This window comes from Leptosomus discolor, chromosome 18 (genome assembly GCF_034619465.1).
Source record: "Leptosomus discolor isolate bLepDis1 chromosome 18, bLepDis1.hap2, whole genome shotgun sequence".
Classification (NCBI taxonomy): domain Eukaryota; kingdom Metazoa; phylum Chordata; class Aves; order Leptosomiformes; family Leptosomidae; genus Leptosomus; species Leptosomus discolor.
Genome location: NC_141408.1, coordinates 10,090,248 through 10,229,240, shown reverse-complemented (window position 1 = coordinate 10,229,240; position 138,993 = coordinate 10,090,248). Strand labels below are relative to the sequence as shown.

At 50.5% G+C, this 138,993-nt stretch overlaps 6 protein-coding genes across 18 annotated transcripts; 2 read left to right on the top strand and 4 right to left on the bottom strand.

Moving 5' to 3' along the window:
- The first annotated feature begins 24,172 nt into the window (after nt 1-24,172).
- Nucleotides 24,173-59,317, top strand: TAOK1 (TAO kinase 1). 2 transcript variants are annotated; one of them, XM_009947764.2, is made up of 19 exons: nt 24,173-24,304; nt 28,514-28,585; nt 31,567-31,668; nt 33,053-33,098; nt 34,004-34,100; nt 34,880-34,993; nt 35,756-35,847; nt 38,427-38,520; nt 39,941-40,022; nt 42,002-42,169; nt 43,037-43,240; nt 44,467-44,601; nt 45,158-45,394; nt 46,164-46,292; nt 48,684-48,887; nt 49,404-49,643; nt 53,327-53,539; nt 54,631-54,813; nt 58,671-59,317. In XM_009947764.2, exons 1-19 carry the CDS (start codon nt 24,173-24,175, stop codon nt 59,130-59,132), a joined length of 3,006 nt encoding a protein of 1,001 aa, XP_009946066.1. In that variant the 3' UTR covers nt 59,133-59,317. The 2 variants fall into 2 exon arrangements, with proteins under 2 accessions (XP_009946066.1, XP_009946068.1); XM_009947766.2 differs by lacking the exons at nt 48,684-48,887; nt 49,404-49,643.
- An 8,702-nt stretch (nt 59,318-68,019) lies between these two features.
- ABHD15 (abhydrolase domain containing 15) lies at nt 68,020-70,572 on the bottom strand. The gene is made up of 2 exons (XM_086475358.1): nt 69,740-70,572; nt 68,020-68,497 (listed from the first exon to the last, which is right to left on the bottom strand). Exons 1-2 carry the CDS (start codon nt 70,570-70,572, stop codon nt 68,020-68,022), a joined length of 1,311 nt encoding a protein of 436 aa, XP_086331484.1.
- An 834-nt stretch (nt 70,573-71,406) lies between these two features.
- On the bottom strand, nt 71,407-79,947 carry GIT1 (GIT ArfGAP 1). Of its 3 annotated transcripts, XM_086475441.1 has the most exons (22): nt 79,896-79,947; nt 76,508-76,641; nt 76,279-76,391; nt 76,087-76,192; nt 75,919-76,005; nt 75,669-75,799; nt 75,484-75,578; nt 75,358-75,400; nt 75,125-75,151; nt 74,776-74,824; nt 74,620-74,692; nt 73,846-73,943; nt 73,646-73,757; nt 73,436-73,563; nt 73,203-73,355; nt 72,896-73,123; nt 72,723-72,776; nt 72,356-72,442; nt 72,178-72,251; nt 71,926-72,108; nt 71,722-71,785; nt 71,407-71,619 (listed from the first exon to the last, which is right to left on the bottom strand). In XM_086475441.1, exons 1-22 carry the CDS (start codon nt 79,945-79,947, stop codon nt 71,407-71,409), a joined length of 2,304 nt encoding a protein of 767 aa, XP_086331567.1. The 3 variants fall into 3 exon arrangements, with proteins under 3 accessions (XP_086331567.1, XP_086331568.1, XP_086331569.1); XM_086475442.1 differs by lacking the exon at nt 75,125-75,151; XM_086475443.1 differs by lacking the exons at nt 72,723-72,776; nt 75,125-75,151.
- A 2,173-nt stretch (nt 79,948-82,120) lies between these two features.
- ANKRD13B (ankyrin repeat domain 13B) lies at nt 82,121-89,387 on the top strand. Its single transcript, XM_086475444.1, has 15 exons — nt 82,121-82,231; nt 85,879-86,014; nt 86,239-86,363; nt 86,454-86,499; nt 86,757-86,900; nt 87,039-87,228; nt 87,355-87,421; nt 87,517-87,598; nt 87,694-87,758; nt 87,843-87,973; nt 88,109-88,266; nt 88,361-88,513; nt 88,615-88,775; nt 88,988-89,064; nt 89,174-89,387. The coding sequence occupies exons 1-15, from the start codon at nt 82,121-82,123 to the stop codon at nt 89,385-89,387; spliced, it is 1,860 nt and encodes a 619-aa protein (XP_086331570.1).
- Nucleotides 89,388-91,035: 1,648 nt separating this feature from the next.
- CORO6 (coronin 6) lies at nt 91,036-94,898 on the bottom strand. 10 transcript variants are annotated; one of them, XM_086475001.1, is made up of 11 exons: nt 94,701-94,898; nt 93,973-94,095; nt 93,367-93,496; nt 93,103-93,284; nt 92,824-92,943; nt 92,482-92,601; nt 91,953-92,057; nt 91,725-91,870; nt 91,580-91,637; nt 91,260-91,490; nt 91,036-91,158 (listed from the first exon to the last, which is right to left on the bottom strand). In XM_086475001.1, exons 1-11 carry the CDS (start codon nt 94,896-94,898, stop codon nt 91,036-91,038), a joined length of 1,536 nt encoding a protein of 511 aa, XP_086331127.1. The 10 variants fall into 10 exon arrangements, with proteins under 10 accessions (XP_086331127.1, XP_086331132.1, XP_086331130.1 ...); XM_086475006.1 differs by lacking the exon at nt 92,482-92,601 and having other exon boundaries at nt 91,036-91,151; nt 91,256-91,490; XM_086475004.1 differs by lacking the exon at nt 92,482-92,601.
- A 4,234-nt stretch (nt 94,899-99,132) lies between these two features.
- Nucleotides 99,133-138,451, bottom strand: SSH2 (slingshot protein phosphatase 2). Its single transcript, XM_086475422.1, has 15 exons — nt 138,435-138,451; nt 135,514-135,617; nt 130,694-130,758; nt 125,804-125,925; nt 123,264-123,332; nt 122,422-122,487; nt 121,119-121,313; nt 119,167-119,260; nt 118,915-119,043; nt 116,003-116,049; nt 114,380-114,526; nt 111,803-112,003; nt 106,710-107,553; nt 103,662-105,452; nt 99,133-99,397 (listed from the first exon to the last, which is right to left on the bottom strand). The coding sequence occupies exons 1-15, from the start codon at nt 138,449-138,451 to the stop codon at nt 99,230-99,232; spliced, it is 4,059 nt and encodes a 1,352-aa protein (XP_086331548.1). The 3' UTR covers nt 99,133-99,229.
- Between the last annotated feature and the right edge of the window lie 542 nt (nt 138,452-138,993).

Below are 138,993 nucleotides of genomic sequence, written 5' to 3'. Positions count from 1 at the left end.
TTTTCTTAAATAGCCCCTATCTCTTGAAAATATTAATTCACACATTATTTTAAATATGTTGTATTTTCCCCTGTTGCAGGAATTGGTAATTGTGGGTGGCTGTGCAGGTGGGCCATCCCATGGGGCTCTGGAGTCTTTCCACAGTGGCTGGTCCAGCACCAGTGTGTATGATCCTGATTTGAATAGTCTTCCTGTTGCACTCTGGTATTGAAAATTAATTCCTGTAGTGACTATAAATTGGTATAATCACTATGCTTTTTGTAGGTATTACAAATATTTTTATGTTTAAATAGAAATAACTATCATTAATGTTAATATGGTGAGAAATGAAATACTAATACACAAATAGAAATCTAAGTAAGCTGTAACACAGAAAGATTATCTTACATATGTGATATTTTTATACTTTTCCCTGAGTTGGCAGGATGATAATAGTAATTCCCAGTTCTGAATTTCATCCATAAATCTCAAGGTATTTTAAATGGACGATTAATTTGTATGTATTTTTCATGTTTATAAGGTGGGGATACTGAAGTACAGGTGGAGGGAGTGAGTGATTTGCCAAGCATAGCTGGTGACAGAGGTAGAAGAATTTGTCTCCTCGGTCCTCAATTAACATCTGACCAGCAGAACTGCGGTACCTCCTAGGTTGCAAAGTAGAAGCAGAAGTGTACGAGATGCTGCATTGTCTGTGGAGTGCGGTGGAACAGCACAGACCTCAAAGTTCAGCAGCACCACTGTCCCAGATCTCTGCCTGAAGTCTGGCTGACCTACTAATAATGCAGGGGATTGGGGTTTTTTTCTTTCATCATACAAGCACTATGTAGATTTTTCTTATCATAATGGCAATGGGAAGCTGTTGATGAATGTGCTGGCTAAATCTTGAAATTTGTAATATTATATGTTACTGTGATGTGACTTGTTGCTGATTTCTATTTTAAAATAAATCTGAATGGGGCCTTTAACACTTTGTAGATCAGTCCCTGAGCTTGATGGACAACAAACTAAGTCTTTTCATTTTGTGAGTCAGTCACACACAGGGATAACTGGGGACTGCTCACCTAAGTAAAAAATATCCTTGTGCATATGTAATTGTAAGACTTGGGGATTGTCTGGACATCTTTATGGAGATCTGTGGAGGCAGAGTGTATCCTTTTATCCTGATTGTGCAGTCCCTACTACAGCTGAATCTCACATCTCCTTAAGGGTCTGGTTATTGCGTAATGCAAACTCACACTGCTGTTTTCTGTAAAAAGCTGAAAGCGTTCTCACCTGGTGCACTAGGAAGGAAAAGAGCTTTGAGCCCCTGTACGTGTCAGGAGTCTGTAAGTGTTGCTGAGCGAGCCATTGCTCAGATCATCACAAGTAACTTTCATCTGTTCTAGATTCTCCTTTAACTGTCTCTGCAGAGAGGTTTACAGTGTTGGTATTCATTTAAAGCCTATCTATGCAGTAAAATTGCTGGGGCTTATTTGGAAATAATAAAACTAAGGATTTTGTTGCAGAAAAACCTTGAAATTTGAGTCCCTGTGCGGAAGTGCTCAATATTTTGGGACCTTGGTTTTCTGAGGGATTTTTTGTTCAATGTTGCCACAGCCATGGAGTATGAAATTGAACAAATTTTCTCCAAGATCTGCTTTCAACTTTGGAACTAATGCTACCGGTGCTAGTTTGAAATCGTTTATACCTGCACATTGCAAAATCTGCCTACCTATTTACATAGGTGTTGGGGAAACAAGGATGATACGGACTAGCATGAGTGGTACAGACAGCATGAGTGGAAGGAGAGTATGGTGTGAGTTGTGATTCTACTTGTCTGCTTATTTTCTGGTTTGGAGGCATCGAGCACCTGCTGATTTAGGGGTTTTTCTATAGGTGATTTCATGCCTGTGATTAGCATTTCTAAGGACATGACACATACAGTCTCACCACTAAAATACGTTCTGTAAATACGTAAACAGAAAATTACAGAGATGGTCATTGTCCGTCTGTCCTGACTAGTCTCCCGAGTTAACCCAACAGGACTCGGCACGCTTCACTGGGCCCATCTGATAGAACAGATCTCGGACTTCAAACTTAGGAGTAAAATTCCTTCTCTGAGTGGAGTTACCACCTCCTTTTGATGCTTCCTTAATGGCAGTTGCTTGTCTCATTTTCTTTACATTTAATCACTGGGGCAGGAGATTGAGATAGATAGATAGTGTATTCCAATCTTACCATTTCACTGTTTGAAGTCTTAAAGTCAAACTCCGTAGAAAACTTCATCTTCACCGAAGTCTGTAATTGCATTTTATCTGAAATCAACCATTTGTTATGCCAGAATTTTTCAAGGTAGATGATGAATAGTTGTAACAGGACTTGTAAGTTCTGGGGAGGTGAAAATGCTCAGGGGGCTGGAGCACCTCCTCTATGAGGACAGGCTGAGAGAGTTGGGGTTGTTCAGCCTGGAGAAGAGAAGGCTCTGGGGAGACCTTAGAGTGGCCTGCAAGTACCTGAGGGGGGCCTACGGGAAAGCTGGGGAGGGGCTGTTTACAAGGGCATGTAGCGATATGACAAGGGGCAATGGTTTTAAACTAGAAATGAGTAGATTTAGATTGGATATTGGGAAGAAGTTCTTTACCATAAGGGTGGTAAAGCCCTGGAACAGTTTGCCCAGAGAGGTGGTGGAGGCCCCATCCCTGAAGACATTCAAGAATCAGGCTTGACGGGGCTCTGGGCAAGCTGATCTGGCTAAAGAGGTCGCTGCTCACTGCAGGGGGTTGAACTAGGTGACCTTTGGGGGTCCCTTCCAGCCCAACGCATTCTATGATCCTGTATGACGGTATCCTCTCAAAATCTTTTTCTGGACAAAATCGGAGAACGATACGTGGTTAGTTGATGTTACTGTTGGAGCATTGTCCCTAGGTTAATAGCAAGGCTATGTTTGTTTTGCTGCTTTGAGAAGTTATTAGTATTCTGTCTGAATTGAGCAGGCTGCTAATACTGATTAGCTTGTGCATAAGGTGGAGATGGCAATCTCCTTAATTTCATATTTAATTACCAAAAAATCACAGCAAAGAGGTATCGAATGGTTTGTCACCATTGTGCTGTTCAGTCACTATCAGTGGAACCATGTGACCGTGTATTTAATATCTTTCCCTTCTATAATTCTCTTTTTTTTTAATTTGCTGTTTTTTGTTGCTGCTGTTTAAAATTAAGTCATAAATTGTTAGGAAGGAAAATGGTCATGTGCCGTCTAGTTTGGTGTCTTGAATCTCCAAGAAGTATCTTGGAGATTTGCTTCCAAGATTTTGCAGGTATTTCTCGCTTAAAATGTGTTATTTCTGAGCATGCCAGTCATGTGGATGTGTTGAGTTCAGGTGTTACATGAAGGCTAAATCTCCTTGTGACGTGGAGCAGTCAGTGCACATGTTCTAGCACGGGCCTCTCCTGAGTTTTGATAAATACAGACAAGGTATGAATGCCTTTCCACTGCAAGAGGCGCGGTTTTTCCCCTCTGCAGGTGCTGCCTTCTGCGTGCATACACATCTAGTGATTCCCCTGTCTCTGGGGTAGCATGTGTACATGCTCTGCAGGAAAGATGCTTCTCAGAATGCTTACCTCGTATGGAAGAAACAACTTTATAAAGCCTTTAAGTAAGAGCAGTTTCCCATTTACAGTGACTTAAACATGCTACTTGGCTTTATTTCATGGGGGTGAAAGCCACTCGCCTGCGTAACTCAAAACTAATAATAAAGCAGGCATAAACAAGCATAAACCAATGTAACGTTCAAGGTATCTCTATAGGTGAACAGTGGCTAAACACCTTTTAACTTGATTCTGCCTGGCCTGGAAAGTGTCAGGACCATCACCTTCCCCATTTTGATGGGCCACTGTCACAGGCCAGGGATCTAAAAGGAATATTCCTTTACCCTTGGACACATTGAGTTTTGAGTTGTCCAAAAGGTAACAGCCAGAAGCAGAGCTGCTGTTCTGAGCTCTTGTTTGAGGGAGAGCTGCTTCCCTCCTGTTTGGGTTTTGAGTTGTTGGTGGGGTTTTTTGTGTGGGTGTTTTTTTTGTTTTTTGTTTTTTTTTTTGTAGGTGTGATGTCATCATTCTGCGAGGTCTGCGCCGCCGCATCCTCCCGGAAAACAAAACAGGGGGACGAGACCTGAATGTCAAATGCAAAAAACAAGCAGATCTGATTCTTCCTCTCCTCCCTCCTCTTTTTTTCTTTGAAAGGAGCTTTCAAGCTGACTTTATACATCAGGAATTAGCTTAATAGAAAAAAGAAAGTGAGAGAAGCGCAGTTATTTCTTTTCCGTTCTTACTATCAAGTTCTCAAAAACAACTTCTTCCTGCCTTGCTGGAGGATGTGATGTATATTATGTGCCAGAGGCAAATAAATGGGTATTTTATATATACCTAAGTCCTCCTTGCTTCAGGGATCTTTTTTCTTCTAATGTAACCTTTCTTTGTTTTCTACTGTTTTGGAGATACTTAAAATGAGCACCGCACAGTGACTTCTTGTCACGTTTATGTTGGTTTCTATCAGAGAACTGTCCCATATGCTTCAGATGTTTGTATAAATACCATGGTAGTACTAGCAGCGGCCTTCCACCAGGATTACTGTTGGGCCCTGGCCAGGGTCAGGGGAGCAGCGAAAACCAACTGCAGGACTGATACAACCAGACTGATTTTGTTCAAGCCTGTAAAATTTAATATAAGAGTGTATCAGAGTTCTTCCTTCGTTCCGGGAGCCCTTTTGTGGCCTAGCAGCACCTGGCTTCCATGCAGCTTGTTAGCTATACTAAGCAATACAGTTCATGTAAGTATGGACAGGTTTATTCTTTTTTAAGATTAGAGCTTCAGATACTCCCTCACTCAAAATGACTTTGCAAAATAACCTGCAGAGAGGCTTTTTTAGGTATTTGGAGGCCATAAACTCGGAGTATTTCTTGTGAGAGGATAGGCTGGTGGTCTCTGAGAAGCTGTCCAGATGTAGTAAGAACTTCTGGGCAGCCAGCAACACTGGAGCTGATATTCTTTGCCCTGTTTTGTTCAGGAACCTTAATTACTTCTTGGTTGCTCTTTGTAGCTTGTGTCCAAAAAGTAAATACTGTTTTCTGGCATGGCGTGTTGAGTTCTCAGTAGCTCCCTGTCCAGCTGGGCTGCATGGGTGATCTGCATGCATGATGAGGGAGCAGTTCTTGCTTTTTGCTGGTCGGTTGTTAGGGGTGTATCTGCCCAAGGTATCAGGAGGTTGTCCTACTTTCCCAGCTCAAAAATCCAAGATCCTTAGAATTTGTAAAATGGACACCTGACTTTCTGTTTGTTTGTTAGCCAACAGAATCAGTCAGCAAAAAGATCTTCTTTTAATAAAGGAAGTGTTGCTTGAAACTTCTCTGTTTTTTTTTCCTCTTATTTGTCTGTTCCTAGTGACAAACAAAAGGCATAATCCATTATTCCAAACTGCTGAAAAAGAGGTTTCAAATTGCCAGGTATGAAATTATGCTGCTTGTTCAGTTACCAGTAGGAAACGGCATGTGAGATGTTTCAAAACCTACAAAGGAGAAAGTTCTTTGTATGTGTGAATTTAGTATTCACAAAAGGTGTCAGATTGACAGCCTTGGAGATTGTGGAGATTGGAATTTTATTTATCCCTAGAGTAGGTGCAGTGCAGACTGCAATAGTGCAAAAATTTCCTGTATTATTCTGCTGTTACACCCTTCGCAGGCAGCCTCTAGGGGCGAGGAGCTTCTCCTTTCTCTGTGCCCCTTCAAATAGTTGGCTGCTAAAAGGATGTGAGGGTGGGTTTTTTTGTGCGTGATGTGGATGCTTGTCTCCTAAAATTTAAACAGATGTGAAAGGAGTTTGATAACATCTACCTCTAAATAGCCACTGGAGCATGTTCTCTGGTTGTGTGCAGGCTAGTAGTCTCGAGTCAAAAGATGCTAGTGGTCATGGTTCTGGTATTCACTGACTTAGCCGTTCTTCTGCAAAGGTTTAACACTCTGTCTTGCGATAAATGTAAGTTATATTGAGATACAAGATTATAAAATCAGGTAAATAATACTGCTCCTTCGTTTACTAGACTGGGCACTGGGCAAAACTTGAAAAAGAACCACAGACCCTGTGTGTTTAATGGTTGGCATAAGAGATGGGACATCAGAGCTTTCTATTCTTGCTGTGAACTTGTGTGGTCTTGGACAGGTCACCTCTTAGTCACACAGTTTACATGTTTGTAAGGTAAGAATGTTTACTGCAACTCTGCTAAGTACTTGGCAAACATCAGGTACTTTTTAAGCCTTGATAATGAAAGTATAGGTCAGATGTGACATTGTGAGTTTTGGCAGTTGAATACTATCCTCTTGGGAGAAAGTAGTGGAAATGGAGAGGGAAAAAAAAAAGGGGGGGGGCTGGGGGGGGGCGGGGGGGGGGGGGGGTGGTGTAGATGGAGCAACCTCTAGTGACCAGAGCTCTGGTCTTTCCGCACTTTTCCAGACCCAGCGTTAGACCTGAGAAATGCCAAAGCACCTGTGACTGGAGGGGTCGCAGGTGTGGTCTTCTCCATCCCGTTGCGTTGACGAGGTCAGCCCATGTTAGTCATGCTAAGCTGTCCTCCTCGCTCTGCAGGCTGTGAAACCGCCGGCTGTGAGCTGCTTTCTTCAGTCTGTATGGACGTTTGAATACCACAGGCTGATAACATTTCAGCTTCAGGATGGATGGCTGTTATTTCAGAGGGATGATTTTATTTTACTTTTCGCCGACAATTAAGTACCATCAACCCCAGTGCAAACTATCGCTTCCAAAAGGAAAAGCTCTTTGTAAAAGCTACTGTTCACCAGGACAACATTTCTAATACAGTTTCTCAGTATAAAGTATCTGTGGCATGATCAAGTTCAACGTGCCTAGCTATCATTCGCTAAGATGGATTTTAGGTAACAACTGAATGTCTTATGTGCTCTTTTTAAATCCCGTGAGTTTTCTTTAAGTAAAAAATGCTGCAAATTTTGCTGTCTCAGAATAACAACTAGTTCACTGTGACTGTAGCTGTGTATAAGGTAGGTTCTTAAATACTGTAAGGAAGAGGACCATTCTAAGGGGAACTGGACAGATATGGTGACAGTATTGAAACTCTAATGCAGCCAACCTCTTGTTTTGTCTAAAAATGTTTGATAAACTCTTCAGGGAGATAGGAAGGTCTCTGGGAGGTCTAATGTGAGAAAAGTGTGTTTTGTACGAGTTGTCCATTTGCTAAAATGAAGATGGAGAAAGAATACTGAGCCCTATTTCTGGGGAAAAACACCAAAACAGAACAGCAGGTGATCTATTTTTGAAAATTTCTAATGTTCTGCTGGCAAGGTCTGTCCTCCTGCTCTCTTGGGACTGTTCTCGTGGCTGTCCTTGTCCCCTGGTGCTTTACTTCTTCCATATCTTGACAGAGCCAGACCTCTATGTCACATATTTGCAGGCCATCTTCAGGAAGCCCTTCAGACCATACAGCTTAATCCTGCTGTAGCTGTGCCATGCAGTTACAGCTCTGGGTAGTAGCTTTTATCATCTCCAGTTAACATCCTTCATTAGGTGGCATGATTGTGTGTCTCTGAGTAGCATGGTGTAGCTTTGACCACATCAGTGATTGCCTCCAGATCAGAGACTCCTCACGCAGCCGCCGCTGCTGTCCAGCAAGGCACAGGCTGCTGAGCTGGCCAAGACAAAGGCCTTCGTGCTCAGTGCCTGTCAGCAGTGAATGCATAAGGAGAAGTATGAGATTATTTTAATTGGCTTTTTTCATTGCAATGCTGTGCCTTTACTGTGTCTGTCAAAGACCAGGTCAGTCTGGGAAGTCACCTGTTGGCAGCTCCCTGCCTCGCTTCATGCAAAAGCTGAGGCCAGAGTCCTTGAAACAGGCAGGACAACCTTCTTTTCAGAAAACTCGAGTGTGAGAGCAGGTCCCACCATATCTCAATTAAGTTTTTATTTAAAGGCCCAGAAAATAGTTTTGACCATTGACTGAAGCAATCAAGTTATTGTTCACCTCAACTAAAGGGTGGGAGTGGAGATGGTTGCTGATTTTTTCTTTTTCATTCATGTGCTTTTGTGAATGATTGCTGAGAACAGCTGGATTAAGCGGCTTTGTGCGTGAGCACACAAAGAACCCATGAAATATAAAGGTGTTTGTATCTGTGCTATTGGAATAGACCAATTTCTCATTACAGTTTTCTGTAAAATTTAGGATGGATGTGTTCGTACTTGAGCTGAAATTGCCTTTTCAGCCTTAAAATACTTTAAAGCTTACTAGGTACATTCAAGAGACTTAAGCATTTTCCTCCCCTCTTCTGGCCAGAAGAAAGTGCAGTATTTCTTGCTTGGGAGCTGAAGAGTTGGTGTACAGGAGAAAATTTTTTGAAAATACTTCCAGTAAGAGTCAACTTAGGTAGGGTGGACCTTGGGCACTAAAACCTGCTGTGTGGGCCTTGTTTCTGAACTGTTGTTCCAAGTATTTGCTTCAGGTGCAGATGCTGACCTAGCTCTTTCATCCCTTGTATTCAGGACAATTAGTAATACTGCCAAAACCAGAAAAGAGCCAGTTAATTTTTTTAAAGCAGGTTTTTGGAGAAAAGATGTAGTCATTTACCTTCTGTATATGCACAATGATGTATCGACGTAACCTGTCTTTCTAGTGGAAAGGCAGTCAAGCAGCAGGATGCCTAAAGTCTGTGATTTGATGGACTTTTTAGTAATCCTTTTGTAAGGAGAGATCTGCTGAATTTACAGGGTATGTTCCACTGCAATGGATTCCATTCTTCACTTCTGTAGTGCTTGCAGATGCTGGTGTTCAGAGAAAACGTAGCACACGATCATTCCATGCATGTGTCTTCCTCCTAGCGATATACATAAAATAATGATATAGGCAGGTAAAACATAAAGGTTAATTTGTTTCATATAAGTTCCATCAAGATAGAGACTATCTTTGTGTTTGCGAAACACCTCCTAGAACAAGGACTTATTCCTTAGTGGGACCCACTCTTTCAGTGCAGTGTGCAATGGTAGTAAGAGGGTAAACCAGCACTCTGCGTTGCTTGGGCGTTTTGCAGCTCCTGGTGCTGAGCAGGCAGTTATCCTCCCTCAGAGAGCAGCTGAAGATGCTCTGGCCCTGGGCTACAGGAGATCAGAAGGACTTTTTCCTGCAAGAGAGGCTCCTCTTGTTTCCAGTTCCTAGGCTGTCAGGAATCTCTGTCCTGTGTTCAGTGAATCATTCCTGGAGAGCACCCAGGCCGTGTGGAGGAGGAAAATGCCTGGTGTGAATGCAGGAGGTATAAAAGTCAGATGAGAGAGAAGAGATAAGAATATGTCAGGACAGAAGTACAGTGGAACTGGGGCTGCAGAGGGATCAGAGAGGAAGGAGCTACAGCTGGTGGAGAAGTGGAGCTGGAGGTTCGCGGGAGAGGTGACTTGGGAGCCTGGGGGACGAGGAAGGAGGCTGCAAGAGAAGATGGGTTGGCAAGAGAGATGGCAGTCTGCATTCTGACACTTTCTAATTTTGGAGTGCTTGCCTTTGTAACCTTAATAATTTTGTTCTAATACACTAGATACAAAAATTACATTATATGTTCTGAGGAATTTGGTTGCTATGGTAATGGGTATATAAGAGATAAGATGTCAGCAATCGGAACAGCTGTAATGTGGCACAGAAACCTGTGGGTGCCTGAATTTGGGAAGCAGGCCCTTAGGAACTTCTCCTTCAGTCTTGTATCTCGCTGCCGGGATGTCTGTTCCTGTGTGAAAGTGACGTCAGAGCTTTCACAATAAATTGTTGGGGTTTATGGAATTCCAGCAACGTGCCCAAAATTTCTCGTTAACAAACCACGTACCTCCCTTCCGTGTTCCCACCCAGCCGCTGGACGTGCAGGATCGGTGCGCTCATGCAGACCAGCCGGACCATGAGTGTGCGGGATGGGAATGGGCTGCTGCTGCCCGCCCTCTGCTCTGGTACCCTCCTTCCCCCCTGCTCGGGGGCCGGGGCTGGCTGAGCCATGGGTGGATGGCTTGTGCCTGGAGTCACACAACCAGTTTCCCCCCCTCACTGTTGGTGCCCTGTCCAGATGGATTTGGGGTAATTGGGGTACCTATTTTTTAAGTCTTTGCCAGAAACAGTTGCTTTCTTTATGGCAGCTTAGTGATGGCGTGGTCTTGCTCAGCCGTAGCAGCTGGGGAAGGTGACGGGGAGCAAGAGCATCCTGAGGAGTGTCAGGAAGAAATGTAGGGCAGCTGCCTGCACAGGAGTGGAAAGGACGATGGTTCTCACACACTTCTTATCCCTTCCCTTCCCCCATCTGCGGCAAGGGTATGTCTTGTATGCCCACCCACACCTTCTGATTTAAAAACTGCTTGTACGGTGTTTCCCATGTTTGGGGATGGATGGGTTGTGAAAGGGACTGCCCTCAACAGGAGAGGGTTGCTGGAGAGCTGATGGAGCAAGAGAACAGCCGGGGTGGAGAAGCACTGGATGTGCAGTAATAGAGACGTGAATGGGATAGTACAAGTGTATGGTCGTCAGTAACAACAAATACATCATAACGTATAGTATATATAAATATATATGAAATATAAAAATGTACTTTATCAGTTAGAAATGGAAATATGTGAAAGACTTGAGTCTATGCTTTGATACCATGGTGATTTTAAAACTTTAATGCTGTGTGTCCAGGAAATAAGCAGATGTGGAGAATTCTGGTCAGGGGTGTTTATAAAAAAAAAAAAAACCACCAAAAAGTGCCTTAGTTTGGGGCAGTTGTGAGGAAGGGCTCTTAGAATGGTCTGGGAAGTCAGTTCTCTCTTGTGTCATCAAGGGAGGCAAAACTGCCTTGCTTTTTTCAGCTAACAGGCAAAGGGGACACATGTTATGTCTCTGTACTTGTTCTTATCCCTCAGTATTGAAAAGGGAAGAAAACCGTTTCAGAACAGTATGGGAAAAGGAGTAAGTTGGTGTAAACTGACCAACAGTAAATACAAACTGTGAGTCAGTCTTAATCGGTTCTTAATCTTAAATTGATCCTGATCAAAATAGGAGTGGGGTTCTGGAGCAGCCTTATAGTCCGAGTAGTGGCTTTGGGAAGTTCTCAGGAGTTGGTTATTATTTGGTGATTGGATTCTATTATATAGTTGCTTAAAATAGCAGGAACAGCGCTTAATAGGGCCTGCAGTCCTATGGTCTTAACTGTACAATTGAGACATATTCTATATCTGAACCACTGCTGCCTAAGTTGTTTCGTATGAGTGGAAGTGAGCATTTTCCCCCTGAAAGCATATAAAACTCATCAAATTGAAAGGGTATCCTTGTTATCTTAATACATACCGAAAACTATTTATTGTTTTAAGTGGAAGGCATAAAGAGAAGTAATCTAGACCTTGCAGAACCCACTGGAGAAGCGTTTCTTCAAGTCGGTAAAATAATGAAAAAGGTGGTTTTGACTTGTTGTTTGACTCATCCCCTTGCTGTGTGCTGTTTAAAAACAATTGTTCTGCTCTGTCATGTGGAGACAGGAAAAATAAATACTCAACCTGAGCTGGAGTAAAACTGGACAAATTGCCATGACTTTGGGGAATTCCAGCAGGAAAGGAGATGCTCGTGGGCTCTATAAATTTGTGAAATAATTGCTCAGTAAAAACACTCCATTTACAGGTACAGATAGTCTGGTAGAATAGATTGTTAACAGTTATAGAAGGTTTTAAACTCTTTTGATGCCGAAATATGGTTGAACCCCTTTTTGAAACTGCTTGAAGTGACAAACTTAGGTAAGCAGCTGGATACCCTTGCCGTACTGCTAACGCCTCTGTTGGTGTGCTCTGTTAGGCTGGTCACGCCTTCTAAAGATCAGACTAGTCTCTCACTGGTAATTTGTTCTGAAACTGCTTTTCTGCGTTTGCCAGTGATGAAGGCCCATCGCGTGCGTGCGCCTTACTAGAACCTGGTAAGGTTTCTCGTTATTTCTGTGTGGCCTTTCAATAAACCTTTTTTCTGTTTATGGTAGTAGTTGTATATTTTATAAACTCCCCTGTTAAACAAAATTGACCTTTTTCATAACCAATTGTGTTTTGATGATGCTTGTTTGACCCTAGAACAACAGCAATATAAAAATTGTGGTCCAGATTCTAATATATCGCCTGTCTGGTCCTATCTGCTGTTTCTGGCAGTGGTAGCAACTGGATGCTTCCGAAGAGGTGCCAGGAGCATTCAGGAATACCTTACCTGACCTGTCTGTGGGTGTTCTTACTCGTGTAAATGTCTAGTTTAAAAAGCAATGTTTGTATCTCTTGGGCTCAGTACCTCGCAGTAATTTCTGCAGGTTAATTTTGCTCTTTAGAGTGTGGTTGGTTGAATTCCTTCACTGCTGCTCTTACATTTTATGGACTCTCCCCTTGTTCTTGAATCCTGAGCACTTGACATGGCATTCTTATGTATGATTTTTAACTCTTACACCTTTTCTCTGCGAGCTTAGTTAGTTGTCTTGGGTATTTACAACATCCTATTTCTGAGGCCTTTTTGTACTGTACTTTCATTTTATAGCTAGTTGTGAGTGAAGAATAATAGCCGGGAGCAGACCGTGGCAGAGACTTCCTTAATGTATCGTCAGAAATTCTATATTATTTTCCGAATTGATTCTTCACATTGTTTGTTTTTTTTTTTTTTTAAAAAAAGTCTGGCATTGTCTTTGCATAACTGTGCAATTATTTTCATTGAGCTGTCTGCACAAGGCTCAGCTCCTGAGCTATGTTTAGTTTAAGAGTAGGTATGTGCTTGATGGGTCTTTACTTTTTGACCTTTCATGTTCTGCCTTGTTGCTCATTCACATTTTTTAAGGTTCCTGTGTACTTTCTGGTACTGTCAACTGGCCTAAATAAAACTTGTCATGTTCCTTTCCCTCCCATTCCAAATCTTAAATGCAAATATTATGCAGGATCTGCACAGTATCTGTGGTCGCTCTGGCTGCGAGGGCCTTTTCCCTTGCTCAAAATGTGTAATTATGTGTCTGACCTCTTGTTTTTTTCGGTTTTATACCAGTTCAGAGGTGATGTTTCTGTTCTCCACCTATGACTAGTTAATACAATAATTTTGTGTACAAGACTTTGCCTGCTTCTTTTTTCAGTATCCTTTTGAGTTGTTCTGTTACTTTAACGCCATACAGTCTAGTGCATAAATGTTTGGCTTGTTAGTTCTCAGTGTATCACAGTCACCAAGTGATTAACATGTTACTTCCACTGATCATTAATTCAGTTAGTGCTTCAGTTCAGTTTGGCTGCAGCCATTGTGGGGAACTTCTCTGGAGCAGCAGCTGTTGGGACAGCGGTTGTGACAAAAGTGTACATCACTCTGGAGCTACATCAGACTTTTAGGGCAGCTACTTACTCATCTCCGTAGGTCAGTAACGTTTAATTTAAGAGTTTATTGAAGGACCAACTTTCTTGATGTATGGTCTGTGACAGCACCATGCCTTATACCTAGTCATCTTCTTTGTGCAGATAATTCGCCTTCTTTCCTGTACCCTTGCTCTCCCTCATGGCTTTTTTCCAGCCCGGTAGTGGATCAGGCTGGGTGACTGCCTTAGGCTTCTCGCTGTCACAGCTTGGTTTTTAAGATTATTCCCACAGAATCTTCCATTTTTTTTCTTGGATTTTTCTGTTTGTATTTGACTTTATTTTCTGCCTTAGGTCCTTCCTACTGGCCTCAGTTTCACCAGGTTCATACCTGCTGAAATAAGAGTCTGACCTGCGGACTTCAGGGGGTTGGATGTAGCCTCTGGCTGGGGTGGACATGCGTCCTCATGTTCTTCTGCACTCCAGTGAATTTGATTGCGAGCTCAATTTAACCATTTCCATTTTTTTTAACTTAGTGGTCAGAAAGACTTTGAATTACTTCCTTTCAGACCTCCTTTCTAAAACTGTGCGTGATACTGCTACTTTTTAATTACTTCTTTTCTCAAGGGTAATTATCTGTATTGTGAGCTTTAGTAGCTTTTTTCTGAGTTATTTATGCTGAATTCAAAATAGCTAATTTGCTTACGTTTACTATATTTATTGTTCTGGGGCAAAATTGCTTAGGGGTCAAGAAAAGGGTTTTTTAAACTCAAGTCCCATTAGGATATCTGACTTTTTTTTTCTTTTTTTATTGGACGCTGGAGTTTCCCAGTATTTCTGCCTCTAGACTTAATTGACTCTCATCAGCTGGCTGCTTGCTAACCTCTTCCTGGCCAGTGTGCTGCCCACACAGTATCTCCTGCACTGGAGTCATTATAACATATGCTCTTTAGTCCGAGAGACATGGCCACAGAGAGTTGTCTGTAGGTGCAGAACGTATATTAAAGTGATGCTTTACATAGTAAAGGAGAAGAGTTGGCAATGACTGTGAACTTAATGAATTGCAAAAGAAGGGGGACAGAAGATTTCATTTTTTCCAGTTGCCTTCCTCATAGCTTTGCTAGCCTAAGGAATTACTAAATTTAGAGCTGACCTTCTTAATAAATGTACCAGAACTATCACAAGCAAAGACATTCAGGAGATGTTAGTGTTGAATATGTCAGGGTATGGTTGGCTCTTCTTGAACTTTCATGACATTGGTCTTTGAGAAATGAACGCTGACCATTCTTCAGCTGTTCTGTAGATCTAACTTTTGATCCCATGGGATGTTTTGTTTTAAATAGGAGAAAAAGTACAGGGTGCTTTTTGGCATTAATGTTTCTTTCAACTGTGTTTAGTAATGTCTTTTATTTGTGTTATTTAAATGGTAGGGTCAGTGTTTCTTGTGTGAGTGACGTTGCAAAAATTGCCAGTTAACTAGTATTTTCGGGAGTGCCTGGTAGTGTTATTCGTGTTTCTTTGTAACTGGCATATGTAACTTGTCAAAATAGATTCAATTTGTTCAGAGTATCTGTCTTTAACACAGGAACAGGCATACCCAGTTAGAGTTATCTTTTCCACTGCTTAGAAAACTTGAAAGACTCTAGAAAAAAATCAGAAATACAGAAACCAGTTTCCATTTTGTTTTAAATGGAAAGCACAGGGTAATTGTTGCACTGTTGGCTTAACTGCTGGTGTGGGTCATCCTAACAAATATTTACACCCAACCCAACCCAGAAACACAGATCCTGGGCTTGTCAACAGAGGTTTGGGAAACTTAGCTTTCCAACCCTTTTGCTAGTGACATTCCTGGAAAGTAAACATCCAAGCAGAGCAGCTCAGCGGGATCAGAAAGTGTGCTGGGGTAAGTAATTCGGGGAGTTGATGATGGACATTTTAGTGTCAGAATCTTGAGAGGAAATCAAAGTAAGCCACAGAATCTACAAGTGCATGTATAAGAGAAATGCAAGCAGTACTCTAACATAAAAGTGTCTTCCTGAGGCTGTTCTGTGAAGAAGTATAATACAAGAAAAAAACACAGGTAGAGAAGCAGAGAAAGGAAGGAAAAAAAAAATCTGCAAAGAGGTTTTTTCCAGGATAGAACCATTCCTCAAAAATCTTTTAAAAATAAATTGAAAAAGGAATCTTGCTGGAATGATAGTCTTGCTTTTTGTCAGATGGAGAAAAATTTAATGTGTTGGCGAAGAAAAGCCTGTTTGAACATAGGCGCTCACACAGACAAAAAGCTGACAGAATTCACCATAATATCCAGGTGCAGATTCATCTTACCCTTAAAATCTATTCCTTCTAGACGTACATAGATGAGGGAATGTGAAAGATATAAATGGGACAGCGTCTGATGACGATTCTTCGCTGTAAGCTTCTGCTATGGAGGAGGATCTCTGTTCATTGGCAGTGAGCAGTACTGTTGTTACACAGGTGTAGGCGGGGTTGTAGACCACATGAAGTGCTCCTTACTGTCACAATGCAAGTTATGGAAGTGTCCAGCATGGCTTTGGCAGCAGAAGGGGCTTCTGACTCAGAGATGGGACAATCTTGTCTTTTCCCTTCCCTGGAAACAGGCAGAAAGGAGAGGAGCATCTCTTGTACATAAGCTTGAGACTGAAAAGCGGTGTAGAAAAGAGCAGTGTCTCAGTGGGGCTTTCCATGGTCCGCAGATAGGTTCCACAATCCAGTTTTCTCAGCCCATTCCAGGTGTCTTTGTTCTGCTTGTAGTTGGCACTGTTTCAGGATGGTTCCTTTTTTAAATCAGTTTTGTGACAGCATTTTGGATTTTTTTCTGAATATTAAACATTTTTCTAACAGTCTCTTGTAGAATGCCATTCATCTGCACCTCCCTTTTCCTTAATGACAGATAGTCCTAGTGGATCCAGTGTGGAGAACAAGTATACCAAAAAAAAATATTTCATGATAATTAAGAGAAAGGCGAGTTCATTACTTTGTCAGCATTTTTTCATCTGAGCTGCAGCTGACTACTAAGTGGTAAAAGTAAGTTATCAGGATCCCGAGGGAGATGTTCCTGAGTGCTCTTGCCCCTTTTGCAGGGCATGGGAGAAGAAGCTTAAATGCTGCTTGCTGCATCTCCAGGTTTTTCTTGTTTGATTTCTGGGATTATTTTTTTTTCCTTAATTACTGCTCTAGGAAGATTTCCAAACTGCAGAACTAGGAGGAGAAAAAGTAACACGTTGTTAGCTTGGTGGGAGAGGCTTACCCTAGTACACAAGTGGTCTGTGGTTTCACATGAATCAAGTGACTAAAATTGCTGTCCGTTTTGAGAGGCTTGGAGATGCTGATAGACTTTCCATTGTGATAGTCGCCTAGAATACAACTGTCTTGATACCATCTGCCGTGGTGTAATTGAGCATGGACGGGAAGCTGATTTTTAGCTGTTCAAGGGAACAGCCACCTTCTGCTGTGAGCAGAGAATAACGTGTCTTCCATGTGTGCAGTGCATGTCAAGGCACTGGAGAGTTGCTCCGCTTTTGTCAGAATAGGAAAAAAGGGTCGACTGGGTGGACCAGAGCCGAGGTTAAAAGAGGTTTTAAGGAACGTCCACAGTATTCGCTGGGTTCCCAGGGCATTTTTTTGAATTGGCAAGCAGTAAAAGCCATGGTATATAGTTTTGACGAGCTTGCTGGAAGGAGAGATTGGGTGTAGTGACCAAGAATGTGCTTTCCTAGTGATCGTGAAGAACCTGATGAACATGTGTCCCTGTGTTTGCTGAGATGTGCAGAAGGAAGGATAGAAGAACGTCCTGAATCTGGCAGTATTGAACTGGCTGCAAGTGCCCTGAGTTTCAGAGAAGCCAACAGGACTTCTGTCTGTGCCCTCGTAGAAAGGACCCACCACAGCAGGCTTTTTGATGAACAGCAAATAAAGTGATGGGATGTATAGTAGGTAATCGCTGTCTGCCCTTTATCTTTCTGGAGAAGGTAGCTCCATGCATGGAATTCATCAGGCTGAAATTTTAAAGGCTGTTTTATATGCAGATTGCAAAATAAGTCAAGGGTAGTAGCATCATCATTCCTGAAGTCAGATAGATCCGTGCTGCCTGGGGTAACGAGCGTTCGTTTCTTCTGACGTTGGACCTTCATCATCTTTTCTGATACGCCCCCACCAAGTGGGGTTCTGGGCATGGTGGTGTTAGGTCGAGGGTTGGACTTGATGATCTCAGAGGTCTGTTCCAACCTAATGGTACTGTGATTCTGTAAGTGTAAGCCCTTCTGCTTCTGATACCAGGTTAGAGTCGAATCATCACGCTTACATCCCCATGGGTTTGAGGGGTGGGTATTGCAACATGCTGTTATTGCCTGAAGAGAGTACATTGGTATTGCAAAATACCAGTTTTGCCTGAAGAAAGAACATTTTGGAGTAAAATGAGTAATTTATTATTTTTTTTTTATTTGTTTCCACTCAAACGATCCATATGCCATTCATCCCATTGTTGTATCTTTCCACACACTGTGGCCTTGTTTTGCAGGGTCATAGATCAGGTATTTTACTCTCTGCCACAGCTCAGCCGCCTGCGCTCGGCAGTGCAGTCTTGATCCAGCAGTGCTGTGCCTGGGTACGTGGCTGTACGTTGTGCTGGGAGAGCCTCTTCGGTGTCTCAGATATTAGAGAAGAAGCTTCCTCTGCCCAACAGGCAATATTATATTGTATTGAAAGTTCAGCTGAGGTTTCCTCTGCATGGTTTGTAACCAAACAGCTCATACATTTCTGGTTTGTATGCTAGAAAGCTCTTATTTAATTTTTTTTTTTTTTCTGAAAGTGCACTGAGCAGCAACTACTTCAGGTTTTGCATACAAGCAGCATTCTATAATTTTGCTTACTTTTTTTACCTTACAGGCTTTTATTCAGTCTTGTCAAAAATGGGGAGTGATTTGTCTGCTATTTCAAAAAAAAAAAAAAAACAAAAAACCATTGTGCTTTCAGGTCAAGCATTCAATGCTGTACAGAAATTTAAAAGTCAGTATTTTAAGCATTCTACTATCTAATAATTTTTTAAGCATTTTTACCATCTAACTCTCACTTTAGGCATAATTGCAAGTAAAAGAAAAAAATTGAAAGTCAATTCTTTCAATAGTTCCAATTTACCATATTCGTGATAGTGGTGGAAATTTTCAGTGTCAGCTGGAAGCCATTCAGGAAATTTTTAATACTGTGTTGAGAGAATAATTTAATCTCAACTTCATACACTCCCCAGATCTGACCCGTATGCAAGTAAGAGAAAATCCCTTTTTCACCAGTTGCATGATGATGCTCATTCCCCATCTATTTGATGCTCTTGCATTAGAACCTGCCAGAGGAACTGAACTTTAGCAACTGTTTGCACTACACGCAATAGAGATGCTTTAAAAAAAAAGTAAAAATCTAAATATCCGTTTCCAAATGAAGTTATGTTGTGGTGGGCTGGGGTTTTTGGTGGTGTGTTTTGGTTGTTTTTTTTTTTTTTAATTGGTTGTTTTATTCACGCTCTGACTTTAAGAACACCTGCAAAGGACCAGTAAGTTTTCTGTGTTCAATGTTCACTTTATAGTCTCTGCTGTTGGAGTTTGCAGCTCTAAAGATCGTAGGTGCTATAACGTGTCTCCTGGTTTGTTTGTTTGCTTGTTTGTATTTAAAGTGTCATGTATACTCAATGAAGGTAAAATACGTAGTGTACTTACATTTGATACTAAAGATAAGTTTTTTATAGATTTTATTGTGCTAAGTGTATCGTGTAGCAGATGACTGTAACGTGAAGCAAGATTTATGTCTCAAATTGCAAATAATGTTTTGTTTATAATTCATTGATGGAGGACAGCATTCCTCTTGGCCTCATCAGCCATTGTAGGAGTCCATGCAGCCTCTTGGAACCCAGTGAAGTGGAGAGAGTCACAGGATGATGGATGCATAAATCTGTTCTTGTGCTCCCATGGCGTTTGTTTAGCTCCGGTTCTAATGTTCTTGTGTATAGAAGCTGAAGGATGTTGAATATGTTGATTCCTTGAAACTTCATCTGTAGGGACAAAGTGTGCTGCTTTTTAATGCTAATAATCTACGAGCAAGCCTGTATTGTGATTTGGTTTCTGCAAACTTTTGAACCATCTTAAGGAACTACAAATGCTTTGATGCATCTCACAGTTATTGTAACCGAATACCTTCCAGTCACTGTCACTCTCACTGAGTTGGTCTGGATGTGAACTTAGGAAATAATTTGGCAGATAGGTGGAAATCTTAGTGAGTAGGTTCCCTTCTCCTTTGCAGGGAAGGCTAAGTACTTTCTCTTCCTAGTACCTTGGTTTATTACATGAAAACAGTTATCTATGACACTGACAGCCGTCAGATACTTTAGTGTAGTGTGGACAGATTTTAATTTCTCTAAGGTCTCTATAGCATAAGGCTTAAATGTGCACTTTAAATATGCCAACTGACCATTTAGAGCTTTGCTTATTCTGCTCTGCAGGATCCCAGGGGATGTTAGTCACAGGGTTGGGTCTTACTTCAGCTTGAGATGACATGGCAGGCGGGGAGGCAGAAAACTCAGAAGAGAACAGGTCTTACCCCATCCTCATCTTCAGCTTCCTTATGTCAGTGATTCAAGGTGTGTGTGTACACATTTAATATAGCCATAATTACAGGGACTGTAACATCTTATTGATTCATAGATTTTTGTGGATGCGTGCATGCAGTTTCTACTAACTGGTAGTTGTTCAGATGAAAGTAATTTGATAAAACATTTTGGCCTGTAGTCAGTGTCATTTACACTCGTAATGGTAGCCACTAACTAAATGCAGTTAGTTCAGCCTACTGTATGGAAATAGACTCGGTCCAGTCTTGTGCTTTGGGCATTCCCTGGTTTATTTGGAACCTTTCTCATATTCCTACATCAGCTTGGTTATGAGTGGAATTGATCTAGGTGCCAGTACTTGTGTTTATGCAATGCAATATTCTCTTTTTGTATGACTGACAACTAGGAAAAAATGTGGGATTTATTTTATCTAATTTTAGCAGCCTGCAAGGTGGCTTGTAGGTAGACTGCCTCTTCAGCCAGCAGAGAGATGGGCACAGTCAGAGGGTGCTGTATCCTGTTGGCAGTGCCTGTCTCCTGGCTGCGACCAGGATCCGGCCACCTGATCTGAGCTGTCTGAGGTGAGATGATCAGTCCCATTCACTGGGAGCAATTGTGTTTCACAGTATAGCTGCACCAATTCAAAAAACCTGTAGTAAAGAGACTGCATTCATGGAAGAATGTAAAATACTGAAGTGCAGCTGCCTGCTCGTATGTGATTAATTTTCAGTTCAGTTGCAGTTGGTTTTGGGTTTTTTTAATCTTAAGACTTGTCTGTAGTTTTAATACATTTAAAATAATGCAGTAACCACGTTGAATGCAATTTCTCCTAACTTTGCTTCCATTTCCCCAAAGTGTTCAGGTGTCATTATTGCAAGGCAGGAGGCAGAGCATCTCTGCTGCTGGCACTGTCGGGCTTTGGCAGGCAGAGCGTGTTGTCTGGGTAAAAAGAAGACTGAGGGAATTTAATATTGGAGCATCCATAAAAAATGGGAGCACTTTATTAAGCAAGACTGTGTAAAGCTTTCTTATGGATGGAATTTACATGAATGCATTTTATTGTTCCTTCTAAGCAGATCAAATGATAAGCACAGTGTCATGCACACGTTTGTGACTATTCTGTTAAGTAGGTTTTAATACTTAATGTTTCTATTCTCATGCATTTCAAAGCAGCAATTATTTCCAAGAATAAAGATAATTAAATTTGTCTCGACATTCTCAGGATTAAAGGGGAAAAGCTGTATTTTAAGATGTATCATAATAGACGAGGAGTTCTGCTCTGATTTGCCATTTGAAGCCCGGCAGCGTAGTAGCCAGTCCCGTACCACTTCTGCGTGTATCCTCAGCGAGGCTGGTAAGAGTTCTAGCAGCGGTAAAAAGTGTTGCCTGTTGACATTTCAGAGGCATGCTCAGAAATGATGCCAAGAACCAGTCTGGTGGCTGGTTTGGCATCGGGGGTAGGTGGGGAGGGGGAGAAGGCCATAATCCATCTCAGCTGTGCGCGCAGGGTTTTTCTCCTCGCTCTGGCTCGCACACACACGCTTGCTCGCAGGGACATGTGACTTTTGGCCATATTAGCAGGTTTATCCAAGCCTAGCCCCTCTGACTAACAGATGTAGGGAAAAGGGCATTCTGGGATTGCAGCAGTTGCTTTTGAACAACAATGTCCTTTTTGTAAGAATCTGATGCTTCTTAAAAGATGGAACATGACATCATCACCGTCGATCCAAGAAGCATTCCTTCAATAATACTGAGTGTGCTCTGGTTATCAGCTCCCTTCCCCCAGCTCTTTTCTCTCGCTTTTCTGACTGATGCTTTTTGTCTATTGTTTCTTTGGGGGCTGAAAATGTGAAACAGTTGTCTTTCAGTGTTACGTGCTTGTTAGAGCTGGAATCAAGTGGAATATTGTTGGCTTATTTGAAAGAAAGAAAGAAAAATAACAAAAAACCCCACTTTTCTTCTAGTCTTCATAAATGTAGCGTGCTTCAGGTACGGACTGAATTGAAACTAATTATTTCCCTTCCCACGCGGTATTAGTTACTGCGTTATGCAACGGAAGGTGGAGATATCGCAGTCCCGTTCCTGCGCATCTCGCTCGCCTTCCTTGGCAGTCGGGTATGTCGTGTGCTGATGCCGTCTGCGCCGAAGGCTTCTGTAATGATCCTGCATCGATACAGAATGTGTGCGTGCATGCTCATGAGTGCAGTGTAGCAGAGTTGTGAACAGCTGCATATTTTCTCTCTGTGTGTATATATACGTATTTTTGTACTTGGTCCACCACTGGGATTTGAATGTCGGTTTTTCCGTAGCCCCTGAGAGCGGGCTATCGTGGAAACACAGTTTGGGTTGCATTATAAATCTTTCTGAATGCTGACTGCTTGGAGGAAAGCTATGAAAATGCTGGATTTTGCTTCCCTTCCCTGCATTCTCTCTCCCACGCATGTCTTCATCAGAAAAACTGGAGACTCTTGCAGACTTTACAGCTAGGTATGTCTTGGCTGTCTCTCGCACAATCGTGCTCGCCTTGTAGCGATGCTGGCAGTTATTTGAACTAACAAGGAGCAGGCAGTCTTTGGCACTTTCACATGCTGCAACTGTCTAGAGAAGAGTACCACTGAGCATAAACATGCAGGAGTATGTCTTTTTCCATCTTTGTAGGAATTACTCTGCTGGGAGGGGAAAACAAATGATTCATTGATGGTCTGGAGGCTTGGAGAAAGGTGGAGTTTATGGTGTCCAGGAAAGGAGGACAAATGGACAGGCATAGGCCCTTCTGATACGTTGGTTAAACTCGGGTTTATGGTCTTTTTTTATTTTTCATTATGATGATGTAAAACTTTTTTTTTTTTTTTTAAAGAGATAATGAAATATGAATTTAAAAAGCACAAGTCTTGACCAGACAGGGATTATTGGAAAGAAGCGAGCTGTGTGATTAGCTGTTTGCCAGCTATTTGACACAGAATTGGTTTTATTGGTGACGATTTACAGGGAAGTGAGAGGAAATCCCATACCCAGGCCTGCCCATTATCAGGGAAAAAAGAAGTGCGCTTTACTTGCAGTGGTTGTTTGGCTTCGCCTGCTGTAGAGATACAGTAAGGTTTTAGCACAACTTGAAGGTATCCTTTTATTTTGAGTAGATTCCAGGGCACACTTTAAGTAAATGAAAACTTTCTACAAACAGAAAGGATTTCATACGTTCCCAATGGCAAGTTGCAAGTTCCTCTGAAGAAAGTGTTTGCCAGTGGACTGTTGTAGAAGGCTAGATCATGTGCTATCAGAATTATAATGTATGTTTGCATCTGCTGAAGCAGAGTGGAAAGACGTGTCATGTGCAACTGGGTATCTGCTGTTCTGGATGCTGTTCCTCTAAAGAAGAGGGTTGCGAGTAAGGCTCTGAAAGAGCAGGCACTTTAAGATAGAGATCAGGAATTTAGATGAGAGAGCAAACCAAAAATGAGCATGACTGACTTAGTTGTGGAAGGATAAGCTTCAGAGAGGTCTCCACGTGCGTGCTGAAATGAGTAAAAATTGATCACGGGCTGCTTGTTAGCTGGAGTACAATTGCAGAAGAAACAAATACTGAGCTGAATGGAAAAAAAAAACCAACACAAAATGCAAATACAGATTAGTAAATGGTGGTGGTGGTTCATACATGTCATACTTGTAGCATAGATCTTGTCTTGCAAACACCATGAGATAGATAGATAGATAGGTAGATAGATGGATGGATGATTGTGTCATCCACTTCACAAAGTCCAAACAATACTTTTAAGACATAGTGGGTGTAACTCTTCAGATAGAGGGCGTGAAGGTAATAGGGGCTCACTCCTGACTCCTTATCGCCATAGGTCAGAGAGATTCTGTTGACCGCTTTGCAGGTGACTGAGCAGATGCTGGAGGAAGGAACATGTCTCCTTTTATGTCTTGATTTTGGTTGGTGTTCTCTGGAAGTGCTTCACTGGTGTCACAGTGGGACTGTACGTTATCCCAGCAGATAGGTTGTGTTGCTTCGTGCAACAGGGGTACTTGCTCTGGAAGAAGTGGAAACTGCTCTGTTGTAGCTTTGTGTCTGGCTCTTTGAGAAGAGGATGATCAGTGAAGGATTGCAATCTTTTTCTTGCAGTGATCCATGCTGAAGAGGCTCCATTCATGCAGATGAACCAAGGGTTGAGGCAGCACTTTAAACCCAGATAGTCGGTCGGCTAACTGCCCAGCAGGATGCCATCAACCAGCCGAGCGGGCAGCCTGAAGGACCCAGAAATTGCAGAGCTCTTCTTCAAAGAAGATCCAGAAAAGCTCTTCACAGATCTCCGAGAGATTGGCCATGGAAGCTTCGGAGCAGTTTATTTTGTAAGTAGCTCCATGACTTGTGAATTTTAGCTGTGTCTCCTTTTATCTTTAAACTGACTTTTTTGAATGTATTGAGGAAAAGAAACTACTGTGAATCTTTTTATATGGTGTTTGGGGCAGAGGTGTTTTCTTGTGTGTCTGTACAGTCTCAGTCCATTCACAAACTCGCAGTGTCTGTAAGGTGTTTGCATACAAACCGAAAAGAAGAACTAGAAACCAAAAAGAAGAACTAGAAACGTGTCCCTCACCCAGTGCTTTTAGGTGCATTGTTATATTGCAAGCAGGGATTTGTCTGCAGATTAAAACATGGACTTGTGCTCCATCAATTCTGACTGGCAACACGGTTCTCTTGGTCTGATCATCTCCTTATCATCTCTTGTCCCTTGAGAGAAATTGAGTTCTCTCTCCCTTCGTGCATACCCCCAGGCTCCCTTAAAGCCATTCTTTGCGTTTGACACCTGAATGTTGGTGCTTCTGTTGTCATTTGTCCTGTCACATCCTTCCCTACTGCAGGCAAGAATCTCAGTATTCATCTGCATAGAACTTATTTGACGTGAACGTCTGGACAGCAGAATTTTTCCCAGGCTGCTTGTATAGCTCAACTGGAGATGGGATGTCTCATGGTAACCTCGTTTGCAGGTTGCTGTATGTTAACCAAAGTGCATACTGCGAGACCTTCATTAAAAAACCATTTTCCTCAGAAAACCTTTTCACATTTATAATTATAGGAGGTGTGGCTAAACCTGCCAATTTTCCTTCAGAAAGCCATTTGTGTCAGTATTTTATGAGATGCCTATTCATTGTTAATAATTGCAGCAGACCATGTTGGGAACCTTCCAGCACAAATTTAATGCAGCACAGATGAACTAATTAGGAAAAGCTTCTTAATTTTGTTCCCTGCTTAAAACTATGAGCTGCCACTGTCTGGGAACAGATCTGGGGGAGGAAGTGTTTTCTAACGAAACAGTACTCACCTGCGGCATTTACTTCATCTCATTTACTCAGTTTGGTTTAAGAGTGGATATAAAAGGAGGGAGCTGACAAAGCTGTCTTCTGCTATGTGGAAATATTATTGAAGAAATATTATTGAAGAAATATTGAAGAAACATCGAAGTTTTTCAGGAAGACTGTGTCTTAGAGGCATGCATGAACTACACGGGTGTGGAAAACCAGTATACAGCCGGAGGTAACCTGCAAGCTGGATGCTAACAGTGTTCCCCAACATCAGCAAGAAGCTGTCATTGGGGCATTTGTAGACTGACAGAACTTTGTAGTTGTGGTACGGGCCCATTCTACAAAGGGATCAAAAGTGAGAGGTTGTTAATTTCTAGGCCCTTCTTTCTCTTCTTTTCCTCACCATTTTAGACTACCAGTTCTTTATAGATTGGTATTTTTTCACTAAGGAGTGCAATTACTTGCTGGTGTTTGGATTGTGCTGCTTTGACAGAAAGTCCATCTAACTTGATGCTTGCAAAAAGACAAGCATAAGCAGTGCATCGTACTACTCCAACCCATCTGGGGGCTTTATTTTTGTCAAGTTGAGTGAATTTCCAACAAAGAAGGTACGCTGTTGCTATTTTTGCCTTAGGAAGTTTTAACCTATAAGTCTTGTGTGGTATAAGGTATCTTTTTGCTACCAGCAGATCTAAGATCATGGATCTGAAACTGTTTTGTGTAATGTACTTGATACCTCAAACAGAAGCCCAAAAGATGAGAAAGACAGCATGGAGAGAGAAATTTACTGAGAATTAAATAAGCCTAGAGAACTAAAGTAGGGCAATGTATGTCTTGGGTCCTTTATTCCTCTGCAAAGCTAGTGAAGAAACTTCTCTTAAGTTTCTTTAACATGATTTTGATTCTGCTAATGCAAACAATTAAACTTTCTCTAATCAATGTAATATGATTATAGTTAATAATAGCTTAAATGCGTATTACCAAAGCCGATGACATACTCCACCTTTTCTGTGCTCATGCTTTGCTCATATCACTGCTGAAGTTACTCTGGTCACCAGATGTTGATCCTTTATATGGAGTTTTCAGAGGAAGGCAGGATATACGCCCATAAATGTCTGCCATAAAATAAGCCTCGTTCATTTGGATTGTTTAAGTTAGCTGGCCTTGTAACATCTTCATGGCTTTTGTCTAGGAACAGTCTTTTTTCAATTATTCAAGATCATGAGGGAACTAAAAAAGCAAATGAAACTCCATGGTTTTAACCTTGATGGGGTGTCAGCTGCGATGGCTCGCTCTCTCTCCGCCCCACTGTAGGGGTGAAGGGCTGGAGGTGTTAGGTTAGCGCAATCAGGGGTTGCTCCCTTGAGTTTTCTAGTACATAGCACCCCCCTCACCAGGCTGCTTTCATTGCATAGAGCCCAGACCAAAAACGTTGATGATAAATAGATGTGGGAGTAATTAACAGGTAGAAAAAGCCCAAACTCTCCCCCTGCCTTTTTTAAAAATGCAGTTTAGTCTTTCATTGTTAGTTGTACCTACCTTTCTTTTGTCGTAGTGGTCCTGAGGCGATCCTGAGAGGGGTGATATATTTATCTTGTGTGATAACTGGCTGAGAGCGTTCACTCTTGTCTCTTTCATTGTTTCTGTTACACCCTGCAGCGGCAGAAAGTTTCTGTTTTTCTTTCATAATTGACATGAATTTTGCTGGTTCACCTCATGGTTTTGGTTTCTTAGAAACTGCAAGTCTGGCACCTCTGAATCATTTTGGTATTATCCTTACCCTACTCCCTGCTCTGCAGTGTAATAATAGCTCTCGCTTGACACAGGAAACCTACTACACTGGAACACTGCAGATGGAGCAGAAGAATAACCCACTCTCTTTTGTTAGAGCTGTGTTCCTTCTGCTCTACTCTAGTATTTTGCTTGCCTGTTTTATTGCAGTTCTTCACTGATTTGAATGTTTCAGAGATTGTCTCTGATTAGTAAAGATCTAGGAGTCTGAATTTTTTCTTCCTTTTTTGTCTCAAACCCCGGAAATAGTCACCCCCTCAACCTTAGAGGTAATACCAGCGAGATAGTAGGGGAGGATCCTCTCGAACAGAAAGAAAAATAAAAATGGTGTTGGTTCAAACTTATCATAACTGGTTGAAATAAAGAATGACAGAGAATTCTGGGAATCTCTGTAATGAACAGCAGAATTAAAACATGATTGAAAAACCTTTTTACAAAAGGTAGAGTTCTAGTGTTCGTTAATCCGTGTTCTGATAGGCTGTGCTTGATAGTATAAATATATTAAAAATCAGCATTTTCATCAGTCATCAGTGAATGCTGTGGTGCACATTATTCTGATTTATATCATTTGGCGTCGTATCCAAGTGGGTTATTCTTACCAGAGAGACTAAGAGGTCTTTTCCTCCACCACCCTCCTGTGCCACTGAAATCCTTAACAGAGGAGAGGCGGAGGTCTTGTGCGGAGCCCTCCTTCCTGCCAGGTGAAGCAGTGTTGCCCTTCTCCTGCCAGAGTGAATGAGCCATTGCTTTGGTGCTAAATTAAACAAAACTTCTTGTCTGGTCTTATCTTGAATTATTGCTTTCTGAAGTCAGGAAGTCTGCCTTTGAAGTGTGAAAGACCATGTACATTTATTGTGCAGCGTAAATAATAATATTATTGGACCGAGAAAGTGGAAGTCTGATCAGGAATCTGAAGAGGAGTCTCTTAGATCGCTGCCATCTCTCTGTATCACCTGCCTTCCTTTAAGACGCATAGCTAATTTGTGGGAGCACTAGGGAGAAAGTGGACGGTGTCTGGAGCAGGTATCTCCTGTGCATCCTGGGACATCTTTGCTTGTGTTTGGAGTGGAACAAGGGAGCTGAGCCTTGCTTCTGTTTTGTCTGGAATGGACCTGGGCAGGGAGAGAAGTTGATTTAGGGGAAATCTGTTGTACTTGATTCGGAGCTTCTTTTATGAGCTATGATTTTTAGTTTTGAAGTGATAGTACTCGACTCCTGCAGAGACTTGCTGGATGCTGAGCATGGAAAAATGTCATGCCTTGGCTCACAAACAGGAGGGTGGTCTTTAACTTCAGAAGGAAATTTCTAATAGATGCAGCAGTCACACCCATTGGAAGATATTTTAGTTTAGCCCTCTGCAAAAGTTAACTAATGGGTAAAGAGGTTTTTATGAGTATTTTTGGTTTACATCTTAAGGGAAAACGTGATCTGAAGAAACTGATGCATCATGTTTTCATGTTACAGGCACGTGATGTGCGCACCAATGAAGTGGTGGCTATCAAGAAAATGTCATATAGTGGGAAGCAATCCAATGAGGTATGTAGAACATGTTGCATATTAAATCTTGATCGTTGTAAATATTTATTATATGGGATGATTTTAATTAGCTTGGGTTACAGCAGGAGAAATCTTTCCTGTAACTGTAAAGGTGAATGAGGGTACTGTGTAAACAAAACAAATTGGTTTACTGTTCACAGTGTATTTCTGCCTAATCTGTTCCTGGAAAAGATGGGTAGGACTTTTTTCTTCCAGACACAAAGGGCTCTTTTATGGGACCACATAAATGTGTAGAAAGCAAAAAAAAAAAAAAAAAAATTAAAAAGGGCAGGTTTTATGTTAGCTTGTCTTGTTTCCCTTAAATGTTCCGTTTTAAATACCTTTCAAAATAACCATGTTGCTTACTGGACAAAGGAATAATGGCAGTGGATGCAATAGTGAAAGGTTCAGAGGGGGTCTTGCTTGTACAAAGTAGTAAGGCAGAATGTGTCCTTCCCTGGAATGACTGTGCTGAGAGGAGCTAAAAGAAAAGCAAAACAGCAGCAAATGAATGAGTGTGAAAATCTGAGCAGCAGCATAATTACAGAAGAACTGCCAGAGCTAGGGATTAAGGCAGTTCTTTGCAGAGAGGTCTGTAAAAGTAGGCCTCCAAGATTTAAACGTTAAGTGTTTTCATGGCCACCCCAGATGCATGTTTTTTCCCTAGGACGCTTAACAGAGATAATTGATTTTGTACTTGAAATGTTTAAGTGCTAATACAGACTCTTGAAAAGCCCGACATGATGTGAACAGCTGATTTGATATTATTTCTGGTAAATGACATCTATCAAATTGTGGTGTGTTTTTTCAACAGAAGTATTTATTGTAAGCATGTTGTTCAAGGCATTTATGGTTCCCTCCCTCCATTCTCTATATTCCGGTCTTAGAAGCAGTCTTGCTCCGATGAGTTTGACTAAACAACTCGTTGCTTTCTGTGCCTGCCTTTTGTGCATTGATCATCTGCACTACAAGGAGCTGAACTTATTCCTTCCTTTCTGTGTGTGTGTATGTATCTGTGTAGGAGGTAGAGGTGGCAGTGTCTCTCCAGCAGTCCCAAATTCTAGCTTCATAGTTAAATTTGCTAGGCATGTTTCTATTTTGTCACTGCGGTGACTTGTTTAACTGTGTACTGATGAAAGAATAATTTGTACTTACTACTTGTCCTACTGTTTTAATTACTGTGAGCTATAAATACTCTATTGACATGAATGAAACAAACTGTGCATGCTTCAGAAATAGCTTTGGTTTGTCTTCAATGCATATGTTTCTTTATTTTGAAGAAAGTAATAAGATCAGGATTAAAACACTTTCTATTTTACTTTTATATTTATTTGTTTTGTTCAGAAGTTTGCTGGAGTTATGATCTAAGCTATGTAAAGAAAATTGATTAAAGGCATTCTGGTATCATTTATATTTTCTTTGGTTTCACAGTAAGATTTTATCATTGGTAGGAGCAATTATTCTCTAAAAGGACATATTTTATACTAAAAATAGGTTTAAAACCTTTGAAATATGTAGTGCTGTGCTCTTAATGTGATCTTGGAGCTTTTTCTTATGCAGGAAATCATGAATACGTCTTGACTAGTCTATCAGCTCTCTCTTCCCACTGTAGAAGTTTAGTGTGGCCCTTTCTTGGTTTGGCTTTTATTGCTTAGTACCTCGAAGCCTTTAAGGCTAAAGGTAAAAGGCGACTCAGTTGTTCTCGTACTAGAACGAGGGTGTCAGTGAGAGAGTTTATGTTAGTATAGCTGCACTGATGTCGTTCTCATGAAATTTTTGGTGTTGTAAAATGCCTAGTCAGTCAGCTGCCTTGGTTGTGGCTACCATGTTCCTTCGTTTCATTTGTTTCTCTAGCCCTAAAATTTTTATTGTGGAGGATTTGGGTTTTACACATGTTTTCCAAAGCATTTGGGTATATGGGACCTGTGTCCATCGGTGGATCCTAGCCACATACATACACCTGAGGAAGTGTGTGCTGAGAGATTAACAGGACCTGGAAAATGGCTTTTGAACCTTTTGGTGTTGGGTGAGGGTTCTCTACCTCTGATTAACTTCAGAACTGATACTCTTTCTCGAGAACATTTTCAGTGTCAACAGTCTTGTGTTGACGTCCGCGTATTTAAATAGTTTCAGCTACTGCGTTTGGTTTTGAAAATCCGTTCTGGTAGTTGTAATTTTGCTGTTGCACTTAGATGCTTCTGCCTTCCTTGCCTGAGGAGGTGTGGATGGGCAGCAAGTGGGAGGACTTGGTGATTTCCTCCAAGGGGAGTAGCAGCAGTGTCTAGGCACCCATTGGAACATGACATTTTGGCCTCTTCTGTACTTTAAAGTTGCGCTGGCAGAGCTCCCCTTATTATAAACCTGGATTTTGTTTTATCTGTTTATTCTTTCACTCTTGCAGAACCATTCCCTTATCTAGTAAGTAACTCATTTTGAATCACTCGTTGTAAAGACTGAACTAGGAATGGAGAAACATTACCAAGAATGTAGTCAGGTATTTGGCAGCTGATAAATGGAGGCTCATCCAGTGTAATATAGGTACTAGCAGGGATAGGTCTTTATATCTGCAAGAGTTAAGTGAGAGACATTTGATCCTGCTGAGGGACACTTATCATCCACATCTCTTTCAGGTTGGGATGTATGTTTGATTTGACAACAGAACCAGTATCCCTTAAAAAAGGATCGCTTCTTTTTTGAGGACTTGCTCAGATATTAAGTGCTTACCGGTATATCCTATGCATACCTATAAAGTATTACACTGATGGGTGATCCTTACATACAACCTAATCGCTCAAAAACTTACTTTGTAGATCTGTTGAGGGGTTAAGCAGTGAACATCATAGTGCTGATGTAAATCTGTTTTGTTTTGGAACTTTAAGATAGTTTTGCTTCTTATCATAATTAAATGACATATGAACTTAACAACAACCAACTGAAAGTAACAGTTTTATAAAGTCTTTCTATTCCTTTTATTTCTACAGAAATGGCAGGATATTATTAAGGAAGTCAAGTTCCTCCAAAGAATAAAACACCCTAACAGTATAGAATACAAAGGCTGCTATTTGCGGGAGCATACAGCATGGGTAAGCATCTGCTGCACGCTGCACTTCCCTTGCCTTGGTTAAGGGCGCTTTAAAATATCTCCAGCTGGCTTTCAAGAGGCACCTGAACACTTGGATTGCACAAACTCAGATGAGAATAGCCAAGGACCTTACAGATGCTCAGCAAAACTCAGTGTAGTTTTTGGAAACAAGATTTAGGGAAATTTTCCCTTTTACTTGCAGAGTAAGGTGATTGTGCTGTTGTTCTAGTGCGTCTAGCTTGATGGACTGAATATTTGAAATAAATAATAAGGTGAGGGGGCAACAAATTTATCCATCACTTTTCTTTTTCTAAGGAAAGGTGAGAATTTCACTTGTACTGCCTGGGAGGCAAGTATGGCAACTTTATGAGATACTTGCATGTCATTTAACAATGCATTTGGTATGCTACTGGGTATTAATGGTTCAGAACTTCACAGGTTGACTGAGTATGTTCCAGAAGTAGAGTGTTCAGTTGTACTTTAATGGAATAGGCTAGAATTATCCTACCGATAATTGTAATCAAAGTATATTTTGAGTCATTTGTATTTCATTATTTAACTAAATGAGTCGTTCGTGTTTCTGTTAAACTAAATTCTTCTATTGCATATTGTTTATTTCTGTTGTCATTTCTCTGCCTGAGTGTTCAGGTGGCAACTTGGTTTTATCTCTGGCCGTCATCGCCTAATTAATTTAATATATTTTATTTAAACAAACAAAAAACCATACCCCCACTCCCAACAAAATTTGGGTTATTTGAGTTTGTGTGCAGAAAAATGTGTGTGTAGGAATAACTGTGACTGGCTGTGTGGAGGAAGCATTTTGTCAAGTGAAAAGTGTGATGTACACCTCTCTGACAAAGTTTTTGTAGTACGATAGACTACAGAAATCATATTGTTGAACGAGTAGTTTAAATTGTATATGCTGTTCATGTACTAGCTTCAACAAATCTGTAAGACAAAATTTTAGTTTCTTTTTTTGAAATCTGACTGGGACAAAATCTTAAGTAAATCCCTGAATAGCCCTTTAATACTCTGATAAGCTTGTTAAGTGCAATTTAACATTCCTGTTAAGTACATGCATATAAAATAAGATCTGTAATACAATACATAACTGGTTATGAGTGTGCTTTGGCCTTCCTTACAAGTTTTGTTGCTTGGTACCTTACACAGGAAGGCTATGCTAATTCCAGTTAGAGCTGTCCTTGTGGGAGGGTCAGTGTGACAGTGCTAGGATGGGGCTTATGTTGCAACCAGTACTTGTTCTGTTGTGGCAGTCTGCATTGTATGAAGCAGTGATTATTTCTAGATTTCTCCACAGAAATCTAGAAAACATACATTTACTATTAGAGATTTTCTAACAACTACTTTGATTTCTTCCCATACAGCTTGTTATGGAATATTGTTTAGGATCAGCATCAGACTTACTAGAAGGTATGTCACGCATGTTTATTTACTTGAAGGTCAGAAGTATAGTACTGAAGTAGGAGGTTACAGCATCACAGAGTTGTTCTGGAGTATATAGCTTTATTTGGGGGCAGAGTGTGTGTGAACAGGTGCAGTTTTTCAAATTCTTACATGACTGTAATGGTTTTTCTGTAGAATATCACCTTTCCTAGGCGCCTAGTTTCTCCTTTGTTCATATTCTTTTAAACTTGCCAGTCAGCTATTTATTTTCTTCTGAGTTTTAAGTTCTCCTGTCATGACAGGAGATTTGTTTCTGAAAACCCTTGTTGTTGATCCTAATGCTTACGAACAACTGCAGGCCTGTTGACTAAAATAGCACTGCATCGGTATTAGGGTTTTCCTTGATGAGGTCTTCTGTTAAATGGTCGTTTTTCTGTCAGGCTTCTTGAAGTGAACTTTCTTTGAAGATATATGTGTGACCAGTAAGTTATTTGTCCCCTTTCCTTGCCAGAAGCGTTTCAGGACAAAAGGCTGAGCTGCCGGAGCATCATCTGTGTTGCTGCAGTTTATTCACATGTGAATTGTTGCGAAGTTCTAGGGTTTGGGATTTAGCTTCATTAATAGAAGATTTAATATGGAGTCTCAAATAAGTATTCAGCAGAATGGTCACAGAACTGACAGGAATGTAGGTTATGGTTGCAAAGTAGTTCTCTTTTTGACAGCAAATAGCTGCTGTTTTGCAGTTAGAAGATTACATCTGATTATAGAATGTGTGCTGTGAACAATTTTTATGTTTGCTTCTCATACTGCACCTAGTAAAAATGAACTTTTAGTATTTTCTCTCTTTTTATGTTGTTAACAGTACTCACATGCATGCTGCAAACTGCATTGTTTTCTTTAATACTGAATTTCAAATAAATTCTTTCCTTAAGTTCATAAAAAGCCATTGCAAGAAGTGGAAATAGCAGCAATTACCCATGGTGCTCTCCAGGGATTAGCATACTTGCATTCTCACAATATGATCCATAGGTAAGTGGTTATGCTTTTGCTGTCTGACACACTTGCAGGTTATTTATTTTGTTGATTGTATCCCCTTCACCCCAAATTGAATATTTGTAAGCAGAGGTTTTCTTTTCACATTGCCTCTATGCTCCCAAGCTAGTGATTTACGGTAGTCAAATACTAGCAAGCTATGTATCTCCATATGCACAGTCTCTTACAGCTGGTGTTCATAATTTCTGCAGAATTGCTTTGAATCTGCTAAGCTTTTCAATACTTCATACGATGCTGATTGTTCCCTGAAGCAGGGCATAGCAAGGCAGGCTGAGTCCACCTAAATAGCTTGTAGCAACTGTAAGATTGCCGGGGTGGGGGGAGCATTAATACTTGAAAAATTAGTTTTACATGAACACATGTGTTGAGAAGCACACAGTAAGTATGGGATGCAAATGTTGTTTGTGTTTAAAGTACCTGCTGCATTTTAATAGGATGAAGGGTTTGAATAGTTACATTATTAGGACTTTCTTAAAAACATTTATAAGGGGCGTAGTTGGTTCGGATGGTTTTGCTGAACTGTATATGAAGCTTATGCAGGTGTGCCATTTTAAGCTGGTTTTTAAGACAAACTAGATTCCAAGATCAAGGGCCGTGTTAAGCAATTAAACTAAAGGTTAAAGATTTTGTATTTGGAGCAGATGTGGATATTCTGCAGCTTGAACGTGTGAATACTGGCGTGTGTTGTAGTCTGTCCTAGAGAAGGTTTTCTTTTCTGGAGAGGAGTAATACTGACACTTGTATTCTATCACCAGAGATATCAAGGCAGGAAACATCCTGCTGACAGAGCCAGGACAAGTGAAACTTGCTGACTTTGGGTCTGCTTCCATAGCATCTCCTGCCAACTCATTTGTGGGGACGCCATATTGGTAAGCCAAGAGTTTTACGCATTTCTGGCTTTGTGCAGTAAAAAGATCATTTATTGGGTATTTGATATACTTGGGCTCTATTTGAGCTAGCTTTGTAATCTTCCGGTTGGGGTAGTGCTGAAACGTACTTTGCAAAAAAAGATTAAGTAGTAAGTAGACTCTGACTTCAAGAAATTGCAGATCCTTGTATTTGTAGTTCACAAAAAGTAATAATATTTTGTTGTTCTACTTATGCTGACTTTAAGTGGTAGAGGTGGGATCGAATCATCTGCAATATATTTTAATCACTCCCCCCAGTGGTTTTAACAATTCCTATATTCTCACCACGTGTGGTTGTTGAAATAACTGAAGTGTTTTTTCTTTCATAGGAAAGGCCAGGTTCATTGAACAAAACCCTTTGCAGATCCCTTGTATGCTTTTGATCTCTTACACCTAATCTGTGGTGTTTACACAACTGCATGCTATAATTATTTCACCAGAGTTGGCCAGCCAGCTAAACGATTGGAAATGTGGGAGGGCGAGAAGGTGGTGATACTCCTAAATGCAGAGCTGGGCAAAGCACAGGAGAACATTGTGCAGCCTCTCTACAGGCTTGTACTAGTGTGGGTGCCTGGTCTTTCTTCCCAGTATCCCATGTTCATGCCTGATACCTTGGGGAATGATTTGTTTATGGTAGCTGACATCAGTGGAACAGCCTCTTTCATTGAAATGATAATGTGTTCCATTGCCCAGATTTTTATGAGCACCAATTTCCTATTTTAGGATGGCCCCAGAAGTGATTTTAGCCATGGATGAAGGGCAGTATGATGGCAAAGTAGATGTTTGGTCTCTTGGAATTACCTGTATTGAGTTAGGTAAGTTATTTCTTTTGAAAAACTGGGAAATGTAGTTATTCAATACCTAGAACTTATTCAGCTGAATCTCAGTGCAGAAGATCTGTGCTTCCTTCCTTGTTCTGATTTCTCTGGGACTTGAGTTTTAGAGAAAAGAGTTAAATGTGCTCCCTAGAATTGAAGACCAAGTCTCCAATTTGATGTTTGTTGAACTGGTGTTTTCATCACACGAAGAGAAAGAGTTATATGCACAAAGAAAATAGCCAAGCGATACCACTAACGGTGTTCACGTTCTGTGGGAGAGGCAGTTAAGTTTTGAACTGAAAACCAGCCAATTTGCTGAACAGCTTTAGAAATGAACCATTAAAAGTACCAGTGTGAAAATATGTTAATGATAGAAATTGTTTGCATGAAAATTTAAGGTGTGTTAACAAGTTCTGCAATAATGGAGTTTTGGATTAAGTGGACAGCTTCAAAGCTATATTCAGTGTATGTTGTCACTTGTGAATAGATTTGCCTGGAAAATCACTTTTTTGTGTTTTTTTTTTTCTTGTTTTTTTTCTTGTTTTAAAGAAAAAGATATGGAATAATCCAATTTTGAAGTGGTAACCTATAAATCAAACCCCAAAGAATGATGGCAATTGCCATTAGAAGAGACTCCTTAAAGCAGAACGTCGGTTTAAAAAGACTACGTTAGTGTGGCATTCTGTTTAAATTTAACGTGTAGTATTTTCTTGGAACAAAAATACGCTTGCTTAAGCACAACACGGTGCACAGCACTGCTCAGGTTTTAGTCAGGACCCAGCTCTCTAGAAGCACTTAACTGTAAGTTTTTCTTGGGATGGTGGGGTTCAGTGCTGCTGGTTGCACCTGAGGCTGTCCTGCCATCCTTGTCAGATCTCATTGCTCATACTCCAGACGGACCTCGGTGGAGGAGCAGCCTGGCCGGGCAGTGAAAGCTCTCAGGAACACACTAATCCATGTGAACTGCACAGTTTAGCTAAAAATGCTGTCTGGCATTCCAAACTGTCAACTTCATTTTCTTCCAAGACGTGAAATAGATTCTTTCTTCAGAGCAGAGATTTTTTTGGTTGCCAATATAAAGCAAGTTGAAGGGGTGTGACTGTCATGACAGAATCCTGCTCCGAGTGGAGTAAGGAGACTTGGCTGGCTGCAGAGCTCCAGGAATGCAGTGAGCTCATGGCCACCACACCCCCGGGTGCCTTCCTGCACGCTGCTTTTTTGCAATATGAAGCGTTAGGCTTCGTCTACAGCTTCTAGCGTGGTGGGAGGTGAGACTAGGTCAGGACAGTAGAGCGTTGTAGGCTGGGTCAGTGTGGTTGTCTCATTTGTGTTGGTTTGAATAAGCATGGGAAGAAAGCAGAAAAATGAGATGTCTTGTACTCTTCTCAAATTATCACCTAGTCTTAGAAATGGCCTCATTGAGGGCTCAGTTTCAGTGTTTCCTGATGATTTCTATTTTATCCAGGTGAGTTAAGAGAAAAAAAGCTGGGGAGAGCAGTCAGTTAAAATAATTTAAGGGGTCAGTTAAAATAGTTTAATGGATAATCAGTCTGATCCTCAAGAGCAGCAACTAGTTATCTGACAGATTAGAGGAGGTAAAGTGCTACATTTGAGGAAGGGCTTAACTCCTCAGTTTACCTGTTCAGAGGAATTTGTAGAGCTTAGTCCATCCTGTGACAGCGATGAGTGAACTGTGATCTCTGATGCATAGCTTACTGCTGCTATTCGACTCAAAATTGAAAAGCAGAATAAGAAAACTAGCATTATTTTCCTTGTTGTTTGTTTGTTTTTTTCTATTATTCGGGGTGGAAAGCTTTTTTGTTGCGCTTTCGCTAGTGTAGGGACATCCTCGTGGCCTGACCAGCTTCTCTGGAATGTTTATGGCGAGGCTGAGCTTTATAGGTTTACCCCATAAACATTCTGATGAAGCTTCAATTTTGTTGTTACAGTGAGATCATCTCCTTCCTCATTAAGCTTTCATGCTGTGTCAGTCTATAAGAGTAACACAAGCTTGAAAGAGAGAGAAGAGCCAAAGAGAATGCAACTCTCAAAATAGTATAAAGAGTTGGCCTGTTACTGACTTCCTGCCCGTGTGATTTGATGGTTCTTGTAACCAGCTTTTTCTTCATCACTGCCGTCCTGCTGGATTTAAATATTTGTTAGCTTTTTAGCAACTGTAGTTTAAAAAGAAAAAAGGTGGGGAGGGGTGTATGAAACCAAGAATGCTTAGTGGCTAAACACCGAGTATAGAGCTTACTGTTAACTTACTCTTATTTTAGTACATTACAATGAGTCAGAGAACTCAACTATGATAAACCACGTAATTTAAAAGCTTGAGAGGACAAGGCATTTGATCTTCAAAGTGCTTTCATCTTCTGCAATGGTATAGGACCTGTGCCAACATATCTGTCTGATTGCAGGGTAGGGTTGGTTTGGGGTTCCATGTTCAGGCAATAGTGATTCTGCTGATGTGGTTTTCTTTTTAAAGGGATGTAAACTAAAAACAAAAAAAAAAAAAAAGAGAAAAAACCATGAGACTATCTCCCTGTATAAAAACTATTTTCTTTTGTGTGTAGCGGAAAGGAAGCCTCCTTTGTTTAATATGAACGCAATGAGTGCCTTATATCACATAGCGCAGAATGAATCCCCTACACTACAGTCTAATGAATGGTGAGTATTACTGAGGGAGGAATGTTGTAGGGAATTGCTGTAAATGGAGTGCTTTGTCATGCTGAGCTCTTGAAATGGCTGGGTTCCTGTTGGGAGGATGTGAGCTGGAAGGTTCCTATTAGTTTCACTATACATTTTATATACAAAATTGACCAATTACTAAATATGCATTTTAGACTCTAGAATGTAGTAGAAACAGGACATGCTGCTGGAAAGAACATAAGATCCTGAAAAAAAATCAGTTCAAGGGTCAGTAAACTTCTGAAGCTTCCAGGCTGGCCAAAAATGTGGTTTTTAGTGTTTTTTGATCACAAACCGCACTGTCAATTCCTAAATCTTGTTTTGTTGAAGGGTTGCTTTGCAAGATGAAGACACCGCTTGTGCAGCAAGTGTCTGTTGCATAAACTTCAGAAGAATGAAGCACAATAGTAACATTCTGTGCCTCCCAAACTCAACAACTGTCTTTTGAAACAGCAAACACAGTAAACTAATTTCAGAAGTTAAAAACTTCCTAATTACATTTTTCTGCCCCACGTAGGCCTCTAACAAAATACATTGTACCATATTTTTATAAATTTTTTTCTACTTTTGAGTTTTTCTGGTTAGGCTATTTCACACCCTGATGCTTGCCAAAACATTGAATTCATCATACGCATTTTTCTGACCAAAACCGCAACAATTTAATTCACTGAAAAATTGCAGTAGCAAAACCCCCTGTTACACACTGAGAGCAGGAGGGAGCTGTGGGGGAGGAAAGAAATAAAACTGTACAACTGATGTGCTGCTCTTCTCAGGATATTATCCCACCCTTCTGAAATTGTCTTCAGAGAAAGAAAGGGCACAATACGGGACTTTAGCGTGTGAAGGGAGAGACGTTACTAAACAAATCATGACCTTAAGTGTTACTTGTGACAGGTTGCACAACGGTGCACAAGTCGTGTCTGAGGGGCCAAAGGCATTTCAGGAATTGGGCGTTAGTACGGTTTGTGGGTGAAACACCTGCGCACAGAGGTGGAAGGGGCAGGAGCTCTTCTTAGACCTTGAAGAGTTTGTGCAATATAGTATTTGACAGGTTTGATGCTTGCACTGAGACGTGTGGGTGTCTGCCTTTATACGGAACTTTCCTTCCTCTTGAATTGCCCCATATTTTTGCATTCTTAGGCTGAAACATTTTACCTGGAAGCCGAGGTTAAAGGGATCTAGCGGTGGGCTTTGGCTTGACCGGGGATGTCGGAGGCTGTAGTATGAAGTATTGGGTCTGTGTGGTCCCTCCCCACGCTTCCTACCAGCAAGGCCCAAATGTGAATGTCTTGATTCTTTAATGAGCTTTGAAAATTCAACTGCATAGTTAACTCAGATGTTTTTATTGTGGTTTTTTTGCTTTGTTGTTTTTTTTTTTTTTTCACTTTCCTTGCCACAGGTCTGATTATTTTCGAAACTTCGTAGATTCTTGCCTCCAGAAAATTCCTCAAGACAGGCCTACATCAGAGGAGCTTCTGAAGGTTGGCTTGCTTGTCCTTTTTGTTTTCCATGTGATATTAAAAAGAGGCTATGCCTTGGGACACACTTCTGTCTCGCCTACTGTGCCGGGTTACAGCTGACAGTGCACCCTCTGCCCTTATCCCTAACACCTTGGAGCTGAGGGCGCTGTGGAGCGTACAGAGCTGGCTGTTGTAGCTTTACTGCCCCGTTGCAGTGTCTTGGGTGGTTCCTCAGGTGATTCTCCAAGCCAACCTTGTTCTCACCATACAAGGACGGCCCAGCAAGCGACACTGGATGACCATCAACTTGTTGAGAGTTTTGGTTTCTTAAACTCAATCTGTCCTTCCAGTGATTGTAATTAATCCTGACAGAGCTACCATGCATTAGTTAACAAATACCTTTCGTTACTTCCCTCTTTATTTTATGCTGTATATACCCCTAAAGGCTCTTTATCCTCTCCCATCACCTGTGTGCTTTACGTGTAGAACTGAAATTTGCTGTTCCGATGTGTATCCCTGGGGCAAAGGGGGCAGAGAAAAGCAGTTTCTGTTCCCCATACTTTTCTTTGACATCAGTAAGCCTCAGCCATCTGGAGGTTTTCTCCTGCTTTATTTCTTAGCCTTTTTTTTTCTTCATTTGTGCTCCTGTATGCTGCAGATACTTGATTTTCCTTGCTCTAGTCTGGAAACAAAGCGAGTATGGTAGGTTATTGCAAAAAAAAATGATGAGTTCCTAAGTGAAGGCAGCTCGCATAGAAGTTAGGTGTTAGAGCTGTTTTATTGTAAGCGTGACTTTGATGGGTTTCCTTTGTGGCATCAGGTGGCATTCAGAATTTTGCTAACTTGTCATTCTCTTTACAGTGCTCATGACGTTATTTTGTGGTTTTTTTATCCTGGCCATGTTTGTGCTAAACAGCGATTTTTTTTTTTTTTTTTTCCAAAATTTTGCATGACTGGGAAATGGATGCTATTTATGAAGGTTTTCTCATCACCTTTTTGCGTATTTTTACTTGAATGGTTCTGAGGACTTTTGCCTCTTTAAAAACTGTGTATTCAGAAAGTAAATGCAATTATCCAGTAAAGGTTTTGGTGTGGGTGTGCAGTCCTGCCATTTCAGAATTCTGCGGATCGGTTTTATTTTGAGCAATGCACTGCAATTAAAGAGAACATTGATGGAAATTAAACGTTTGTGAATGTATTCCTTCCCATCTCTATAGTCTGAAACAGCTGCGTGCCACTTTCAGGGACAGGTAGGGAATGTGACATGTTGAAAATGGCAATGCAGTTCTCCTAAGGAACAAAATGAAACTAGCGGTGGTGTTAATAATGACTCATGCTTGCACAGCACATTTCATCTGGAGACTGCAAAAGCTGCTCCTGACATACATAGACAGGACTTGTTTTACCTATTGGCAAAATGTAGCCACCTTTGCAGTGAATGTTTCCAAAAAAAGAGCGTAACGTGGCTAGCTGTTCTAGGGCCGGGCTTGAAGGTTCACAGCCGATTTTATGAGTCAGAGCTGTATGCTGAATATTTGATTCTCAAGCTTTTGTAAACAAGGAAAAGGATTTTATAGTGAGAGTTAGCTGATGAGTTAATTAACATTTGGTTGGAGATGCTTAGCCAGTCTAACACCTTTAGCATTTATATGTTATTTGTTGCTCTTCCCTTTCTAAACCACAAGTAGATAACGTCTCTAAGTACCCCAGCATCCAAAGAAGTCTAGGTTTAAACTGAGCCCGTTTTCATGGTATGTGAAATACCATTTCTGGTTTTGTTACATCTTTACTTTTTGGTGAATGTCTCCCATCAGAAAGCAATCATTCTAAAATCTATCTGGATCGTGAAGTCTAAAAATAGTGCCAGTGTAAGCTGTGAAGGTATTCTCCTCCTGTGCAGGGAAGAGGGCTAACAAACCCAACTAGAGCTTACAATTGTATCCTCAAAGCGTGTGTGCTGGAGGCATAAGAGGTCACTCACCTATTTGTGTGTTCTGCAGCACATGTTTGTTCTTCGGGAGCGGCCCGAAACAGTGTTAATAGACTTGATTCAGAGAACAAAGGATGCGGTGAGAGAACTGGACAACCTGCAGTATCGTAAAATGAAGAAGCTCCTTTTCCAGGAGGCACACAATGGCCCTGCAGTCGAAACACAGGAGGAGGAGGAGGTGAGAGAAACTTTGGATTTCATCACTGAACCAGAGAATGATGCTGTCATTTAACTAACCCCAACTCAGATCTTGCTGAAACGAGTGGAGGCTGTTTACACACCTGGCTGTAAACTCATGTCTTCCTTTCTGTGCTTGGAATAAAGCTACCTCAAGCCACAAGCAAGGACAGACAGGGTAGATGCCTGGTGCTGGCAAGAAGCTGTGCCATGTGTTCGTGCGTGAACAGTTAGCTTCCAGTTCCGTAAAACCTGGCTTTCTTTGCCTGGTTATGAGGCTTCGTGAGGACTCTTTCAGCAACTGCAGTTAACCTCTACTTTGACCATATGTACAAGGCCCTTGGCAGTCTTCTGCTTTTGGCTGGAGAATGTTGTTCAGAGTCTAAGACACAGAAATTTGTACTTGATTTAAAAAAAAAAAAAAGGTCATCAAGGAAATTAATTTGTCTTTTTTGGGTTGCATGCTGCAGTCACCATGCAGAAATTGAGACTCTCTGGGTTGCAGTTCTCTTATGTAGAGAAAGGCACCGTGCAAGGTGCAGGGTCCCAGCTGAGTGCTTAGAAGATGCTGGTGTCAGAACAGTTTCTGGTGACATGCTGTTGCTGATACATGATAGAGTTCAGCTTGTTAACAGGCTTGCTGTTGAAAAGAGTCTGACATCAGCCAGTTAATCTTGACAAGGTTGATTATTTCTGTCCCCAGCATCCCACAAGAGAAATGTTTCATGGCAATGCCTGGAGGGTGGGAACTGCCATGACGTGGCAGGTAGATGCCTTTAGAAAGGGATGGAATGCACGTTTCATTTAGTAATGTCCGTAGATACAACTGTGATGGATTTGGATTTTCTTAATAATCCTTTTCTCCTAGGAGCAAGATCATGGTGTCGGAAGGACAGGAACAGTGAACAGTGTCGGGAGTAATCAGTCCATTCCTAGTATGTCTATCAGTGCCAGTAGCCAAAGCAGTAGTGTTAACAGTCTTCCAGATGCCTCGGATGATAAGAGCGAGCTGGATATGATGGAGGGAGACCACACCGTGATGTCAAATAGCTCTGTCATTCATTTAAAGCCGGTAAGCATTGGATTGTTACTGGATAACTTTGAAGGTGTGAAATGGGAGAGAATTTTGGTTGGCACGCTGATGAAAAGCCGAGTGCTTCCTATCCTAAGTCGTCGTCTGCAGGTTCTAGTGTTGTGCCCCAAATATATTAATGTGCCCTGGAAATTTTGGAAGGTTGCTGTAAAAACCGTTTATGTCTGTTGATTCACTAAAAGTTATTTTACTAATTGAGTTGTTTCAAAAGCAGTTTGCTTTGCTGTGAGGAGCTGGAGTGGCACGTTGTGAATAGGTTTATTTAGTGGATGCCCTTAGTTTGCAGAACACTGCTTTGTGGGACAAAAGGATGTAAGAGTTCCCCCTTTTTACTTCCTAGTTACTGAGTTCTTAAACACAGGACCCACAGTAGTGGCTGAAATCTGTTCCTGAAGCACCCAGCTTCCCAGCAATTGATTGGAATATTTGGTTAATGGACAAAGATGTGTGGAAAAAGAAATGCAGCACTCTGGCCATGGCAAGCTGTGAAACCGCTTCCCCTGCTTTACCTTTGCACAATGAAGGGTAAACTGGGGAGCGTCCCTCTGAACCATGCTGCTCTGGCCAAGGAGGGGTTATCACACCTTTCTCAAAGCAGTAACGTTTCCCTCGCTAATGATAGGTGTGGTTAGAATGTTTTGTTCTTTGCCCAGATATGCAACAGACACGCAGGTATTTCCTCGGGGAGTTAATTAGTATATCCTATCTAACTACTAATCGCTCTGTGATGAATGACAAACTCATAAGAACGTGGAATACAGCATGACAAATTCTAAAAATTTGCTTTGAGGTATTTCTGTAGTGGGTGTAATGAAAATCTTCCTCTGTTTTTCAGGGTTACAAAGATGCTGGTTTTGTTTTTCAGACTTGATATAATCTACTTTATAGCTCTTATGCTTTGTTGAAGTAAACTGTTTTAACTCTGTTTTCAGTTTTCCATTTGTTTTTCTCATCTTCAGCTTTAATTAGTAGTTTTCCTCTTAGTAATAAAAATGCACAATGAAATTTCCAAAAGCAAAGATCCCAGATCAGAGCTCTTGTTGCAGTACACTCCTTCATTCAGCCTATCGGCAGGAGGATCTTTCAGGGCTGATGAACGTGAAATGGTTTTTCTTCTTTTTAAATGTCTTTTGAACCAGACCAAAATAAATATCTTTAGTAACGCAGATTCTCTTTATTCTCTCCTGTTAATATTTCCTGATAAGGAGGAAGAAAACTACAGAGAGGAATCAGATCCTCGAACGCGGGCGTCAGAACCCCAGTCTCCTCCCCAAGTATCCCGCCACAAGTCTCATTATCGCAACCGAGAGCACTTTGCTACTATACGCACAGCATCGCTGGTACGTGAAGGTTTTTATTTTGATCAGGTTGTATAGGCAGGGATGCCTTTGAACAGAGCTCTGTGAAACTGCTTAGAGCTTTTAGGATTTCATCAGAATATGAGCTGTCCTTGTTGAGTGAGATATTATCACTGAAATAGTTTACTGTAAGTTAGTAAAAGCTTAAATGCAACACCTGGGCGAATGTAATTTGTGTATATTGGATATTTTCAAAATACAGGAAACAGTTTATAATAATAAGTGGGCTTTTATTTTCATATGTATATATGTGTGTCTATGTGTGTATATATGCACCCTCATTGCAGAGGGCTAAAAAGACATTATTTAGTGCCAGCTTTATAACAATCGTACAGTTTTTCTGCTGGAGCCCATGTGAGCTTATCTTCTACAGCAGAATTCAGTTTTTAATCTGCTCTGCTGCCATTAGCATGTGTGCTTTTCTTTGCAACAAAATCATATTTCTTTACTGAATAGTTTTCTTTTGTGATTCGAAGACTGGCAAAAAGCGGATTAAGAAGCATTAACTTACTTTGGCCCGGTGTGGTTATCTTCCTAGGTGACAAGGCAAATGCAGGAACATGAACAAGACTCGGAACTCCGAGAGCAGATGTCTGGCTATAAACGTATGAGACGGCAACACCAGAAGCAACTGATGGCATTAGAGAATAAACTGAAGGCAGAGATGGACGAGCATCGCCTCAGGTTGGACAAAGATCTTGAAACACAGCGTAACAATTTCGCTGCAGAAATGGAAAAGCTAATTAAAAAGCACCAAGCAGCCATGGAAAAAGAGGTAGGAGATTTCAGGTTAACAGACCAGTCTATATTTGTTAATTATATTGAATTGTCCACTTCCCCTCACTGATGAAGAGATGACATTGTAGTCTCTTACATGTCTGTTTTCAGGAGCCAAGCAAATTGCTAATTAGAAAAAGGCTAATACATCACCTCCTTACACTAAGGGGTTTATGTAACTAGAGGAAAGGTATGTCCTTCATCGCAGTGCGTTATACTAAATGTTAGTATACTGACCCCAGAAAAAATACTGTAAGGGTTTCCCTTTCTTTTGCCATGTATATGCTGTCAATAACTGACTGCCATCAAGCGTTATGGAGGCAGATCAGCTTGCAGAGAAATGTGCCAGCTACGCTTAAGTGTTCACCGTCTAGTTGCTTATGGATATGGGGGGGTTTATGCTTTTAAATAATTGATAATGAAGCGATGCCGCCTACAGCGATTATTATTGATTCTTGGTTCATCTTGGATCTCTCGGTGGAGGGCTGAGGATATAGTGTATCGCAAGGTGTTGACTTTGTTAGGCAAGACTAGCTGAACAGTAGGGCTGAGGAAATGAGGCACCGAAAAAGGACTCCTGCTGGGTGTGTTGATGGGGGGGGTGGAATGAGAGGAGAGTGAGGGCAAGCTCCTGAGATTCACGCTTATTCAGAGTCATGGTGAGTATCGTGGTGGCTGTACCATGAGTTCCCGGTCTTGGGGCTGAAATGGAATGTGAGCGGTAATCCATCGGGACTCAAACTCGTTTGCTGCTGGATTTGCTGTAGGCTAAAGTGATGGCCAATGAAGAAAAGAAGTTTCAACAGCATATTCAGGCCCAACAGAAAAAAGAATTGAACAGTTTCCTGGAGTCCCAGAAGAGAGAATATAAACTGCGTAAAGAGCAGCTGAAAGAGGTAACTCATCTGTAATGAGAAATGTGACTATGGTACGGTGTACGACACAGCGCGAGAGCAGTGGACGTTCGGAAATAGAAGTGCCATTGTGTGCAGGAGATCATTTGCTGGGTTGCAGCAAGTTCTGCATTTCATGAGCAAAGAACTGTATTTGTTTCATATCTTTGACCTTAGAGTAAGAGGGTTTATTTGTATATTGCCACCTATATGCTTATCTTGTGAAAGTACAAACTTCTTCATTGTTTAATATTACTTTTTAGCCAGAAACACACAAATTTGGCAATCTTAAGAAATGAAAAAAGGTGGTTTATGAAAGGTCACAAGCTAACAAGAGCCTTGTGAAGTTCAACAAGGACAAGTGTAGGGTCTTGCACCTGGGAAAATATAATCCAGGGTTGCGGCACAGGCTGTGATGTGCCTGGGTGTAGAGCAGCTCTGTGGAAAGGGACCAGGGGGTCTTGGTGGACAACAAGCTCAGTGTGAGTGAACAGCGTGGTGCAGTGGCAAAGCAAGCCAACAGGATGCTGGGTTGCATTAACAAGGGCATCACCAGCAGAGATAAAGAAGTCGTCATCCCACTCGGCTCTGCTCTAGTCAGGCCACACCTGGAATACTGTGTTCAGTTTTGGTCCCCGCTACGGAAAACAGATGTGGACAGGCTGGAGAGGGTCGGGAGAAGGGCCACAAAGATGATCAAAGTGCTGAGAAGCCTGCCATATGAGGAAAGGCTGAGAGAGTTGGGGTGGTTCAGCCTTGAGAAAAGGTGACTTAGAGGGAGACCTTATCACCGTGTTTCAGTATTTAAAGGGTGGCTGTAAAGAAGAGGGAGACTCCCTTTTACAAGGAGTCACATGGAAAAGACAAGGAGTAATGGGTACAAGTTACTCCTGGGGAGATTCCGATTGGACGCAAGAGGAAAATTTTTCACCATGAGAAAAATCAGCCATAGGAATAATCTCCCCAGGGAAGTGGTGGATTCCCCAACATTGGACACTTTTAAGATTCAGCTGGACAAGGTGCTTGTCCATCTTGTCTAGACCGTGCTTTCGCCAAGAAAGGTTGGACCAGATGATCCTTGAGGTCCCTTCCAACCTGCTATTCTATGATTCTATGATTGATTTGGTTTTTTTCTCATACCTTGTTGCTGCAGATATTGACTGTGTACTGCAGCAGTTAGTGAAGTTTCTTATCACTTAAATGGTATTTCTGTAGCAGCAGCAAGAAAACAGAGCAGTAAAGATGACCTGCAGATTGGTTTTGTTTTTTTTTTTTTTTTTAGGAAAATATCTGTAAAACACTACTTAATTTTAATGGAGAAAGCTGTGTAATAGTTTAATAATCACTGTATTGTAGTGAAAATCATGACCTTTGTGAAATGCAGAGAAACTGTAGAGTCAAACTTCCTGATTCTTTTTGTGGAGTGTCTGAAACCGTAAGCACTATAAATAATTTTTTTGAAAGAACCATTTAGTGTTCAACCATCAACTTGTGTGACGCAACCTTGGAACTTGCTCCAAAGGGGAATATTCCCAAACATAGACTTTTCCCAGGAGAAAAAAAGGCTAAAGAGCAGCAGAGCCAAGAAAGATCTAACAAAAACTATAGTAGCATGGGCTCTTTGTAATAACATAGAATCTTTTTCTAAGTGGGCAGTAGATCACAGAGCACCAACACTGATGAAATAAGAGGAAGTCTGTCTCGTACTTAAGTTGAAATATATCGTGACAAGTCTAGTTACTGTATGGGCATCTCTAGTCTGCAGTTCAAGCAAGCAGAGTTTTTTGCCAAAGGTGCTTCATTCTTATTGAATTTAGTACAAATGTGGAAGCTGTGGCCTTAAGTTTCACCTGTGAACTTCTTTATATTGTTTTTGTGAGTGGCCCTGCCTTGGTGAGTTACTTACAAAACGTGGATGTGTTCTGATCAAGCAAGACACAAACATTTTCTAATGTGCCTCATGTGGCTGGAGTTTTGTTTCAACAACAGGATGACAATGCTTTCCTTCTCAGTCCTTTGGGAGCCTGTAAAAACATTTGTCAGGCAGTATGGCAGGACCTCCAAGTGTCTTTGTTTTCAGTGGCAAACCATCATTTTTACGTTTTGAGCTAATACATATGTCTGGAAACTGTGAACATGAACCAGCATTTTGGCCAGTTAAAATGGCCAATGCAAAAAGAAGTTGTAGTTAAATTTTCTCCACTGTGAATTGTCTCCTGGCGTTCCCTTAGCTATGCAATATGATGCATTTTGCAGAGGCTGGGATGGTGCTGGCCACGAGAAGACAAGGTGAAACAGCTTTGAAACGTAGTTCATTAGGCAGGTCCTTCCAGTTGTTCAGGGCCAAGGAGCTTAACGTGACTATTCCACAATTAGTTACCTTGCTGTTATCAGGAGCTGAATGAAAACCAGAGCACTCCAAAGAAGGAGAAGCAGGAGTGGCTCTCGAAGCAGAAGGAGAACATCCAGCATTTCCAGGCAGAGGAAGAAGCCAACTTACTGAGGCGCCAGAGGCAGTACTTGGAGCTGGAGTGTCGCCGCTTTAAGAGACGGATGCTCCTTGGCCGCCATAATCTGGAGCAGGACCTGGTCCGGGAGGTAAGACAATAGGCAGAGATGAGACCTGGAACCACCTACGTGAAATGTATCTCATGGGAGCACCTGCAATCCAACTCCAATCTCACTGAAGTGGTAATTACCACATCTAAAGTTTTTTGGTAAAATAACGATTCGATACGTTTTGCAATGCTGTCTGGTAATCCCTGCGGCATTTATGGGATCATGCGGTATCAAATGTTCAGATTAGTGGCCTATTGTGGGATAGTTGTTAGATCCAAAAAGTCAACAGGCGCAACAGTTACAGTCCCTTCCAGAAAATGCTTACTGTGAATTCTGTTGAGCGTCTAGAACAGGAAGAAGAAAAGTGAAATGAGGAAGGAAAAATTACCGGTGGTGGTGCTGTCTGCTTCTGATAAGACGTAGAAACTCTGTGCTCTGTCCTCAGATGCCTTGGAAAGAGAGAAATGCCCTTGTGAACAAAGTGAAATGTCAGGTTGCGAACGGAAATCCAAGTGAGTACAAAGAATCTAATAATTCCCTTTGCCCTCCCGTTAGGAGTTAAACAAAAGGCAGACACAGAAGGACCTGGAGCACGCCATGCTGCTGCGTCAGCACGAGTCCATGCAGGAGCTGGAGTTCCGCCATCTCAGTACCATCCAGAAGATGCGCTGTGAGCTGATCCGACTCCAGCACCAGACTGAGCTCACCAACCAGCTGGAATACAACAAGCGCCGGGAGCGGGAGCTGAGGCGTAAGCACGTCATGGAGGTCCGGCAGCAGCCCAAGAGCCTGAAGGTACTCAGTGATGTAGGAGCTCTGGGCGCGAGCTGCTGGTGGTGGTGGAAAGGTGGTACATGACAGCTGAGTTCTCGTTTGCAGTGCGTGCAGGTCCAAGGTATTTTGAAGCTCGTTAGTTTGCAGAGGTGTCTCATTCTGTAATGAATATATTTTTTAAAAAAGTGCCATATTTGTCAAGTTGTGTGACCACCAGGGAGAACCGCAGCCCTACCAGCACCAAACGTATGAACCACAGCAATGGTGATCCGGATTGCAGTGTGTTGCAGGCAGGCCATAGCAGCACTATTCCCTCCTTTTATTTGGAAAACTATTGTTCTCAGCAATGTGCCTTCCTTTTTGTGGCAGTTTAAAATGCATTTAATCTTTGCAGTGGGCTTCCACCTCTGCTTCCTTCTGCACCGTTTTCTGGTTCTCTTCTCCTCCCAAATACAGGAATAAAATCTATTTTTCTGTATTGAAGCAGTGTCATTTAAAAAACAAAACAAAACAAAGAGCTTTGTGTTGCTGTGTGCATCAAAATGAAACTGCACTATTGGTCTTGGCCAGCTCACCTTGTTGTTGTTTTTATATTAAGGCTGGTGTGCTAGCAAGTGGGGGGGAAGCGAAAGAGATACCAGCCAACTGCAGTGTCCTCAGGAAGCTCCTAGCACTGACCTTTGCTGTGTTGTGCTCTCATGGGTCTCTCGTGCTGCCCTTGTAACTGCGGTGGCTGACCAGAACTATAGGGCCTCTGTAATTGAGGCTTTAGTGTTTTCATTGTAAGCCTTCACTTCATCCAAAGAAGTCCAGTGGTTTATTCTGAAGTGTCTGAGAAGGGAGTATAAGGCCTTTCACAAAGCTGCCTGGTACATTTCCTTTGAGGAGGCAGACTTCTTCTCTCCACCCAGTGTTCAGCTGTGCCAGTAACAAAATGAGTGTATGGCATACTGAGCATGGGGTTTCTTGTTCTAGGTCTTTCCTCTTCGTGATATTTCCCATCTGACTTAGTTTTCACCACCTGCAAGTTACCTTCTTGTAGAGCAAATAACTTGAAAATAGAACTTAAGCAAAGAAAATAAATACCTGATTTGTCAATATTAGAATAATATTAAATAGTGAAAACCTAGCTTGTGAGAACAAGGGACCATCTGATCGCTGTTGAGAATCTCCAAGGATATAGTGTATAAATAGCTGATGACTTCACAGGGAAGCTGCGCTGCACTCTGAGCTGAATAAAACTGAAGCAGCTGTATTAGGTTGATCCTTCTGAGATTAGCGTGAATGAGTTCTGCCTCCCCAAGGTGATGCTGTGCAGACACGAGTGGGCAGCGTGTCCGGTCTCGTTCCCTAGCTGGCAGTGGGGACAGCGGGGTCGGCGGTCCCTCTGGGCTGCAGAGGCTTGGCTGCCCTCTCACCTCTGCAGACTCTTCAACCCCTTCCCTTTTCCAGTGAGGACGGGGCTGGAGCGTTTTGCGGGGAGCATGGAAAGCTTGCACTTTGCTTTGCGTGGCTGTCCTGCGATTAGCGAAGGATTTCGGGCTTGAGCTGCCAATCCAGCACCTCTGCGTACGCACAGTGCTAATAATGCAGCCTGCTGGACAACCGTTGGTTTGTTGTACAATCCCCTATTTATCAAGACTGTTCCCTGGTATTAACTCTTCTCTTGCTTCTGACTAGCGCAGGCAAGTATTCTTAATTGAATAGATAATTTGACTATTTGTTCAGTTTCTCTCTCCAGCAACGTTTTCCCTCGAGGGCACATGTTTCAGGCTTTCCCTTTGTTATTTAGTGAGGTCCTTTGTCCTGAAAGCAGGTTTTTTAACGGTCAGTGTCTGTTGCCACTATTACAGCACCAGAAGGACCGATAACTGGAATTCACCCTTCAGTGAAAACTATTTTTATTTTGAGTGTGTTAATTGTGATGCAAATACCCTCTTTCTGGTATTTCACAATACTAGGTCAAAATGATCTTGTCAGAAGTCTGACTGGAAATCTTACCCCTCCCTTCTGTTTCCTGTTGCTAAAGCCTTTGGATTGGAAGCCTGTAAACAAGAGTCTGGTGTCCAAGCAAGACTTCACAGAAAGTCAGGACAGAAGGGATTGCTAGTGTTTTGCTGCAACCAGGTCCCTGATGGGAATGTGTAACCTGCTGACGCTTCCCTTAGGGCAGGGAGAAACAACCTTAAAGGTTTCCTGGAGGGAAATAACTTGCTGGGAATTTAGAAAGAGTGAAAGTGAGGTATTCCTCTCAGTGATACGTGTTTTGGGTTGAATGAAACCCATCTTCGTCCTGTTTTCCTGCATCAGGTTAGCAAAGTGGAATTGTGATTTATGCAGCAAAGCAGGCTGATGTCTAAATTGGGCTGGATATATTATCTGGTTCCACTGCATCTTTCTAGGTAGCTACAAGTGCTGCGCTTATCACCTACCCTGCTGAGCCTTGAGTTAGTGCCAGGAGCAGGCAGTGGAGGAGCTGACGGGAGTCGTGCACGTATATCTGCCTGGTTCAGATCCCAGAACTCTTCCAAGGGAGAGGAATCTGGTCCTATGCTCTGTTCCAGCCCCCAGTGCTTCAGGATTTGACCATGGTGGCCGACAGTGGGAATGACCCAGAGTGTGTATTGACTGCCCTGATGTGGGAGTTTAGGGTTTTTTTTATTTATTTGGTGTTTTTTTTTTTTCTTACCACGAAGAACTTGACTATCTGTCAGTTAACCAGCATTGCTCATCACTTCCAGATTTTGCTTGGTTAGAAGTATCCCTGCCAGCCCTCCTATAGAAAGGGACTCCCGGACGTCTTCCTTTTCAGGGTCTTAAAACACTTAGTAGATGTTAACCCTCACGAGCTGCTCTGGAGGTGGGTAAGGCAGGTGAAAGCAAAAAATAGTTTCCCCAAGGTCATACAGCAAAATCAGGTCCAGATGCTTTTCCAGGATTGATGTCTCCCAGCCCTGGGTGCAGTCACACAAAGTTGTGTCGCTGAGCAATAAGGAGATCCTAGCAAGTACAAAGGAAAAAACTCAGTCTCCAGTAAGCCTCCGTCGGGACTGGGGAATTGTTTTGTTTGCCAGGCTGGCACAATGCTAATGTTGCTTGTGGCGTCCCGTCTTCAAGTGTCTAATCTTTCCCAGCCATTTTTTAGTATCTTTATGAAAACCAGGCTCTTGAGATGTATTCTAACCCTTGATACTATCTTCATCAAACCCTCAATGGAAAAAGTGTTGCTCTTTTTCCATGTTCCTTCCCATGCACCAGATCCGCTGCTTTTCATAACATTAAGTGCTGTTCATATATATGTGCCATAAAAGCATAGTCATGTGTAAGTATGGCTTTTGGCGCTAATAAATATTAGTCCTGTCCCTCAAGAACTTTTCTTGAAAAGCAACACCCAGGACTGGATCCAGTCCAGTGACAAATGTGAGGCTCTTTGTGCAGAGACAGCTGTATTTAGGCTGGAGCTTTGTTATAAAAGTGTCTGTATTGTAATTGTTTCGCACAGTAGCAGTGTCAAAGCAGCTGCAGCAATAGTCATTGCCTCTTGTGTATTTTGCTTCCCTCCTTGCACTGTAGATGTTAATATACATTTGTGGATTCTTGAACTCATATCCTTAATGTAATCCTAAATATCCATTTGAATGGATATTTCTCGCATTTGAAACATGCTGGTTTTTTCTTTGTTTGTGTCCCCTCCATCTTTCCAGTCAAAAGAACTACAGATAAAGAAGCAGTTTCAGGATACATGCAAGATCCAAACCAGACAGTACAAAGCACTGAGAAACCATCTGCTGGAGACCACGCCAAAGAGTGAACATAAAGCTGTCCTCAAACGGCTCAAGGAGGAGCAGACCCGGAAGCTGGCTATCCTGGCTGAGCAGTATGATCACAGCATTAATGAAATGCTCTCTACACAAGCTGTGAGTCGCCTCCGAGGGACCCAGGGTTCCTCAGCCAAATAGGGATGTTTGCATTTTAACCGATCTGTATCCTGACAGCAGGCTGCTTCCTCGCTGCACGCGCCATACCCTGCACAGTCATTCCTCTGTATTTAAAAAGCAGCGTTCAAACACAGAGGAAAGAGGTATTACCCCCTTCAGGCAGGTTGAAGTTGAAGCTGCTGTTGCAGAGATGCAGAGTGATGCATCTGTGTGGCCGGAGGACTGCTTTTGCACAAAGTTTGACAGCATAAACATCCCTGTTAGAGCATCGTTAAATAATGCGCAGCTGGCTGTCTGAAGTCCTTTAGGTTTTGATTTCTCAGTGATGCCAACCAACGCATGTCCCACTGGTGGAAAAGATGCTCACTGAGTCATGGAGGAGTCCAGAGTTTTGACTGTAAATCTGAAACAATGGTAAAAGTGTCGTGAAAGTTCTGCGATTCCTTCTTTAAGAGATTCCTTCTTTAAGGAATGACCACATGAGCAATGCTTTGAGTATTTGCTGCAACTGAATGTGCAGTTTTCTTTGCGTTTCTTGCATATTGCGTCCTGCTCGCATCGCTGTGCACAAATTTGATGCTGTGAGGCAGGGTAGCTGGCTTAATTTATGTATGGGAAGGTTAAAAGTTCAGTATCATACTGCTTTTAGGTTTATGTCATTATATTCTTTTGCCCAAAGTCCCGCATTGGCAGGGGTATGGACTTAAGTCTCCTGCGTACAGGTAATTGGTTAATCCAGTTGAACAGAGCAAGAGATCTTCTCTTTGCCTCTAGCGAAAGGAGAGCTGTGGATGTTAGCACCTCCAGCAGTCTGGTCTCTGCAGTATGGATTGTGGTTCCCGAGGCGCCACTGCTCATCAGCATCACTTGCATCAGTGCTGTGGGCTCACTGTCACCAGTCTTTGTCACTGTAGGTCCTCTGTTCAGTGAAACGAAGTACAATAGGGACCAATTGTATTGCTAAGAAAACAAAGTCCCGTCCCATTCTCTCCCCCTCTCTGCAGTTCTCCCCCGGAGTGTCATGAGTGGTTACCCCATAGTGAAACGTCTCTATTGTCTGTCTTTCCCAGCTGCGTTTGGATGAAGCACAGGAAGCAGAGTGCCAGGTTTTGAAGATGCAGCTGCAGCAAGAATTGGAGCTGCTGAATGCATATCAGAGTAAAATCAAGATGCAGGCAGAAGCCCAGCATGATCGGGAGCTGCGTGATCTTGAACAGAGGGTATCCCTCCGTCGGGCCCTCCTTGAGCAGAAGGTAAAATGGGCAGGCGAGCGTCATCAGCACGCTCCGTATTTCAGATCTTAAATTGCACTGTCCTTATCAATAGAGAGAGAAATTGCTTTTACCTTGCTGTATATAGTAACACAGACCATTTGGATATTTGCCTCTCTGGGATGATAGCTCAGTGACACAGGCTAAACTTTCTGCCAGCTCAGCCATCCTATGTGAGCAGCTTGTGGCTGGGATAGAGCTGCTTGAAGTGTGCCAGAGGGAGTCGTGCCTCTCTGGGCAGAAGGGAAAGTGAACTGTTCTTTCTGCCTCTGAGCTGCAGATTAGCTTCCCCAGCTCGTTAGAGGACAGACAGTAACAACCTAAAGCTGGGGGTGGGGGGGTTTGGAATTTGCGTATTATCAGTAGTAGCTATCTTTGGGAAGGAGGAGAAAAAAAACCAACCAACCAAACAACCAAAAAAAACCCAAAAAAAGGTAAAATGTGTTTGAGACCCTGTGTTGCGTGGTAATATTATTTTACTGCAGATCTGCTCCATTTGTCGGTCTGTGGAGACCAGGCTGCAGTTTCCCTATGAAGTTGTTTGTTATGGAAATGCTGCGTCTGCAGCGTTTCCCCAGGCAAACTGAAGTAGCCAGACCCATAGGCATGGGTGACCTGCTGCTCCCTAGATTTCAGCTTGTAGTTGGCTGTGTGTATTAAGGTGCTCCTTGTTGAAATATGCTTTTCTAGGCAGTGCCAGGTGTGGTGTGTATAGACATGTGAGTGGCCTACACAAACCAGGGGAAGGGCAACGCACCAGTCAGTGAAAGGAAATACACCGCCAGCCTTTCTCCTGCAAATTTTTTCCCCTTTGATTTGCCCTGTGGGTGCCAGCCGTCGCCATTCACACAACAGTTCCCAATTTTGCTGATTGGCGATTATTAAATTAGGGCGATTACTCTGTGGCCTCGAGGTCCTTTACACTTAACTTCTCCCAGAGGGTAGCAGATGGGTGCTGGGCTGACGGGGAGGGCCCTCGCCAGAATAAAACTGCTCCACCTCACGGCCAGCCGAGGAAGCATCTGGGAGAAGACAGTAGAGCCCTCTGGTGCTTTGGTCTCCTTGCAAGCACACATGAATCTCTGGAAGTGACTGAATTTGTGAAAACAGATTGCCCGTGTGGTGATCACATGTGCAAGAGGTGTCTTTAGCCCCCATCGCCGGTTGCTTGCTCCCGTCCCAAGAGAGCCGCTCCCCTCACAGCCTTGCGTTCCAGTGTGTGTTTGTGCTGGGTGTGCATTGCCCTCTGGCGGCATGGGCTGCCGAGAGCTCTGGGAAGAAGTGTGCCACAGTGGGGCTGCTGCCGGTCGTTGCTCCTTCTCTGTGGGAGCAGCGTATATTGCACTGCACCTAGCGGTAGGTTCAAAGTTGAAGTGAGGCCAGTGACTTAAGGAAACGCACACCAACCAATAATAACGTTGTGTAAGTCTTTCATTGTGGACCAGGGGTTGAAGTCTCTGCACATAGAAAGCTCCTGTGAAGCATTTGGCATCAGTAATGGTGATTTAGTTTAGCAATGCTTCTTCACAGAGAGGAAAAAAATGATAAAAATAAGACCTAGCATAATTCTTTGTGTTTGTGTCCCCGTGTTGCCTTAGAGCAAAAAATTGGGAGGTTTATTTAGCAATGCATGCAGTCCTAGCACATGGCAGGTCACGGACCAACAATGAGACTCTGTTTCTTGGTGGGGCTGCAGTCACTTAGCAGCAGCTCAGGGGAAAACATGGGTGCAAAGGTAAATGCGTCCTTTTTTTTTGGAAGGGTATTTTTTTGGGAGGAGAAGTGGTGTTCTGTTTTCATAAGAATTAAGAGTTGCGAGTATTCTGGTGTGGGTCGCTCAGCGATGTCACCTGGTATTTGCTTGCATGTGCTAACTGAAACTGGCAGCCAGAGAAAGGGCAGGTATGTGTGCAAGATGAATGTCTGAATTTATATGCACAAATATATACATAGCCTGTGGCAAAGTCAGTCCCTGATGTTCAATAATAAACCAGATTCCAGAAGTTAGTGTGTGCATAGGACTCTGCTTCTTTCACAGCACAGTGCTCTTTATTTTTTGATGCTGCCCATCACCATAGTAACTCACCAGAGCTTACATGTCTGACGGAGGCCGAGGAGGGAGCAGCCAGCCCCATCGATGTGCAGCCTTCAGGTGCCACTGACCGAGGCGCTGTACACCCCATACCCTGACGCTAGGTTGTTTGTGCTGCACCAGTAATGAGCATGTCCCGAGAGTGTCTTTAAAAGACTTCAGATTTACTCATTTCCTTCCCACGTGCCTCAGACACTTCATCTTCAGAATCCTGCATCCTGAGGTCGTTTCTAAGTGATGTCATTTTAATGCAGTGTGCTAGGCATGCCTTTCTGTGCAGTTCAGTTGCACTAAGTCTTGTGTCACAAGGACTGAAAACTCTGAGCTGCTGGACATGCTGAAGACATTGGAAAAGGAGGATTCTGCTTAGATAGGATTGGAAAAAACAGGTGGAACATTTTAAAGAGCTAAGGTTAGAGGAGGCACCTCGTTCCTCTTCTGCCTCTTCCAAGGCAGCTGACGGCTACGTGGCTTTCAGCAGGAGCGAGGAAGGTTGCTCTGAGGAGAGAGTCGGTGTCACTCACCTAGTGCTGAGAAACAGGCAAGGGGGTAAGGCTGTTTCTGAAGGCCCCAAATGGCTCAGGAGATGACTCACGCTGGAGCAGATTGTTTCCTAAATTCCAGATGAAATCACTTTGCATATTCCCTGACTAAGGCAAGGGAGTGCTTACAAGCCCAAGGCTCTGCCCAGTACCTTAAGCACAGACCAAGATAATACCTCTTGGCCGAGTTGCTGCTGGCAGCAGGGGAGATGCCAGTGATCTATGCCAAAAGTCTTGGCTACTGCTTTTTACCCATTTGGTCTTTTTCACTGAGGCCAAAAGTAGCTTTTTCAGTGCTGGCAAGTAGATAATGGAGTGATTCTTTGGTTTTCTACCTGACTGCAAAGATTTTGATAAGAAAGCCTTTCATCCTTGTCTGATGGGTGTCAGGAGGCTGTAGCCCCATGTTTTCTGTACTTAGAGAGCTGATCCCAGTGCCCCTATCAAAGTACCATTGGAAACTGATTTGGAACAGCGTTAGGGGGAAGAAAACTGGAGTTGCTAGCTTGCGTATCATCTAGTTAATAATCTGCCACACAGTTCAAACATCCCTGCCTACCTTCTTCAGTCACACACCCTGGAGAAAGTATCAGGGTAATGAAATATGAGAAATGAATTTAGTTAAAGGGGTAGATGAGAGCTGATAAGCGTGAGCTAAGAAAATCTGGCCAGTGAACATTGGAGAGGAAACTGAATGTGGGCTCGTACATTGAATCCTGGAGAAAACAGCAGTCGTCGTCGTCAGATTCAGCTACAAACAGTGAAGGTCGCATTAAGCTGTGTTGGCAGGTATCTGGCTGTACGGGCACTGTGCTTGGCTGCATCTGAAGGTGCTTTCCCAGTAGGCTTTTATGGGAGCTGTGGAGTTCGCTGCATCTTAAAAGATGAACCTATGTCAAGCTGTTAGTGTGGCAGCAGACTTTGGATTCGCATCCCTAAAACTTCTGTATTTACCAGGGAACGGGGACCAAGACCCCCCGACTGGTATTCACCTTGCTTTGGCACGTGCAGGCCCGTGGGACTTACCCTTTTGCATTCCGAACAGATTGTGTGTCAGTGGACATCTGATCTAGATCCAGTCTCGCGTAGAAGCACGGGGAGGAGTTTCCTTGTTCGCTTGCTGTTACAAGTCCTTCGCAGACTTGAGGCCACGCCTGTAAAGGAGCACTGCTACTACAGACTGTCTCTTCTTTTTTCCTTCCTAGATTGAGGAGGAGATGCTGGCGTTGCAGAACGAGCGTACCGAACGGATACGAAGCCTGCTGGAGCGTCAAGCTCGCGAGATCGAAGCCTTTGACTCAGAAAGCATGAGGCTAGGTTTTAGTAATATGGTTCTTTCTAATCTCTCCCCCGAGGCGTTCAGCCACAGCTACCCGGGAGCTTCTGGCTGGTCCCACAATCCTACTGGGGGTGCAGGACCTCACTGGGGTCATCCCATGGGTGGCCCACCACAAGCTTGGGGCCATCCAATGCAAGGTGGACCCCAGCCATGGGGTCACCCCTCGGGGCCCATGCAGGGGGTACCTCGAAGTAGTGCTATAGGGGTCCGCAACAGCCCCCAGGCTCTGAGGCGGACAGCTTCTGGGGGACGGACGGAACAGGGCATGAGCAGGAGCACAAGTGTTACTTCACAAATATCCAATGGTTCACACATGTCTTATACATAACTTAAACAATAACTGAGGGTGGCAATTCCACTGGAGCTGTCTGCCAACAGAAACTGCCTACAGACACCAGCCCAGCAGCCTCCTCAGTGCGGTGCTGACGTGTGGAAGCTGGGTGCACATGGAATATTGTATTCATTTTGTAAAGCATTACGTTTTGTGTTTACTAACTGGGATGTCATAGTATTTGGCTGCAGGGGTTGGGGGGTGGTTTTTTGGGGGTTTTTTTGTTGTCGTTTTTTACTTTTCGGAGAGGTCTTGGGAGAGCGTCTGAGAAATATATGCAATTAGTCAGAAGAGTTGGCTGGTGGCTGTCACACTGACAGGACGGAAGGGCCTCAGACCGCCCTTGTCGCACCATCCATAGCAAGTCTGAGGATGAATGGAGACCTCCTCCCATGTCCATAAATTTCGAACTGCCACCCTGCAAAAACCAGGCGAGCTGCCTTTAAGCCAACATCCAGGGGAGGAACAGCTGGATCTTCTGTTCCATTTTTATTTGCCATTAAATTGGATACATTTCTAGGGTATGGCCTCTGCCAAGAGGCGTTTTCGAAGACTTGTAGGTGAGGAAGAAGGGTGAGAAGAGAGGCCAAGAGACACCAGGGCTCAGCAGGGCCCTTCTACCCAAGTGCCCGTTCCATGTCGTGTAAGAAGTGATGTTCTCTTAGAAGGCACTGGTCAGCTTCCCAAGAACTGTGTAGGTAGACCTGTCTGGAGGGAACAGGCTAGAAATGTTTGAAATTATATTCCTGCTTTGGCACTCCCTGACTGTGCTGCTGGTAGCTCAGACGAGGTTGGGCAGAGGAGCGTAAGTAATGCACTTGTACGGCTAATACTGTGACATCTCATTTTAGCTAAGCATCAGAATAATTCTTGGAGCCCAGTGTAGTCCTTTTTGCTCCATTCAGAAATGTTAGACTTTCAGCCAATCAGTCTCAAATGCCAGAGGTATTTTGAAGGATGCCATAGTCACAAAATGCCATTGATCAGATTTCTCATTATTACACTACATCCACCAATTTATTACCTTTTTGGCTTGTTGCAATTTCCTGTTTACATGTAAGAGTGTAGCCAACTGTTTAAATGTTTAGTTGCCACAGTGTACCAGGAGGAGCTGAGCCAATGACTCTTTCCCAGCTGATGACTAACCCACATCACCACTGTAGATCTTGCTGCATGTGAGGCTCCTTTTTTATTATTTTCGTTGCTGCAATACTTCACAACTCGTACAGTCCCTTGAGATGCTGTGATATTCTGGCAGCATATCACACCATGCGCGGAGGCACTACTTCCAGAGGCTCGTTGGAGCTGCTGTACTACTGAAAGGAAGCAAAGGAGGTTGTGAAATCCATAGGGCGATAAAGGGGTCAGGGAGTGACTTTGTGGCATCGTGTCATCCCTTAGTGCTGGGAACTGGAGGTGGCCCCGTGCTCTTGTGCCAGTGCCGGGGCGGTCTGGGTCAGCCAGCACTGTGGGCCTTAGGGAAGGAGCAGGTAGATGAAGTTTGGCTTGAGGCAAAGGTTTCCATCTTGGGGACTGACCAGCCAGGGTTCTTTGTAAATGTTTTTCCTTGCACACTAATCATCTTGAAGAAAACACTAGCTGCTAACTCTAGGATTTGCCTTTAATATGTTTATAGGGCTCAAAAGCAAGGTTTTCCGAATGTGTTTGTCCATGTGACATATTTATATAGTAAATACTCTAGTGTCTCGCTGCTGTTCAGTACTCTCAACAGGGCGGCGTTCTTTCGTTAGCTAAATTAACATCCACTCCCAGTCCTTAGCTTTCTGCCAGTATCCGGTGAATCCAACTGGGATTTCTAGCATCTTGACGTAGCATATCACTCTAATCGAAGATGGAAACTCTCCCAAAATACGTTTGAGCAGCCCCTTAGTCAGGAGCTTTGTACTGCTAACAGTTGAGGAGGCCTGGGATGAGGCGGTGGTCCCATGGAGGTGACTCTGGTTACCCCCTGGGGCAAGTGGTGACTGTGAATTGTCCTGTCCTTTCCTCTGCTATGTTTTTTATGTGGAATTTGGATGTTTTGGGGTCATTCTTTTGCATTGCAGTGTTGTTGAAATGCAGCGGAACTGATTTAGGAAAGGTACCTGTATCTTCCCGGGGTTAGAAAGACGGATGAAATTAAATGAAAGGCCAAAATTGTACTGGGATTTACCGTGTGAGTGTGGAGGGTGTGCCCGGAGCATGGTGCTAACGCAGCGTTTTGGAGTTCAGCTCCTCTATCACAAGCAGCAGCAGCGACAGCGGGGACAGGCTATACCTGCAAGTTCAGTGGGTTCATTCTTTCGCTTCTGTTATGGTTTGAATTTGGTCAAAGTCTCTGGCTTAAATTGAGCTACTTCAACAGAATTCTCTCAACCCATCTCTTTGTGTAATGTCAAGCATGACTGAATGCTGAATCCAAATGACGGCTATCCCATATTGGCTTTTTTGTATTCAAAAAGAACTGTGTAGTAACCATTTTTACATGTATATCACCTGCAGACCTGGACTATTCCAACAAGTTAATATTTTAATTAAAATAGTTTGCAAAAACTGATTCAGATCAACTGGTCTAAATGTGTGTGTCCCTGTGTGTACGTGGGGGAAGGAAAGCTGTCCCAAACAAGCCTGATCTCGAGAGAAAACACCCCATTATGCAGCTGTAGCCAGAGGGCCTCGGGCCAGGCTGTGCCTTGGAGGTGTATGAGGAGGCCTTGGCGTTGAGAATTTTGATGTATCTCGGGTATATTTCCGAGATACATGATCAAGTGTACGCTAGAGAGACGCAAACACTCTGAATCAGTTTGCAAACTCTGTTTTTAAAAGTAAGACCAATTACTCCATATTGTACTCGTTGCAGTCATGCCCTAACTTTGGTTTTAAAAATACTGTCGTCTGTAAATTGTGGAAGCTACTCCAGTACCTCAGCAAAGATGTCCTCTTACATCTTTTATGTTTGTATTTAACACTGGGGACTCTCTTCTGTGTGGACTACTGGGCAAACTTTATTGGAGTATTTTTCAAATCACCAGCTTGACCCCTGAAATCTCATGTTCTGTGGTTATTTTTCTCTCCCCTTTGCAAAGACGTAAAGTTGCGATGTCAGTTGGCCCAGAGGGGGGAAAAAAAAACACGAGCCAGATTTTCACCTCTTTCCTTTGATTTTATTTAATTAAAATCAGTGAAAGGGACCACATTTTTCTTGTTCTCCATGGTCCCAGGGAGTCAGCAGCCACCTCTCCCTTCCATGTTGAACATTACGTGCTTTCTTCCTCAGATGCAGCACTGAAATGGAGGCCACCGCTCTGTTTCACCTGCATTCGCTCCAAACCCGTGAGCTTCAAAGGGGCTGAAGAACTAAATGTGGTATGATACCAAGCTTTCCACAGAAAATTCCCAGCAGCCATTCCTTGCCTGGCTTGGGGCCAGGCTGGCATCGCTCCGTAGCCCACCCAGCCCTCCCACTCCCGAAGAACGTGCGTTGCACACTAGCTGTAACCTGCACGGGCCGTGCCCTGCTCGCTCCTGGGATGATGCTGTTTATTAACACGCCCCCCCCCCAGGGGAAAAGGGCCCCTGGACCCTGCTTACGTGCCATTTCTTGAGAGGCAATAAATTGTATTGTACCACTGTCGACCATTACTCTGTTGAATACGCACATCTCTCTGAATATATATACGGTATCTCATTTGTATATATTTATATACTCTGTATGTACGTGTGTGTGGGTATATGTGCACACACACCTCATGCTGTGCATTTCTGTCAGGGCACTTCAGTCCTGCTGTTCTTTAGCGCTCCTCTTCGTCAGCCAAAGCAAGCCCTGCGGCGGGGCTCGCGAGGGCGAGGGCGCGTCCATCTGCACAGGCGGAACGCAGTCAGGAGCCCTCGCTTAAATACTGCCCTGCTCATTGCAGCTTGCTTTTTCGGGGGCGCGGGAGGGTAGGCTAGCTGCTACGGGTGTGCTGTAAAGGAGAGAAGAGAGCTCCCGGAGGGCACCAGAAGGGGAGAAGACAGCACAGAAAACAAGATGGTGTAGCGATAGGGAAGCAGTTGAGGCAACGTACCGATCTGCTGGGGAGGTGGCGAGTGGGCCGGTGAAGTGCTCAGCGGGCTGAGCTCCGAGTCCCCAGCTGTGTCTCACCAGGAAAGATCACAAGCGCGGCGTGGTCTCGGCACGCTGCGCCGGCGCTGGCTTTTGGCATTCCTGAGTTCAAGCCGAACGCTGTCTGTCTTGTGTGTGTAATAACTAGAGCGGGTTATGTGGAGGAACGAGAGAGAAGCTAAACTGGAAGATTTAAAATATCTCTGTGTGTGTGTGTGTGTGTATGCACAACATGTATATACACACAGAGACACTTCTGGTCCGTTCTTTGTTCTGCTGAGGCGCATGTGCTTTGTGACTTGAGTCCAGTAAGCAGAGGACAGCCTTGTTCTTCTCCTGGGTGCTTGCTTGGCATTTCTGGTAAATCTTGCCCCGGTCTTTCTCGTAGTAGAGGGGGCGAGTGCCATGCTGGACACCATGAGCTCCTCAAGCTGTGAAGACCCCTCTGACCTTCTCCCTTGTCCTCTACAGACCCCATCTTAGGGAGACATCTGGCAGTTTGGGGGATGAATGGTTCTTGTGTGTCAACTCACAACTTCCCATCCAGCTGCGATATTTACCCCTGGGGAAGCCCAGCCAGCTCAACAGCATGCCAGCCACGGGCTCTCCTTTGTGCTACCAGAGAATTTGGAGGCAATTCCCCCCGTCCCCGTCCCTTTTGGAAGGTCTTTTGTGAGTTTTTTAGCAGAGGCTCGGGTTTGGCTGGGACATCCTGGTCTTTTCACAAGGAGTAGTGTTGTCTTTAGCTGTGCTCCTGCCTGTGGGACTTTCCCACCCCGGTGCTGGCCGGCAGCGAGCCCAGAGCTACGTGCCAAGGGTGGAGGAGTGGTGGATGCCCCGGCAGGGATGCCGGTGGGTGTCCCTCTGCTGTGTTCTTTTCAGTTTGCACTTTCACGAGTCAATTGAGCTGGAGTCTGTTGAGAAACAAGTGTGAGGTGCTTTGGAGGGTTGTGGGTAGCTGTTTACAGCCAAAAAAAAAAAAAAAAAAAAAAAGCTGGTAGATCTAGAGGTTATAGTAAACGTTGTCCCACCAGGGAGCGATGGCAGCAGATAACCCTGGTTCGTGTTGCACAATGAGGCTGAGCCAGCTGGGGCTGTGAGGCTGCCTGCTGCATCCCTGCCCTGCCCCTCAGCCCAGGCTTTGCTGGGGAAGGAGAGGCCTTTGTCAGCTGGAGAGAGACTTAGTAAATCGGATTTGCTGGCGAGCAAGCACCTTAACCACCGAGCTGTGGGTCTCAATACTTGCACTTCACCCGAAGGCTCCTCTGCGGGGGGGAGGAAGGCGGTTTGGTACGTGACCATTGGCTTGGCACCCGTCTGGCGTCCTCAAAACATCCTAAAGCCATGTCCTAGGGAAAAAAAAACCCAAACGACTCCAACACCGTTTCCTTCTCTCCTTGCTTTCTCTGAGTGCACACACTGAGTCCAGGAACCAGGAGGGCCGAACGTTGCCCCCACGGATGTGAACAAACCCGGGGGGGATCTTCCCCCCCTCGCCTCGCCCCTCCGGCCCCCTGCCCCGCTCCCCACCCTTGAGTACGGGTACCTCAGAACATGCACAGTTTGAATTTTCACTGACAATTAGTTTAATTATTGTGAGTGAAAAGAATTGTAATTATCTGTAAATATGTAGCTAACAAATTGACCTAGTTTCTGTATTTTTTAAGTTTTTGTACTAAAATTTATAGATAACGGTATGTGCCAGCTAGCAAAAAGCTACTGTAATTGCCAGTCGTAGTTCAGCATGCATCTAATCCCCGAGACGTGTCGAAGTGATGCTGTGAGGAATTGTGCTTCAATATTGCGCGCTGGGGAGGCGCAGCAGCCGGCGGGGCGGGAGGGCAGGGGAGGCCGGCGGCCGCTCGCCTGGGGCTTTCGGCTTCCAGCCCCCGGCCGGGTTTTCCGCGTTCGCTGTGTGGAATCTTCTTCCCTTGGGCGTCGCGTGCTGCAGGGTGGGCAGTGCGAGGGACGGAGCGGTGGCTTTGAGCTTTCTCTGGAGCTGAACTCCACGGGAACCGAGTTCGGGTTCTTTGCTGCGGTTTAGTACTGGCTTGTGACTATATTTTTCAACCTCTCTAGAAATGATCTGTTTTCCCCTTCCGACTGCTTTTGTCGTAAACCCGAGACTGTCTAAACCTACTGAAGGAAAACAAAAAAAAAAAAAGACTTTTCATTTAAGATCGTTGCCTGCTTATAGTGCCAGGATCACGCATTTCTATGGCAACTCTGAGCTCAGCAGAGCTTAGAAATCAGCACAGGGCTGCTAACGAGCTGAAGTACGTCGCCGCTGCTTTTGCACGGCTCCGGCAGAGCCCAACTGCAGCCGGTGGCAGCTGCCAAAGGCGAGTTCGGGGGTTTGGGGGTGCGATGCGGTGGCTTGCGGGTGGGGTGGGGGGTTGTCTCGGTGTCCCTGCCCCGGCCGCGGCTGGCTTGCGCTGCAAGACCTGCCACGAAGTGAGGGGTGGGCTCCCCTGCGCTCCCGAGGAATGAAGGAAGGACCTGTGCTCCTTGTCTGGTGGCAGAGGCAAGCCTGCAAGTCGAGAACAGCTTTGCTGAGCGTCCCGGGAAGCTGCGAGCAGAGGAGTTTGAGGCCGTGCTCCCCGGGGCTGGTTGTCCTGGAGGTTGTAGGGGACGGGAGCTTGTAAGGACTCGAGGATCAGAGAAGGAGAGGCATACGTGTGCGTACGGGTTTGGCTTCTGGCAAGCAAACCACCCGCTTCCTTTCTTCAGCTTTTCTTCCCTCCTAACCCCCCCGCAGCTCTTCCCCCTGCTTGCTTGGAACAGGAACATTTTTTACCTGCCTAGAAACAGCTAAAAGATGGGGAGGGGGGGGGGGGGGCGGCCCTGATGTAAATAATTAACGTTACAAAGTGAAGTGTGTATAACATAAAAGGCTACAGCCCTTCGGTGACTTGTAAATGCTCGAGAAGGTTGTGGTGAGATGGGGAGGGCCTGGGGCTCCGCAGCCATCGCTGCCCCACCGACACCGCGGGGCCAGCGGGTCGGGAAGGCGGGGGGCGGGGGGCACCCTGCGTGCCTTTGCCGTGGGAACCCCCCGGGTTTAGTGGATGGGAGGGTAGCGTAACGTGTGTAATATGGATAGGAGAAGCTGTGTGAGGTGTGTATAGTGTATATTTTTTAAAAATAGCTTGCTTGTATTGTGAAGATTTTAAAGACAAACTTGAGAATTCTAGCCTAACTATTAACACAAGTTTAACAACAGTTACCCCACTGGGTTCAGAGCCTCTTGAATGTATATTCCTTTTTGTAACCTAAATGACCTATTCTTCTACCAGTCAGCCAGACATCCTATTTATATTTTTAATTTTATATATTACTTTCCATTTGTTTTCATTATTTCCAGCATGTTTCTGGGTTTGGTTTTTGTTTGTTTGGGGGGGGTTGTTTTGTTTCTTTTTGCACAAGCATTGTGTGAAGTCAAGGAAATGTTAACTCAAACCTGGTATTTTCCAACCTGTTCCCCCCTCCCCTTCCTCTCCTCCACCCCTGTTGTTTTGTTTTGGGTTGTTTTTTTGGTTTTTTGTTTTTTTTCCACCAACAGTTTGGGATTTTCTGGGCTGGGATGCAGCGGGTGGGAGGAGGGGATGGCTATTTTCCATTGCAGCTTCTGTGCAAATGCCAGGTCTTTTGCCAGTCAACTAAAAAAAAAAAACAAAAAACAAAAAACAAAATGCTTCACTTGCTGGTTGCTTTAAAAAAAATACTAAAATAAAACAAAAATGTAACCTTATCAGTCTGACATAGACCACGGCGGGAGGAGGGGAAGTGCACACCTGTAGCCCCACAACTTTGGCTTTGGCTGTGAAACCAAAGCGAACCTTTCCTGGCGAGCAGGTAACCGCAAGGCAGCTCCCAGCCCCGCCGGCTGCCCGACCCCACGGAGGGTTTGCCGGGTCCCAGCTCCGTGGGTGGCCATGGGGCCGAGCCCCATGGTTTGGCCGGGGGAGCATCGTGCCTTGGGCTTGCTCTTCCCCACCTTGGCACCTGCCTGCTCGTGTGCACAAACCCGAGAGCTGCCTACTGCTGACAGCAAAGCTTTTGCTGCTTTTCCTCTCCTCCTCTTCCTCCTCTCCCCCTCCGTAAGGAGGTCCAGCTCACCAACAAGAGCTCGCCCAGCGCCCGGCCCCAGCGCCGTGGCCGACTGCTCTGGGGCATCATCCAGGTAGAGCAAAGCCCGGCTGCCGTGGGGCCGGGGGAAGGTGCCCGGCCCCGCGGTTTTGTGCCGCAGAGCGTCGGTAAGAAAAAACACACACATATCTGCTGTTTTACTATGAACACTGGTCTGAGGTTTCCAGGCCCAGCACCACGGTGATGGGCCGCGAAGGATTTAACTAGGGGAATTAAACTCCTTCCTGCTTCCATGTCTGGTAGCACCAGCTGGTATGAGTGAATCTACAGGTGTGCGTTTTCCTTCTTGTAGAAAATGCCACGAGCACTAACTGGTAAGGCTTAATGTACAGTATATTGTCAGTATTCTGGTATTCTTCTGGTTCAACATACATTATAGCTCATATATAACCTGTATTAATTGTATAGATTGTGCATTTAAAGCTGTTACCAAGTTGTCAGAAAATAAGAGAAGAGAAAAAAGTAAGGTCATATGTAATATTTTGTTTGTAAGTATCCTTTGTATCATAGCAAAGGAAATGTTAAAAAAAAAAAAATCAACTGTAATAAAGTAATTTTAGTACACGGAGTGTCTGTCTGCCTTTCTGAGCCCCCATCCCCCCCCCCCAAGCTTGGGACCCTCCCCGGGCGCTATCGGGTGTATGACCTCTGCCAAGTGAAGACAGGGGGCTCGACCGTGGGACCCCCCCACCGGCGGGGCCGCGGCAGCCCCTTCCTCCGCTCCTCTGCCCGCAGGAACTCGGCCATGGCCCTGAAGTACTCCAGCACGGCCTCGTGGGCCCAGCAGCGCCCCGGTCCCCGCTGGGGGAAGCCACCGTGCCCCCCGTGCGGGGTCAGCAGCAGGAAAAAGTAGGGGCTGCTGCGGAAGAGCTCCAGGGGCAGGCTGCGGGTCGGGGGGCCGCGGACGGGGTCATCGGCGCTGCAGAGGCACAGCACCGGCACGGCCGCTTCGTCGGCGTCCCGCAGGGGCTCGTTGCGGTCCCAGTAAGCCTCCCAGCTGGTGGGGTGGCTCTTGGTCCGGCAGAAGAGGGCTTCCTCCAGCTCCCGCAGCGAGCGGCTGCCCAGCAGCCTGTCCACGTCCACCGCCTGGGCCAGGGACCCGGCATACCTGCAGGGAGCGGGTGGCCGCTGTGGGCTGGGGGGCTGCGGGGATGCCACCGGCTTGTGCACCCACCGTAAGGGGCAGGGGGTGGTGGTGGGGGGACACGACAACACCAAGTTCTGGCCGTGGCACCACAGACAGGGATTGGGGCAGCCCTCGCGCCGCCCCCCCCAGCCCCTGCAGCTGGCTTGGGGGGTCCCATCCCAGCCTCTTACTGGGGATGCTGGAGGGAGTGGTCCCCGCAGCACAGCCGCTGCCAGCCCAGGTACCATAGCAACGGGAGGCAGCCAGCGCTCGCTCCGTTGCCGTGACAGCAGCGCCTACAATGGGTATCGGGAAATTGGGGGGGGGGGGGGCGGGGGGGGAAGACACCCTGCTACCCACCCCCCCACCAGCTGGCCAGCAGACTCCCACCCCCACCCCAGCACCCCATCCCTGCAGCAAACACTGTGCTTGGCTGCACCCACCCAGCCTTTGCTGAGGCTCAATCTCCCACCAGTTTACCCCAATGTTTTGGGGTTTAGCTGTGGGGTTTTGGGTCATTTGCCCACCGGCAGGGGTGATGTGTGTCACCCCCACCCCCTCCCTCCCCCACCCCCCCCACCCCCGCCAAGGTCTCAGCCCCGCCTGAGGAGGTGTCCCTTGCTCAAGGTCTTGGCACGGGGCTGTTTGTGTCCCGTCCCAGCCCACGCCAGCTCTTGGCCCTCCCCAGCATGGCTGTGTTGGGCAACAGGGACACAGAGCCCTTGGGAGAGGGGTGGCAGCTGCCACAGCCCCTGCCCAAACCCCCACAACCCTCCCCCCGTTCCCCAAGCAGACACCCGGGGTCAGGTGCTGGGGGGCAAGCAGTAGTTGCAGGGGTGACGGTGGCCAGCCCAGCTCAGCCCCCTCCCTGGGGTCCAGTGCAGCACGGGGGCTTTGCCGACCCACCCAGTGCTGCTCCACTGAGATGACACGTCTCAGCCAGGGGACCCCGAGATGCTGCCATGGCCCCGGTGGGGCCAGGGAACATGTGGCAGCCAAGGTGGCCCCGCAGCAGCCGGCTCCAGGCTGGTGTTCATTAACCAGAGGATTTTGCTGCGCTCAGCACCTCTGTGCCCACGCTGGGGCTCCCGGTGCCGCCAGCAGCACCCATTACACACACACACACACACACACACACACACCCCCCGCAGGGGTGGCTGAGGGGCTTCTGGGGCCCCCCCTCCCCAGCACACCCCCCCCCCAGGCCCAAAGGACCCCACTGACCTGCTGAGTCCCCTCTTGAGGTGCAGGAGCAGCGGCCACTCGTAGAGCCAGGGCATCCCAGCCTCAAACCAGTCCCGGCCACGGAAGATGGGGGAGATGCAGGCAGCGGCGGCCAGGCGGCTGGAGGACCCGCTCTCCCCCAGGTAGGCGAGCAGCAGCCCCGAGCCCGATCCCTCACTGACGGCCAGCAGCAGGGCGGTGGGGTGCCGGCAGCGTAGGTAAGTCACTGCCTCCCGCAGGTCCCCAGGGTCCCCAAAGGGCTGGAGCTGGGGAGTGGTGAGGGGACAGCCGTTGTGACCCCGGCGGTTGAAGATGACAGGGATGAAGCCCTGCTCCAGTGCCTGCAGCCCCAGCTGCAGCAGCCCCCTGGTCACCTTCCCGGCAGCGTTGGGGATGAGCAGCAGCAGCGGGTTCAGGCGCCCTCCACTGCCACCCCCAGTCCCCCACGGCCCCACTAGCCAGTCCAGGGCCACCAGTCCAGCGTCAGGCAGCTGCAGGAGTTCCCGGGCCACCACCGGCTCCTGCTCCGGCGGTTGCAGGAGCTGCTGCAGCATCTGGAACCGGGGCCAGCGCGGCCATGGCCAGTGGCCCCCCCGCAGCACCGCTGACCGCCCCAGGCTCCGCACCAGGTGCTGGGCCAGCGCCGAGGGCTTGCACAGCAGCCGGCAGAGCCCTGAGCCATCCTCGGCAAGGAAGGGGATCCCCTTCTCTTCCTCCTTCTCTTCTCCCCAGTCTCCAGGCACCTCCAGCCTCCCTGCCCAAAGGCGCCAGGCCAGGAGGCCCAGGCCAGTGAGCACCGCGGCTGCAGCCACCAAACCCTCGGGGGACACCATGGGGGTGGCAGGAGCCCCAGCCGGCAGCCCCCGGTGCTCGGTGGGTTTGCAGAGCGGTGGCGGGGCTGTACTGGGAAAGCCCTGCCCCGGGGCTGGGCGAACGGCGGGGCTGTGCCAAGGGACAGCGGGGCTGTGCCGGGGATGGTGTGACCGGCCGCCAGCCAGGGCCAAGGGGACTGGGTGAAATGGGAGGGACACGTGGCCGAGCCCTGCCTGGTGCTGGTGGGGGGGGGGTGAATCCCCAGCAGCTGGGCTCTGCGGGGGGGGTGGGGGGGTGGGGAGGTGGGACCCCACCATCGCCACAGGAGCCGGGGGTCCAGGGGCCCGTGCAATGCTCACACCTTTATTGATACAAATGTACAAGGACACATCTTACAGTAGGGAGCGCGGCCCCGGTGTGGGGGCAGGACGCCCGGGGAGGGGGGACCCACGGGCGCCCCAGTCCAGTGTAACACTGCGGGCGGCCCCGGGGGTACCGGCCGCCCGGCGAGGGGCTTTGCAGGGGTTTGAGGAGGGGGGGGTACATGGCCACCGCCGCCACAGACAGCTACACAGGCTATGTACAGGATAAGTTAGGCGCGTGCCCCGGGGCGGGCAGGGGTCTGTACAGGGGGACGCAGGCACCTACCCCGCAGGCCGAGCACCAGCTCCTCGGTGACACAAGGGGCGATGGGTGGGGGACACACTCAGCCCACGCCCCAGCTCCCCGTGGGCTTAAAGGCCACTTGCAGCCACGCTCGCCCCAGGTGCCGGCTGCTGCTGGAGGGGAGGGAGAGCTGGGAGAGCGTGGGGGGCCGGAGGTGGTGCGGGGCGGGGGGGGACACGGGCCGGCGCTCACTGCTTCTTCTCGCGAGTGGTGATGGTGACCAGCTGCTTGGCGGCCTTGGCGATGTCGTAGGCACACTGGATGACCTGCTGGGTCAGGAGCTGGTAGTCCACGGCGGCGCCTGGCTCGGGCGGCACGGTCTTGCGGCACTCGCTCTGCAGCCGGTAGGCGCTGGCGTTGAGCAGCCGCAGGGAGCTCCGCACCGTCTCCAGCGCCGGCTTCTGCAGCGGGGCAGAGGAGCAGCGTCAGAACCTGCGCTGGGTGGGGAGCTGATAGCGCCTGGTGGGGACCCCCTCGCCCCAGGGACGCCCAACCCCTCTTACCTTAGGGAACAGCGATGCCATCTCCGTCACAGCCGAGTGGATCTTCTCCGAGCAGGGCATGAAGCTGGGAGCAAAGAGAAGGGGTGAGCACTGTGGTGGGGACAATGGCTCCCGACCATGGCAGGTGACGAGGATGACCCTGTGTAAATGCAGCCCCCTGGTCTGTGGGGCTGGAGGGACCTCGTGGCCGTGCCCCAGCCCTACCTGTCATGCTTGGACTCTTGCGCCGCCCGCAGCAGCTCCTGGATGTTCTTGGTGACCTGCTCAGTTTTGAGGATGACGTCCTCCGTGCTGGGCAGCCCAGGGTCCAGCTCCCCGTCCAGCGGGTCCAGCTCGTGGGGGAAGTCCTCGTCCTTGCTCAGCTCCACAAACCGCTTCCCCTCCATGCTGTGGGGACCGAGCGAGGGTCAGCACCAGCCCTGTGTCCCCGCCGCAGTCCCCAGCCCCGGCACTCACCTGATCAGGACCTCACCGGCCTGTGTGTTGTCGTAGTCGCTGTCGGTGCCACTGCCATGCCGGTCCAGCTTGCTCTGGAGGAGAGAGGAGCAGCGTTAGGCCCCGACCAGACCCGTCCCCATGCAGGGTTGGGGTCCCCCCACCCTGGGAGCTGCCCCCTCCCTCCCCGGTACGTCACCATGTGCCGGGCACCGTCGGGCGGGCAGGAGAGCAGCGGGGAGGATGGGGGAAAGGGCACCGAGGAGGCAGACGGACCTTTCCGGATCTGGAGGGGGAAGAGAGGGGAAGCCGGTGCTGAACGGGGCGCAGAAGGGTCCGGAGCTGATCCCAGTGACGTGCAGGGGAGGACGAGCACAGGGGACACCGCCGCCCTACATGCAGGAACGTCCCGTGGCCACCGTCCCCCAGGGAGGTCACCGGCCTGACCCGGGGGGTGCAGGGTGGTGGGGGGACAGGACGTCCCAGGACAGCACAGAGGCCACAGCCCAGGAGGGTGACAGTCACCACGTCCCATGCAGGAGCCGCCCCCGCCGCGGCCCCCTTACCCGGTACACGCTGGCCGGGATGTGCATGGAGTACAGAGCCTCGTCCTCCACCTCCTGGTGACACACGAAAGGTTACAGCCCCGCGGGGACGGGACCCAGCACCCTGGGGGGGGCTGGGGGGACCGCTGCACCCCAAAAACCGCCCGCCCGCCCGCCCGTGCCAGCACACTCACGCCAGCGCCGAAGGGCTGCAGCCGTGTCACCAGCTCCTCCACCGGCTGCCCGAAGGGTTTCAGTGCCGAGCCCGGCTCGTACATGGAGAAGGCCTGGCGGTCCCGGCGGTGTGGGGGCGCCGTGCTCGGGGGGTGCCCGTGCTCCGGCCGCTCGCTGGGGGCTGGGGTTGGGTGCGCGGGACCCGTCTGCTGCCGGATCTGCGTGTTCTCTGCCTGCAGCTTGTGGATCTGCAGCCAGGGCGGGAGGGGAGGCATCAGCGAGGAGGGGGGATGCCGAGGAGGGGGTTCCTGCCGGCCCCACACCCACCTCGCGTTGCAGCCGGCGCAGCTCGTCGCTCAGGCTGTTGTTCACCTTCATCAGCTGCTGCACCTTGGCCTCAGAGGCGGCCAGAGCCTTCTTCACCTCCAGGTACTCCTGCAGCGTGATGGGGCCGTCTGAGAGGTCGGAGGAGTCCATGCTCTGCGGGGAAAGGGGCTCAGCACGGGCATCCTGGAGCTGGGGAGCGGGGGGAGGGTGCAGGGCAGGGGTCCGGGGCTCACCCTGGCGCGGTTGTTGCGGGAGGCGTTGCGCAGCAGCTCCTGGTCCGTGTCCTCGTCGGAGGCGACGCTGTCGTAGTCGTGCTGGTCGTCCAGGTCACTCTGGCTCCGCAGCGAGTAGTCGAGGGCGTCTAGGGGAGGGCAGGGGGTTGCTGAGCACAGGGCAGGGGGGCGATGCTCAGCCCCCCCCTCGCTACCTGCTCTGTTCCTCACCTGTGGGGCTCAGCAGGCTCTTCCCTTGCTGCCGGCGCTTGGCTTCCCCGAGGATGTCGATGAGCAAGGTGGCGAACTCCCTGGCGTTGAACCTGGCCAGCTTCTGCCGGCCCTGGGAGGAGCGGGGGGGCCGGGAAAGGGGGTGAGCAGGGGTCTGGGTGCAAGGCGGGGGGGGTCACAGGTCCTGGTGGGGAGCTCACCTGGTTGCGTGTGGCCGAGTACTCGGGGTTGACGGGGAGGAAGGGGACAGCGCTGCGCTCCGTCACCAGCGTGCTGTGGTTCTGCGTCGTCAGCCAGACTGCGGGCAAGCACCCAGCGTCAGACCCCCGGGGAGGCGGGGGGGGGGGCTACGGGGGCCGGACTCCCCCCCGCCGGAGCGAACGGGCTGCAGGGCCCGGGGCCTGTGGTGAAGCCGGCAGGACGCAGGCGCGGGCGCAGGGCCAGCCTGCTGGGACTGGGAGCAGAGCCCGGCCAGGCTGACGGGAATTGCCTCTCCCGGCCACCCCATGGGGCTGGAGTCCCCCCATGCCCCCCCCCCACCAGGGACCCCCCAGCTCCTCACCCTTTAAGGCACCAGCTCACCAACCCCCCGAGCTAGCAGGGAGAGAGTTTGGCGTGCCTGTCAGCGCCCACCCTTCTGTGGAAACGGGGTGACCCCCCCCCAGCCACCCCCCCACCACCCCCCCCCAGCTCAAGGGCACCCCTCTAGGCTGAGCCCCTACCCCTGAGGGGTCCCGGCACCCACCTCCAGCAGCACCCCAGCCTCAGCACCCAGCGGTGGCCCCTCGCGTGAAGAAAACCTCCCCGGTCGGAGGAATGAGGAAGGAGGGGCCTGCGGTCCCGGCGGACGGATCCAGATCGGGGGGAGCGCCAAGCTCAGCCTCGGCCCCGCTGGCTGCTCCTCCCCGCGCCACGACACCCGCCCCAGCCCCGGCCCTGGGGGGGCTGCACCCTGCACCCCCCTCCTTGCTCACCCGCATCGTTCTCCCGGCGGTCCACCTCGTCGTAGACGTCCATGGCCAGCTCCTCGAAGAGGCGGTTGCTGAGCTGCAGCGGGACGGGGGATGGCGTCAGGCGGGATGGGGGGAACAGATGGGACCCCCCCTAACCCTGCCCCGGCCCCCACTCACCGCTTGCAGCTTCTTCTTGGCTGCTTTGGCCAGCTCAGAGAGGTCCAGGCTGGGGGGATGTGGGGAGAGGGGGAGACACAAAGTGGGGGTTATTTTTGTCCCCACTGAAACGGTCCCCAGCTGAACCCCAACATGACAGGGATACCCCGCCCCCCCATGAGGTACGGGGGGCTTCACCGAGTGGGGCTGGCAGGCAGGCACAAGGGGACGAGGTGGCAGGGGGCGAGCAGGACCCCCCTCCCTAGGTGCTCCCCGGGTGCCAGGCTGGGCCGAGCGGCCGGGGCTGCAGGGGGGGCCCACGCCGGTGGCACAGGGGGGCCCCCGGAGCCGAGAGCCGAGCAGACAATACCTCTGTGCCATGCACTTTGGGCGCACCCTGCGCTCCGGAGAAGGCAGCGGAGGGAAGAACAGGATAAAGGCGGACGTTAAACGCGCGGGCACGCGGGACACCCCCCCGCCCACCCCAGGGATGCTCCAGTGCCAGTCACAGACAGGTGACCAGGGTCCCCCCCTTGGCCCAGCGGGGACACCGCGGGGGGAACATGGGACGGTGCGGCAGGGCCACGGGCGCCGGGGACTCACCTGTCGGCCATCTGCGGGATGATGTAGTGCCCGTTCTTGTGGTCTGTGCAAAGAGACGGGTGGTGAGCGGGGCCCTGTGCCTTCTCCCGGGGCTGAGACACCCCCGCCCGGGACCCCCGCGCTCACCCGGCTTCCTGCCGCAGAGGTAGAAGGCCAGCCGGTCGGTCAGCTCGTACTGGCACTCCACCAGCCGCTCCGCCAGCTCGTGCTGGGCTGCCTGCCTGTGAGAGGACGGGCAGGGGTGATGCCCACCCTAAGAAGTTGGAGGGGGTTGCAGGCAGGGGTGACCCTTCCCCTTTCCATGCCCTCACCTGGCATAGTCGATGGGGGTCCGGCCATTCACGTCGGGCGCCCCGGGGTCGGCGCCGTAGACCACCAGCAGCTCTGCCTGCAGGATCTGCCCAGCCTTGGCGGCCACGTGCAGCGGCGTGGTGCCCTTCTCCTGCAGGCACGGGCAGCCTCAGCCCCCCAGCCTGCCCATGGGACGGGGCTTCAAGACCCCCCTGCCCCTCTCCAAGCCCAGCACTGTCCCCAGGGACCCTGAGCCCTGTCGGCGCTCACCGGGTGGAAGAAGTTGGCCTGGGCGCCCAGCGAGAGCAGGCGCAGGCAGGTCTCCAGGTTGCCCGTCCGCACGCTCGAGTGCAATTGCTGCGGAGGAGAGAACCAGTAAGAGCGGGGGGGGGATCTGTACCCACAGCCAAGGCGGGGGTCCCTGCACCCGCACCCCACCTTGCTGAGGTCCTTAGCAGTGACGCCGTCGTCGTCCCGGCAGGGCAGCTTGTGGACGAAGGCGAGCATCTGGTACTTGGCGCGGATGAACTCCGACTTGGTGGGGCTGGAGGGGGCGGCAGGTTGCAGGGTGAGGGGGGGGAGCACCCGGCCGGTGCAGACCCCCTCCCCGCAGTGCCGGGGGGCACTTACTGCACTTTGTCCTGGGGGTTTGCCTTCCGGCGCCCGCTCTGCACCTGGGCCGGATCCAGCAGCGAATGCTCCCAGATGGAGTTGGCCCCATTGCTCGCCAAGGTGTGCACCATCTGCGGGGGAGAGGTGGGGCCCAGTGGGTGCGGTGAGGCGGGGGGGGGGGGGGGGGGGGGGTGGTGTCCCTGTGTGTATGTGCCCCCCGCCATGTCCCCGCGGGGCCAGCACCCACCTGGAGCAGGGTGGCGGGCCAGGGGCTGTGGCGCAGGTGCTTGACGATGGAGATGTGGCGGCCCAGGCTGCGGTGCACGCTGCAGCACTCGTCGCAGATGAGCACCCCGCGGTTGATGGAGGCCCAGCCAGGGTCTGCGGGGCGGCACAGGGTGGGGTGTCGCCGGGTGACCCCACCACCGAGGTCCCCATCCCATCCATCCCACTGCTGGGGGGGGCGGGGGGGGGGATGCATTGCCACAGCAATCGTTTCCCAGGCAACAGCGAGGGGCTCAGCCCATCGCCAGGGGAAACCCACAGGTTTCCCGTAGCAACCAGGCACCAGCCAAAAGTGGGGGGGGGGGGGGGGGGGGGGGGGCAGGATTTCGCCTCCCCCATCAGGGAGGGCAGCTGGCAGCAGGGATGATGCCAGCCCCATGGCAGCGCACCCCGAGCAGGGGCACCCTGACTCGCTGCAGCATAGAGGCCACGCACCTCCTGAGCCCCCGGCTGGCCATTTTTTTTTGGGGGGGATGTCCTGGATGGGGGCAGCATGCTCCCCCTCAATGGGTGGGCACCCCCAACCCGTGGGTCCCACGTATGGTGGTCATCGGATCTGCAGCTTCGGCACCCCACCCCAGGCCAGCCCCACAGGGCACCCCAGCTCTTGGGGCAGGTGCCACGGGCCCCCCACGCTGCCATAACCTCCCCCCCAACCCCGGCTGCCGGACTGGAGCCCTTTGTGTCCCCGCTGGGAACAAAGGGCCATTTCAGCAGCTGCGCCGGCCCCGCGCTGGCACCAGCCCCGGCACCCGCAGGGGCCCCACTCTCAGCCGGGCAGCGGCTCCCCATGCCTGCACCCCAAAAATGGGTCCTGGGGGTGGCCCAGCGTGAGGTCTGGCTCAACAGGGTGGCTCTGCGGCTGCAGCCGCCCTTCCTGCAGCGCCGAGGGCAGGATTTGGGGACCCCCTACTGGGTCATAGTCCCTTCCCCATGACAGGTGGTCAGGCATGGGGCGACGATGCTGAACCATCCCGGGGTGTCCCCTCTGATGGGTGCCGCGGGGGAGTCCTGCCAGCCTCTGCCCAGCCCCACCACCCCTTGTTTCTGTAGGGCCTACACAAACACCACACTCCCCTACAGCATAGGGGACCCCCAAGCCCGGGGGGTACAGGACCTGGAGGGGGGCGGGGCAGCACTGGCCAGCCACGATGTGGCCCCAAGGGGGTGACAGTGGCCTCACCACTCCACAGAAGGCAGCAGGCAGGCAGGCGGCTGGGCCTCCCCTGCTTCCTTCCTCCCCGTGGGGTCCCGGACCCCTCCTCAAGCCCTCCTCCCCCCCATCGAGCCCTGGGGACGCCGTTTTGGGGGGCACCCAGCCCTGCAGTGCTGCAGCGCCCCGGGGCCGAGGTGGGGTGGCCGGGGGGGGTGGGGAGCAGCGCCCCCCCCCCCCCCCCAGCCTGGCAGCCCTGCGCACACAGATGGCAGCGCCTTGGCAGCCGGCGCGGCAGCATCTGTGCCTTCGCGCCCGCTGCCCACGGGGCGCTGCCGGGAACAGGACGCTCCGTGCGGGGGGCGGGGGGGGGGGGCCGGCCAGCGAGGCTGCCCCTGGCCCCGCAACCGGGCGGATCTGGGGTACCCGTAGGGCTGCACCCTGCCCTGCTGCAGGGGACGGACGGGATGCGGGTGGGCATTGCAGCAGTTCGGGCAGCGCCGGCATGGGGACACCCCGAACCCTGGGAGTATCCTGGAGCCCAAGGAAGCTCCCGGTACCTCCATCCCGATGGGCTGACGCTGGAACCCCCAGCACTCAGCCCCGCACTGGTGAGGGGAGGGCTGGGGCCGGCTGGCATCCCCGCATGGGGCCAGCGGAGCGGGATTCAGCCAAGGGAGCCCAGGCAGAGGGACCAGGTCACCCCACAGGCACCCCACCATGCAGAGCTGGGCAGCACATCCCCGGCAGCAGCAGCGGGTGCTCCCGGCACGGTAGGAAGTGGCCTCTGGACTTTATAACTCATTTCCTCACATGGCTGCTGGGTGATAAGAGATTGGAAGAAACTGGTTTCCATTTCCCCCCGCCCCAGCAGGGAGCCTCGGCACCGCCCTGGGCACCCCTGCACCTCCCGCTTGCCCGCTGGCACGGGGGGCGCACCCAGAGTCAGGGCAGCCCTGCGCCCACGCGTGCCACCGGTTCTCCTGGCAGGATCTGGCCATTGGCACGTGGCCGGAATAATTTCGGCACAGCCTTGGCCCGCGGGCAGCTTTCCGGGGCTGGCTCAGAGCGAGCCTCAACTCTCGGCCCCATTCATTCATTGCCGTGGGGCCACTCGTGCTGGCCATGGGCAGGGTTTGGGGGTCTGGCCACATCGTTGGCAAGGTTTGGGGGTCCGGCCCCACTGTGACACCCACGGGCTCGCGCCCAGCGTGGGGGCTGCGGGCACGGGCACCACTGGGGATGCGAATCGTCTTGCCCAGGCTCAGGCTCCGGCTTGCAGCACGGCCGCCGCCGGCCCGGCTCAGCCTGCCTCCACCGCCAAGTCTGGATCCGGCCAGCGTGGGTGCTGGCTGCGGGGTGCTGCGGGGCACAGGAGGGTGTCCCCCCCCATCCCACCATTTGCAGGGTCCTCAGCGCTGCTGGCACCGACCGGCACGTCCCCCGCCTGCACCAGCAGCCCCCACACCGAGGGGTGCAAAGGCTGTGGGTGGTGCAGGGGGTGCTGGGTGCAGCGGGGATACACCGGGGCGGCACTGAGGAAGGTATGGGGGGGATTATCAGGGTCATGTTTGGGGTGTACTGGGAGATTCCTGGGGGGAGCAAAGGAGTGCACCAAGGGGGCCCAGAGGCCTCACCAGGGTGTTGCACTGGGGGCACATGAGAAGGTTCCTGGGGGACAGAGCAGGGGACTCAGTGGGGGTCCCTAGGGTGTGCACCGCAGGGTGCAGAGGGGACTCCCCGCGGGGGGGTCCTGGGGGCAGCCAGGGGGTGTAAAGGGGCCTCACTGTGGGCTATAGAAGGAGATGCAAAAGGGCTCCCTGGGAGCGTACCGGGGGGGATGCACCGCGGGGTGCAGCGGGGGCTCATAGGGGTGCTGGGGATGCACCGGGGGGCACCGCGGGGTGCAGAGGGGGCTCGGGGGGTGCTCTGGGTGTACCGGGGGGGGGGCACACCGGGCGGCGCAGAGGAGGCTCATGGAGGGTTCCTGGAGCCGTACCGGGTGGTGCAAGGCAGGCTCCCGGCCAGGCTCCGGGGCGGGAGGAGGGGGCTCCAGGGGGGGCATCACGGGGTGCGAAGGGCCCCGCCGCGAGGGTGCGGAGGCCGGCGGGGGGGATGGGGCGTACCGGGGTCGTACCGAGGGGCTCCGGTGCCGGTACCGGAGGGGGGTGGGGGGGGCTGGGAGGGCGGCCCTTACCTGGAGCGCTGCAGTCAGCGCACACCTCCGCCCGCGGCGCCTTCCGGGACATCCTCAGCGGCGAGGCGGGCCCGGGCCCGGGCCTCTGCGCCAGCGTGGGGCGGCGGCGGCGGCACCCCCGGGCCCGCCGGGGGAGCGGGGTTGGGGAGGGGAGGGGGGGGGGAGGGAAGCCGGGCGGCGGGGCGGGGCGGGGCGGGGGCGGCGGGGGCCCGGGGCCGCGGCGCGCCGGGGGCTGCCGGCTGCTCCCAGCGCCCGGCGGCTCCGCAGGAAGCGGCGCAGGCCCGGCCCCGGCGGAGGAGGGGCCCCGCCGCCCCCGCCCCGCCACCGGCAGCGCCGCCGCGACCGCCCCGCACCGGCACCGGCGCCGCCCCGCACCCACAGCACACCCCCCCCCCCCCCGCTGCTGCACCCGCACCTGCATCCGCACCCACACCAGCACCCGCACCCAGCACAGCCTGATCTTGGTCCCGGTCCCGGTCTCGGTCCCGGTCCTGGCTATCCTAGCCCAGTTCCTGGGCATCCCCCCCCCAACCCAGTTCTGGTTCCAGCCCTGAGCGCCCCCAAACTGGTCCTGTACAATCCAGTCTGATCCTGGTCATCCCCTAGTCCTGGTCCTATTCCTGGGCATCCCCTGGTCCTGACCCCAGTCCCAGTCCCATTCCTCAGTGCCCTCCTGGTCCCATTCTCAGTCCAGGGCACTGTCCTGGTTCTGGTCCCAGCCCTGATCCTGTTCATCCCCCACTCTGGATCCTGAGCACCCCTTGTGGTTCTGGTCCTGGTCCTAGTCCCAGCCCGGCTCCTGCACACCCCAGTCCCAGCCTTGGGCACCTCCCACTTGTCCCAGTCCTGCTCTGGGCATCCCAGCACTGGCTCTGGGTGCTCGTCCTGGATCCAGCCCAAGCCCTGGGCACCCCCAGTTCTGTTCCCAGTGCCAGGTCTGGCATTATGCACCCCACTTCTGTGCACCCCCACTCCTCACCCTGGCCCCATCCCAGGCGCACCATGGGGTGCAGCACGGGCAGCCAGGGTCAGGCTGGGGGTTGCAGGGCACTGGGCTTCCCCGCCTGCCCCAGCAGTGATGGCAGGACGCTGCACTGGGGGTGTGCATGATGGGCCACAGCCTCCCCAGGGTGTTCAGGAGGGGATTTGGGGGGGAGTGGGGGGACTGGGGACCATTTGGGGTCTGTTCCCCTCTCTGGGATCCTATAAGCACTTGGAGCAGGGGGGGACACCCTGATATAACCATGGGGGCCCTGCAGGCAGCTGTGGGGGGTCAGACCCCTGCAGCGTAGCCACCCCAGGCAGGAGCCACCAGAGAGGGGCCGGATCCTGCCCCCCACCACCATGGGCCAGGCTGTACGGCCTGCATCGCAAGTGACCTCACCGCTGGTTGCTGAGGAGATGGCTCATGACGTCATGGGGCAGCAGGGCTGGCAGGGAGATGGGGGATGCTATGCGGGGACCGGGGTGGAGGGGACACGACCACTGCCACCTTCGTCATGACCGAACGGAGAAGAATAACGAGGGGGTTCATGCCTCGGCGGCGGCCACACAACAGGCTGGGGGGGCAGCGGAGTGGGGGACCAGGAGCGTGGTGTCGGTGGGAGGCCGAGGCGGCCGGCGGAGGCCCAGCCTCGCATTGTTCTCGGGCGGCAGCCGGAAAACACGACGCCCGCCCTGGAGAAACGCAGGCGGAAAAGGAAACGGGGCTGGGGGGCCCGCGCCTGCCTCTGCCTGGGGTTGGGGGGGGTGTCTTAGGGCCTCCCCCCCCCCACCTCTGCCCTCCGCCTTCGCCCCTGCCCCGCCATGTGCCTGGGTCCCACTGGCCCGTGCTGGGGGGGGAGCGGGGGTCAGCCGGGCGGGGGAGGATTGGGGGGGGTACGGGGGGGGGGGGGGGGGCTGAATGCCAGCGGGGTGACCTTTTGCAGCGGGGTCAGTGGCCGCGGGGATGGGCTGAGCGGTGCGGGACGGGGTGATGGAGGAGGAGGAGGAGGAAGGGGGCGATGCCGGGCAGAGCGACTACAAGTCCCATGAGGCCGGGCGGTGCGGGGAGGGGATGGAGAGAAGCGGGGTGGGGGGGGGGGGGGGGAGTAAGGCGCGGGGCGGGGGGTGGGGGCGCGGGGAAGCACCGGGCGGGAGGTGCCGTGGCCGCCCCGCCCCGCGCCCCCCCGCGCCCCGCTCCGCCCCGCGCCGCGCCCGCCGCGCCGCTCCAGCATGCACGGAGGATGCTCGCGTCTTGCTCAGGCAGGAAGGGGCCGGAGGGCAGGTACCCGCTGCACTACCTCGTCTGGCACAACCGCGCCCGCGATCTGGACCGGGAGCTCAGCGCCAAGCAGGTGGGGTGGCGAGCGGAGGGGTGGGAACCCCCCCCCCTCCACCTCCCCCCCCTCCCCCCCCCCCCCCCCCCCCCCCCCCAACCCTCCATCCCCGGGGCACTGCCCGGCCCGGCCCGGTTCGGCTCGGGCTGATGCAATGCTGCCGGGCTGCAGCCGGGCTTCTGCTCGGGGCTGGGATGAGGATGGAGATGATGAGGATGGGGGATAAGGGTGGGGATGGGGTCCTTCCCGACGTTGGTAGGGCTCTAGAGGGGGGGGTGTAGGGGTGTGTGTGTGTGTGCGGAGTGTGTTCCCCCGCACCCCGGGACTCTGTCAGCTGGCCCCGGGGCTGCCACGGAGCGGTGGGTACCACCCGTGGGGGTCCCCTGCATCCCTCGGCGCATGCAGCTCCAAGCATCCCTCCCCCACGTGTCCCCGGCTCTCTGCTAGGCCTCTGCGGGCCCCCGGCACCCCGACCCGCACCCCGCTTTTCGGGGTGCTGCCAGCCCCAGCCCCCAGCTCCCTACCTTCAGCCTTAGCCCTTCTCAGGGGGCGGGGGGGGGGGGAAGGTGACACACAGGGCCCTGATGCTGCTGGGGCGCAGCCCCCCCAGCCCCAGGAGGCCAGTCAGGTTCTTCTCAGGATGGGGGGGGACGACCCGCTGTGTCCCCCAGCCCGGGAACCACCCCCCCTCCACCGCAGGCGGCCGGTGATGGAGCGGGGCTGCGGGCACGTCCCCAGGCGGGTTCCCAGCCTCCCTCTCCCCCGTGGCGTTGCAATTCAGGTAATTAAAACCCAACCCCGAAGACGCAGGAAACCGCAGGCGCTGGAGGGAGGCCGGCGGCGAGGCTGTGCCGAGCATCCCCCCTGCTCCCTCGGCCCAGCTCCCGGCACCCCAAGGTGCTGAGGGCCGCGCCGGATGGACCCCGCTGATGCACGAAACCCGGGGAGGATGGGGGGGGCCGCCGTGCTGCGATACTCCCGCCGGGATGCAGGCGATGGCTCCTGCCACACCCGCCTCTATTGTGGGGGCTGGCCGGGGGGGGGGGGGGGGCTGCACCAGCATCACCCTGGCCCCCCACGCCATCCCCAACGGTTTTATTTCCGTGGTAATTTGGGGTCATTTTTCCCAGGAGCCCAGCGCGGCGGAGATCAAAGCTGGGTGCAGGCGGCAGCGGCTCGGCGGGTGCAGGGCGATGCAGGGGCTGCGAGGGTGGCTCTGGCCCCGCAAAGAGGTTTTCTAACCCCCCACCCCAAGCCCAGCCAACGGCCCCTGCTGCCATTTGCAGGGCGAGAGCAAAGCCGGCCCTGTGTGTACCCCAGGGAGGTCCATGGGTGCTGCAGATCAAACCCCAGGGCAGATGGGGATTTGGGGAAGCAGGTAGAGGCTAGCCCAGGCTGACCCCCCCCCGCCACACCTCTGTCCAGGGCATCTGGGGACACAGCTCAGCCCTTCTCCCTGCCAGAGCATCCCCTGGGTAAGCGGGTCAGAGCTGGTGCTGTGTGTGATGCTGAGGGCTGGGTGTCCCCCCCTGCCCGGGGGCTCTGCCCTCCCTCCACCCCAGGGACCTGTGCAAGGGCAGTGGCACCACACGCCCCCCCCCACCACTTGCAGGTCTTTGGGGCTGGGGGGCGCTGGGGCAGCTGGCAGTGTTGCTCCTCTCCGTGTCCCCATAAGGGCGCTGTGTGGGTCACGCCTGAATTGTCACCATGAGCTCCCATCCACACTTGCCTCCACCTGGGGAGGGAGGGCCAGTGGGTCCCCATGGCAGGGGCAGCACGAGGCCGTGGCAGGTGGTGACATGGAGCCCGTTGTGCCAGCACACCCCACGCCACAGCCTGCCCCATCATGCATGGCAGCGGCCTGGGTCTGCACAGGGACAGCAGTGCCCAGCACCGCCTCACTGCGCTGGCCTGTGTCCCCTGCTGCCACCCGGGAGCAGGTGCTGGTGTCCCCCACCCCGGGGACGACCCCATCAGAGGGGATGAGCTGTGCCACGTACCCAGCTGGCACAGGAGGAGCAGCCGAGCTGCGGTCCTGCGCTGCACCACCGCCACCCAGAAGCCATCCCTATCCCTGTCCCCATCCGAGGTGGGTGTCACAGCCCCAGGATGGGCAGCACTTGGAGGTCTGTGCCACAGCCCCCGAGCTGGAGCCGTCCCAGCACCAGGGCCTAGGACTGAGCTCTTGCTGGCAAAAACTGGGTCACGCCATATCCCCCGGGGCTGGCTCCGGTGCTGCGTCCCCAGAGCAGGGCACCCTCGTCCTGCCCGGTGCTGGGGCAGGGCTGAGGCTGGGGAGCCCCGCTGAGCCTGCATCACCCGTCCCCCCGGCTGGGGGGCGATTGCTTTAATTAGAGTCATTTCATTAGCACAATTAAGAAGCAGCAGTCGCCTGGAGAGCGTTGGAGCGGCACGTTGGCTCCCGGGGAAATGGAGGGGGGGAGTTGTTTTGCTCTGGCATTGTGAGCAGCCTGGGGGGTCCCCCTGCCTGGTGAGCCCCTGGGGATGAGGGACATGGGGATGTCCACAGCTCGGGCAGGGATAAGGACACCCCTGGGGCAGAGGGACTGCAGGACATGCCCAAGAGCAAGGCAAGGATTTGCTGCGAGCGAGAGCCTGGGCACCGGAGAGCCCAAACCGCACCCTTGCCAGCCCTGAACACCTCCAGGGTGCCTGGTCCCAGCTAGCACCTTTGGGTTCTGCACTCCGGGTTTTTCCACCCAGGGGTGGCCTCCCCAAAACCCATGCCTTGTTTAGGGGTTCATCCCCATTGCCTCCTGCCCCGTCAGCATCCGACTGCCCCTTTCCAGGCACAAGGCTTCTGCCCTAGCCGGTGCTGGGGGTGGGCAGAGGCTGCCCCCCGCCTCTGCCACTCCATCAGGCCCTGAGCCACGTCCCCAGCCCCGGGCATGGATGCGATGCTGCACCCAGCGTGGGGCACGGGGCCCGTGGGTGCTCGGGGTGCCCACCACCGCTGTCGGCGGGCGAGGGATTCCTCGGGGCTGGCTGGGCGCCAGGCTCTGGGCTTGGCACAAACAATCGCAGCCCCAGCGTGCAGCTCCCCAGGGCCCCGGGGATCCTCCGAGCAGCCGCTCCGCTCACGCAGCCGTCCGCCCCCGGCTCAGGCAGGGGAACACGTGCGCCCGCCGCAGCCCACGTCGCCCGCCGGCGCCCGCCGGCGAAGGGGGGCTGCCAGCAGCTGCTGCCTGGCAACTGGGCAGCAGCCCCCCCCCCGTCCCCTTCCAAATCCCAGAAGTGGGGGCTTTTCCCGAGCTTGCAGCTGCATCAAGCCGTGCAGAGCTCCGTGCACTGCACTGGGGGCATCTGTACCCCACCAGCACCCCCCCCGTTGCCGCACTGTGCCCCTGCTCCATGCCCGCGCGGTGGGTGCAGCCCAGCCTGACCGTGCCAAGCCATACTGGGTGCTGGCAGCCACCACCACGTTCTCCCCACCCTTCCTGTGCGTCTGGCAGCGGCTGTGGGGGAGCAGGGAGAGCCTTTTGGGGCGCATCGCTTGGGGGAGCTCGGGGATGGGGATGTTCTCCGTGGTACCATCAAATATCATCTGCTTCCCCCAGCTGCAAACTTCACGTCTGTGGGAGGGCACTGGGGGGGGCAAGGTCTGGCTGCCCCGGTGATCCCTGAGCCTCACTCCCTCCCGGCAGGCCGACATCGAGCAGCTGGACCCCCGAGGACGCACCCCACTTCACCTGGCCACCACACTGGGCCACCTCGAGTGCGCCAGGGTGCTGCTGAAGCATGGTGCCGACGTGGGCAAGGAGAACCGCAGCGGCTGGACAGGTAAGAAAGCAGGGAGGGGGGCTCGCTGCCTCAGTCCTCCATCAAGCTACCCTGGGATGGGCACGGGCATGGGCATGCTCAACCTGGTTCTGCAGCTCCCCACGGGACAGCTCACGCGGTGGTACATGCACGTGGCTCCTGTGCGGTGGCCAGCTCTGCCGTGCAGTGCCGTGCCGTGCCGTGCTGTGCTACACCCCTGGGCACTGTCCCTCTCTGCCCTGCAGTCCTGCAGGAGGCTGTGAGCACCCGTGACCTGGAGCTGGTGCAGCTGGTCCTGCGCTACCGTGATTACCAGAGAGCCATCAAGCGCCTGGCCGGGATCCCCATCCTGCTGGAGAAGCTGCGCAAGGTACCTCCCTCCGGTGGGGGCTGCTGGGGCTGGGCAGGGCGGGGGGATGGCGGCCATGGGCGCCTCCTGACCCGGCTCTGCTCTCTGCAGGCCCAGGACTTCTACGTGGAGATGAAGTGGGAGTTCACTAGCTGGGGTAAGCTGGGGGCAGAGCGTGGCTGGGGGTGGGGGGGAAGTTTCCCAGCAGATTTCCCCCAGCCCCAGCATCCATCTCCAGGATGGGGGGGAACACCTGCCCCCTTGCCCCCCCGCTAAACCCCAAGCTTTCAGACCGCCGTCCTGTCAAGGCATTGGGTTTCCCAGATGTGTCCCCCACCCAGCTCAGCGCTGGCAGCCCACTCGGGGGTGCAGGGTGGCCCCATCCCTGGCTGGGCTATCGCTGTTTCTCCCCAGTGCCGCTGGTGTCCAAGATCTGCCCCAGCGACACCTACAAGGTGTGGAAGAGCGGCCAGAACCTACGGGTGGACACCACGCTGCTGGGCTTCGACCATATGACCTGGCAGCGGGGCAACCGCAGCTTCGTCTTTCGGGGACAAGGTGAGCCGGCACCGGGGTCCCCCCCTGCCCTCACCGGTGAGCACTGGCAGAGCCCTTTGGCACTGCAGCGGGGTTGGGTGACACGGTGGGGACTGTGGTTGTCCCCGCATACCCTGACCACCCCTCTACTCCCTGCAGACACCAGCGCAGTGGTGATGGAGATCGACCACGACCGGCGGGTGGTCTACTCAGAGACGCTGGCCCTGGCCGGCCATGACCAGGAGGTGCTGCTGGCTGCTGTGCAGCCCACCGAGGAGCAGGTGATGGGGCGGCTGACGGCCCCCGTCGTCACCACCCAGCTCGACACCAAGAATATCGCCTTCGAGAGGTGGGCTGGGGGCGGCACCGAGCCCCCCCACTCCACCCCGGGAATGCACAGCCTCCTCAGGGTGCTCGCACCCTGGGCTGTCCGAGCAAGACCATCCGTCGCTCATGGTGCCCTGTGTCACCCCAGGAACAAGTCCGGGATACTGGGCTGGAGGAGCGAGAAGACAGAAATGGTGAATGGGTATGAAGCCAAGGTGAGGGGCAGGGGGGTTGAGCCACCCGGGGCAGGGTACGGTCAATTGTGGGTGGGGGGTATCCACCTCTGCCATTCCCCCCCCTCCTCGGGCAGGTCTACGGTGCGTCCAACGTGGAGCTGATCACGCGGACGCGGACCGAGCACCTCTCGGACCAGCACAAGGGCAAGAGCAAAGGTGGAGCTGGCACGGGCTGGGCAGGCAGAGTGCTGTGCCGGGCGCTGTGCCGGGCGCTGCGCCGGCTCTGGCCCTCACGCCCTCCTCTCCCGCAGGCAGTAAGACCCCCCTGCAGTCCTTCCTGGGCATCGCCGAGCAGCACGTGGGGCCCAACAATGGGGTGAGTGTCCCAAGGATCCGGGGGGGCGTGGTCCTGCAGATGGATGCGCTCCCCCCCTGTCACCCCGCCGGGCTTGTCCCGCAGACGCTGATCACGCAGACGCTGAGCCATGCCAACCCCACCGCCATCACCCCTGAGGAGTACTTCAACCCCAACTTTGAGCTGGGCAACCGGGACATGGGGCGGCCCATGGAGCTCACCACCAAGACACAGAAGTGAGGGGGGGGGGAAGGAGCAGATTGAGGGGACATCCCCCCCCCCCCCGCCCCATCTCCCCTCCCCGACCGCTTCAGAGCCCCCAGGGACGGGGCGCAGGCAGGGGTCCCCAGCCCGGCGCCTGTCCCTGGCAGGTTCAAGGCGAAGCTGTGGCTGTGCGAGGACCACCCGCTGTCCCTCTGCGAGCAGGTTGCCCCCATCATCGACCTCATGGCAATAAGCAACGCGCTCTTCGCCAAACTGCGGGACTTCATCACCCTGCGCCTCCCGCCCGGCTTCCCCGTCAAGATCGGTACGGGGGGGGGGTGGGGGGTCTTTGCCGCTGGCAGGGGTGGCACAGCCAGCTTCCCTCCCTGCTTTTTTTTTTTTTTTTCCCTTTCCCGCAGAAATCCCCATCTTCCACATCCTCAACGCCCGCATCACCTTCGGGAACCTCAACGGGTGCGACGAGCCCGTCAGCTCCCTGCGGCACAGCCCCAGCAGCGAGGCGCCCTCGCCCAGCAGCGACTCCTCCAGCGTCAGCAGCTCCAGCTCCCTGAGTACGCGGGGTGGGAGTGGGACCCGGCTGGTGGGGTGCGGGGCGAGGGGGACGCGCGACCCAGTGGGGTGCCCAGCCATGCCGGCGCCTGTTTCCCCGCAGCCTCGTGCCGGGTGTGCGAGATGGACCCGGCGCTGTTTGAGGTGCCGCGGGGGTACAGCGTGGTGGGCACCCACCAAGACGCCCTGCGGGAGGATGAGGATGACCTGCTGCAGTTCGCCATCCAGCAGAGCCTGCTGGAAGCGGGCAGCGAGTACGACCAGGTGGGCACTGCCAATTCCCCCCCGCGCCTCCTCCTGCCCCGGCTGGGGGGACCCCGCTGCCCACCCTGTCTAGATGCTACCCTGGGATGCTCACCCCAATTTGGCCCATTCCTGCAGCCCACAGGGGTGGGTCAGGGCTTAGGCAGGGGGGAATGGGTTTTGGAATGCTGTGGGTGGGGGATGTCACCCTCTGAGCACCCTTCTGGCTGCAGGTCACCATTTGGGAAGCGCTGACCAACAGCAAGCCGGGCACCCACCCCATGTCGCACGAGGGCCGCCGAGGAGACAGGTTGGTAAGGTCCGGCCAGCCCCCCCTTAAGCTGGGGGTGGGGGGGGGGGGAGCGGGAGTGGGTACCAGCCCCACAGGGACCCCCCATGAGACCCTGCCGCCCTCCCAGGACTCCCCAGCACACGGCGGCCCCCCGGCCCCCCGTCACCCCATCCCCGGGTGGGGGCGGCGGGGGGCCCAGCGCCCTGTTCCCCAGCTACGCGGAGCAGCTGCGACTGGCCATGGCCCTGTCGGCGCGGGAGCAGGAGGAAGCCGAACGCCGGACACGCCAGGAGGAAGAGGAGCTGCAGCGGATCCTGCAGCTCTCGCTGACGGAGAAGTGACCCCGTGCCCCCACTGAGCCCCCCAACCACACACCCCCCCCACACTCCCCACCACCCCAACGGGGATGGGGATGCAGCCGGTGCTGTGTTACGGGGGCACGGAGGGGGAGCGGGGTGGGAAATGGGGAGGGCAAGTGGGGAGGGGGGCTGCAGGATTTGGCCCTGGTATGGGGGAGATCGTCCCCATTGCTGAGGTGGTACTGGGGTGTACTATGGGGGGGTGTGTGTGTGTGTCACCCTGCAGCAAGACAGGGTGAGGGTGGGTGACAGCCCAGCAGATGGGGTGGTAGGGACAAGGGGGGGCAACCCCACGGACTGTATCCCCCACCCTGGGACAGCCCTAGCCCCCTCCCCAACCACCCTATGGGGTGCTGCTCAGCCCCTCACCCCAGGAAGGTGGTGGGGGGCACATCCTGCCCCAGATGGGGGGGGGGGGGGGGGGGGGGGGCTGCCAGTTGTGTGGGGTCCTGGGATGCCCCCAGAGGTGGGGGGCTCTGCCCAGCCCCCTCAGACCCCTGCCCAGGCGCTACCAAGTGCACTTACCGGGGAGCTGCTCTGCCTGCCAATGGGGGCGAGGGGGGGGGGGGGGCTCAGTCCCATTGCACCCCACAGCCAGCGCGGGGCTGCACAGCCACCCCCCACCCTGGCGCAGGGGTCCACTGGGGCAGCTGAGGAGGTGCCTGCAAAAGGTCACCCGGTGTCACCCTCCCCTTACCCCTGCTCACACCCCCATCACCAACCCCCTCTGCCCTGCTCGGATGCCCCCCCCCTTGGCAGTGCTGCACCCCCTCGTCCCGGGCACTGACCTCGAGAGAAACCTTACGTCAAATGGTGCTAACCCCCAGCCCCCCTGCCCCGGGCTGCTCCTCCTTTGCACATGGGGGGCTGGGGGCCATGGGAGGGGGCCGGGCTTGCTCCCCTGGGACTTTTCGTAGCCGGCGCCCCCCTGCCCCCCCCACCATGCACCCCACAAGCGATGTCTGGGCCAGGGCCGGGGGAGCCCGAGCAGCTCCGACCGCGGCCAACACCAATAAATGCTCTTTAATGTTTGTCTCTCTTGGCCTCTCTGCCTGCGCCGGGGCTGTGCGGGCAACGGGGTGCAGGCAGGACCCCCCGGCATGGTGGTCCCATGTCCCTGGTACCCGCCCTGCAGCCACGGGTGGCTGAGCCCTTTATTAAAGGGGGACCCAGGAGCAAAGAGCCGGTTGGGAGCACCCGCTGAGGGGGGTGATGGGGCAGGGGAAGGTGATGGAGGCAGTGCAGGGCGGGGGGGACGTAGCACCGTACCCAAGCACATCCTGGCTGGGTGGGCCCGGCAGCCCCCTGTCCTGGGAGGATGCTGATGCCCAGCTTGCAGGTCCCCGAGGAGGGATGCTCAGCAGCTCCAGCCCATAGGCACCAAAGCGGGCACCCCCCCCCTCCCCGAGGTGCTGCAGTGGGGTGTTGATGTGCCGGGCCATCCCGGGAGCAAGATGCGACTGATGCCAGTGAGGAAGAGGGGTCAGGGTCTGACCCCCTCCCTGCAGCCTCAACTCCTGGGGAAAGAACATGGCTCTGGGCTCCTGCCCTCTGCGGGGACTTGGCTTTAATCCCCGGAGGGGCCGGGGCAGTCCTCGTCCTGCCCATGGCTGTGGCCACGGCCGCCACGCTAGTCCGTGCCATTGGTGAACTGGCAGAGTTTGTTCTCCAGGTCGGAGATGCGCTTCTCCTGCGCTTGGACTGTCTCCTTCAGGGCACGGATTTCCTCCAGCACCTCCTCCAGAGCTGGCCGCTGCAGGTGGAGGGACATGTGGGGTCAGCGGTGAGCCCCTTCCAGCCCCCCTCAACCCCGGGACAGCCCCGCTGCGACGTCCCCGTCCCCAGGACACTCACAGAGACATCAGGGTCGCAAGTGGAGTGGCTGCGGCGAGAACCCGGGGGGGGCTTGTTGTCCAGGATGTTCTTCTTGACCACCTTCAGCTCCCGATTCTTGACGGGGACGTAGCCGTCCCGCAGCGAGATGAGGATGGGCTCCGCGTCTTTCCCTGACAGCCACTCGTCCGCCTCCAGGGCTGGCTCGGGGCCCGGCGTGTCGGGGTATAGGTCATCCTGGAAGAGGTCTGACTGCGGGGACAAGGGAGACCATCATTAGATGGGATGCCCCCCCACCCCAGACCCCCTCCCCATCTCCCCTGGGACCCCCACGGGCTCACCTTGCGTGGCACCGTCATGACGATGGGCTCGCACTTGCGCTCGTGCAGCTTGAAGAACCTGTGTGGGACAGAGGTGGTCAGGGTCCGGCCGCTCCCCCCGACCCCTCCAGCTCCCCCCCAGTCCCGTCCCCATCCCAGCTCTCACCTGGCGATCTCGCACTTGCTGACATCCAGCCCTCGCTTCGGCATGAAGCCCATGCCCCGCTGCGGCTCCTTGCTGCTGTAGGTGTTCAGGTAGTGCACGTAGGGCGCCTCGTCCGTGATCTCGAAGTATCGGATGCTGCTGTCACCCTGCAGGGGTGGGGATGGGTGTCAGCCAGCCCCGGTACCCCCAGGGATGGGGTGGCACGGTGCGGGGGGACAGCGGGGTTACCTTCCCGCAGAGGTAGACGATGCTGGAGTCGGGGTCGTAGAAGGGCAGCAGGACCCCGTTGCTCGTGTCCATCTCCTGCAGGGCGATGGGCTCCTCAAAGTTTTCCTGCGGGGCCAGAGCGGTGGGAGGGGGGGGTAAGCAATGGCCCCAAAACCCCCACCCCAGTTAGTCACACGCGTTAGCCACGGCACACTGCGGGGATGGGGCTTGTCCCCCTGCTGGGGTACACAACCCCCCGGGCAGGCAGCTTGGCATGTCCCCCCCTCCAGCACCCCCTGCCCCACTCCTGCTTACCTGCACGACTGGGTGCACCCCAGCCTGGCTCACCCCCACCCAACCATGCTCCCTGCCCCCCACCCCCAACCCCCTCCCCACGCCCAGCACAGCACGGCACACTTGGGAACTTGGCATCTTTGGGGGGGGGGGGGGGGATGCAGCAGGCAGCCCATCCCGGGGCGGGGGGCAGAGGGTCGGGGGGGGGGGGGGGGGGGGCAAGTTCCCGGGGCAGCACTCCATGCGGCCTCGTTACCGGGTCCCACAAGCCCAGCTCCCGCTGGCTCATTCTGGTAAAGCCCGTGGTAAAGATGTGTCCTTCTCGCGTGAAGATGGCCCGCACGGGCCTCAGCCCTTCGTGGGGGGCAAACCTCTCCTGGGGGGGAGGGGGAGAGAGTCAGCACGGGGCATGGGAAGGGGGGGAAATGGGGGGGGTCCGGATCTGTCCCCCAAAACAGCCGCTGAGTCCTGTTCCTGGGGAGTGCACGAGGCTCCCGGGGTGCACGCGGTGCCGGAGAGCATCCCTGGCACCCGTCTCGGCTGGGCTCCACGGGGTCCCCGGGGCGGCGCTGGCCGGGTGGGAGCCGCCATCTCGTACCAGGTCCCAGAGGCCCAGCTGCCGCTCGCTCATCTTGCTGAAGCCGGTGGTGAAGATCTTGCCATCGGCCATGAAGATGGCGCGGATGGGGCGGGCGCCGTCGTGCGGTTTGGCTTTCTCCTGCGCCGGCCGTTAGCGGGTTACAACCAAACACAGAGACGCGCGGGTGCGGGCGGTTAGTAGGGTCAGGCAGGCATTTTGGGAGGGGACACACACACACACACACACACCCCCCCTCCCGCGGTGGGATGGCGGGGGGGACGTGGCGGGGACACTCACCGCCACGACCTGCTGCTTGCGGGGGTCGATGACGCGGACCTTCTTGTCCTTGCAGGTGGTGACGAGGAGGCTGCCGTTGCGGTTCCAGCCCACGTTGTAGATGAGGTCGGTGTGCATGTCCTCCAACACCAGCAGCATCTCCCCCGTGCCCACGTTCCAGAGGATCACCAGGTTGTCACAGCCTGCGGAGAACCGATGGGGTAGACACCATCACCCCACGGATCCCCCCCCAACCCCGGGGAGGGCGACCTGGGACCCCCTTACCTGCACTGAGCAGGACGTTGCGGGCGGTGGGGTGCCACGAGATGATGCCCACCCGCTTGGAGTGTCCCTCCAGCGTCACCACCGGCTCCGTGATGTTGCGCACAGGGACATAGTCGGGGATCTGCCACACCTGTGGGGGGGGGGGCGTGGGGGGGATGGAGAGCAGGGCGTGGGGCGGCGGGGATCACCCCCCGGGTGAGCACTAAGCTGCTGAGGGCCTCAGAGCCAATTAACCTCATCGTTAATCCCGGCTGAGCCTGCGGGGAGGGTGGCGAGGGGACGGCAGCAGCACCTCCATCCTGGGGTGCATCCCCAGCGCTCAGGGTGCTGGTGGGCACAGGGAGGGCAGCACAGCCCCCAGCGCCCCCCGCCCCCCCCCCCGCTATTCCTGGGTGCTGAGTCGCCGGGGCGGGTATATTTAGCACAAACTGCTGCATCATGGAGAGAGCAGCCACCGCCAGCGCAAACGCATGGCACCGGGGCTAAAAATAGGCCAGTGACACTTCGCAGGCGGCAAAGCCGGGGGGGGGGGGGAGGTTGTGATGCTCTGCACCGCTGCCCCAGCGCCCACCAGCCCCCCCTCCCACCCAGGGTCCGGCCCCTCACCATGACAGTGGTGTCCTCCGAGGCGCTGGCGATGACGTTGTCATTGTGGGGACACCAGTCGATGTCCAGCACGGGCGCCGTGTGCCCCGTCACCAGCGGGTGGTTCTTGTCCACCCGTCCTGTCTGCAACGGCGAGGTGCCAGGATGAGCCCCCACCCTGTCAGGCGCCCCCCAAGCCCCAGCCTGGCCACCACATGGGGCTATGGCACAAGCGGGGACACACAAGGGGACCTGGCGGTAGCCAGAGCTTTGCACCTGCCTCGAAGGGGGAAACTGAGGCACACAGTGGGAATGGGGCTCACTTAGCATGAGGCCCCATAGGGACCCAGAGGGGAATTATGTGCCCCGGGAGAGGTTGTTTTATGTCCCTTCTGATGGCAAAGAGGGGCTGTGGAACTCCCTCAGCCCTTCTGCTGGGGTGGGGAGGGCAGACCCCCACCCCACTGGGATGCTCCTTTGGCATTGTGGGCCCCCAGGGAATTTGGGATGGGGAGAAAGCAGCCGGGGGCTTGCTGCATCGCCTTGGTTACTCCCAGGACATCACCCTTCGCAGGTGTCGATGATCACCCCAGGTTGTCCCTGTCCTGAGTCCCCACGTGAGGATGGGGATGCTGGGGCAAAGCTGGGGGACTCTGGGGCCACGGCAGCTCCCCAAAAACAGAGCTCATCAGCATGTCCCCCCCAATACATCCCGGGGGAGGCCAGACCCCCGCAGCCTCTCCGCTCACCTTGGCAAGGGGCAGGACCATGAAGGCCCCCCCACCGCCGGACTCCACGATGATGGCCACAAACTTGGGGTTGACGGCACAGAAGGAGCTGTCCCACGTCACTTTGGAGACACGGATGTCCTCATACATCTGGTCGGCCTTCACCGGCTGCCCGAAGACGTGCCGGAACTTGCTCTGGCGCACCACGCGGCGGCTCATGGCTGGGGGACACGGGGTCAGGCCACGACCCCCCCATGGCATGGCATGGAGGGGGTTTTGACCCCCTCAGGCCACGCGCTCGGAGAGATGCCCCCCTACCCTGGGCACAAAGGGAAGCCTGGGGACATGGAGATGGCGGGGGATGAGGATGCAGGATGGTGCCCGATGTGGCCCTGACCCTGTGGCAGGGACCGGGGGCAGCCCTGGTGCAGGGGGGTGTGGGTGCTGCGAGTGCTGGGGACAGGCATCCCGCAGCCAGAGCTGTTTGGTGGCTGGGCAGGGACGTGGCTGTGCCATGATGCGCAGCTGTGCCATGCCCCATGGCTGTGCCATGCCCCAAGGCTAGCACTGGGGACTGGCACATGAGCAGCTGCAGGAGAGAAGAGGGGCTGAGGAGGATTTTGGGGTGGACACGGAGATGCTGTGCACCAGGTCACAGTTTGTCCCCTTGTGTCCCATCCTGCATCGGTGGCCTGAGGTCGCCTGGCTCGACCCAGCACCCAGGAGGAAGGCTGCACCTCCAGCCTTGCCCACCCCACGCCTCCCCACCGCGGGCGCCTGCCCCAGGGCTCTGTGGCACCCACTCTGCACCCCCAACCCTCTCACCTGGCACTAACTCTGGGTGAGGGCCGGACCCAGCACAGCCACGCAGCCCCATGGGCATGCCGGGGTGCGAAGGAGCCCCTCTGTGCTCAGCACAGCCCCAGCGGGGTCTCCAGCCCTCGGCCACAGCCAGCCACGCTGCCCACAATCCCCCATCTCTGTCCTGAGCCTGCGCTGCTCCTGGGACCAGCCTGGGGGGCACTGAGCCCCTCGGGACCCCGAAACCCCTGGACCTGGGGTTCTGCAGCACCCATGACCCACTGACCGCCCCAGGGACTCCCCTGTGCTCTTCTGGGGCCTCAGCCACTGCTGGGGCCGTATCCAGCCACCAAACCACAGCCCGGAGGGCCAGGCACTGCTGCCCCCAGCCCACGGGGCCAGTGCGGGCAGAGGTAGGAGCAGATCTCCTCCCCCACGTTCCAGCTGGTGGGTTTTGGCCAGGACACATGCATTGCCAAGTCAAGCCAGGTGTGCCCGGTCCTTGGGTGTCCCCAGGGGTCCCCAGGGCCCTTCAGCATCATCCCTGGCCTGGCAGAGCGGGTGTGGGTTGGAGTCAGGCACTGAAGGGGCCCAGAGCCCTGCTACCGAGGGGGGCTGGACACCGACACCGCTGGCATCACCCCCACAATCCCCAGCCCTGGAGAGGAGTGAGTGGGCTCCGTGGGGAGGCCCTCTGGGTGTTTTGCAGCACCTCATCCACTGCCAGCGGGAGCAGAGCTTGGGGTGTAGGGATGCAGGGAGGGGGTGATGGCGTGGCCGGCTGGGCAGGGTGCATGCAGGGTACAGGCAGGGTGTGGGGTGCAGGAAAGGCGCAGGTGAGGTGCAGGTAGAGTTGAGCAGGGTGCAGGCAGCGTGTAGGGGTGAAGGCTGGGTTGGGTCAGGTGCAGGTGGGGTGCAAGCAGAGTTGGGCAGGGTACAGGCGGGGCTGAATGGGGTGCAGGCGGGTTACAGGCAGGGTACAGGCAGTGTGCAGGCGGGGCTGAATGGGGTGCAGGCAGGGTACAGGTGGGGTGCTAGCAGGGTGCAGGCGGGGCTGAATGGGGTGCAGGTGGGGTGCAGGCGGGTTACAGGCGGGGTACAGGCAGTGTGCAGGCGGGGCTGAATGGGGTGCAGGCGGGGTACAGGCAGGGTGCAAGCAGGGTGCTCGCGGGCTGCAGGCATGGCAGCTAGACGGGGTGCAGGCAGGGTGTCAGCAGGGTGCAGGCGGGGTGCAGGCATGACACAGGCAGGGTGCAGGCGGGGTCGCACGGGGTGCTAGCAGGAAGCAGGCAGGGTGCAGGCAGGGTGCCGGCAGCGTGCAGGTGGGGTAGGGGCGTGATAGAGGCAGGGCGCAGGCAAGGTGCAAGGCAAGATACAGGCAGGACAGCCCCGCTCCCCGCTCCCCGCTCCCCGGCCGTGCCATTACGTTGCCACAATTGAATCCGCAGCGGCTGCTCGGGAACGACCAGAGGTCACTTTCCAAATATAGCCATCTCCTGCCGGGCGGCGGGCGGGCGAGGGGCCGGGGGGCCCGGGGGGCCTCAGCCCAGCGCCCCCACCGCCCCTTCCCTCCCTCCCGGTACCCGCCGCCGGCCCCGGTTCCCACCTGCGCTCCGCGGCTCCTGCGGGCAGCGCCCGGCGCTGCGCCCCGCTCGGCTCCGCCCGGCTCGGCCCGGCCCGGCCCCCCGCTCCGCTCCTCCACGGCTCCGCTTTGGCTCGGTTCAGGCTCGGTTCGGCCCGGCTCCGGCTCCGGCTCGTGTCGTGTCCCCCCCACCGCCCCGCTCCGCTCCGCCCGGCGCGGCTGGGCTCGGCACGGCGCAGCGCCGCTGCCGCAGAGAACAGCTGAGCCGAGCCGGGCGCCGGGGCCGGCACAGCCCCCCCCGCGGCGGGCACCGGGAGGCGGAGGGGTTGGGGAGGAGGAGGGGGGGGGGGAGGGGGGCCGGTTCGGCCCCGCCTGCCCCCGCACCCTGCCCGGCCCCCAGCCCCCTGCCTCCACCCCCCGCCCCCGGCTCTGCCCGCAGGGATGGGGTCAGCCCTGGCACAGCCAGCCCTCGCTCCCCACCCAAAAGTGTGTGTGGGGGCAAGGATGCCCACAGCTCCCCCCCCGCCCAGCGGCACGGTGCATGGGAGCCCCTCGGCCCAGCGCTGTAGGGCAAGAGAAGCCCCTCTGCCCCCTCCTGCCAGGCAGCATCTTCCTAAAGCACTGGGGGAAACCAAGGGGAGGGTCAGCCCTCGACACCCCCACCAGCCCGGGGGTCACCTCTGCCAGGGCTCAAGAGGGACACAGGGCTGCTGGGCATCCAACAGGGCTGAGACCCTGCGATGGGCTCCCCCGCACCCTGGGGCCAGCCCAGCCCCACAGAGACCCCCATGGGCTGGTCCCGGGGTTTCTGGGACCCACAGCACCCCCTGGGCTCACCACCTTCCACCCCGGGAGCAAGGGGGCTGCAAAGCCATGGGGATAAGCCCACGCCAGCCCTGGCCCTGCATAGCGGGATGGTTACAGGCACATTCAGAAGCCAGATTTGGGATTTAGCAGAGCCCAGCCCCGCAGGGATGCCCTGGCCCAAGGGGATTAAGGGATTGTAGGGCTCAGGGACCCGTGGGAGGGGAGCCGTGGTTCCTGGAAAGGCAGTAAAGCCCTGGACCCTACAAGGGCACCGAGTGAAGCCGGACGAGCATTGGCTGAGCAGGCAGGAGGGGGCAGCTGGCAAAAAGGCAGGGAAAAGGTGACATCCTTGTTCGCCAGGCCAAAGGGGTGGTAGCGAGGGAGGGGGCTGCAGAGGCACCCCCTGCCTGCCTCATCCCACCATGGCTCTAGCTCGCTCTGCCCTTGGAGCTTGGGGATGGAGCGAGCCCCGCGTCCCATGTCACCAACTCCAAGCCACATCCCCAGCAAGTGGAAAAACGGCCTGGGGAAGCCTTTCGGGAGGTGGGGAGGCATGGGGGACCCCAGGGACATTGCCACAGCGATGGCCCTGCACCCCTGGCCCTACACCCTGGTGCCCACTCAGCCCTGGCCCAGCGGGAAGCTTCATGGAGGGATGGTGAGGCCAAACTCCAGTGGATTTGGCTCTCTCCGTACCCCCTTGCTCACAGCCCTGCTGTTCCCCGTGGCCTGGCAGGCCCAAGGGAGCCGCAGAGACCTTTGTGCCACGCTTGCTCGGCATGACAGGGGACACGATGGAGCAACACCAACTCACCTGAGATGGGCTGTTCCCAACAGAGAGATGCACTTGTGCTGCGGTTATTTGGTGCTTGGACTCGGCTCAGGATCTCGGCTCGCCACAGGGGGTTTGGTGCAGGGTCCCTACTAAAACCTCCCCCTTGGAGCTTAAACCGCAGGACTCTCCCCCACAGCTCCTCCACCTGCAGCAGCGCAGCAAGAGCACCCACAGTTTTAGGTACACAACCCCCGGCATCTTCCCTGCAATCGCAGCAGGAGCAGGAATTGCATCTTCCCTCAGGCTCCTTGGCCCCTGCACACGTCACTTGGGGCAGGATGGGTCCAGCTACGCTTCTGGCAGGGGGCACGAGTGAACAACCCTGCTCTGGCTCCCCAGACCCCCGCTGCTGCCCCGTGCTCCCGACAGCAGCGTGGATCACTCCTCACCCCCAACCCTGATCCCAAACGGGAGGCAGCACGCCCGTGTCATCTTCAAAATAAAACTTTATTTATTCAGTAACAAGAACATTGAATCTGCACATCAGTGCACAAGTTCACATTTAAAAACAGCTGAGCACATCGGTCATAAAGTCTTTAGGGGGAAAGGGGACGATCCCAGCCACCAAGGAAGATCCAGGAGGGGCAGACAGAAGTGCTCCTCTCCCTGGCTTGCAACTCCACCGCCGGCCATCCCCGAGGGCTTGTGGTCCAGCACGCGACGCGGCCAGGCTGCCCAGCCCTGGAGCGATCCCTACAAACCAGCACATGGACGTGTCACATCTCCATAAAGGAAAACAAAAGGCACTGGCACCTGCTTTTGTGCCAACAGAGATGTCTGCAGCGCAGGCGGGCTGTTAGCACCTCTGGCGGCACTGTTGGAGGGCGACCCGGAGCCCTCTGCCCAGCCCGGACCCCTCCTGCACCAGGCCAGCACCCACCTCTGCCCCACACCACCAGCAAGGGCTTGGGGGGTCCCTCCTTTAGGAGGAAACGTGGGGGCTTCTGTGGAGCTAGGACCAGATTAAGGCAGGATGCACCGTGACGGGAGCAGGGGACCTGCGGCGGGTATGGCTTCCTCCTGCCACCGGGCCGGGAGAGCCGTGAGGCTCCTGGAGCCCCTGGGCAGGTGCAGTGCCCCGGTGCCCATGCCGATTCCCAGCGGCTCGCTCCTCCCAGGAGGTCCCCGGAGCAGCCGGAGCTGGGGTGGGACACCTTCCCCCAGGCCTTTGCTGGCAGAGGGACACGGAGCTAATCCCTGCCCCGTTTAACATCCAAGTGAGCCAGAAACGGCGTCACCTCCTGACCCCCCTGCAACCGCTGGGACCGCGCCCCCAGGAAAGGGCCGAAAGGGGAGAGATTTGTACTTGTCACAACTTCTCAAGCAGACCGGACACACACACGCGCGCACACACACACACGCAACCATCGAGTGCAACAGAACGCAGTGTAAAAACCAGTTTCACGCACACGCTATCCGTTTGTGCAAGGCTCACACGTTACAGTACAGCCGGAGATGGGGCGGGCGAGGGGGGCGGCGATGGCTGAGATATTGTACAGGAGTCAATGTAAACAATAAAGCATCCTCCGAGAGGGCTTAGCAAGAGACCAAAAGAACAGTTGCTTTGTACAAAAATGCCCTTAAAACACCACCTTTCTCCTAAAACCCCTCTATCAGCAAGGCTTGTCAGCTGCCGAGCACCTGGAGGTGCCGCTCCCTGTGGTGCTCAGCGGGTCACAAGAAGCTCTCGTGGGGCAGCCGCAGGGACCAGGAGTGAGCCACCACCCATCCATGAGCCACCAGCATGGAGAAGGGACAACCGCCCCCAGGCGGAGACCTCTGATGCCAGGGGCTTGGTGGCTTCATTGCCCAGGCACCGGCCAAGGAGGACCCAAGGCCCCCAGAGAGCTGCATGCGACGTGGCCCTCCAGCCCGTCCCCCTTTCTGCCCTCCAGGTCAGAGCCTCCAGACCTCCAAGGCCTTCATAACTCTGCAAGACAACCACCTTCCCCGACCCCCTCTGCCTCTCCATAGGCTTCCCAGAGAAAAACCACAGTTGGGCTGGGCCAGAGCAGAGGACAAGGGGACAGCAAAGCACCTCCCAGCAAGGGCCTTTGCCCCTTTGCTGCTCTCCCCAACGGAAGCACCTGGAGTATTGGAAGGAAGCAGCATTTCTGGTCTGCATGGAAGAGCCTTCCTACAGGGCATTTTTCTCCTGAGATGAAGCTGGGCAAAGAACCTTAACCTCCTTCCTCCTCCCTCTTCAACGGAACAAATTATACATGGGGCTTCCCTCTCCCCAGCAGATCCCTGTCACCAGGACATGTTGCACGCTCCCTCCAACGCAGGGCAGGCGTGGTAGCAGCCTGTCCCTTCCGCCTGCAGAGGGGCAGGCAGAGCCGTCCTTGGGGTCAGGAATGGCGGGCAGTAGAGTCTGTTGAGGTTCGTGGGAGAGGCAAGGACTGAAGCTGTCCTTCACATGATGACACGAGTCACTTGGCCTTTCCACACAGCCTGCCCAGCTCTGAAGCCAGCTGGAGCAGGCTAGGAGAAGCCAAATGTCTTTCAGCGTCCCAAAGAAGTATCTGGCCTCCTGGGCCAGGGACTTGGGTGACTTCTAGTGACTGAAATGGCCTGAGATGATGTGCTATTTGACCCAAGACAGGGCCCTGCTGGGCTACTCTGGGCTGCGCTCCAGCCTGCAGCTAGCACGGGTGACAACCCTCCCGGGAGGGCTCAAGCTCCTTGGAAAGGGAGGGACGAAGCATAGGTTGCTGCTGGAGAAGGACAGACGCGCTCACGGGCCCCACGCCCGGACTGCAGGCACGCAGGCTCTGCAAGGCAGTGCGGGAGGAGCCCCTGGAGCTACAGAGGGGCAGCGAGGTGGGGTTACCTTGCAAACTGCTAGGCTATCCTGGCAAGCTGGGGGGTTACGGACACCCCTTCCCCATGCTGCTTCCCAATACTCCACAGCGCTCCGGTGCCGTGCACTCCTCTCCGGCTCAAGATGAGCTTGTCCCATCAGAGCCTGCAAGGCTCTGCAGCACCAGCGCTGCTTTCCAGGCACGGCCTTGTCTGCTGCTCCTCCCACACCACGTCCTCTCCTTGCTGGGCTTTCAGCAGCTGGAGCCATTCTGCATCTTCTCTCTGCTTTGCTTCGCTCCGGAGGGCAGGTCTGGGCCAGAGCCAAGCACCAGCTCAGACACGCTCTTCTGCCACAGACCTGCCACGGGGCTGCAGACAGGACCCAGAGCTCTCCTGCCAGGGCCAAGCGCCTTTCTCTCTGCTCCTACAGCACACATAACAATTTGCTGATATGCACGGCTGGAAATGAAGAGCTTTGATTTAGCCAAACTGCTCAGGAACCACAAAATAATTTGCTGAAATTTGGAGCAGACCTTTCAAACGCAGGTTTTCCAGGGAAGCAAGAACCTGCAGAATGGCTCAGAGCAGCTAACTGCTTTCCACGTCTGACTGGCACTTCTGAAATCCAGCTTCAAGCAGGAGGGAGAGGGCCAGATAGGCAGTCTTTCTCCTGCAGTGGGGTAACGGGGGTTTGCACAGGACTGGAGGAGAAGGGACACATTTGGCAAAGGCTGGCATCAAGGCTCACTTTTGGAAAGGGAGGAGAGCTTACGATATCAAATCCGCTCCCATTTCTGTGCAGATTACAACGAACAGCACTGAGTTTGAGTAAGGTGGTTTTGTTTTCCAGTTTACAGAATACAGTCTTGCCCTTTTTCTTTTCTTAAAAAAACCCATAAAAACGACCAAAAAAAAATTCTATATAAATATCATATATACAATTTAGGCAAAAGGGGGAAGAAAAAAAAAAAAAGGAAAAAAAAAAAGGAAAAAAACTTCCAGAAAAGATCTTCCCTCCGGGTCGACTGTTAGGAGTGACAGCAGAGAGGACAAAGCTTTGCATTCAGTAGGGGCAATACGTGGTGTAACAATTCTAACAGCCTGGGAGTGACCAGAAGTGCCTGTGAGCGTGGCAGAGGGGAGAGGAAAACTCAGGCAGCACGAGACAAGAACAGCTTTTGGGCGGAGAGGAGGCAGCAGGAGGGCAGAGGACAGATGATATGGCCATGAACTTGGAAGGCCCACAGCAGTATTCAAGTAATGGGAGGGTTAAAACCCTAACGAGGCGTTTGTTTTAAAAGAACACTCTGGCTTTGGGGGCTTTTCCGCCTCTCGCCTGCTGGTCTGGAGGAGAGGTGAGCAGCTCATGGAGGAGCTCTGCTCCACCTCACCACAAGATGAGGGGCTCTGCACGACCCCTCCGTTGGGAGGATTTACCCCTGCGTGCTCCTTTTGGAGGTGCACCAGCTGAACCGAGCCCAGGGGGTTTGTCCTGAAGCAGCTTTGTGAGCCATCTGCCAGCATCGTGGAGCTCCAGTTTGCAGAAACAGAAGAAAGGCCAAACAAAGGGACCTTGGCACAGCCTTCACATTTATGGGGGCTCTCACCCCAACAACTGCCCAGCACCATTTCAAGGCATGGGGAAAATTCAAGTTAGGAGCTAGGATCTGGTTCTAAGCAAAACTCCACCTTGCCGAAGTAAGCCAACATCAACTTTCACATGATAAAGGTGTTCTTTTAAAACAAACTAACAAAACAAAAAAAAAAAAAAAAAGAACATTTGAGGTTATCTGAGTTAAAAAACTTAAAAAAAAAAAACCCCAAACAGTCCTGCAGTCAGAGTCACACACAGAAGAACCAACCCACACCTACATGCGCCAGAACAGTAAAATGACAATATATATATAAAATTAACCAATAAAGTGCATGTTCCTTATATTACACCTGCCCCTTGCATGAACGCAACACCATGGGTTCTCGGTAAGAAATCACAGCCGAGGGCTCAGGATCACATAGTATTGTAGAGGGGATTGGTTGTCCGCTTTTTATCATTGGTCTTTTTGAGCCTCCTCAGAGGGTGAGTTCTCCCGTGCTGCTGCCGGGGTGCGACAGCCAGACCTCGAGCTGGAGACAAGGAGTCCAGGAACTGTACCTGGAGCAGCGGAGGACCCTCCTCGGAGCTAGTCCACGTTGGATCCGTGCTGGAAAACAAACTCTGCTGGCTGGAGCCGCACTCTTTGGCGTACTGAGCTAGAGGCCTCTCCACCGGCTTGCTCTGGGCAATGCACTCGGCTGTTCTGAGCTGTTCCACAAAATGCTTAGCGGGCTCCGGGGAGGAAAGGCGATGCTTTCCACACGCGCTTTCCGAGCCCGTCTCCAACCTCCCCCCGCAAAAGCCTCGACCGAGGGCAACGCAGGTGAGAAGCACCGGGTTGGCATCGGAAGAGGCAGACTCCCTCTCGGATAAGTCATCCTTGGAGAGGTCCAGGCAGTCCAGTTTGGCCAAGGATGCCGAGCGTTTCATGTGGGAGGGTGTGGTGAGCCCCGCGTGCCGGATCCGAGCCTCTATTTCCTTCGCTCGCTGCTTGACCAGCCCAGGGCTGTCACCGCGCTCCTCCATGCTGTGGCTGCTGGAGCTGTGGGGGAGGCCGTAACACAGGAAAGAGATGTCCAGAAAGTCCACGTTTTCGGTGTTTTGGCTGGTCAAGTCCTCACCGCTCAGCTGCCTCGAGGGGCTGGCACCTCCCCTATAGAGAGACTTGGGTCTGTCCCTGAACGGGAGAGTGGTGTCTCCCTCAATGCCACACGGCGTGACCGGCTCACCGTCTGTACCCGTGCTCTGCTCAGTGACGCCTTCCAGGTGAATTGCGTAGGGGTAAGAGCAGCCATCCAGGCTGGCTGAAGGTGTAGAGGTCACCTGGGCAGTGGGAGAAGCAGCACCGAGGTTACCCGATAACCCAGCACCTTCCTCGCTGGGGCTGCCCACAGTGAAGGTGGCCTGCTTGTGTACCGCGTGCTCCGGCAGCGAGAGGTTCACCAGCGGCAGAGCTCTGAGACAGGTCGGTGCCTGCTCCGCGCACAACGAAGGGTTCAAGTTTTCGTCTAAAGACGGGACGGCTGCGGCCAGCCCGCCCTGCTCACAGCTTGCATCGGGGTGCTCTGCAGACTTGACTGTGGGAGTGTATTCGATGATTTCAATTCTCTTTGGGAGGAGGGAGGGCAGGGATGGCTCCTCTGTCCCATCAAATGAGACCACTGTCCTGTGCTCTTGTGCCATTCCCGCCTGCCCCGGGCTGGGCTCTGCAGGCAGCTCTGTCCCAGGAGGCAGCAGCAGCTCCTCAGCACCTGGATCCCGCGCCTTGTCGCCCTCCGGAGCCAGCTCCAGGGGTGGCTCCTCGCTCTTCCCCCGCGGCAGGAGCTCGGCAGCAGAAGAGTCGTTCCTGGAGTTCTTGCGGGTCGGCAAGGTGCACACCGGGGATGCGTGCTGGTGCTCCTGCTCCTGTCTCAAGCGCTCCTCGAACTCCAGGGTGGCTCGCCGGACGGAGCCGGGGCACCACTTGGGCTCAGGGTTGACGGAGCCGTGAGGCTCTTGCTGCTCCCCCCCAGGGCTGCTTTCTTCCAGGTCTGATTTACCAGAAGACGGCTGCAGGGAGGGGACAGCTTCTTGCTCAGCTTGCAGGGGTTCCTTCTCCTTTTCCTGGTGTCCAGCACAGGCTCTTTCGCTCTGTTCCACCCTTTCTGACGCCCAAATCGCCTCCACTGGCAGGTCATGCACCGTGTTCCTCTTTGGTGTCTGGGTGAGGTTGGCTGAACCCTCCTTCTGCTGGGCAGGTCCTGCTCCCTGGTTGATTGACTCAATCTCTGTGATAATCTCCTTCACAGAAATGGCATTTTCCGAGTGGGATCTCGTGAGATGGCCTGCGCTAGGCAGCTCGGGGACGTCCTGCAACACAGAAATAGGAGAATTACAAAGTGGATCAGCTGTGCTGACACAGAACAAATGGCAGCAGCTTAAAGGAAATGGGGGTCCACGTCCCCAAAGGAATAACAAGTGCACATGCCAGTGTGGGGCCTAGATTACAGGTGCCATGATCTCCAATGTAGAAGCATTATTGTCTCTGGGACTGCATCTAACATATTCCAGGCTGGATTTTCACCTAGACTGAGATGTAAGAACTCTTATTTAATTGCAATGAATTCCAAAGGAAATGTAGCCTCTTCTTTTAGTAAAGAAAAGTCAAGTTAACAAAAAAACCCCTAATGCTGCTAAAAGTGCAGTTTTGAACTGAAAATGTGAAAGATTCTGCTCATGTAAAGGAGCGAACAGAAGTACAGCATAAAAAAATGACTGAATTTACAGACATAAAAAAAAAAACGCTCTGGTTTCCCAGAGGAAAGTGGCCAGAGAGACTCCTCCATCCACACAGACGCTCTTTCTGCCAAATCACTGGAGAGAGCGTTGGCCTGTTATATCTGGAAGAGCCTTATTGCCTCACATGGAGATGGAAAAGATTCAAGCAATGCAGCGTGGAATTTAAATGAGAGGCTCCCAGAAAATGATGGCCCCCAAACGCCATCAATCCCTGTGAGAGTCCTGGGGGGTGGAAAGCAATTATAAGAGAATGGTACCTCAATTCAGAGGTTACTAAATTTTGTCAGGAACACCCCTCTACCCAAGAGAGAAGTGAGCCATGATGGGCTTCCTCCAGCACTGGAAGCTCTACATCTGCCTTGATTTACTATCCCAAGGCTGGTGCTTCCCAACCAGGGAAAGGTGCCAGTTTTGCCCAATTCTTTGGTGGATTTCTCAAGTCAGATAAATGTCTGCACAGGTTCAGGATGCTGGCTGGCCTCGGCGGCTCAGGGATCAGCTGCATTAGTGGGTCAAGTCCCACCTATCTGCTCTCCCGATGCAAAACTCAAAAATAAGTTTCTCAAGAGAACAATGCAGCAGGTCAGGTCCAGGTCGACTCAGCCTGTGCCCTGCCACTGCCAGCAAACAGATGTTTAAGGAAAAAGTGCAGAAAAGGGCAAGTAAAAGAAAAGGGGAAGCATCTAGCAATCCCTCCCCAGATGGCTACCCTGTCCAAGGAAAGCCAGGACTACAAACTCCCCTGTCCACAGCAACCTCACAGCAAGAGAACCACCCACAGATAGGTTCGAGCAGCAGGTCCTAAACAACCGAGCAAGTTATTTTAACCTTTTGTTGCTCTTCATCTGTGGAAGAATCATCTGATGCCTGAGGAGAGTTTCCAGAGCTGTTCCTTCGAGCATCTGCAGCCCCGTCCGCAGTGGGTGGCACTTCCAGCACAGGCACCCTGGAGAGCCCGTTCCTTCCACTCCCTTGCTCCTCTGTCCTGGAATGGGAGCAAGTGCGTGATCGGCTCTCCTGGGAAAGCTCCACAAATTTCTCCAAAGCGCTGAAGAAATCAATCCTGTCTGTACTGAGGTCTGTCCCTTCGGGCTGGGGATTCTGTTGGAGACTCGGGGAATTTTGGTTTGGGGATTGGGGAAAGTCTTTCAAGCACGAAGTGAATTCTTCCATGGGAACCAAGTGCACGTTCATATCAGGCTTAAGGGCATCTTTTTCTAGATCATCCACTGTCAAATCAGGAAACTCTGTTATTTCCAACGGGCGCTGGAGTTGCATTAAGGCCTCAGAAGCATGGCAGTTATCAGCGGGGACAGAGTCTACACAACATCCTGCTGTACAGCCATTGATGTTGTTCAGGTTCAGCTTGTCCTCCATCTGCTCAGCGTGGAAGTCTCGACATGTAAATTCTAGGTGGATCCTTCTCTCCTTCACACACGTCTCCTCGATCATGTTTGCATCCTCTGGGAGCTGCTGCTCCCTGTCTAGCTCAGCTGAGTAGATGGGAGACACGGGCTGCTGGTTGTCGTTGGTCTTTGCCTCTGAGATCTGATCAGCCGAGGTGGTGATCTCCTTTTTGTTCAGCTCCAGCCCAGACTTACAGATGGGCTCGTGATGGTCCGAGAGGTCACTGTCTGAGTGCGAGCGCCACAGTTTGTTATGCCGCTGTTTGCTGCGGGGAAGAAAAGCAAACGAAAACATTGAGTAGTGTTTTCACGTACAAGAGTCAGACCCACCTTGTTGTAAGAGCATGCAGCCTACACAAGAAATCATGCCAAATACTGGAGTCATTGACCACAACTGCAGCTTCACCTAAACAGTTCAGGGACAAACCTGCTGCTGAAGTTGATCCAACAAGCCACTTTCCAGTAGCTAAATCCCCCGTCACCGTTCTGCTCCACGCAGACATGTTCCCAGCAGTATTTTATCAGTCTACTCAACAAATGCAATGCTTAATCGACTACAGAATTTGGTCCTTTCTCAGCCAGCAAGCACTTTTCCATTTGCTAGCAAGTGAGCAATGACCAGAAGAGACAAGGTCCCTAGTGCCAGATGCGAGTGGATGGTGGACACTGAATTATGTCCAATTTCTTTTGTGGCTCCTTTTTTTGAATAGCTTCAGCTGGGCTCCGGTAACCAAGGGGGTAGGGTGGGGCGAGTGGATGTGGGTTTGTGTAACACACAAAAGACATCTTCAACAGTCAACAAGCAGCCCAAAACACCACCTGCCTTTCACAGGAAGGAAGCTCAAGAGTTCTCCAGCTCTTGGAAAGCCCCTTTGGGAAGGTCTGAGCAGTCACAAGGCCAAGCAACTGCCAACAGCATTGCACCACCTTCCTTATCTTCACCTGCCAAAATACCCAACTCATGCCCCTGGGCTTACAGACAGCAAAGGAGGCAACTTCTCTCACTGAAACCACACCAGCTAGTCATGTCTGCAAGGGCTTTGCTGAGTGACCACGGCCACAGGGCTGTGCTTCCACCGTTTGCCCCTAGGAGGAGAGCAGATACCACAGAAAGGTCCTTGGATCTGCAGGAGACCTTGCAAAACCTCTCCAGTGTCTTGCTAGCATGAGCAGGTGTTCCCAGAGACATCCACTGGCTGTGGTAAGTTAATTAACAAATGCTATTGAACGAATTACAATGTACCAGTTTAGTTGTGGGTGCCCAACAGCTAAGGAAAATTAATCCATTGCAGATTTAGCTTTCCAACCCCATAATCAGCTACAACCTTCAGGTATGACACAGGGCAGAATCAGGTCCTTTCAGAGGAGGGGAGGGTCAAGACTAGAGGCCAAAAGGCATTGCCCTGGGGTGCACGTTCTCTGTCTCTAATGGGTTTTGGAGCAAAGTTTGACACTGGCAGCAGAACCAGGCTTGTCCGTGAGGCAGGTTGTTGCTGAGGCTCTGTATGGGATGCTGAAGATTTCCCACGTCTCTACTCATGTAACCTGGGGAGAAGTTGTTGATGTTTTCTGAGGGCACTTCCCACCCTGGCACGTCAATGCTCAAATCCAGCACTCTGCTGCACATCTGAATTTGAAAGTCAAAACTACCCTCGCGCATGAACAAACCAAACTTGCCTAGCACAGCCTTGATCTGAGAATCAAAACAGGTGTCAACAACCGCCGGGAGAGGTGTATTGTATGAACTTTTAATCTCACGCTTCCTCCAGTCTTACAACTTGCAAGAGGTGTGAAAAGCAGGGTCAGAGAACAGGAGCCCACGTCCCTTCCTAGAGCCCACAGCCATCTCTTGGCCTTCCTGAGCAGTGTTCCTGGTGCCAGGGAGAACAGCCCATGGCACCCAGGCATTTGGTGTGCCAGGCATGGCTCAAGGTCTGGGGGCAGCACCAGGGCTGGCCAGCTTGTGTCCACACCAGCCTTGGACCAGGAGCCCCCCACAACTCCCACCACGCTGCAGCCAGCAGCCCAGGCTCCAGGCTAAAACTACTGCTCTTGATTCACAAGTTGCACAAGGCATCCCAAACACTGTCTTCCTGCTACTTATCTGTAACTAATGAAAGAAAAAGGGCTGGCTCAGCCTTTCTGTGTCTATCACCAGAGGCAGGGGACAATTTAACTAACCCCAGGAAGTATGACAGTCCCAAAGAGCAAAACACTTGTTGTTGTGACTAAAAGCAGGCAGGGGGTTTTCATTTTACAGCTGGAAAACATATCCCAGTTGCTATAACCCCAACACAAAACCGTAACTAGATAGTGCGAGCACATGGCTGCCCTCACATACCTTCCCTCTGAAACTGGAGCAGTCACATGAGCGTGAATCTGTTGGGTTTTTTGTTTTTGTTTTTTTACCTGTCCTGGAATACCGCAGCAATAAACAAGGCAGCCAGAGGCCAGAGGGAAAAGCTAAATAATACAGAGAGGAAAAAGGAAAAAAAAAAAAAACCAGTTTGGAGCTCAAAAAGGAACTGCATAAAGAGGGACCATTTCTGCAGCACAGGGAGGCCATTCCTTGCTTCAGTGAAGCTTCATTTACTGCAGGCTTTTAGTCCTACACGCAACAGATGAAATGCACTGCTCTTGCATTTTTTAAAGCCTCACAAGTAATCCTGTTCGTGCCATTGTACAGGGACTTGCAGAGTAGGTCAGGAGCAGTGGTGAGCTTACGTGGGAGGGGAGCCACACACCATATAAATGATGGCTGCAAGAAAGATTTACCTCCTGAAAAATAAAATTACTGGAAGACAGGGGGGAAAAAAAAAAATCCTTAACCAAAATGTTTGTATGGGGCAGCTTTGCAGGTGTGCCCCACCTACCAGACTGACAGATTACACCTAAACCAACTGCAGGGCTGAGGGCTTGAAGATGTGATATACCAGCTGCTACCAGCCCAGGGCTCCTCACAGGTGTTCATCAACCTGTTGCAAAGGATGTTGGTGTGTTTTTTCACATCTGTAAACTTTTTTTCTTCCACCCAGTCTACCCCAGTGAGATCTCATTTCCCAGTCTGCTCAATGCTACATAGCACACCACACTGGTCAGGTCACCTCTAGCTCGGAATTAAGCACTGACCTTTATTAACTGGTGCCAGCAGCACGTTTGGTGTCACACGAGGCACCAAAGGCAGGCATGGTGTCTGTCTCAAAGGGGTTCAGTCCAGAAGAGCACAATTTCTTAGAATATCTATTCCACCGTGATCTATCCTAAGACTCAATACTACTTGGCTGCTTTTTCAGAGAGAAAGAGGGTCATTATGGCAGTCAAGGTTTGGGGGAGAGGAAGGCAGCCAGGGGAAGAGGTGGAGTACAAAGGTCCTGTGGGTGCACCTTATCAGGGAATAAGCTGAGAGGAGCCCTCAGGTTGCTAATCTGTGCAGAGATGAAAAAAGGAAACACTCTTCAGTGACAGGAGCAGTTTACACCAGGGGTTTGGTCTAAAAATTGGAAATCCAGACCTGGCCCAGCAGCAGAGATAGCCAGAACGTTGGGAGCAGGCAGAGAGCAAAAGAGGAATGGTAAATCATTAGCACACAAAAAGGGAAGGGAAGTCTTTGCAAGTGGATAGGACAAAACCAAGCAGAGGATGTAGGTGAGAAGTGTGCCCTAAAGAGAGCACACGAGTGCCTGAGCTGCTGTAGAGAACAGCCTAAGGCAGGCACCTTTCAACAGCACCAAGAAGCTACAAAATAATTACTTTGGTCCAAACATGCTAAGAGCCACCGCCAGTGTGAGGGGGCACAGCTTGGGTAATTCTGCTTGCTTCAGATCTGCTCCCTGGCAAGGCACACCAGGATCCCAAACAAAATACCGTAATCTGGTGAAACACAGGGTATCACTACCTCCTTCCAGCTGATCACGTGAAGACATTGCTTAACACAGCTTACATGCGTATTTCTCAGAAACCTGCAATATTTATGTCTCTTCTTCTAATCAAGTGATAGGCTTGGGATTACAACACACTTGCCCATACCCAGGCCCAGCTCCAGACCAGCCTCAGGACTCCATGCAGGAATAAACACCACTGTTGCAATGCACAGAACATCCTGTCCCCTCCCCTAACACCAGCACTTACCAAAGGGATCTAAATAAAACCAGACCAGCTGCTGAGGAGGGGCATGTTCAACAGGGAACTGTAAGGCTGAGACCGAGACAAAGCGAGCTCCCTGCCAAGTGATGTTACAAGCAATAGGGACATCATTTATCTCTGCTGGAGTCTGCACAGCTCAGAATGCTGTGTTCGGATGGCAGCTCACTGGATGCTGCTCTCCAAAACCAGCCATCCTAGAAGGCAAACAGCCTCCTAAAAGCTCTTTATTACACCCGTTTTCCCAGGCTCAGCTGAGACAACCCATGAAAACAGAGCACTATCTCTCCCAAGACAATCACGGGCTTACATAAGGCAGTGATGGAAGTTCTAATTAAAATAATGGAGTCAATCAAGGTCATTCCTTCCACTCACCTGGCCAGCAGGATCCCTTGGTATTCCTCCAGCTGCCGCATGAAGCTGGGGTTGGGCTTGGTGACAGTGCGCCGTTCCTTCACGTAGTCATAAGCCCTGTCCAGGTTCCAGCCGTACTCCTTCATGGCATAGGCGATCACTGTGGACGCCGAGCGGCTCACTCCCATCTTGCAGTGCACCAGGCACTTAGAACCGTTTTTCCTGAAGCAGAAGAAAGACAAAAGAGGATCGTTAAATAAAAAACATGGCCTCTGAGAAGCTTATGAGCAACTTCTTTACCAGAGCATTATCAAACACATTTGCAACACTGTGCCCACAGCTGAAGTCTGGGATATGATCTGATAATCCAATCTACAAACTGGAGCAAGACACACAAAGCAAGTGAAGAACAAGGTCTTAATATTCTTAACAGATTTTGTTACAACAGCTTTTCTGAAGCTTTTATCACAAAGTGGTCAAGCATCAGTTGTGTGCAGAGATTTACGAAGACTGCTAGAGACTAACATGGCATCCTTGAACGCAGCCCAAATGGCCCACTGGTATCAAGCAGTATTCCAGACAAAAAGGGCATCTATCACACAAACGTAGCATCACAGTTTAGAAACACATCACTGGAAGATACTGAGCAGTTCAGGGCAGCCACTAGCACAGAGATGTTCTTCTCCTGCAAACTTTTGACAGCATATTATTTGGTTTGGCAATTGGCTGAACGAGACCAAAACTGCTTCAGTCAGGTGTTTGAAACCTCACCTAGCTCCCATCCGCATCTCTTCAGACACCAGTAAGTGCAAATCCAGCCAAAAGCCTCATGGACCAACCTGGCAGATTTTTCTTGCTACCACCATTTCTTAGGACTGTCTCTAGGTAGAAAGCTCACCCCCCTTGCTCTGTTTGTAACAGTCCTTCACCTTGGTACCTGTCCAAATGCAAGCGAGTGGAAAAGATAACTTCCCCATGGCTGGAGGCAGAGACCTCAGATGATGGCTGCAGCACAGCACCCCTGCTGCAAATCAGATGAAGAACCTTTGGCTTTAATTCGTTTTTTCTTACTGAAGGCAAAGCAAACAGTGCCTTTGAGGGCAACGAGCTGCTACTGTGCTTGGTGAGGCTGGTAGAGCGCCTGAAAGGGCAGCCAGCACTCTGCTCCAAGGAATTACAAAACGTTTGTCCGCCATGAAATACGAGGAGGAAGGCTACAGCCCTTCTCTGGGAACTCCATGCACTGGGCAGCACTGGCACGGAGCAGGCTGAGAGAACATGGGCTTGGCACCTCTGATTTTCTCCTTTAAGTGCTAGGTCTTCTGGATTGCCAGCCACGTGAAGTTCCCACAGGACAAACCAGGAGGTCACAGAGCACACAGAGCCATGTGCCTCGACAAGCTCAGACCTCAGCTGCTCGCAGCTGTCCGAGCCTGTACCTGCATCCACATTCCCCATACACTCTGAGATGTCTGCGCTGTTTGGGGTATACTGCCCTACAGCAGCCTCTAGACTGCTGTAAGGCTTTCTCAACTTCGCAAACCAAATTAGTCAAAACTTTACAATGCTTTTGGTGATTAAAGAAACCCCCAAACACAACCAGCAGACACGGGAAAGAAGGGGGTACAGTAATCACCCCAATTTGGAAGATTATTAACCTACACCACCTCATACACAACACTGAAGCCCAAGTGTTTAAGCCCCAATGGAAAAATCTCTCTGGGCAAGAGAGTACTTCTGAGGATAACAACAATTCAAAATCAACACTGAAGTGAATATAATGATGTCTTTGAAAGAAACCATCTTAAATAAATCTTGAGCCATACTCAAACAAGTCAGCTTTAAAAGGCTATGAGAAATTGCAAGCACCAGCTATGGTGAAGAGATGACAGATTTCTATAATGGAAATAATACTTTAAAGGCAACACACGCCAATTTGCTTTCTGACCAGTTTTCCCTTACGAATGCTGCTGAATTAACTGGAGACAGCTCATACAACTGGGATACAGTTCTTCGCAGTAAAAAGGCCCTACTTTCAGCATCCGCTTTCAGATTACTCACTGTAACTGACAGCTCAGAGACCTACACGGGCATTCACTCCTGTTAAAGGGAAGTGTTTGCTCTGGAGCATTACACTGTAAGAAATCACTTCCAGACTGTGGGCTTCATCATACAAGCTCACAACACAGGGAACAACTGACATTTGTGTTTGGCTTATGTTTTGCTTCTTACTTTTGTTAAGCCCTGCTCGATTTGTTACTGCCCTTCCCTCCCACCAGCACCTCTGCAGATCCAATGCATTTCCTAAGCAGCAGGCAAACTGTTAGCTCTCTAGTACGGGAATGATCTCTTCCACTGTTTGCCTGGACTGCAACCGGGCAGAAATCCCTCAGCAGTCCTGCCTGCTCCTTGTACAAGCACCCGCAAGAATGAAAATTTGTGGAAGGCAACTCTAACGCTTAGACAGAAACTACAAAATGAAAATGCTTTGATCCTAGGTAGGCAATTAGGAAAAGTAGTTAAGAAAATCAGCAGGAATATAGAAAATGCTTAGTATACACCCTCTAAATGTGTGTGTTCTGTTCTGAAAACACTTACTTTGCCTTGGAGATGAATTTGTAGGTGTCATTCCAATAAGCTAGAAGATCTGTTGCCTCTTCATCGTATACGCGAATATTATGGTATTCAAAGAGCCCAGGGAAGAAGTTATCTATTTCCCGAGTCACATTCAAAATATACCGCACCCTGCATGGAAACAGACAGCAGATAAAAATGCAGAGTGTGCAGAACACAGCAAGTTCAGAGAGATACCACAGCTGCTACAAAACAGCCTCGCCTTGCAAGAGGCAAAACTCAAAGCATTTGAAGTTGCAGCCTTGAACGTACCTCCTGGGAAACCAGGACTTAATGCAAGGAAGCAGCGGCCAACCCAGACAAAAGGTTTTGCTGAGCAATTTAGAGCCTAGCCTCTGATAAAAGGGCTTCCATCCATACTGGATAGAAGCTTCCTCTACAGGATGTCAGGTTACACTGCTTGCCCACCACCTCTCTACAACAAGCGTTAGCAACACTTGTGTGTCAGGAGCTCCTGCACAGACTGTTCAGTTAGTGTTTGGACACTTTCTCAAAGTCCCTTTGCGAATCTCCCCTCCTGCTGCACCGATAACACAGGAAGGCTGAAGGCACAAGCTCATGAGCAGCATCATAGTTGAACAAACACATAAAATAACAACAGAGATGTAACAGACAATGAGCCACTGGGGAGGATTTATTTCTTATCCCTAAATTTTCTGGAAAGGAAACTGCTAGAGAAAGCCTATAGTATTTATGTGTACACTACATCCAGTATTTTTAGCCCTGAGGGTTACTCATAAGATGCTTATGAGCTGCACTCATGCTGGGATATCAGACAGAACAAGAACACTGCAAGGGAGTGACATCCCTTTTCCCTAGCAGGTACGAGATGGCTGGCAGTCAAGTAGGACCTGTCTGACCCAAGGAAACTGCAGCAGAGCCTGAGCTGAATGAGGAGAGTCAATTTTGCCAGGCTGATTCTCTGAGGTACAGAAGTATGCCATCAATTCAGTCCAGCAGAGTGGTTAGTTTTAGTTTTTTTCCACTGGATTGGTGCAAAGAAGCCAAACCCATAAATAACGATTTAATTGCACAACCTTGGTGCTTAGATTCACCTGGCCTACAGAAAGGACACTCTAAGCTTAGGCCTGAAAAGGTAGAAAAGGCAGGAGACAGAGGAATTCTCAGTGCTAAGCCCTAGAGCTACAAGACTCTACCCCCTCCTGGGCCGCACTCAAAGCAACAAACGCTCTTTTACATATTTTCCTTCCTGCCACAGTCCGGAGGTCCAAAGTGCCTCTGTAAGCGTGAGACCTCAGTTCAGAACAACGGGCTGAAGCAGAGGGCACAGAGCCAACTACGTAGCATCCAGTGAATTAATTGTAGCTTTTTGCTACTTATAGCTATGAGGTTGCTGGCTTCCTTTGTTCGCCAGGGGGATGTCAGTCAAGGTCAGGGAGCAAGATTCTTTTACTTCAGGGTGCCTGTTTGTGGGACACGGGGTTTGGAGGAAGTAAGAGCTTGTTTGGATCTGCAAACCCTTTAGTAAGACTCAAGTTACATAGCAGGTATGGAATCGAGTTTGTTGCATGGACAAGTGTTGAGGCCAGGCTCTTGCTTTTAAGCTGATGGCCTGAAGCTACTTACCCTCTGTTCTGCAAGTCTTCCAAATTGGAGGCGTTCCATTCCGAGCCCTGCAGGGAAAACATGCAAAGGGACACATCAGCCAGAAGGAAGGTACGGCCAGACAACTGATGGAGGGAGGGATTGTCACCAGCGAACTGGAGGAGAAAGGCAAGTGCTGGAGTGCGAGGGGTATTTTGAGTAAGAGGGTACACAGAGGAGCGATAAGAGGGCTGATGCTCAGCACCTTATCTTGCCCCACTAACCAGACCTATTCTGAAGCAATAAGCAGTTCTGCGAAGCAGGAGCCCAGCACCATACGCTGGCACTTCCTACAAACCGCTGACAAATCAACCTCAGCAAAGACAAGACCACTCCACCCTTTCCCTGGAGGCTCCTGCCAGCTCTACCCCACAGAAGAGAGACTGCCTGCACTTAAAAAACATCCAGATGCTCTTTATACATGAAACACCTCTCTCACACATCAAAGGCAGCAACACCGTAAGCTCACTTAGGTTACACCTCTTCTCCTCACGTCCTCCGCTGTGTGAGCAGAGACATAAACACATTTAACTCTGGCTGGCTAACCTCTTCTCTGCAGCACACAACAGGGCCTCCAAGCTGCTTGCTTCCTGCTCCAACACCTAAACTCTGCCTAAGGACAAAACCACTCAGACAAAGGCTTCCTTCAAAATTTAAGGTGCACAAGCTATCTGCTTTCCTGCCCTAAAACAGCTCCTAACTGGAAAGACGGTTCAGATGAAGGAGTAAGCAAGAGGGACCCAGGCAGCATTACCACCACCACCAGCAGAACAGCAATGCTCATCGGTGCTGCCATGGCACAGGCTTCCACATCACCCCAGGGCCAGAAGAGGCACAGCCAGGGCGAGTGGACCCTTGAGAATACCCACCACCTGCCTGCAAACCCCGTCAGCCTGACAGCGAGAACCTCCCACTCTTGCAGAGGCAGCAGTGTCCACCCAGAGGATGGGCTGCTGCTCGCCCCAGAAAGCGTGCACAGACACCCCGTGTCTGAGACTGGGGAGCTCCAAGAGCTCTCACAGGCACGCACTGGTGCCCATGGCAGCACTTGCAGAAAAGTCCTGAGCGCTCACAGCCTGTGTCTAGATGTACATGCACAGGAAAGGGCTGCGTTACTGTTCCAGTGGCTACTGGGGACAAGTCTGTTGTCTTGTCTTGACACTTCAGGAATAAACCAAAGAAAAAGCAGATGGTTCTTCCCAAACTAAACTACCTCCCAAGAGAAATCTTCATAATGAGGACACCATTTGAGGGTTCAGCATAGATGGGACACTGAATTTCAATCAGAATAAAGGGGCAAACATTACACATCATGGCAGCCCAGATTTCAACAGAATCCATTGCCTTCAGCCATACATCAGGTCAATCCCTGCAAAGTCCAGACCTGTGCACCATCTGAAGGAGGACTACGGGGGCTCTTGCTATCCAGTATCTGCCAACAAATGTATTTTGATTCCTGCCACATTTACCCTAGCCTCCCAGACTTAGTCAGCTTCATGTTGTCTCTTTCTGGCCAAGGAAGAATAGTTCAGGCCTGGGAACCATCAGTTTCCACAGGTACAGAGAACAATGCTGCCGTGCTGAAAGCCTCTTCTCCTGTCCTTTGATCCACAATCACCAACATCATCAGGTCTCTTATTTCCTGCTTAGTTATTTTAGCACTCCCTAAGTGGGATCCCACAGGGTTCTTGCCTCCACCTGGAAGGAAACAGCTCCATGCCTTCCACAGACCTCACTGTATGACTTCGTCTTGCAGTATACACGCTCCTGAACTAAGCTGGCGCCCAGTCCCAGCAGCACCAGTGGAGAGCTGCTTTGCAAATACGTTATTCCACATATTAGCCACAGCTCTTTTCCTTGGTGCTGCCTGCAAGCCTTGTTTTATAGGTCTTATTCCCATTCAATGCACTCAGAGCCAAGACTTCAAGCCCTGCAGCAGACTGAACTGCTTGTACTGCATTTGACTACCACTGTAAGCCTGTACCACGTCTCTTTCTCCAGAGAACACAGTCTGCCAAAGAAATCCATTACATCGTTGGCACTTTTAAGTTTCCTGGCTCTACCTCACCACAGTTTCTTGGGAGCACTCACTTTAACACACACAATCCCTTCTGAGCCACGGCACTAAGCTTCAGGAGACTGGGAGAGGCCCTCTCCGTTTGGAAAGACCAGCTGGTCCAAGAGGAGCGGCTTTGTTTAAAGCTGAGCCAACCTCATAGGTTAGACAGCCCAACCAAACCTGCGTCCACTGCTTCAGGGCTGGGAAATCCAGCGGAGCACTGACTCACCAGAACGAGGTGGAGTAATTAGACAGGCCCCAGCAGCAATGAAAGGCAACTAAGCCAGCAAAACATTAAAAGGCAAACTGTTTATGTTTCCTTAAGTGACTTATCCCCAGTTCCTCTGTTCGTCCTGGATCACACGAACTCGGAGCTTTCCATGTTACAAGACTGTCATTTCACCTGAATGTTACACAGCTCTCCCCAACAGCTCCCCTCCCTCTCTCCTATAGTTATGCCCTTTCCAAACAAACATATACTCCAAGAACTTGGCATGTGTGTACCCTGGACAGTTAAAGCTACAAAACTGGTCTTGCATCCATGGAAAACAGCCCTGAAAAGTAGTTAGAATTAAGACTTTTCCCCTTCCATCCTCTAGTGACAAGGTCTACAGCTTGGCTGGTGTTGTATGGCAAAGTTCAGTACAGCCAAGAAGCCAGGCTGCTCTTGTTCAACAGCACTAGTGTCTTGTGCCTTTTTTAAGAGTATGTGACCCCAGAATCAGCCAATCTCTCCTTCTGAGTTCCTTTAAGTTCCTTCAGAGGCCCCTGTGTCAACCAAGACACAGTGAGAAGTGTTAGGTGTGTTTGCTCTTGAATTCACCGTTAGACTTACCAAAAAGACATGATCAAATATCTGCGTGGGGCTGTCCATCTGCCCAAGGATCACTATCATTTCATTGTCAATGAACTCTTTGAACTCCCGCAGGTTACACACCATCTGCATCTCCAGCTCAGTGCGTATCTGGGTGGGGAGGAGGAACACAAGCCATGTGAAGTTTTTGGTTTGGCCTTTCTTCATGGCATAAAGTACAGAGCGCTCTAGTTTGCACAACAGCACTTCCAGTGCTGCTCCCTCACCACTCACCTCTTTTGACGTGATGTTCTCCAAATCTTTCTGCATCATGATCTCCCTTAACTTCGTCTTAATTAGTCGTTCCGTGCGTTCCCGCTCAGTTGGGCTACCAGAAGAAAGCAACAGAGTCACTGGGAGGGGAAACAAACAGGACTCATGGCACTTTTTAAACAGGTATTGTATAGACTGGGTACTCTGCAGAGTCTCAGATACTCGCCACACTTCCCCCAAGCATGTCCTCAGCTGGAGGCAATTCAGGTGACTGTAAAGCCCAGTTTAGGTTCCCAGTTGTGTATGAAAGACCAACTGAATGCTCCTAATCCATTGCAGTCATCCAGAGAACCTCTGGTATTTGGTAATATTTAAATTAGGAAGGCTGCATTATACTCTCCAGAGCAGGATCTAAGCCTCCCCCTACCTTTCTTGGAAAGGTAACAGCTCCAAAGCGCCTTACATGGAGAGACGAGGGCAGCTAAGCCTCTGTGCATTCCTCCAGCCACTGCTGCCAGAGGCCTTATCACCAGCTGCAAAAATAGCCTGACTAACACCGGGGAAGTTGCAACAGAGCAGCGGCACAGAGCTGTCTCACCCATCGTCTTTAGAAGGGACCCAGCAGTAACACCTTGCACCACCTTTCCATTTCTCTGGAGGGCTGCCAGGATGGCGACTGCGCAGACACTTCTCTGTTTTACCAATGTCCAACTGGTGGTTCACAAATAAAAATCCTGGAAGTTCCTGGTCTTTTAACCTCACACATTATTTCAGGAATCAATTAAGAGACTGCTGTCTAGGTGTCCCCAGGAAAACATTCAATTGCTGCCACCAGGGAAAGGGTGGGTTACATAAAATTTATATATGAAAAGCTACAAGAGAATATTAATCTGACAGCCTGCCAAAACTTTTCAGTCATCCTCCTTGTACATTAAAAAACTATCAAGTGTGAAGACTTGTTCACAGCTGAACAACTGCTTACCATTATTATTCACTCACTGAACTCCAACAACAGGAAATATCTGAGAGCATAAATCAACCAATGGCACTACTATACTGGGAAAGCAGCTGGGCTACTGAAGTAATTTCTTCTACTAAAAAGCGGGCAACTGAGCCCTCATGCTTGGCATCACATCTGGACACAGACTACTTTTGAGGTTATATGGTATCCATACCATCAGCAATTACTAATTACAGGGGTTGTAAACCTTGAATGTTGATAGTGTGTATAAATTTTGCCTTTTCAAACAGTCTACCTATCTACCTCAGCCACTGCTTTAGACCATGTATCACCCGACATCCAAGCATTTAACTGGATACAGCTTGGGACCTATACACTCTCCTGTTCAGCCCTTGCAGAGCTCCTTAGAATGATGAAAAACTGCATTGCTCTTTGTCCCCACTCTTAGGTGTATCAGATGGATGCCTACGAGAATACTTCTGAGCTCACAGTCTCAGAAGTCCACACACCAACGCTGCACTTTACAGCAAAATGAACAGAGCAAGAAAAAAAAAAAACGACCACGTTACTCTAAACATGTGCTTAGACACACGCCAGTGTAAGAGCAAAGTCCAGAGAAACCTGTTTCTTCCAGGAGATACCAGGCCTGGAAACTAGGGGACAAAACCAGCAAAGAGAAAGGCCTAGGTACTAGAATACACCACCACCCCCCTCCCCGTCTCACTAGTAACACGGGACTTGCCTTGCAGAAGCAAAGACCTGCGAGCCTAGGCCCAAGGTAAACAACTAGACTGAAAACAGAGGCTGGAGGAGATGCAAGAGAGCCCCAGGGGGGCTGAACTTCCAGTGCTGGTGTTTACCTAACCAGGGGTCCGCTTATTACCTGGAACAGGAAACCTCTCCTCATTAATATCTAATTAAGAGTAATCTCTTCTGGGAACTGTCTCCTCATTTGGAGACTGCAGTGCTTAACAGCGAACCACTTTGGCTCAGCAGAGCCAGACCAGCTTACACGTCTGTGAAGAGAGCAGGCGAGTCGGGCCGGTGGGACTGGACATCTTGCATGGCGTTCCACTCATTGACTGATGACTGGTCGGAGTTGATATGGCTTTCATAGTAACTGACCCAAGTGAGGAAGAGGCTCCCTGGATAATAATTGTTGCTCCGTGCCACCTCACAAGCCTTATGTAAACTCTGTAGAGCAGACCTAGAAAGGGAAAAATACTTGCAGGATTCTAATTCCATCCTCAGGCTGGTATCGGGCACAAAGCAGTAGCTAAATCCAGGATGCTGCTGACATCTCATCAGTTGGTACAAACCCCAGCGCTCTATGCATCAGCCCCCGGTGTGGATAACCATGTGCTGCAAGAGCTTGTGTGTCTTAACTGAAGTATGAAGACAAGCCTGGATAGCCGCGAAGGTACCCACAATTCAGAGGGCAGAGGCACCTGTGTCTCTGGCTCCAAAAACTGCTCCAACTACCTAAGCCATAAATGAGATGCACAGAGTTTGTGTCCAAGACCAGGTGCTCTGACAGCTCTACATGCAGGGCAGGGACACCAGGAGAGCTGCACAACCAAGGGCTTAGGACTCGACTTTACCGAGGTGTTTAGGTGTCTGCCCTCTCTCACTGCACGAGGGATGTCAGAAGTTTCTTCAGCTGCTGCTGGGAAACAAATCCCCCTCTCCTATTTTTAGCTTGTTTTAAATCTTTGTTGGGGATCAGAAGGATCCAGGTCAAAATCACTGGGGTGACACAGTAGTGTGACACCCGGACAGGGGGTGTATTTTGGCAATGCAAAGAAGCTTGAGCCAGAAATACTTTCATGGCCACTACATTCTTACATGAACCACCCTAAAAGGAATGAAACATGCAGGCAGCTTCTCTTTCCTTCTCGCTATCACAATGAACATGTCTCAGTGGAGACAGAGACTCCTAAAATATGCACAGCATGTATTTCCTTATTTACAACAAATAAAAAAATGTAAAATATTTCAAACATATGCTCAAAGCAATTCTACTTTGGAGAGATTCAAAGCAGCAGCCCTTTGCAAGGAAAATTACCCTATTCCTTCCTGCCCTCAGCTGAGAAGGCGGCGTGGCTGCAGCAGCATTATAAACTCACTGCTGTATACCAGCACTTGCATATTTTTTTATTTTGGTATCAAACTTCCTTCCCTGTCTCTGAAGGAGACTGCTGGCTGCTTGAGCAGGTCTCAAGATACTAATAATGCAAAGCAGCACCTGCTTTTTAAAAGCAGCCAAAACACCTTGGAAAAAAGGATCACTGGGACAGATCATAGTACGTACTTACCACATCGCCTGTACAGACACTGGCTTGAATATATGAACCCTGTTATCGGTCGATACGCTGAACCCTCTGGAGAGAAGAAAAAAGGCACTGTAAAAGTGTGTCCCAAAAGCAACTTTTCAGTTAATAACTGATTGTAGCACATTAGAACAGCAAAGGAGTAGCCCTATGCATACACTGCTGAGTTCAGCTAGCAAAGAGATCAAAATAGCACACTAAAAGCTCTAAGATAACTTTTTTAAGCAGCTGCTGTTTGGGAACGAAACTAAGACAGTGGGACAGTGCTGGGCTGTGCTGTTTACCTTGGCAACACAAATTCAGTGCCACAGCTGGGAGCAACAGAGTCCAGCTAAAGTGATCCTGGGGCAGCTACCAAGGAAAGAAAAGTCATTCCACGCACTGCACTGGACAGCCTTTGTAACTGGCACAAACAGGAGTCTGCAAGTCAGGTGTCTGTTTGGCAGAGAAACATCATTCGTATTTTCTGTTCAGCTGAACGCTGCCTGCTGCAAGTGTGATGGAGGAACACATAATAGGATCCCTTTAAGGAGCTTTCACTACACACCCACTCACCAGTAAAAGCTCCTTTACTCCAGCTTAAACACACACATGAGCCACTGTCTCAGTGCATGTTTATTCACAGATAAGTCAATTATTGGTGTTCCCTGCCACAACCACTGTGATTTAGGGCCTTTGAGCCTACTAATCAGACACAGGTCAGCAGGAGGAGTCTGCTGGACCTGTTAGGGCTCTGCAATCATTTGAATCCTTCCCCACACACTGCGCTGTAAGCTCACACATGGAGACCCTCTGCTATTGACCTTGAATATACAAAAGACACTCACCCATCCCCATCCAGGTGGATCAAGGTGTCACTCCACAGGGGCAGCACCAAGCCCATTGTACAAGTGCTACTGTAGTAAAAAAGAGAAGGTCAGCCCATCTACTACAGCACCATGCTATTATTCTAATTTCACAGCAATGGTTGCATATTTTTTTACTCACTAGGGAAAAAAAAAAAAATCATCCCCCTGTTGCTTCAGGGACAAACAGTGCCAGTGTTGTTCTAGATGTGTCTGGCAAGGGTCATGAACCAGATAACAGGGTACAGCAGTACACTTTCAAGCAAGCTTAAAGGGTTAACATACACCCAGAAGAAGAGCAAACAGGATTCAGAAGCAGCAAGCTTGGTGTGGGGGGACCAGAGGGGGCTCGCAGTCTTCAGTCAGCTCAAGGCTTTCTTTACGGATTAGTCCCTCTCAGGCTCAAGTGGTTTGGGTTCTAGCTCCGATTTTGCAATCCACAGGTTTGTTTTCTTGTTTGTTCCTCAGCCACAGCTCCTGGGAACTGGGATCAGTATAGTGTAATAGCAGGGTGACTGGCAGCACAGTGGGTCAGCAATCACAGCCGATCGCCCGCTGTTGACTCCTGCCCCTTCTTCGCCCTCCCACACCTCGAGGATGAGCACAACAGCCAGCCAAGACAGACGCCTCTTGGCAGTCCCACTCCCCTCTCAGCTGCTTTGACCTCTTTGCCCTCACAGTCACCTGCTTTCTGTAAGGCTGAGCAAAAAGCCAAGTTAAAAGCAGAAGTCAAGCGACGGAAAAAAGGCAGGGGCGGGGGAACCCCAACACAACCTGCACCAGGTTGTCAAACGAACAAGCTCCATCTCAAAGCTTTACAAAACTGGTCCATAATCAAAGCAGCATCTTGAAGGAGAATTGGATTCAATTGCCTCCTGCTCTTATGCTTTGCAGTAGCTGCTCTCAAATTACCACCAGCCCTAACAGCCCCCCATCAGTCTCTGCAGCTCGTGAGAAGTGGGGGAAGAGGGTGAGACTCCAGGCTTCAGAGGGTCAGCGGACACGAAGCCCTATAAATGCAAACGCCTCGGAGCGACTGGTGCCCAGCATAAGGAGACACTGCAGCACACAGCTATTTCTGTTGACAACATGAGATGAGCTCATGGAAAGATTTGTTTTTAAAAGGCTTCCCAAGGTGGCCAGGGTATTTTTAGTGATACTGTTCAGCAAGCGCTTATCAGAGAGACCATAGCAACAAGTCTACATTGAGTTATAAATACCAAGTGGGCTAGGGGAGGGTGTATCAGACTGACCATCCAGAACCTAAGTAACTCTAGCAGAAAGCTAAAATGACCCTGCTATGTTATTAGAAACTGAATACCAGCGAGAGCTCAGTTATCAAAGGTGGCTGTGCTGGTATATCGCAGCCAACAGCAAGCTCCAAGCTCACGGCAACCTGTGCAAGGACAAGTTATTCTTACACTACTGCAAGAGCATCCCTGAGCTACAGCTGTGCACACATGCACAGTGAGGGAGCCAGGAACCAGTGGCAGAATCAGGCTGGTCCCCCTTTTTAGCAAGCAGCCCTTGAGCCAAGCATCCAAACCAAGCCACTTGTAACGAAGCATGGTGGCTCTTGTGATCAGCAGGCTGTTTGGAAGGCAATTTCTTAGCCAAACTGTTCAAAAAGATTTTCTAGTAACCCTGCTAACTACTGGAAAGTAATTTCTTCCAACTAGGGTCAAAAGCAAGATTCATTCCTGTAGCAGTTGTGCTACAAGCAAGCATGTGTACGAAACCTTCCAAAATTGTTTGAATATCCAGGCAATTCTTTCCCCACATAGGCCAAGATTTACTTACAGCTTTTTTTTAAAGAGCCATGTGCCCCCACACCCTCTCCAAAGTGCCCAGTGTCTCCTCCTAAACTCGAAGCTTGTGCCTGTGAAGCTGTTGCAGGTGCTGCTTCCTGGCTTACAGTCACTCCAGCAGGAAAAGCTGCTTCCCAGCCACATTCTGCAGCCTTTTGGAGAGGTCAGCAGCAATTTAAACGAATGAAGCAAAGCCACTAAACCCTGATGACACACTGATGTCTGGGGAGAGCATACGTTGTGTAAGATCTGCCATCAGCAACCCTGACATTCCTATCACGCCCTTTGTGCCACGACCTTGGCAAGATGTTGCCCGACAGTCACTTTCTTATTAGCTGCTCTCCTGAACGCCGATGTCCAGCTTCTCTAATTGCAGCTTTTTCATTCTTTGCATGAGACTTGTCCCTGTCTCTGGTGCACAGAGGCAGGGCTTAGGGATCTCACCGTTCAGAGACACTTAAGGGCACTTAAAAGTCCTCACACAAGCCTGAGGCTCGGTGGAATGGAGGAAATGCTGACCTGCGCTGTTGCCTTCCCATGTGCCACCTCCTTTCAAGAAATAAAAGGGGAATTCTGGATCTCAAGAAAGGTGTTAGGCTGAAAAATCTGAAGCAGTCTATCCCCAGAAAGCATGGACACCAGACAGTGGTTTCTACGCTTGATTTGACATGTGGGTGAACACAAGGACTTCCCCAACCTGAACACTGTGAGTACCTGTCATTGGAAGAGAAATCCATTCCTAGGACAATGCTCTCTTCGGTGTCTTGTCTGCCGTTGGTGGACACTACCACCATGTATCTAGTGCGGTTCTGGTAGGTACTTTCCAGTCTTACAGCCTGAAGAAAGGAAGGGGAGAGATCAGCAGTGCAGCCAGCAAAACACACGCTATTACCTTTACAAGCCGCTTTTTCATGCTGAGTGACAGGCGCAGAAGCAGTGATGCAGTTTGCACTAGTACAGATGGCCCGTACTTCTCAGCTGGGTAACCAGCAGAAGAGGGAGAAGCGACTTACACAACGCTTTCCTCAACAGCTGGGATGCTCCTGGTGCTGTTTCTGCACACCTTGCTGCAGGCCTGCTCTGTCCCACCAAGGCTGCGTCTAAACAGCAGCCTACGAGGCTGGCTGCCACAGTCCTCCAACTGGTTCCAGCCTAGTAAGCCTCATGGTGCATCGTGTTCAGCGAGACAGGCACTGAACATGCTCTTCACCTCTCAGAGGGCTCTGTCCAAAGAGCTAGGGCTTTCCTTTCAACTACTGTGTGCTACAACAGCTCCAGTGACACTCTTTCCACCACCTTTCCAGGCAGCTGGACAGACAACTAGGTTCTAATTCATATGTGTTTTCCTGCTGGGTCTTTGAATTCTTCTAGCAACTTCCCCAGTGCAGAAGTAACCTTACTGCTTTACATGTGTCAAGAAAAGATTTCCCTGTTACTAAGCTGTACCCGTGGTTGGATTCAAATTGCCCAGAAAAGGTGAGAGGCATTGTGCCTCATTGCTCCCACCACAACCACCTGTATCCCAGCATCAAAAGAGAGATCTGGCAGGACTGGAGGATGCCTGAACTTCACCCCAAACTCCCCCAAATCAAATACTACTGACAGCCTTCAGAAAGCAGCTGTGCAGCTAAGTTGTGAACATCAGACCAACACTGAAGCTCCTGAAAGGCAACAATGAAGTGTAATGCTCCTCCAGAAGCCACGACGAAGTGAGAACTGAAGTGACTCCAGCAATTCTTACAGAAAGACTGCTGGTTAGCAAGGAGCCTGGGGAAGGGAGCCCAGTGTTGCAAGTTTTGCCTATAAACATCTGCAGTAGGCAGCCTTCACTTGCAACACTTTTTGGACTCTGTTCTAAGCCATTTGCAGTCTTATCAGTCACAGGATCCCAACTACAGAAATTAGGACATCCCTAGAAAGGAAGTGTCTTAATTATGTACACTGAACCTTAACTTTGGATGGCCTAATCCAACCCCAAGACACTGTCTGGCCTCAGTGTTTACCATATTCTTAAACTGCTCCTTGAACTTTGAGCAAGGCCTGCAGAGAGCAAACATGGGTGAGAAGGACCATCACAGCCCAGCCTTGCCCTGTGCCACGGGCAGACACCTGCCTGCTATGACAGGACCCAGTTGCTGAATTCCTTGCAACTCAACAGTTGAAGCTTGAATCCTTCAGAAACTGAACCTGAATTCCTCAAACACGAGTCACTGTTTGTGTAGACTTCTTGGTGGCCCACAGTAGTTTATGGCTCAGAGAGCCCAGTTTAAACATTTTATCCTTTAAAAAAGGCTCACAAAATAACTGTTGTGTGGGATCTCTCGGGAGTAGGCTGCTTTTCCCAATATGCTCTTTTAGTTCTTTCTAACTTGATCTTGAGGCCAGAATGGCACCTCCTGGCTTAGAGGAAGCCCCTTTTGACCTTCTCACACCTCGCCTGTCCACTAGCCAGTAAGTCTCGGCCACAAGATGTGTGGCAGAGGCTACAACAAAGGTTAAAACAGCACACTGCAGCTAAAACAGAGCTCGCCATTTCACCAGAGTGCTCTATCGCAGGAGACTATGCTGAGAGTGGCAGGGAAAGCTTCCCAGTGGCGTTGCAGGGAGCAGCAGCTCTAGCAATGGGGGCGGAACAGCAAGTGCAGGCAGGAAACTGTGTTGACTGCGTCCTCCAGACTTGTCCAATGGGACCTAAGACTAACAGAAACTCCCCAAATGCTGATGCCAGCAGACAGACGTGCTCTGTACAGCGATAGACTGTGTACCACCCCATTTCTTTAGGATAAGTCATGCTAAAACCAGCCTTATTTTCCTTCTCGCTCCTTGAGTCACTGGGATTCCTTTGGAAACGTGGAGGATCAAAGTGGTCATTCCTTCAAGGTGTGAATTCTGCCAAAGACAGCTGTTTCTACAACTAACCACTTGTAGCAAAACAGAAAGGGGGCTCTTCAACCTAGAAGAGCAAGCAATCACCAAGATCTTGGTGGTTAAAGTCATTATCTACATTAGGAACCAAACCTCAAACAGAAACATAGACTTGCCTAAAATGGGAGCTGGCAGAAAACAGCTGCCCCATGTCTGGGGCATCCACACAAGAGTTCTGTTCTGCTTCTCTTGAGGACAGTCCAGCAGCAAGAGGATTAACATAATCTAACTTACTTTGCTAAACCAATTTGGCTAGCAGTAATGGGAAGTGTGGTCTTAATGCAAGACGGTTTAGAACATGGCTAGACAAACAGAGACCAAAGGTCACGTAGCTTCAAGTCAGTGGGGTGGGATTTTCAGAGGGCTGATGAAGAGAAATGGGGCATGGCTTACCGTGGCTCTCCAGATTCAACACTTAAACCCTTACCACAAAGCAAAGAACCATGATCAGAGCAGATAATGTGTTTTGCTAAATTTACTGGAATAATAAAACAGCAAACTTGACATTGTAAACCAGCCAACCTCAAAAGTTACTATTAGAGCTGCAACGTGCCTGTCAAATCACAAATTAGTCCCTAACCTTTTAATTAAGCACTGGTTCATATGCTCTCCCAACAGCAAGAACATACCAAGTAAGTAGCCTGATGCCTTTTAAATGAAGATATTTGAAATCCCAGTCAACCCAGGGAGGATGGCCTAGCTTCAGAGGATGTGATGATATGGAAGGTTCTTTCTCAACAGCTCATCTACAGAGAGCTAGCTTTCTCCTCCATTTGGGAAGGTTATTTATACTCTGTTCTTGAACCTTTCAGGGCTAGCAATGTTTTTCTTAGTTTTAGGTTCACCTAAACACAAGCCAATTTTATCTTCTGCTGCATTGTTGTTTCATCAGAAGTATGATGTGGTATTTTACCAGCCCTTATGAACAGCACATTCCAAGAAGTGAGTTCATACTGACCTTTCATCTTCTTCATGCTACACAACAGCAGGTGTTTCATACAAGTACAGATTTCTCATTGGGGTATTTGATTTGAAGAAAAAACCCCCAAGAATGCCCATCTTTCTGAAGTTGTCTTTTATTACTGAACACATCTAAGTGAACAAGTCCCCACTCTGCTAGGCTACAGTAACACATTCAGTCAGTACTCAACTCATTTTCCTCCTTCCTATTGATCTTACACTGGTACCATTGCTCTAATCCCACTCTCATGGAAGGCTAAAATCTCTGCCAATAGCTCCAACAGAAACAAGAGTTGTTCCAAATTTTAAGTGTAGGTTTATAGAGGATTAGATTCCTCTGCTGCCCTCTGAGCTGTGAAGTCTGCCCTCCGAATGACAGCAGCCAACGCACGAGGAGAATGCATTTCTCTCAGAAGTGTTTATATTTCAAATCTCATTTGTATCCACTATTTTATGAGAGAGTCTATTGCAGCTCTGCACACCCTTCGTTCGTCAAGAATCAATTAAATTCAAGTAGACTATCGAACTTAACCTCACGCAAGATTTCAGCATTCCAAATGTAGCTCCAAACAAAAGGGTTTATGTCTCAGCCCACAAAGTCCTTATTCAGCTGTTAAGGCTAATTTGTCCCAAATCACACAATGTAGCCAGTGATATTGCTGAACAATGACTTGCTCAATAGCTTCCAATGTTCTAACCCTGGCTCGGATTCTGAAAAGCCCTGAGAACTCCCACTCCCATCACTTTCACTGACATTTGTGACAACAAGGTGTGCCTGACAAAGTTTAGGAGTAGGTCCTTTAGTCTGCTTAAAGGAAATTATTTTCGGTGGTCAGTTCTGAAGTTAAAGCATTCCATAGTAATCTTGGGCGTTTCCTAGCTATACTCATACAATCAGTCCAGCTCCAGCACAGCTCAGGAGGATTCAGCAAGCCAGAGGTGCCAGAACAACACTCCTGATGCTGGCAGTCCTACTTTGGGCATACGTTGCTAAGATGCACCAAGACAACACAGGAAAGAAACTTCAGGCTACTGAGTGATGAGAGATGCAGATACACTGCAGTCATGCCTGACCTTGTAGAGCACTTCAACATGTCCTAGACGAATTCCTCACTCTTCTTTGGCTTCTAGAGGTCTTTACGACTGCATATCAATGCTATAAACAGCAATGGCTCATTTTCATTACACCATTATAGAAGGCAACAAGATTTGCAACCAGAAAAGCAGAAAGACAAGGTTCAATATAGGTGCACAGCTACATGGGGATCCTACATGCTCCTTCCTGATAAGCCATGGCCTTTCAGGAAACAAGTTAGGAGAGCAGAGTGAGGAACACAACTAAACTACCATGGAAGGGCAGGTGCTCATGCTGGTCAGACGAAAGTCACGTACTCTCAATTTAAACAGGACACCAAGCTAATTTACCCAGCTTCTCTGGCCCTACAGTACTTTTTTGAGAGCCTAAGTACTCAGTATTTGGTTCAGACAAAGGCAGTCTTCTAGCAATACAATTTGTCTCACTGAACAATGAAATAAGAAGGCCTTTCATAATTAGCTGCTTTTCTACCTTTGTGGTTGCAAAGACAACTCCCCAAATCCACTGATGAAACCACTCACACATACACATACCATTGCTTTCATGAGTTACACAGGTGTATTTCTCACATGGAACTTAACCTTTATATTCACTAACAGCAGATAAGCAAAAAGCCAGCCTACCAGTCTGATGTTGTCTTCTGGGCGGAGCAGTATGAACATGGCCTGCAGGTGTTGCTGGAGATCCCCTGCAGGCAGGATGGAAAGGTGAATGCACAAAAATAGTTTTAAATCACATGCAAGTTCCTGGCTGTCCAGCCAGAGCAAATGTCCACCAAGAAATATGACACGTCACCGTGAGCATTGTCACTTCCACCCACTCAGAGCTGGCTAAACTCCATCTCTTAGTCAGCTGCTCTTTGCTCTGTGTGCTCACCTGTTCCCGTCTCACCATGCTCTTTCCTGCTAAATCCTGTTATCTTTTTAACAGAAATAAAAAGCATTTCAGCACTCTTTGTTCCTTTAAAAGACAAGGCAAACTAGGTAGAAATGGACCCCATCCCACAGTTCAACACCTCATTCTACCATATGCTTCCAATCAGGAATCTGCCATTTCTTTTACACCAACTTATTACTTAGTGCAGAACTACTACCTAGAAAAAGTATCCCCTTTGAAGTAAGATTTAGTCCCACCTTAGAGCATGTGCCCAAATAAGCTTATGTACCAACCACACCCAAAAGCAAGTAAGAATTGTCACCTGAAAAAAATCAAGCACCTACAGTTTTTCCTAGAAAACACTTGTTACACTTTTGCTGGTGAAGCTGAGGAAAACTAAGAGGAAAAACGAAAAACAAACCAAACCCAAAAAATCTCAGAAGAATCACACAGCAACTTTAAAGTCTTCTTAAAAAGAGCCAAGTGTCCGAGGCTCCTAAAGCACCAAGCATTTGAAAGCCAAGTGAGATACCTTTCTGTTGGCACTTCTCCGCACTCCTCCCTGGCCCACGGAGAGCCCAGAGCTTCTCTGCTAAGCAAGCACAACACCTTCTGAGTGTCAGCATGCAGTAACACCTCCAGCAATAGGCTGTTTTTTCAATTATTACCTGGAAAATTAATCTGCATTCCCAGAAAGGAGATGGCAAGGCTGCCAAGTGGGTGGCACAGACTGGCAAGAAGAGGAGTCTTTACTCTCCCACCCTCTCCCACTCCCCCACAGACAGGAAGCCGAGTTTAGGCAACGCTGCAGGGAAGAGCACAACTGCTGGAGCAAGTATGCAGCATGAGTGGCTACAAGAGCATTTTCTAGGAAGGTGGACTAACCTTCCTGACCTCCCCTTCTAATTCATCGGTGGTGCTAGAATCCATGCTACTTCATGGACTTTCAGAAATAAGGAAACCTCGGACATGGAGCAGCATCCAGAAGTGCCACAAAAGGGAAGGGGAAGAAAGGAAACGCTGCGCAGCCAGAGCACGGTACCTAGTTTCCAAACGATTTTTATAGCTGGTGGAACAGCAGGACTGAAGGGCTCTCTCCTGATGGGACTGAGGCAAGCTTGTGTGGAGTGGGCGATGCAGGACACAGCATTCCCTGCTCTCCCCTTCCTTCTGCCTTAAAACACATCTCAGCGCATGGAGAATGAGTCAATGCCCTGGGACTGCATTTTTAACTGGGGGTGGGGAAAAGCTGAGGCACTCTGCAGTGCTAGGGAAGTCACCAACGAAGAACCAGTGGGGGCAACCACCTGAAGCTACTTCCTGCCCAAGGACATGCTGGCGTGGCTGGCACGTGCCTCCCTAAACAGCGATTATTTAGGGAGATAGGTAACAGAGGAAAGGCCAGCTCATCCATCGGATGTTGTCCTCCCAGGGGTGCAGTGGGAGACAGGATTTCCCCACGTCAACACCAGTGCAAAACCCTGTCAGCGCTGCTTGTTTCAGCTGCTACTAAGGTGGGAATCGTCGAGAACTATTGACTCAACCAGTAAAGGTTCCTCTGCTTCAGGCGGCACCTCCTGCCTGCAGCCTGGAAGAGCCCAACAAGTATTTGACTCATGAGGTACGCACATGTCTTAGGCAGCTTGAAACGAAAGATGCTTCACCTCAGTTTTTCGCTCCCCAAAATGTAAGATTTCCCACCTATTGCTGCCAGTAATTCATCATCAGGAACCAGTTTAACAGCTGAAGTTTCCAGTGTTTAAAAAAAGACCACCTGGACTACTGGATTATGTCAATACATAAAAAAAGAGAGGAAGTTTCTAAGACAACCCTTTCTGCAAGGCTCAGTCAAGGAGCTCCATTATCCCTCATCCTCAGAAAGTTTACTGCACTCCTCCCTGTTCCCCAGCCTGCCCTGCCAGCCTCGGGAGCTCCGGAGCTAGAAAGTAAAGTATTGCTTCCTTGGCCAGCTTTAATCGACTTGCAGCATTTTCAGCCCCAAACACAGAAGGCATTTTGTAAGCTTCCTGGATTAAGAAAAAGCAAAGGAAAGGTTTTAGCATGCCAGAATCAGCACAAAGATATCACATCCTGTCCTATGAAGAGCTGTTGGCTTCACTGGCATTCATGGCACGACTGCTGCTTCCTATCACATTGTCCAGCAACAAGCAGATGCTTTTGTTTCCTTGAGCTGGCAAGCTAGGTGCAAAGCATCAGCTAGGGTGGGATCTTAAAAGTGATTTACAGTATTCCAGAGATGGTAAAAGCCCCAGGGAAGTTACATCCTTTTCTGGCCTCCTCCAGTGTTGCTGGAGTGCAAAAGCAAGCCCACCATCCTACAGAACACAGCCTGTTTGCCAGGCAGCACGGGGCGCAGGACCGCCCAGCGAGAGGCGTGCGGACAGCTGGTACCATATCTAGTCAATCTGCCAACCAGCGATTTCCATTGCTGAAGATGATATGATTAAAGAAATGGGTGTGAGCATTAATTATTTCCTGTTACGTATTTACTCTTTATGCTGGATTCTAGCACCTCTGATGAATTAGAAAGCCAGGTCAGGAAGGTTAGTCAGCCTTCCTAGAAAATGCTCTTGTAGCCACCTGTAACACTATTGCATCCAACGGCAGCAATTTCATACTGGAAAGTTATGTCCGCTCTCTACTCCCCTTCTAATTTTGTGTGCCAGAGATAAGTCATGACACACATATGGGAATGAAAGTTGGGCACGGATTATCAGAGTCCAAGAAAGGAGGGCTGCCACACACTCTGCTAGCTCACTGCCAACTTTGGTGGCACAGATGTTTTGCTCAGGAAGGTGACAAACTGATCCCTTGGTGTCTTGGTCTGTTGGCATATAAGGACATCAGAGAAGCTCACAGAAAAGCAATATGGTGCACACTCCCATGCAAAGCACCATAAAAATACTATACCACTCACATCACTTGACAAGCAGGGCAACTGAGGAAAGGACAAGTACTGATGCCTCATTAAATCTCACCCCATAAGTTGAAGAGACGGGAATAAAAAGAACCTTCTAAGAGCAAAAATCCCATCCCTTAGGCAAGCCAGTCTCTTCAAGACAAAACTTCTTGCTGTAAGCAATTACAACACACCGGATTTGCTTTCTTGGCAACCTGGCTTCTAAGAGCTCTGGGCTGATTAGACAAGCAACGATTTTCCACCAAGGTCTCCAGACCTCATGCAAGCCAGCCAGAGCAAGGAGATGAGGCAACAAGAGAGACTCAAAAGCTGTTTTCACTGCCTCTCACAAGTTCACAAGGAAACCCATCCAGCGGGCCTCCTCTGCAACGTAAAGACAAGGCAGCAACTGCCAGGTGGAGACCTAGGCTTCAGTAATGCAGAGGGCTTTGGACAGAGAAAAAGCCAAGACAGGTCACGACAAAGTTTTAAAAGAATGCTGACTACTTTCACACAGAAAACCATTTCACTTCGGTCTCAACCAGTTCAGCTTTAAATTAAGTTTCAGAACAATTTATTTTCTTTTGACAACTGGTAATTAATGCACCTCACTCAAAGCAATTTGGGTACTGCTTGTACTATTGTCCAAGGGGAAGTATGTAATTAACTGCCTTTTGACTTAAACTCTTTATAGAAAGACGTTCGTAAACAGATTTTGAGGTGGACCAGTCATCAGCTAGGTAACTCTGCAAGCTGTAGAGCTGGATGACAGTCTGATGGTATCAAAGTATAAAGAAATGTACACCTGGAACCAAACCAAATCACCTTTAGGTGGTCACTTTGTGGCAAAGAAAGTTGACTCCAGCTGCTCTATTTCTGTGTCTGCCCCATTTGCAAAAGTCTGAAAGTCTTAACGTTGTTTTTCTTTCCTGCTGATTGTTTAATGGGAGGGAAAACCCCCACACTATCTGATCCTCATAAAACGCCATCAGTGAATAAGCACCACATACGCAATGAAAAACAACCTACTCTGAAATATTTGAGTTTCATTATTCAAAATGACTCTTCAAACAAAGAGTCAAAGCAAAAAACACATATCAAACTTTCAGCAGATAAAGAGGGCAGAATTATGACTGACTGCGTATTATTCACGCTGCTCACACGTCTGAAAAGTCACACTGACTTTGCTCAGAGGTTTCTTCACCACCACGCAGTGATTAGTCTCCTCCCTTTCTTCCATCATAACCGGTTACTTTCAGATCAGGAAGCATAATTACTCAACCTGTACCACAACCTCAAGTTTCCCGGTGCAATGCATGAAAGTTTTGATGGCAATCCTCCAGCCCCTCTCACATACAAAAACTACAGGATGATATTTTGGGGGGCAGTTGTTCTCAGCTCTCCGTGATGTCATGATTGCTGCCCTGATGCCACTCATTTGTTTGATTTTGTAGGATAAACAAAGAGTACTGAAACCTTTTTTTCTATCAGTATTGAATATCACAGTCTTGAGACTGGAGGTCTCGCTTTAATACACATCTGGTGCAGACAGAAATGTGTGTCATCTGGGGAGAACGAACTCAAGAAAGGTGGACTCGGAAACAAGAGTGAGCAGACAAGCCTCAGCCGTCGGACGCAACACCTTACCTGCATGCTTGTTACGCCTGTGACTGATCCTGGGAGTAGACGACCCATTTCCTCGTGGCAGGAAGAGAGCTGCACCTTTCACAGTGAGGAAGCTTTCGCTGATGCTGCAAGGGGAGAGACAAACAGTGAATAAGGAAAACTCTGTGATGTCTTTAAAAGGAGAAAAGCAATGGAACACGAGAGGTTCAAGGCACTGGATGCACTTTTTGTTCTTCTGCAAGGAAGCGATTTAGACCAAATTATTTTGTCGGTGAAGAACTTCCCCTACCATGTTAAGTACTGCATAACTGAGAACAACACGAACAGAGAAACATTGAAAAGCAGAACACATGCCTGGTGCCATTCTGCCTGCAGAGGTGGAACTTGAGCAGGCAGAGGGGATTAACCTATGGCTGCATTTTTGATTTGAAAGTCAAGATGAGAGATCCACATTTCTACATGGCGATTAATACAGCAAGCCCACGCATCTCTGTAATTACGGACTCTGTTAACCCTGTGCTTTGTGGTTCAAACACAGCTGATGCCCTGCAGAAACACATGCCTCCCTTCAGCAGTTAGCCAAAAGAAAATGAGCGTACGTAACAGATGAAGGAATCATGAAACTACTGTCTATGAGTCGTATGATAATGAACTCTCAGGGTGTTATAAATTAAAAGCAAAACTAGTGCTGTTGAATTCAGACATCACCTACTGCCTTGATTTTGTGCCTTCTGAAGTCACATGAGGAAACAAGTTTGTGGAAAGGGGCAACAAAGAGTTCTCAAGTTCTGTGGAACAGCCGGTATTTTAAGCACATCTTCCAGTAGTTTTCTTAGAGAAGCCACAGCTCATGGAAAAAGCGAGACACACTACAGATTCTGCAATCAAGCCATCCTGTTGCATAGTTAAGGGTTCCTGCTTTTCTCAGGATTGATAACAGTCATACAGGCTTTGAAGAAATCCAGAAACAATTCTACAGTCAACAGGATGGTTGATGAATATGATAAGACAGGATGGGAGAGTCCCTGGCATCATGCACCCCAGCAGCTCCGCGCCTTGAAAAAGACGTTGGCTTGCTCTCTTCAACTGAACAAGAGACTAGGAACTTTTTAGTTCCTTTCTCCGCTTAAACAAATACCAGAACTAATTCTTTATTCCCTTCCTTTAAGAGACAAGAACGAGGAAATAATAACAGTAAAAAACCTCACCATATATATTTGAAGAAATTCCGTGTTACAAAATGCAGGTGAATGCTGGAACATGCCAAGTCACACCCCTTCATGGCTACTCCTGCTCTGCCAAATAAGCAAAGGCTAACTGCTGCCTGTAGCCCTTACTCCAGGGACATGGTTCAGGAGCTACTCAAAGGCAGGCACACACCTAAGCACGACTGAAGACAACAGCATCACAGAGAAATCAAACATGACCCAGAACCAGGACACAGCACGGCATGAGCCTGTGATCTTCCAGTTTCATGATTTGAGGTTGACCACTTTAGCAACAGGCTTTGCTGACTACATTTTTATAGCTAAAAGAATTATAAAAGCTTGTGCTAAAGCTGGATTTCCCCCTAACCTCAAGCGCATTTCTGGGCACCTCTCCATTTTGCTGGTGGGGATATAAAAAAATCAAATTTTCTGAGCTCCAGCAAAGCAGATGCACACGCTCAGAAAGACGTTTCTTTTCAACGCTGTTGCACATCCCAATGTTTAGACTGCACTGTCTGTCATAACCTCAGCACTCCTCCTTACTGACAAAGTTTCTCCCAGGACTATTTTCTAAAATTAAACCAGATGTCAAACACACACTGGATGTTTCAACAAAAGCAGAATTTCAGAAAGGAAAAAAAATCACTCATCCCTAATGAAAATGGATCAGAGATCTCTACCTATGCTAAAGTTAAAACCAAAACAATATTAAATTTATTTGGCACACTGGACACAGGTGTTTTCTCAGACCTTTCTCACATAAAAAAAATTTTTGACTGAACTTTTCTAGCTTTTGGTGACAAACAGATCTTCCGAAACCCCTCAAGCTACACAAATTCTTAAAGCCTGAACTAGAGAAACTCTGAGTTATCCTGAAGCCACTAACTTTAAAAAAGTAATAATAATATATACATATGAAAAAATAAAAACGTTTCTCCCTTCTTTAGCATGAACACATTTCCAGTGCCCTGATGTCCTGAAGAAGTACACTTCTGCTTTCAGATTAGCACCCACAAGGGGAGTGGGGCAAGAGAGCACAGCTGTGCTCTGCTGAGCCTCTTCAGGAGACAAGCCAACGATACAAAGAGTGAGAAGACATTCTCTCCTCCTCCCTTTACAATCTCATCAGAGACAAACAAAAGTTAAACTGCACAGGAGGAGAAAGAATTCAGCAGTCACAGCCAGTTTTCACATAGTTAATTTTATCAGCAAAGCCAACAAGTAATATTAGCAATCCTTTAGCCTGTGCCTGAGGTTTCCCCAGAAGGTTGAATTAGCAACTCTTTTTAGTGGATAAAGCAGCATGTAGCTAGCGGGCTGGGAGGTTAAAAGTGTTCTTACTTCCATCACTTTCTCTTATCACCAGCTCTCTGCCATCAGCCACACTCCTGGAAAGGAAACATGGGCAGAACTAGAGCAATTCCCATCAGGTACATCCTTCCAGGAGGCCACCTTCTCTCCTAAGGCCATGGAGAGCCTTGTTTTGGGCTACTACCACAAGCAGTAAGTTTGACTTGGCAAAACCAAGGAAAGGGAATGTAATTTCCCACATGAAGGGTCAGAACAGCTGAAGAATGTGGCAAAACAGATCATTCTTGTCAAGCCAGCAGGGCAGCACCTCCTGCAGGGCAGAACCGAGTGCAGGAGACGGCCACCAGCACTGCTGGGAAAAAAGCAGATTGGCAGAGCCAACAGCCTCGTCCTTCTGCCAGTCACCGCTCTGGGGACACTCACTGTGCGGACGAGGGCATGGCACACTATCGGCACTCTTGGCATCGCCTGCCAGGAACTCCTCACACCAGACACCACACATCCATAACCAGCACAGCACTCTAGGAAAAAAAAAAACGTAACACACCAACACAGAACCAAGCCCTCACTCTGAGATTCAAGCAGTAAAGAAACCTTGGGAGGAAAGGCAAGAAGTTTATAGGAATGTCCAAACAGCTGCAATAATAACGAATCAGTTAATGACCCAGGGATGCTTAATGCGGTTCTTTCGGGAGATGCTGATTTTGGTGCCTGTGATGCATGCTATAAGGACAAAAAAAAGGCATCACTGTCCTGAGGTCCCCTGTACCACCCACAGCTGGCTGATCTATTTGAGTCAATCCTGCCTGGATAGACCCAGTCACGACCTTTCCCAAAAGCATTGTATTTCAGGGCAAGATCACCTTTGGATGCTGGCCCCAACAGATAGAGGATTCCTCCCATAGGACGCTAACAGCAGGCCCCAGTCTGAGATGCTTCAGAAACACAAAAGGTAGAAACGACGTGTGTGAAAACGGCAATT

Coding starts and splice junctions, on each gene's coding strand:
- CORO6 (XM_086475001.1), bottom strand. CDS start 94,898: ATGAGCCGCCGCGTGGTGCGCCAGAGCAAGTTCCGGCACGTCTTCGGG. Junction 92,058..92,481: donor AGCTGGGCTTGTGGGACCCG/GTAACGAGGCCG, acceptor CTGGCCCCGCAG/GAAAACTTTGAGGAGCCCAT. Junction 91,491..91,579: donor TCATGACGGTGCCACGCAAG/GTGAGCCCGTGG, acceptor TTGTCCCCGCAG/TCAGACCTCTTCCAGGATGA.
- SSH2 (XM_086475422.1), bottom strand. Junction 123,333..125,803: donor GATTTCTCTTCCAATGACAG/GTACTCACAGTG, acceptor TTTTTACTACAG/TAGCACTTGTACAATGGGCT. Junction 112,004..114,379: donor AAATTCATCTCCAAGGCAAA/GTAAGTGTTTTC, acceptor CTTCTGCTTCAG/GAAAAACGGTTCTAAGTGCC.
- ANKRD13B (XM_086475444.1), top strand. CDS start 82,121: ATGCTCGCGTCTTGCTCAGGCAGGAAGGGGCCGGAGGGCAGGTACCCG. Junction 87,599..87,693: donor GCACAAGGGCAAGAGCAAAG/GTGGAGCTGGCA, acceptor CCTCTCCCGCAG/GCAGTAAGACCCCCCTGCAG. Junction 87,974..88,108: donor CTCACCACCAAGACACAGAA/GTGAGGGGGGGG, acceptor TGTCCCTGGCAG/GTTCAAGGCGAAGCTGTGGC.
- TAOK1 (XM_009947764.2), top strand. CDS start 24,173: ATGCCATCAACCAGCCGAGCGGGCAGCCTGAAGGACCCAGAAATTGCA. Junction 28,586..31,566: donor GTGGGAAGCAATCCAATGAG/GTATGTAGAACA, acceptor TTATTTCTACAG/AAATGGCAGGATATTATTAA. Junction 49,644..53,326: donor AGCAGCCCAAGAGCCTGAAG/GTACTCAGTGAT, acceptor CCATCTTTCCAG/TCAAAAGAACTACAGATAAA.
- GIT1 (XM_086475441.1), bottom strand. CDS start 79,947: ATGTCCCGGAAGGCGCCGCGGGCGGAGGTGTGCGCTGACTGCAGCGCT. Junction 76,006..76,086: donor CTGCTAAGGACCTCAGCAAG/GTGGGGTGCGGG, acceptor TCTCCTCCGCAG/CAATTGCACTCGAGCGTGCG. Junction 73,944..74,619: donor CCGCCGGGAGAACGATGCGG/GTGAGCAAGGAG, acceptor GCTTGCCCGCAG/TCTGGCTGACGACGCAGAAC.
- ABHD15 (XM_086475358.1), bottom strand. CDS start 70,572: ATGGTGTCCCCCGAGGGTTTGGTGGCTGCAGCCGCGGTGCTCACTGGC. Junction 68,498..69,739: donor CTCAAGAGGGGACTCAGCAG/GTCAGTGGGGTC, acceptor CGCTCCCTGCAG/GTATGCCGGGTCCCTGGCCC.